Below are 144,179 nucleotides of genomic sequence, written 5' to 3' on the forward strand. Positions count from 1 at the left end.
AAAAGCACTTGGTGGAATGAGCACTGTCAGTATCCATTGCAGAGAATATAGGACTTTCTCATGAGCCAGTACTACTGTTTAGTGAGTTTACTGAAGCTCCAAAAAGGGAAGACAACTTTTTTGGTAAAGCATTATTGAGATATAATTCATATATCATAAAATTCAACCTTGTAAATAGTATTACAATTCAGTGGTTTTCAGTATATTCACAGACTTGGGCATCCATCACTTTATCTAATTCTATTTATTTTAAATTTTTAAGTAGGCTCCACACCCTACGTGGGACTTGACCCTGAGACTAAGAGTCCCATGCTTTGTCGATGAGCTAGCCAGGTGCCCCACCATTATCTAATTTTGGAACATCCTCATCTCAAAACAAACAAACAAACAAACAACAACAAAAAAAAAAACCATTACCAATCACTTCCCATGTCCTCCTCCTGAGCCCCTGGCAACTACTTATCTACTTTCTTTCCCTACAGATTTACCTATTTAGGACATTTCATAAAAATAGAATTATACAACATGTGGCGTTTTGTGACTAGCTTCTCTCATTTAGCATAAAGTTTTCAAGTTTCATCCTTGTTAAGGTATATATCATAATACTTCATCCCTCCTTGTGGTATAGTCACACCACCTTTTGTTTATCCATTCGTTATGAATGATTCTGTGAATATTCACGTATCAGTTTTTGTGTGGACATACATCGTCAGTGCTCTTGGGGATGTTATTAGTAGTGGAATTGTTGGAACATTTGGTAACTCTATGTTTAACATTTGAGGAATGTTTGATGCTTTCTCAGTGATGCATTCTAATATGCCTATGTATCCCAACACAAAAGGAAAATACACTGCTCCAGTTTTTTTTCCCCTTTATTACAGATATGAATCTGTTTCAAATACTGCCTATCATGATTTTTTTCCATGTTCTAAAACTCATCAAGGCTAGAGTGGTCTCTTACAGGGTCAATCCAGTCCACTAGTCTGTGTCAAACAAAGGACCCAGCTTGGAGCTTTTTATATATGAAGGACAGTGGGCAGAAAAAAGAACACTGGGTAAAATGGAAATACAAACCAAAACAAAATCTGTAGTCCACTTGTATCACTCAGGGCTCAGTTCAGAAAGCAGAAAAAGATTGAATACAAAGAATTAGACACTCATACATCACTAAAAGGGCAGGAGGAATAGAAGTTAGAGGGTCAGTGCTAGGCTTCTGGTTTCAGGGCTGCATATCACCACCTCTCTGACCCAGAGATCAGAAACTACTAGTATCACCCAGAAGTGAGAAAACTATGAATGTCTCATCAGAGCTTCCCTGCATCACAGCGATGGTAAATACACAGGGACATGGAGTTCAGAAGCTGCCAACTCACATCTACCCCAGAAACTTCTTTCCCCTGCACTCTCTTGGAAACAGCCTCTTCTCTCTTTTCCTTCCAAGTCTCATAGAAGTGTATATCACTGGCAGAACGTAAATCATGCAGAAGCCAGGGAAGTACAATTTTTGGCATCCCAGCTTGGTAGTAGAGGGGGATGAGGATGGAAAAGATGATAGAAATGAAGGCACAGTGACAATAGACAATGTCTTTTTCTTCCAGTTGTCTTCTAAATCCATTCCTGAACCTAGGACAACAAGGCTTCTCATACAATAGATATTTTGTAAATATTAGTTATTTTTTTAATGTTTTTATTTTTGAGAGAGAGAAACAGAGTATGAGTGGGGGAGGGGCAGAGAGAGAGAGAGAGGGAGACACAGAATTGGAAGCAAGCTCCAGGCTCCCAGCTGTCAGCACAGAGCCTGACGTGGGGCTTGAACCCATGAACTGCGAGATCATGACCGGAATCGAAGTTTGATGCTTAACCAACTGAGCCACCCAGGCGCCCCTAAATATTAGTTATTTGAATGAATATATGAATGAATGAATACTTCATTCAGCCTTCTTTTCATCAAGCCTTTCCTCTTAACGGTCTTTGAATGTCTGTAGTCTCCTTACCTGTCATTTAAGGTGGCTAAATAATGCCCATAGCATTTATTCGCAAGTTTAATGTTAGGCAGTAATTCTCAACTGGGGAGATTTGGCCTCCTACAGGACATTTGGTCATGTCTAGAGACATGTGGGCTTGGGGGATACACTACTGGCAACTAGAGGATAAAGGCCAGGGATGCTGCTAAACATTTCATGGAGTACAGATCGCCCTCTGCAACAAAGTATTAACAGGCTCAAAAAGGCAATAGTGCTAGTGTTGAGAAACACTGGGAGTACAGAATAGAGGGGAGAAAGGGGGAAAATAATTGAATGCAAAAGGAGGGAAGAACTAAATATAAGATTAGGGGCCAGCAAACTTTTTTGGTAAGGGACACAGAGGTAACTATTTTAGGCTTTTTGTGGGCCATAAGATCTCTGGTGGCAACCACTCAGCACTGCGGTTGCAACAGGAAAGCAGCCATACTCAATATGTAAATGAATGCCTGAACTTGTGTTTCAATAAAACTTTAAGGGCACTGACATTTAAACTTCATACAATGTTCACATACCACAAACTATTATTTGTATTTTTCCCAACCATTTAAAAATGTAAAAACTATTTTTAACTGTAAGTCTTATAAAGATGAGAAGGCAGAAGTTTTCTAACCCCTGATAGAGGAAGGACAAGGTGAGAGAACTGGAACAAAAATAACTATGGGAGAGTATCACATTAGTTTAGTGTTCATACTAGACAGATTAGGCTAGCTTATGCTGAGGTACAGACAACCTCAAAATCTTAATGGTTTACAATAACAAAGGGCATTTCTCACTCACAATGCAGGTGCACTGTGTGCCGGCTACATTCTGCTCCGTGTTGTTTTCATTCTGGAATTCAGACTAATAGAGGTGCCTTTATCTGGGGCATCACTGGATCTAGTGACAGAAGAGAAATGGAGGAGGTGGGAAACCATGTGCCAGCTTTGGACATTTTTGACTAAAATCAGCATCGTTCTTATATTTCAGCCAAACTAGGTCACACACCCATGCTGGACCATGCTAGAGATAATGAGAGCCTCTTTAGGGAGGGGCAGTGACTGTGAACGACAGCATAGTTTGACACACTGCGTCTCCTTAGTGCCTTCAGTTGCTTAGGTTTGGTTATTCTTGAACCCAAGTTTACTGTGTTATGCAAACTAGTGTCTTAAGTGGGGACTAGGAGATACCATAATAATGACAATAAAAGTGTCTAGTGTTTGTTTATCCAGTGATTATTTCCCATACATTCATCCTTTACATGCATTTTTGCATTTGATCCTCACAATAACCCGTTGAGATAGTCATTATTTTTATCCCCACTTTATAGATGAGGAAACTGAGCAATAGAGAGATTGAAGGTACTTGACTACCAAGTAGCTGAAATTCAAATCCGGAGCACTCCAGTTATAAAGCACATGTTGCTAACACTGGGGTTGAGGACAAAGGTTCTGATGATAAATGGCCAAGATTCAAATTCTGGCTGGTGCCAGACACTAATGACTTGAGCAAGTTCTCCAACTTCTCTTACTGTTTCCGTCTATAACATAGGACATTAACAGTATCTACCTCATGGGGTTTTTATAAATTTAAATATAGAAATTAATGTATGTGGCGTGCTAGTATTTAAAACAGTGCTTGGTTAAAAGAAAAACTTTGCTACTGTTATTAGTAATGTTTTGAAAAGCTCCACTGGTCATTCTATTCCCCTACTTCTGTCCCCTCCTTAGTCTCAATTTCCTTTGAGAATTGTGGCACTAAATTTTTGTTGCCACCTTATGTTTATTTTTCGACTTACACTTTACCAACATGGAGGGTAAACTATAGGAATACCATTGCCATCAACCTAGCTGTATACCTCTGCTTCCCAGACCTTCTCCATCTATCACTTTTATGTTTATTATTTGAATTCCTAGTTTATATTCATGTGGGTACATAGCAGTGATCTGGGATACAGTAGACTGCCTAGGTCAAAGGTACTAATACTGGCCCTGCCCCTTGCTACATGACCTTGCCGATCATTTCTTCCAGTTAATTTTTTAAAGTTGATGGTTTACTGTGTTTTAATTTTGGAAACAACATACTAATTTTCCTCCCTTGTGAAAATCATGACAAAGCAAGCAAGCAGAGTAGTAAATTGTTCTTGGCATAGGTCTATCGGTCGTCAGCCTTTTAAAAACCAGATGCTTATTGGAAGGGCCCAAAGGGCTAGTGGAGTTATTATGACGGAGGTGTACACATTTCTTTTTCACGTGGGGTAAAGAAAGCTAAGCAATTGATTCTCCATTGTGGTGCTTAAAGTGGAAGGACACAGAATAACTTCTAGGCAAGTTGGAATTTCTTTATTTACCATCGCTCTCAAACTTACATTTTTCTTTAAAAAATTATTTATTACATAAAGCAGGAGGATAAACCATTCCACTCCTTATTTGTCCAGTTGAAACAATACATAGACTTGAACTGCTGGTTTTGATTATGATTAATCTGAAGTTAGGGTGTTAAGCCTCATGAGGATAGTGGGACTTTCCTGATGATTTATGGTGTTAATGTGTCTTTTCTTCTTTTCTTCTTCTTTAAATATTTTTAAAGTTCTGGTCTGGAAATTTCTTTTTTTTTTTTAATCTTTTTCCCCCAGTCCACATTTGAATTTGCCAGTTTAGCTGCGTAGATTGAGAAGCAATAATTATGAAAGAGCAGTAGGAAAGTTTACAAAATTTGGGAGTATTAATGGAGGCACATTATTATGTAAGTAAAGTCAAAGCTAAGATTTTCATTGTTCTTATATGCTTGAATTATCATCAGACCAATCTTAAATTATTTTATACTTCTGAAGGTCCCAAATAAATTTAGATTTTCTAGATATAGCAGACTGGAACATAGTCATTTACCTTCTTTTCTGCCTATTGGACTTACATTGTGGGTCCACTAGGCACCAAGTGCCATATTAAACATATTCTTGCCACCGGCTTCTACAAAATTGATGTCTTTAATCAAGTCACGAACATAAATTTGATCGGTGCTATTCTGTATGGATTAGGATCTAAGGGCTTATACATAAAAGTTGTCTGTAAGAAGAAATATCCTCAGATATGCAGAGTCATGCTGGAGACATACATGGGTTTCCTCATTTTCACACTTAGATTGCTAGGTTAGATCAAAGCTAAATTCTAATTCCATTTAGTTTTATGGAATAATCAGCCTTCTCTCTTTCCTGACCAGTTTCCAATTATTTAGCCTTTTTCCTCTAAAATCCATGGAGCAAAGTTAAGCACTATCTTCCCTCTAATTTCATAGCATATTTGAAGGAGCTTTGTAGGGAATGGAACAGGATGACAGAGTACCAAGCATGAAAAAGGCTAGGTTCTTGAATCATATTTGCCTCATGCTAAATTATTTGGGGAACGCTACAGTCATTATTATTCGAGAGTAAAGTGACACTGGAAAACAATATATTTTTTCAAGTTAATCATTCAGATTTATTTTAGAAAGGCAAAGAGAGTTCACTTGTTGATTTTATAGTGAAGGCAAAAGCCATTTATTTGGCTAATTCATGCAATCCTTGAGTAAAATTTAAACCTGGGTTACTTTTTAGGATTTAAAGGAGTAGGACACATGTGAATATAATGATATTAGATATGTGTAATTCTGAATAATAAAATAAAGATTAAGATGGTAATTTTGGTCCCTCAAGTACTGGTATTTAAACTTTAAAAATCAATCAAGAGAGAAGATTAAGTGGTGTTTCTTTGGTACTAAAAATGTAAAGCTAAGACCAAATTGTTCTATTTTCACAGATTTAAGATATAAAGAATGATATTTAAAGACATTAAAATGGCTATTAAATTCTCTTCAGTTTGCAAAGAATCTCCTATGAAGTACACTTAGAAGAAATCCCTGAGTACATTAACTACTCTATTAGTATCTTCCTTCATAAACAAAGAAGAACAATTTAAAAGTTTTGCAAGACATATAAACACACTACTTAGCAAAAGCAGTATCTGGGTATAAGACTCCCTCCATGGTGCTTCTAAATTAGGCCACCAAATGTTTAACAGGAAAAACAACAGATTCACAAAATTAAAACATGGTATTTGAACACATTAACCATTCTTAGGTAAATCCAAAAACCATTGTCTTATGGTGTTTCTATTTTGTTTTAACCACTCAATATTGTTCTTCACTGTTTCCAGCACTTGCTGCCTAGGTTTTTCTCCTGCTCCAGCTTCTGGATATTTTTTGAAAAAGCTTTCCATCTAGAAAAGAAAGGGAAATAATGAAGAAAGTCATTTTAAGCCCAACTAGTCTTCAAGACTTTTACTTACAAACTGGATTGGTTTCTTTCTTCCCTGGAAATTCATTATTATTGTACAACACCGAGGTACAGTCTTGGTGCATCGTTTAGATTAAGCCCATCTCTTACATTAGCAGTCATTACTGGACTTCTGGCACCATGTCAAGTCAAAGGAGGCTCTGCCATATTGGAGAAGGAGAAGCACACTAAATTGCTGGCATGGCCTGCTGTGCTTCTGGGGCTTTCTCTGTTTCCTATGCATTCCCCAGGCATTCCCTGGAAAACCTGGTCTGTGGAATGATGGCTTTCCTTATTAGCCTTTCACTTCAGGAGTCTGGAATATGTTAATATACTCTCAATTCACTTATTAAGGACTTCCAATAACATCTCTTTTAACCTTCGTTCTATTTTCCCTCTTCCTTCCAAAGTCTTTCCCCAAATTCAATTATAGTGTTGTTTGCTACTTACAAAAATGAGAATTCTTTTGTTTCTTTCTAAATTAATTAATTAATTAACTAATTAGTTTTTGAGGTGGGGAAGGTGCAGAGAGAGAGGGAGCAGGCTCTGCACTGGTCCATGAACCATGAGATCATGACATAAGCTGAAATCAAGAGCTGGACACCCAACTGACTAAGCCATCCAGGTGCCTGAATTTTGTTTCTTAATACACAGAATATTATCATTCCAACATATAATATGCAGATACTGAAAATTCATATGATCTCTATTTGTCCAACATTAATAAATGTTTTTCCTTCTGGGAACTGAGATAATTTGAAACCTAAAAAGTCTTTAAACTCCAAAACTATAAAGGGGTGCCTGGGTGGCTCAGTCAGTTAAGTGTTGGACTTCAGCTCAGGTCATGATCTCATGGTTTGTGGGTTCAAGCCCCACGTTGGGCTCTGTGCTGACAGCCTGGAGCCTGCTTCAGGTTCTGTGTCTCCCTCTCTCTCTGGCGCTCCCCCACTCACACACATTCTCTCCCTCTCTAAAAAATAAACATTTAAAAAAGTTTAATTCCAAAACTATGAATTTTAAGAGGAATCAAATCTTGACCATCTTATTCCAGGCTACATTTACTAGGGGACACATACTATCCAAGCTTTGGTAAGCCAAAAGGTAGCCTTCTAAGCCTCCCAAGGTCTCAGCTTTCTCCACTTTTAAACTTTGTTTCTTGATTATTTGAATGTTTTTCAGTTTAGAAAAAAATAGGTACACATTTAATTAGATATAAGAATTATTTCTTTCTCCCTGTCTTCTGAGACCCGAATAGAGAAAATGCCATTTCTGTTTGAAACAAAGAAAACAGTTAAATTCTTTCTTCCTGGACAAGTCCAGAGGGATTTCTGTTCATACCTGCCAGAGCTGCAGTTCGGTGTTGAATGGTTCTGCTATGGTGACAATTCTGCCAAGGTTTCTGTCATTGAGTGTGTATCTAAAGAGAAGTTTAAGGAAGTAAAAGGGAATATAAGTGCCTAGAACTTTAAATCATTTCTCTGGATGTAGACATCTGCTTTTGATTTGTGTGTGTGTGCGTGTGCATGTGTGTGTGTTAAAGTAATTTGCAGAGTAAGTAAAACATGGAAACACATTTAATTTAATATTTCTATTCAGGAAACATTCTTAGTAAATCCTTCACTTTTTTTGTAGACAGATCCACAACACTATCCCGGATGTGGTAGACTGCTTGCTGTATTCCCCAAATCTGTTCTTCTTTCCTGCACTGTGAGAACCCGGATAGAGATCACATTTGCCAGCCTCCCTCATAGCGAGGTGCAGATGGGTGGCTCAGTTCGTATCAGTGGAACACGAGCAGAAGCGGTATGTTCAACCACTGCCTCCTTGCTTCGGTAAAGGAAAATCGCTTGCCTTGGACTTCCTTTTCTCCCCTCCCTCCAACCTTCAACCACACCAATCGGATAAGGTCCTATGTCTCATAGAGTAGAACTACTTCAACAACTTAGAATGCTCACTTCAGCAGACTAACGTGAGTGAGAAATAATTACGCATATCCTTTAAGCTTTGCATGTCTGTATTTTCGATACAGCAGGGTATCTTTATTCTAGTCACCTTTATTCTGACAAATACTCCGTGCATCTTCCCGCAGGTGCAGAAATTTGAATATAAGCTATTTCTTCTTTCAAAAAGCTCTATTAGCTACTTGCATACCATATTGGTCTATATTAGCCTATATGATCTATATTAGACTAAGCAAAGACACAGCTAAGTGCAAAGATAGGATTTTAGAGATGATACTCGATTCCTTTCCCTTTTGCACTTTTTCTCTTAAAGAGCAAGGATCAGAAATTTCCTTACAGACCGTAATATGAATAATTATGATACAGGTAAAAATCTCATCACAACTAGTCAAAGTGTAAGAAAAACAACCACAAGAATTATGTATTAACTTTGAACCACTGGAATGCCAGAGAAGAATAAAAGAAAATATATCACTATATAGAGAGGTAAACAAATGGTAGGAGAAATTCTATACTTAAAAATTATCACATAACAGAAGCAGAAACCATGGAGATAAAAACTAAGATTATTACACACATCTTAAAAATTGTTTATACTAAAATTCAACCTCATAAAATTAAGTCAAAATTTGTTGTTTTGATGCGAAAAGAGCAAATATTTTCACTATGTAAATATTTCACTATACAGTTCTTCACTATACAAATACATTTCACTATATAAATTGGTAAAAGGGAGAAATATACCAACGTGAAATTATCAAGGAAATGAATCCACAGTTTGCAGAAGAAACATAAAGACAAAATATGCCAATGGGAAAAAACATGAAATGTTCTAATAACTAACCATTGTCAGTGTACCAGGTCCAGTGCCACCAGACCATCAGATCTTCCTTTTCCTTGCACTTATTTTCTTATATAGTTTTGATTCCTTGGTCTACCATTTTCAACATTTTTTTTCCTAAGCCCTAAACTCCCTTATAGTTTAATAATTTGTTTCCAGCAGAAATCCAGCTTTGGAGAAAATCAACTGCCCATTTCCTCTGTGTTTGCACCAGGTGGCTAATCTGTCAAGGACGGTCACCCAACTTTCTTCATAATGTTTCACTAAAAATTCATGAATATCAATCTTAAATGGACCCTCCACATTGACAGTCCTCCTACATTACCCTGGTCAATTCATTCTCTTTATCCTTGAATTACTTTTTTCAAGTGTTGTCACTCTCTTCCAACCTCCAGACGTTCTCCTGCTTTCCTCCCTCTCCAACAAAGATGACCTTGTCTTCTAATCCACAGAGAAAATATATAGTAACTCCTACATCTTTTAGTTTGCAAATATACAAAGATACCTAGTTTTCTTCTATCATCTGTGCATTGGTTCCGACTTCTCTCCACTTAAAAACTTTATTTTTGAAAGAATCTTTTCTGGGGGCGCCTGGGTGGTTCAGTCGGTTAAGCGTCCGACTTCGGCTCAGGTCATGATCTCGCGGTCCGTGAGTTCGAGCCCCGCGTTGGGCTCTGTGCTGACAGCTCAGAGCCTGGAGCCTGTTTCAGATTCTGTGTCTCCCTCTCTCTCTGGCCCTCCCCCGTTCATGCTCTGTCTCTCTCTGTCTCAAAAATAAATGTTAAAAAAAAATTTTAAAGAATCTTTTCTGTACTACATGTTAAAGCTCTCATTCTTCACTGGGTCTTTCTCATCAGTTTTAAAATATATTAAACATATTAAAATGATCTTCCACATAAAGAAAGAAAAAACTCCTCTTCCTTGATCTGGCATCTCTCTCTTAATATATTTTTTCTCACCTTGACATCCAGAGTTAACTTATTTTTTTAAAAGAATTTATTGTTATTTTTGATAAATTTTTTAATGTCTATTTATTTTTGAGAGACAGAGAGAGACAGAGTGTGAGTGGGGGAGGGGCAGAGAGAGAGGGAGACACAGAATCTGAAGCAGGCTCCAGGCTCCGAGCTCCGAGCTATCAGCACAGAGCCCGATGCAAGGTTTGAACCTGTGAACTGTGAGATCATGACTTGAGCCAAAGTCGGACGCTTAACTGACTAGGCCACCCAGGCGCCCCCCAGAGTCAAATTTTTCAGAGTCCTCTACATTTCTTGTCTTCATTTTTTCACCATTGACTGTTTTATTAACTTGCTTCAATTTAGGTTCTGCCCCCATCACTCCACTGAGAAACTAGATCTCTAGAGATATTAATAGCTCTTATGCCAGTAAATATAATGGGCATTTTTTGACCTTGGATTTACTTTAAACTTAAATATTTAAGCATTTGACAAGGGACTATAACTTCCTTGAAACCATCTCTACTTCAACATCTCAAAAGAGACTCAAAGGCATCATAAATAGCAAACTGAAGCCATTGTTCTCCTTCTACAAGCCTTATGTTTTCTAGAAATCTAGGCACTATCCTTGCCCCCTCACGACGGTCCTGTTTCTAATTCACCAAGTTCTAAATGTCGTTCCTATCTCTTCATCTTCATCATTACATCCATCGTCCAATCTGCCACTATCTTTTGCTGGGACTGTTCTAGTAGCTCTCTGACTGCTTCTCTCAAACCCACTCTGGCCCCTATCTAGGTCTGTGACTTACTACCAGAGCTTTCTTTTTAAAGTAAAATCAATCATTTCACTTTCTTACTTAAAACCCTTTAGTGGCTTATCATTGCTCTTATAACAACAGCCCAAATATTAACCTGACCCTGCAAAGGTTGGCCATTATCTTTTTACTTTTCTGATAGTAGGCATTCAGCCAAGAGTGCTTCACCTCCTGTTCACATAAGTCACCCCCACTTTTCCTTTAGAATTCAGCTCAATTGTCACTTCCTTGGGGAAGCCCTTAAAGTCCAACTTCTCCTGACTTGGTCAGTTTCCCTTTTACATTCTTTCAGTGTACATAGAACCTCTTCTATTTGTAGTTATTACAGGTTTAAGTATACATGTATTAGTGTGGTTCTTTAATTAATATTGGACTCCATCACCAGATTCTCAGCTCCATGAGGACAGAGAACCAGGTATGTTTCTACTATCGTATCTTCAATGCCAGACACAGTGCCTAGCACATAATGGATGTTACACAATATTTACTGGGTGAAAGAATTATATTTAAAATGAGATATCAGTTTTTATATACTCAATTAGCAAGGATAGGAGTAATTTTTTTTCTGGGTGACAGTTCTGCCACATTCATCACAAAGTTTGGAACAATTTTATGATCCAACATATGGAGATTGGCCAAATAAACTAAGATGTATCTACACATTGAAATATGATTGAGCATTAGAAATAACATTGAAGAAGCATACTTAAAGACATGAAAAGACATCCATGATACAGGATGATGCAGGGGAAACAGCAGGTTATAAAATCATATGTATAATATGATTTGATTTTTATAAATAAACAGCCGTAGGAAAATAACTCAAGGAAACAGTGGTGTGACAATAAGGGTTATTTCTAAATGGTAGAATTATGAGTGATTTTTGCATCCTTATTTTTGCTTATCTGTATTTTGTGCAATAAAATACATACTCATTTTATAATTAGAAAATGGGGATTTTAAAAAGGAGAATCACACAAAAAATAAAAATGATAAAAATAAAAAAGGAGAATCACACTAAGTTGCTGTAATGATATTCTATAGATTCAAAGAAAGTCTGTTAATTAGAGATAAGAAAACAATTTTTCTCAGTGACTTTCTAATAACTCCTGTAATATTCCTCTTCTGCTTTGTTCCTAGTGACTATAAATTAAAGAATATTTTGGGGAACTAGCAATGGAGAGATTGAGTAAAGACTGAAACTACTTGTATAAATACTAAAAATGTCAGAACAAAATATGTTTATCCCAATAAACCAACATCACATAGCCTGTAGCATTTAAAGGGAAATATGCTGTATATTTATCCTATTAATTACTTTAAACTAAACTAAAGTAAACTAAAATAAAACTAAAATAAAGATTTATCTTCAATATTTTAAAAATAATATTATGTAACAATCCTCTTCTTGGATTTAATATTTACATAAGTTTTATCATATAATTCAAAAGAAATTATTTCATGCTCATAAAACTTTTAATTAAATTCTAATTATTTTTTTTTTGTTTGAGGCAGTCTTTAAATAGTTACAATCATGTCTCTACTGACTTAATTTTCATCCATAGTCATAAATTAAAATCAAACTCTAACACACCACACTACTGACTTACTAAGTTCATTCCCCTTCACAGTTTCATCTAAGACCTTACTGGGATAAACAAAATCAAAGAATAATTGCTGAAGTATCCTTGGAACTTTTTGGTTAAGTCTCAAACTAGAAAGGGCATTAGTGATGTGGCCATCAGTTGTCATAAAAGTCATATGACAAACCCTTTATAAAAAAGCAGCTTATTTATTTTAGGATGACAATAAATTGTTCAGCATCCTAGGCAGGAAAACCACTCATTTGAATTCTGGAAAATATTCAAGTTTGAACATATTTGTATATAGCTTGCTCATTTTTGTTTAATTTATCCTATCCAATTTTAGTGGGAAAATTCTATTTATTCAAACTAACCATAATTAATATTGGGCGTTATTTTTGTGTTCACCATGTGGTTGTAATATAATTTTATGTTTGAGTCTATGTGAAATAATGCCTCATGAGAATTAGATCATTAGACTATGAAGAAATATTAAAAGCCCTGGGCAAGGGTTTTGGAAGTAGCACTGGAAATAGTTTATCATTTTTTTTTTTTTAATTTCAGGATTAGGTCTAATTTACTTTAGGACCAGATGGTTATGACTTTTATGACAAAGTAACACCTGTTTTTTTCTAGTTCTTAATTATTAAGAGGAATGACAGTGAACTAATTTTTTAAATGAAATATGCATTATTTGAAATCAATCACACTAGAACTATTCAAATAGGCCTTGAGAAGTATTATATTTAATAAACAATAAGGGAATGGCCACTTTATTATGCAAAATGGAACATTATTTACTTATTTTTTTATAATAATTCAAAAGTAAGCACTCTTTATCTGCATAGGTTTCTTGCAGCAAATGCCAAAAAAAATGACTTACGGTCTTTTTGATTAAAACAAAAAACTCAGTACATGTCACTAGGCATATAGTAAGCAAATGGAAGGTACTAGCTTGCATAATATGAAGTGTTATCTCCAGATAACAACATGTTCCCAATAGGTAGATTTATTAATTCCATCATGCCTTTCATTGAAATGGTTATACACAGATGGACAGGCATCACACACACATACACACGCACACGCACACGCACATGCACACACATCAAACTTCATACAGATGGAGCAGTTTCATTCAATAATTACAAGAACAGAAAGGGGAAAAATTCATCACAAATAGGCAAAAGCAATGTAGGGTATTGGGGCCGAAACATACAGATACAATCTGGATCTCAGAAGGATAAGAAATGTGAAGGAACCTAATGGCAGTCTGATGAATGATGGGGTAAAAAAGAGAACAGAAAATTTTCTTCATAGTTAGTATCTCTGATAAGTCATTGTCAACTAGGTAGTGCTGATGGGAAAACAGGAGAGATTAGGAGAGGATAACGGCCCATTTCCCACCGTGGGGATTGCACACAGTAAAGGTCTTTTGGTCAATGTTTGCACATTTATTTGGGATCTATTTTTTAATGGGAGTAAGCATTAAATTTAGAAGATTAGCACCAAGAATGGCAACATTTCTTCTACATGGGGCTGAAGAAATAAATTTGGGAAAGCATTCCTTTAGTTTGACTTGTTCTCTTGTCCTTTCTATTTCCCATCTTAAGATTGCTATTGCCTGGGAAATATAGGTCCCTTTTTAAGAAGTTTTCAAAATACCTAAAGTTTAATTATCTGGTCAAGGGAGATAAAAATTATCATCCATATAAGCTCAGTAAGATATAGAGCTACAATGTGAACCTAGGTCCAGAAGTTCTCACTTCGTTTTCATTAAATATTAATCGAGAATAAATATGTGTCTGCAATTATACTAAGTGCTAACACAACAGGGAGATTTATATTAACTTATTTTAACCAAACTAAAAATAATACAATTTAGGCATCTCTCCAGATTTCAGAACTCTGTAGATCAGTTAAAACAATAACTTCCAGAAAAGGAATTAGGCCTAAAATTAACTAGTATATTACTTCCTTAGGAGGAAACTACCATGATTCTTTATTTCTAATAATATGCCATTCCAGATATTGTATAAATGTCAGAGAAAGCACAGCAAAAAGAAAGAGAATATGTAGATGATATCAAACAAAGAGAACAACAGACCATTAGCTGATTATCCCACCTGTTGACTAGATAGTCCCAGTTGAGTTGAATCCAATTCCAGGCCATGGTCTTCCCATAGCTGTTATATGAGATATATCGGATGACTGTAAACACATCCTGAGTTTTAATAAGATTTGGGTCCTTGAGAAAATCCAAATATCTAAGAAAATCCAAAGAGAAAAACAATTCAAATTTTAGCTATTAACTTTTAAAAATTAACTGCATTTATTGAATAAAAGCACTTCACCCACTTTTTATCCCACTGGGGGAAAAAAAGGGAGCCAGTAAATTAAGGGAAAGTATTTATACTTTTATTTTCTAGAGGATAATAGTCACATCTTATTTGTTCTTCCTTAGATTATAGGAAACAACCTTTTAACGTAACCTATATGGTTAGATTAATTACCTATAATTATAGTATAATGCAAATAAGTCCAAGATAAATTAAGTGACCAAATCAATAGATTTTTTATTAACTTTATACCATGGCTGTACCTAGAGGGCATACCTTGACATACTCTAGACCAGTGAACTTCCAGAAACTGCACTTTAGTGGTGGTCCTGAATTTTTGTGTAACTTATCTTTTATCCTCTAATTCATAAGAGTCTTAGTAAGGCATGTAAGCACTTGCTAATTTTCTCATCAGATAGAACAATGCCATCAAAATAACGGATCAATATCATGTTTTATGGAGTGGCAAAACGATCAAGTTCTTGATAGACTATTTTAGGGCAGCGAGAAGGAGAATTGGCATCTACTTTGAGATAAGATGGTGAAAAAGTATTATTGGCTCTGCCAGGTGGATACAAGGCATTGCCAATAGTCCTTACAAATTGGGTATTGCATTGTAATTTCCCATTTATACTGTGCCTCTCTCATGAGCTATAAGCTTCTCAAGGATAGATATCACATCTTATTCATTTTTATTCCCACAGTTTATAGACCTATATATAGAAAGGACATCCTCAGTGTTGGTTAAATGAATGAAGTAAATAACTCAGAAACCATAACTATACAACAAATGAATGAAGACAGATGTTAGTTGATTTGGAGGCATAGGTGTAGTGGGAGAAGATTCATAGATGGTCTTCAAGCAGTCTTTCTGAGTGGAATATAAATGTATTTGTGTGTGTGTGTGTGTGTGTGTGTGTGTGTGTGTGTGTGTGTGTGCATATTGTGGCAGATACTCCTTCTCTGCTGACAGAAACAATTTTGTTCTGGGCTTGGATCAAGGTATCCTTGATCCTAGGGAAGTAGGTAGGCTCCTACCCCAGCCTCAGAGTATGACGATGGCCCAAATCAGTCAAAGGAATTCAAGTTCTTCCTAGTCAGCAAATGATCAAGTGGTAGACCTAGAGTATAACCCAGAATGATCAAGTGTGATCCAGTTCTAGTTATGAGGGGAAGTGGAGATAATTCAACTTTAGCATAAAAGAAACTTGTGAGGAGAAACTCTTTGCTCTTGTTCTGCTTTCACTTAACATATTTGTGTGAAGACAAAATACTTGGAGCTCTAGAAGTTGTAAGACATCCAATATGTTGAGGATGGCAGAATAGAAAGAGAAACACCCCAGGTCCTGGATGAAAACATTGAACCACTGCTCACAACTAGAAACTGCCTACTTCCAGCATGTTTTCATGTGAGGTTACACTTCTTTATTCCACTCTTACATGGATATTTTGTTTCTTGCTGGGAAAATATGTTTTAATAGATGTTCTTGGAAATGTATCTTACTTTAATTAGCATCTTAAAGTGACACATAAGCCATCAAATGCCATTCATATAAGTGAAGAAAAAAGTTACCTGGACAGAAGAGTAACATTCTTCACCGATGCTAATCCATACAGTAGTTTTTCTTTTTCCTGAGCTAATGAAGTTTTCTGGTATTGATCAAGAGTATAGTTCCATGAAGTCTCATTACCAGAGTTCTGCATTCCATACCGATATACCAGAAGCCTGAGGTTTACAGGAAGCCTAGAAGAAGAAACAGTGTTTCAGAGGTTTAAAGTCTTCATTTCTAAGTTCGAAGGCCTCTAGAAATGAACACATGCTGGACAGTCACCTTACAGTCCCACTCAGCCACTGCTGAAATAATTGGGTAGCATTGTCCAAAGCTTCTCGATCTCCCATCTTGCACGCAAGCCCTAATACGGAAGCACGTAGTAACCTTAAAAAACAAACACACACAAAGCTGGGGCCTTGAGCACTTTTTAACATGTTTTAACATACACTGACAAATAATTAAGTGAAAATTTAAAAATGTAAGAAATAACTTTGTAAGGTGGTCTCCGATATCATTCCATCCCAGAAAATCTGCAATGGGCTTCACTTGACTCTGGAAGTATTCCTGAAATAAAAGCACCATGTACAGTGAATAAGAATTTACTGTTTATCAAGTTTCTTAATAATTATAATATAAAGCCCCTGTTGTAATCTTCTTTCATACTAGTCCAGAGAACTTCGGGTCTCTCGTTAGGGAAGGGAAGTATTCAGTTCTATCACATTGCAAATTTGCTTCAGTCCTGAAGATAAGAACATCCTGGGTGATTCTCTAATGTTTTGTAAAACGTTGGGTAAGCCCCTTTTAAGCTCTACTTTTTAGTTAACATTTGTGATAAGTAGAGTAACACCTGACCTACCTACTGCACTAAGAAGATTAATCAAGTATTGATGACATTAAAATAGTGATAACTAATGTATGTATATTGCTTTTGGATTTACAAAGGGTTTTTATTTTATGTGGTCTGCACTATCCCATTGCCATGGACAGTGAAGTGCTGACATTCCTATTGTACGAAGGAAATGAAGATTCACAAATATTAAAACATTTGTCCAAGTTATTGCATTTAGCAAGTAGAAGAGCTACAGATTTGAATCCAGAATTTCCTTAAAATCGCAAGTGACCTAGCAAAGTGTGTCAGAAATCACAAAACAAAGTAATCAGAATGACTAGCCCATCATAAACTCTCAACGTGGAAATAACAGCAGTAAGAATAAGGAAATATAATGTTATATTTTGGTAAGAATAAATTCATTTTAACATTGACAAGTCCATTAAAACTAAGATCTAGTTAGTATCTTGTCTATTTTAACTAAAATATTAATTCTTATATTCTTTCCAACACTAAAATATATCACTATGTGGTATACTGAACCAGAAATACGGACATACTTCAAGTTGGAAAAAAACAGAGATAGCATCTCTTTGGTTTGACTAGTCGTGTCATTGTACTTTCCTTTCATTTCACCTGGCAGGTCGATGTGCTTTGGAAGCTCCTTCTCTCAGAAATCTCCCTACTCTTCTAATTGCTACACATTTACTTTCATAAGATCTAGCATTAACATCACCTCAATCACAGGGTAAAGCTCTTTATCATCTTCAAACATGCTAATGATATAGGTTACAGCTGAAATTGCTCTCTGCCATGGTAAAAAATCTTCTTCCATTCTGAGATACTTGGTCAAGTTTAGAGCCATCTTATAATCTAGAAGTTGAGCTCTAAGGAAGAGAAAAAAAAAAACAGTTAATTAAAAACCGTAGACTAGTACTCATTTGACTGAAAGTACTTATACGGAAATCACAGAATTCAATATTAATGAGAATCCTTCTATTAAACAATTAAGAAAATGGATTTATTGGGGGGGGGGCAAGTCAAAGAGGTTTGTTCACATGATGCATTAGTGCTTTCATACTTTCAGTAGTAAAGTGGAAGACAGAATATTGAAAAGTACATTTGAAAAATTGCTGAGGTAAAATTTTGGATAGGGGCGCCTCGGTGGCGCAGTCGGTTAAGCATCCGACTTCAGCCAGGTCACGATCTCACGGTCCGTGGGTTCGAGCCCTGCGTCGGGCTCTGGGCTGATGGCTCAGAGCCTGGAGCCTGTTTCCGATTCTGTGTCTCCCTCTCTCTCTGCCCCTCCCCTGTTCATGCTCTGTCTCTCTCTGTCCCAAAAATAAATAAACGTTAAAAAAAAAAATTTTGGATAAAATCCATTTAGCTATGGCTAATATTGATGGATAGACATAAGCTGATTGTAATATACATATGTACCGTGATAAATATATCTTATGGAAATTACATTTGATGTGAAGAAGCATGAATGACAACACTCATGAATTATGAATACTTAAAACATTCCAATTTAACTTATATTGCCCATTAAAACATCTTTTTCATATACTTCCAAGTAATACTCGTAAATATAGATTTTGTTCTTCCACAAAATCTGAAGTTTCTATTGACATTTCAAAGTTTAAAGAATCCAATTTCTTCCTCCTTAAAAGGGATTCTAGAGCCTTTTGAAATACTGTTCTCAGAAATCTGTTATGCCTCACATTTTGGACTAGGTTTTAAAAAAGAACCTTAGATGGGAATCCTGCCTTTTCAAATTACATTTTGAAAGTTTAAGTTAAATAATAAATGTTAAATTATTGAATTAGTAATATTGATGTGTTGGCTATTATGTTTGAAATTATTTTGTGAATGAATAAGACAGTAAATATATCTTGATTTCTTCCCAAGAGTTTGATTACAGGATGTACTAATATTGGACAGATAGAGAAGAATACAAATCTTTGATATCATTTGATTTACATAATGAGATATGATACACAGCTTGTTTTCAGTTCAGAGAGTTGATTTCCCTTATTTTCTCAGTTCCTGATCTTATTTAGAAGGAATTATATTTTGAAGCATTCAACCTCCCTTAATAATAGTATAAATAATATGGAGAAACGGTGTGTTTTATTCAGAATGTTGGTTAAGTAAAAAAAAAAAAAATGTAGAATTTTGTGTTGATACTTGAAACTTGAGAATTTTCTAATTTTAATGATTCTCTATTTTCCCTGGTGGATAGAGCAACAACCATGTCCAGTTGGTGATTTTTTAAGGTGGTTATGAAGAATAGTTGTTGCTCTGAGGATCAATTTAGCGAAGAGGACAATGAAAGTTTAGGAAGGATGACAGATTGTTTTGTCAGAAGCCAAGTGGTCTGTACATTTCAGATAGGTGAAGACTGGAAGGAATGAGTCTTGGTTACTAAGGCCAGAAGAATTGGCTAATTAGGTAGCATAAGTAGAAGTAAGAAGGGAATACTATGTATTCAAATGTTGAAAATCAATATCCTATCCCATTGCCTTATATTTTCCAACATGCTTGATAGCTACGCAACAGTTCCATTTTGGTATCACTTGTTTTCTTTAAGTCTGAGTCATATGGTCAGAATGCTGGACTGGGAGTGAATTTTTGCTGATTATTATAGGGATGACATTTTGAGAAATTAGCTGATGCACCTTTCTTTTTCCACAAATTATGTTACTCCACAGCTCCTACTGGTATTTGATAACTCCAGAGGAAAAGCAGCATCATTTAACGTTTATTTATTTTTGAGAGACAGACTGAGACAGAGTGTGAGTGGGGGTAGGGCAGAGGGGGACACAGAATCCGAAGCAGGCTCCAGGCTCTGAGCTGTCAGCACAGAGTCCGACACAGGGCTTGAACTCATGAGCCCCGAGATCATGACCTCAGCTGAAGTCGGACTCTTAACCTAGGTGCCCTGAAGAGCAGTATCATTTAGAACTATGATTCTCAAATTTGAGCATACATCAGCAACACCTGGAAAGTTCATTCAATCACATACTCCTGATTTAGCAGGGGTTCTGATTTGGCAGATTTGGAGTAGAGCCTAAGAATCTGAATTTCTCACAAGCTCCTAGGTAGTATTGATACTGCTGGGACCACATGTGAAGACCTGCTTTTGAGAACAAAGTCATCTCTAGTGCCCTTCTCACATCCCCTTACAGTCCTGTGTTGGCTCACAGCTGCCACCTTCTTCAGAGACTAGCCCTTGGCCAAATACAGCCATCCTACCTAAAAGGTTATGCAATCCCCGCCCCTGGCCATTGATTTTAGGATTCAGGAATAAAATAAGCCAACTTGTTTCCCTCAAGTTGGACCCACTCTTCAGCACAATTCATAGCTTTCTAGTGGAATCTAGCAAAGCTCGACTCCATCTGAGACCATATTATGGCTTAGCTTTTTATCCCTGTCCCATTCTGTTTCTCATACTCCCTATCTCATGAGAGTTCTCTCTCAATAAACTACACATACATTAACCCACATTTCATATTCTATTTCTAGAAAGGGAACTCAACCTAGGATATCATTCTTATGCAACTTTAAGTCTCAAATTCCATTAGTTAAATCCATAGACATACAGCATTTCTGAAAGCCAGATGTGGTTAAGAATTTTCTTTATTCAAAAATCATCCAGGGGCACCTGGGTGACTCAGTCAGTTGAATGTTCGATTCTTGATTTCGGCTCAGGTCATGATCTCAGGTTCATGAGATGGAGCCATGCGTTGGGATTTGCACTGAAAGTGTGGAGCCTGCTTGGGATTCTCTCTCTCTCCCTCTCCCTCTGCCCCTCCTCTGCTCACATTCTCTCTCTCTCTCAAAATCAATAAACATTAAAAAAAAAAAATCTTCCATCAATCTAGCAGAAGCCTAGCTTGATGGACTTAAACTGTCCTATAATCCAGAGAAGAGGGAAGGTAAAACTTAAAGTTTCCACCAAACTCAATGGCCAAGAGGACAAGCAGGTCTAATGAGAGAATTCTTCCTCTTCTATCTTTGGCTAGGGCAGCCAGGAAGTTTGGGGAATCCTGTAACAAAGGGTTTGTTTTTGCTTCCCTGGATGTGACCTGGAAAGACAGCATAGTCCTCAGAGAAGCTGAGGTAAGCATAGTGTCTTGCCTAACATTACTCTTTACTGGGACATTAGAAACAGTTCAGAGAGGTGCCTGGGTGGAAGGAACTGACCTCATGTGCTGATGGTCCCCCGCAAAGCCTTGGGTGGTGTGGAGAATTTCAAAAGTTCCCATGTGTCTGATCTCTCAGGGTTCACTTGCCAATTAAATTCTAATTTCTGGCTTAAAACAGTCTCTTTGCAAACAAATAGATCCTTTTTGGAGTCTTAGTTGATTACTTCTCCTTCTTTAAAAGGGAGTCCATGGGCGGCGTTGGGGTGGGGGGGAGATTGGGAGGGTGAGGTTGCTTATCCAGGTCTGTGTTGTGCTCTGGTCACCTCTCAGACACCTATAAAATGGTAAAACTAGTGACCTAGAGATCTGTAACCTGGCATAGCTGATGTTCACTGGCTGTCTTTATTTGCTAACCTGCTCCTCACTTTGGATGTCACAGGAGCCACTGCTCTGTGAAGCCTGGCTGAAATTCTGTCCACATCATTAGCTTAGGTGGCCCTTTAAGCCATCCTTTCTGCCCTTCTTCACCTAGAGACCCCTGCTCCCGCCCACTGGCTTGCTAGCCAGTACTCTCTGCTTTCCCTTATGTTACTCTTCACCCCTCTCCTGGCTGTAGCACAGAGTGGGCCACAGAGCACAATATAAGCTACTGAAAAGGAAAAACCTACGGTAACAGGTGGACAAAAAAAAAAAAAAAAGGATTCTTTCTGTCTCAGTTTTGGCAAGGCCCCTTGCCTCACCCCCCTTGGCCTAAATCCCAAAGTAAGATTCAGGCCCACCAAATTGGAACTAACATGGTCAGGATAGATTTTTTGATTCTTAGCTGATAACCCACCACTAGCCTATTACAGGCATTGGAGAGGCTAGGGGGAGAGAGACATTTTAAAAGAAGCCTTTAGGGGGCCACCTGGGTGGCTCAGTCAATTAAGCATCCAACTTCAGCTCAGGTCATGATCTCACGGTGTGTGGGTTTGAGCCCCGTGTCGTGCTCTGTGCCGACAGCTCAGAGCCTGGAGCCTGCTTCGGATTCTGTGTCTCCCTCTGTCTCTGTCCCACCCCCACCCACACTCTGTCTCTTTCTCTCTCTCTCTCAAAAATAAATAAACATTAAAAAATTTTTTTTAATAAAAATAAAAGAGGGCTTTTGGGAGCGCTGTCAGTGTCCTGTGAATGCTCTCCTTCCACAGGGGAAAGAGGGATACAAGAGGCTTTTCCCCCTAGGTCAAGCTTAGGAAAAGAGGCTTTAATGACACCACTTGACGAGTTTTACCTGTGTAACCCGGAGTTTGGAGGCACAGTGGCCTGGCGTCTGATACCCCAAGAAATCTAAAGGATAAGAGACTATGGTTGACTACTGCTCTGGCCTCACAGTGAAGAGATAAGACTGCATGGGGTGGCCCATCCTTCCAGACTACGCTGGGAGAAAAGATACATGAATACTTCCTGTGGAGCAGAGGTGGTTCTGAGGTTTTCACTTGCTCACCTCAAGGAACTGCAGGAGAAAGACTCTTAGCAATAAAAATGGGTGTGGATGGCCAACACCCGAAGAAAACAGCACACAAGGAAAAGAGTCAGTATTCAACATCTACGAAGTTCAGACGGCACCAAATGTGGACAGTATGTCAGGCTCTTTCTTCCCTTCACCTGCTCTCCCTTCTGGCTCTCCTTGCCTTAGGTCTGGAGGAAGCAGAGGCAGCCCAGTAAGGGTGGGGAAAAGTAGAAGTTCCATGCCGAACAATGGGGAGGACATCAAGCACCTTGTTCCTGCTGCAAGTAGCCGGCCTACAACCTGCCTGAGTTGGGGGCAGGGAGGAACTTAAAGGAAGCTCTCCCTTCTGGCTCTCCTTGCCTTAGGTCTGGAGGAAGCAGAGGCAGCCCAGTAAGGGCGGGGAAAAGTAGAAGTTCCATGCCGAACAATGGGGAGGACATCAAGCACCTTGTTCCTGCTGCAAGTAGCCGGCCTACAACCTGCCTGAGTTGGGGGCAGGGAGGAACTTAAAGGAAGCTCTCCCTTCTGGCTCTCCTTGCCTTAGGTCTGGAGGAAGCAGAGGCAGCCCAGTAAGGGCGGGGAAAAGTAGAAGTTCCATGCCGAACAATGGGGAGGACATCAAGCACCTTGTTCCTGCTGCAAGTAGCCGGCCTACAACCTGCCTGAGTTGGGGGCAGGGAGGAACTTTAAAGGAAGTTGGTAACTTTGATGGTTTTACTGGACTGGCCATCTACTCAAACTGAGCCTGTCTGGGGGACTTGAAGCGTTGCAAGAATTTTTATTCCTTGTCTTAGACAAATGTACCCATCTGGATATTCATCCAGGGCAGTAAGAGTACTGGCTCCTCAAATTTGGGGACAGGGGAATCAAGAATGCATTTATTTTTAGATGTGCTCTTTTAGTCCTGCTTGTGAAACATGATAGTTACATTTCTCTTTGAACAACCGAGCGGAACTGCATGAATTCTTATCCTACCCCAGGCACTTACCTGTGTAACTCCTTTTTTCTCCCTAAAGCTTCAGAGTGATCTGAATGTGTTGTGTGTGAATGTGATGTGTTTCTGCTTTTTTCTCCCTAAAGCTTCAGAGTGATCTGTACCTGGCTGCAGTCAACACTAGTGGACTGTTTCCCTGAGTCTTGTTTTCCTCATGTGTTACAGAAAGAAATTGGGTGATAGCTCAATAGCCCAGGTGGTAGCTCAGGTATTTTCCAGATGGGTTGCTGTGTGACTCTACATACTTTTTGGTTTTCAGATTTGTTTCACTTTCTTCCTTTCCTTATCTTTTCAAAATTTTACGGGGCTGTGGCCGAGGAGCTGAGCAAATGCGAGAAAGTCTTTCAATTCCATGAGTTATTTGCTTTATACACAGTTCCCCCAGAGAGAGCTGTTCAAGAGGCTTTCACTTCTTAAAGCAAAAAGAACTGTCTGCATTGTGTTGTGATGGGAATTAAACCATAAAGAAAGATAGTGCCATTCTGTGTAATTTCTAACAGCCAAGAAGATGCCAAGCTTTGGAAAAGGTCATGATGCATTCAGAGGAGAGTTTCCCCCAAAAAGAATTCTTAATGGTTCTATTATGTTTTAAAATATTATCTTCCTTTACCACTTAATTTCCCAGGCCTGTGCAGTGTCTGGGACAGTCAAGGGATACACTTGAATTAAGTACTTGCTACAGGCCAGACATTGTTTGGGGCGCTTTATGCACATTATTTCATTTATTTCTTACAAGTCTCACCAGGTCACCTCCATTCTACTCAAGAGTCAGAGAGAGGTTAAGAAATTTACTTAAGGTTATACAGAACCAAGATTTTAATCTGGTTTCCCAGCTCCTTTTTTAGCCCTACTCATTCCCTCCTTTAAAACTGTCGAGAAGGTTTTCTGACTTCCAGTGTATTATCGAGGAAGTCTGTGTAAAATAGTTCTCTCATTCCTTTAGTGCTGGCATACTATCCCTCAGGTATGTATTCAGCTCATATTTAATGAGCTTCTGCCATGGGCCAGTCACAGGAGCTGGGAATAAAATACACCGGGAACATGATCTGGGCTCCTACCCTCACTAACTTACAGTTTGGTAGCTTGGTAGGTGAGATGGACAATTAATAAGAAATGACCATATCATATCATGGTGAAATACAGAGTCCGCAAAAGGGACACCCAACCCAGACAAAGGGGCCAGTGAAGGCTTTTTTATGTCTAGGATGAGGCCACTACAAAGCCACGAAACCAGTGGCTGTGTCCCTAGCTCCTACAAGTATCAGAAATTCAACAAATACCAGTTGAATTAGTGGTGTTAGACTACTTGAAAACAAAACAAAACAAAACAAAAAAAACCTTCAAAGGTACTGTGGTTACTACTCCTCCATTTCCCTAATATATGTTGATGATTTTTTTTCTAAGCGTAGGTTACGTTCAAGCCATGGGGGGAAAAAAAGTCAAATTTCTTAAACAGTACCTTAGTTCTGATCAATCCTAGAGCACCATGTTTCATTCTTTTTACCTTGATTACTTCAACAAGATTTGACAACTCTGGCCATAAAATGATACAATGGGCTTAGTTAGGCTCATAGAACTAAGTTAATGAAATACATTGTCATTTTATTATATCAAATTAATCAAGTGCACTTTTGAGCATTTGCAAATGTCACTCCTAATTAGCTCAAGGGCTCTGGTATAGTCAAACCCTACTCAAAGGTGAGTTTTTGTGGGTCTGATAAGAGCTAATATCAGTATTTGGGCTATGAGGCTTATATGGGTTTTTAAAAAGAGAGTTAAGGAAAACAATAATGTTATCAATAGTGGCTTTGGATATTTTAAGCTATAACTAATACTTAAACATTGTTGCAACTCATTAAGAAAAGAGATTTGGGATACAATCCGTAGTATTTTAAATAGTCTAAACTCATTCCAAAATTCACCTTGCCAAGGCAAAAGCATCATCGATAAGACTTGCGCGGTCAGCAGAAGAAAACCCCTGGGAAGAAGAAGAAAATGAGGTAAGAGGCACAATTTCTAAAACAAAGAATGTTGAAAAAAATTAATATCATTCAAGCTGTTGTTCTTAGAACAACAATAAAACAATTCACAACCACTGCTACTCTTACCTTGTGGTTGAAGGAAAGATTGGTAGCTATCCATTCCCAAGTTGGTACTTCATAATTTACACGATAAAACCCAATATGATCTGGGTTTATTTTGAGAAAAACATTTCCAGCAGGATTAGAAGAGTTCAAAGTGATTCCTGTGGTAGTAAATAAACACTAATGAGAAACATGTTTGCATATACTGTAAACACAGAGAAATTAGGCCCAGAGGGTCAGAAGAAAAGAAAAGAAATATCAGCTCAAGGAGTCAAGTTTGATTTGGATCCAAAGCCCCAAAGCCTAATTCTTATTTAGTTACCTAATTTTAGAATGTCACTGTAGTACGTGAGCTGAAAAAGAATAACTTATGTAAATAAGCGTCCTGTGATTTGTGACTTATACTTCTTACTGGTAGTAGCTTGCCAAAGGAGTGAAATAATTCTGTGCTTGTCAATCCTTCAATAAAAGTAAACAATGCCCAAAGACAGAGTGGTTCGTGCTTCTGGGGGTAGTCTGCATATTTCTAATCGTGATGGATGAATTACACAAAGAATATGCACTGGGCAGCCTGGGGAGGCGATAAAAATGTAAACATTTCAAAGAATACTTTATTTATTAGAATCAACATTCAAATTGATGGAAATGGCTATTGCCTAGCAGAACAATGATTTGAGCATCAGTAATGCTTTTAAAATGTCAAGAAGGCTCGCAATAGAACTGAAATCCAAATACAACATTCTTGATTTTGTAATCCATTTCATACTTGCTCTTCCAATTTTATTTATCTTTGTAAAGTCTTCTGTTTCCTTATTTCAGTTGATCACATCAATGCTTTTCAGCAATGGATTTGCCAAATGAACTCTCTTTCTAAAGTAGCATCCAGTATTTACAGAGGGCTCTAGTATATAGATTTTAGAAGCTCAGCATTGAAGGAACAGAGACTTAAGTGTAAGATAAAAAAAAATTCACTTAAAATAATAGCTGTGGGGCGCCTGAGTGGCGCAGTCGGTTAAGCGTCCGACTTCAGCCAGGTCACGATCTCGCGGTCCGTGAGTTCGAGCCCCGCGTCGGGCTCTGGGCTGATGGCTCAGAGCCTGGAGCCTGTTTCCGATTCTGTGTCTCCCTCTCTCTCTGCCCCTCCCCCGTTCATGCTCTGTCTCTCTCTGTCCCAAAAATAAATAAACGTTGAAAAATAATAGCTGTGCTCTGACACGACCAGTATTTATTTGTTAGTGTTACTCCTATACTCTTTAATTCATACACTCTCTCGTTTGCATGGACAATATGCAGTGTAAGTAATGGTGTGAGAATAGTTAGTATATTTGAAAATTTTCAATTTTAATGTAGTGAGGATGTAGGATGTGATATCGGAAAATAGAGGATGAAGCTGGAAATACAGTCTGGCTCTTCAAAGTACAAGAGCCACATGCCACGTGAAGGACTCCGTCTTCTGAGAGACAGAGAAGATTTTTAAGCAGGGAAATACCATGCTCACGTCTGCTTCATAGAAAGATACCTTTGCTAGTGGTGTGAGAGAGATATTGGGAGGAGATTTAGAGTCTCCTGTAATAACGTAGGGCAAGGGGGAATAAGGGCTTACTCTAATGTGGAGGCAACGAAAAAAGAAAGGAAGTGATGCATTCAAGAGACACATCACAGGTGAAAAGCAACAGTTGGTTTTCTTACTTGATGTGGAAAGTCAGAGGAGAGGAAAGTGGCTTGCATGATTGGATAAATAATGATGTTGCCATTACGGAGTAGAGGAAGATGAGTTAGTCTGGGAGGAAAGATGATTTAAATTTTGGAAGTGTTCACGAGGGTTGGAAGATCTCCAGGACGCAGTAGTTTTTCATAATACATGAGTAAGCTCTTCAGCAAGACAATACTTTTTTTTAGGAGCGTTCAGAGGAGGTACTTGACAAATTATAAACCTTTACCTCACTCACGTAGTATTTATCTTTCTTTGTCATTCTCCCATGGACAGGTTGTTGAAAGGAAGCTAATCTTTTGGCAACCGTACACTTTGGATGTTTGGATCTGGAGGAGAGCCTCTTGCTAAGCACAGAGACATATGTTACAGGAGAAAGAGCATGAACTTTCGAGTCTGACAGATCTAGGATAAAACCCTTGCTCTGTGACTGACTAGCTGTGTGATCTTGGCCAAATCACTTGACCTCTCTGTGTCCCAGTTCACCATAAGGGAAATAGGGATAAAAATCCCTCACAGGACTGTTGTGAAGATTAAATAAGATAACATCAGTAAAGCGTTGGTCACACAGTGATTTGTCCAACAGATGGTAGCTATCCTCATTATTATGAAAGGGGATATGGCACAGTTCTATAAATAGCAAGGCAAATATAAATAACATTGAGAAGTTCCTGGCAATCCATCTAAATACTGCAGTATTTTAGTGTGCTTTATATATACCTAGTTAAGCCTGTCTCGGGTTACTGTGATTTTTCTCACTTTATAGATGAGGAAGCTGAGATCCAGGAAGTCAGTAGTTATGGACTTTCCAAGTTCATGCTACCTTCAGAACAGTTGTCAACAGCAAAAGACTGTTGGGTTGTTTAGTTGCATAGTGAAGTAAGTAGGACTAAAAATACTGGTGGCCATTCCCCGTGGCACATGGAAGTCAGGGCATATGTTTCTTTTCCTTTCTCCACTTACCATTATTTTTTTTTCTGATTTTAATGGTTGTATGTGTTCCTTACAGTTCCAAATATGTATTTGGAAGATAACAAAAAAAAGCATAATGAAGAATATAAAAATTACCCACCAATAGTTAATGTAATACTTATTTCTACTGCATGTGTGTCGTCTATATATGTGCATAAACACGCACACAGTACACATAATGGAACTTTACTGTTTTTAGGATTCGTAATCCTTCTCATTTAAAAGTATATTTAGGGGGCGTTTGGGTGGCTCAGTCTGTTAAGCAACCGACTCTTGATTTTGGCTCAGGTCATGATCTCTTGGTTCAGTTCATGAGTTCGAGCCCCGCATCGGGCTCTGCACTGACAGCATGGAACCTGCTTGGGAGATTCTTTCTCTCCCTCCATCCTCCCTCTCTCTCTCTCCCTCTTTCTCTGCCCCTCCCTCACTCTTGCTTTCTCACTGTTTCAAAATAAATAAATAAACTTAAGAAAAATGTATATTGTAAACACCTTGAAATTTTGTTTTCTATGCAGAGATCCCCCACTATCAGGGGGAAAGTAATGCATTCCTGTGAAACCTTTCATAAGCTGAAATGACATAGAAGAGTATCTCCCACTTTCTAAAAGTCCGTATAATACCACTTTGTTTCTACAAAGGATCTACGTTAGTACCTGTTTTTGCTAACCGAAAGAAATCCAAAGAGCACGTTCATTTTTATAAAAAAAGTCATTACCATACCAATATAGGTCTTGTTTTAACATGAAATGGCAGAATATGAACTTTCAGAAAGCACAGAATACCTGTATGTGAAATGGAAATTTAATGGCCACATAACAACCTGTCATTCAATTTATAAATTGTCTTGTTCTGTTTCTTGCTAGTTTTATGTATAAAAGTGTTGCATGAATTCTTTCTGGGTAGGAGTTCTCTCTAGAAAATTCCCTTTTTCTTTTATTTGTCTGGATGGTGGAGAAGACGGATAATTCCTTTTTCACAATTTCATCCAGGGGCTAATTAATTTCAATCCAGATAACTTCAGTAACAGAACTCATGTAACAGTTCTTTAATACAGGCATACCTCACTTTATTGAAATTTGCTTCATTGTGCTTTGCAGATACTACCTTTTTTTTTTTTTTTTACAGATTGAAGGTTTGTGGCAACCCTCCATGGAGCGAGTCCATTGGCATCATTTTTCCAAGAGCACTTGCTCACCTGTGTCTCTGTGTCACATTTGGGTAATTCTTGCAACATTTTAAACTTTTTCGTTATTACTATATTTGTTATGGTGATCTGTGCTCAGTGATTAAGACTCACTGAAAGCTCAGATAATGGTTAGTAAATGTAGCAATAAAGTATTGTTTTCATTAAGGTATATCCATTGTTTTTTAGATATAATGCTATTGCACACTTAACAGACTACAGTATAGCGTAAATGTAACTTTTATGTTACGTAGTAGGAAACCAAAAGATCTGTTTGACTTCCCTTACTGCCATATTCACTCTGTTGTGGTAGTCTAGAGCCAAACCCACAGTATCTCTGAGATGTGCAGGTATACCATTTTATATAAATAATTATAACAAACTTTAGACAACTAGACTATCAAGCTTGTGAGAGTTTGATAATTGTAGAGAAAGAAACATTTTTCTTTAGTGATGTAAACGCTTTGTTGCATTGAACTTTTAAGCAAATTCTTTTTCAGCGTAAAATGACAGTTTGTGCATCACTTAATAGTAAAACAGCTGAAAAATACAAAAGTAGTAATTTTTGACTAATGACACACAATTTACACTTGGGGAGCTAAAAATTTCTAGTAGGATGCAGTATCAGAATTTAGAGTCAAGGAAGAAAGCTTTACTCTCTTAAACTAAGACTAAATGATCTATTATAAAATTGGTTGGTTATACATTTGTGGTAAAAGTTTCAACAAATCACTTATTTAAGAAAATATTAATGATTGTGCTAGTAACAATTATGGAGTCCCTCCTAATCTCAGCAAGTGGCTTAAAGAATCTCCCTAAAAAGAAAGGGGTAGTTTTAACATGTAATATATAATAAACGGGAATCTAGAAAATGCAACCTGGCTACCATGATGAAGGATTATCACTGGTGATGGTTTTGTTGCTTGGAAAAAAATAATTGCAAAGAAGAGTTGGGTAGTAAAGATCTGTCAGTGTGTCTCAGTCTGCCTAGGGAAGCAGGTGCACCGTTGAGCTGGTACATGTGTTTCATATCTTTAACACATTGCCTCCTATAGAGAACAGTGTATGTGGCAGAGGTCTATTGGTGATTTACCACACTCCTCTCTTCCTCCTGGGTATACAGCTAGACTACATTTATTAGCCTCCCTTGCAGTTAGGTAGCAACATGGGACTGACATCTGGACACAAATTGTGCGCAGAAGTGATAGATGCACTTCTAGACTTGGTCCTTCCATTATCTTCCTCTGTCTTCTGGTCAGATGCAAAGACCTAGCAGAGGAGTCGAAAGTTCGGGGGGTTGGTGGAGCCATAAGGAGGAGAAAGACAGGATTTCTAAGTTATTATTTGGGAGTGAGCCACCTAGAAGAGATGGCAGGTGAGGAATACCTCCATCAGACTGTTGCATGAATAAGAAACTTTTATTGCATCAAAATAGCCTCTAAATACAATAATTAGACTCCCCTGGTTAATGCAATATATAAAGCTATCACAGCTTGGTGAAATCTCTAAAATAATTGATCTACCTTAACTCTCTCTTTACTCTTATTAAGTAAACTTTCTTCCTGGAAAGAGATACCTACTTAGCTGGCATGAGTATTCTGGTTCACCTTGGCCAGTATATTTTTATTTGTATAAATTAACAAATTAGCATTCTTATATGTTTGCTTTGTGTGAATAAATCTTTCAAGATTTGGTTGACCAGGGATGAATTGATGAAACTGAGCTTTTGAATCTGCAAAACTGAATTCATAATGACTGAATCAAAATTCAAACATTCCAAGAGGCTCAGCTTGAAAGAATGAAGTGTCTCCTTCTTTCTCTTTGTGATTAAATTTTAAAAAATATACACCCATAATTATTTTGATATGAAATATACTTAAATATAACTACCATAAAATTCTATTAATATTCTATTTATATGTAGTCAAAATTTGGCTATCTAAACCATCCAGAATGTATTCTCAGACCTGAAAGATTTATGAAAACGGCTAACACAAAGTCATTACCATCTCTTATGGCCTAGGAGAAACTTAGGCCATTACAAACACCTATCTTTTTTTTTTTTTTAACATTTATTTATTTTTGAGACAGAGAGAGACAGAGCATGAACGGGGGAGGGTCAGAGAGAGGGAGACACAGAATATGAAACAGGCTCCAGGCTCTGAGCTGTCAGCACAGGGGCCCGATGTGGGGCTCGAACTCACGGACCGCGAGATCGTGACCTGAGCCGAAGTCGGCGCTCAACCGACTGAGCCACCCAGGCGCCCCCAAACACCTATCTTAAAATATTATGTTTTAGTAGGATTAGTTATCTGGCATCATGTGATGACCTTCAAGTCTTCTAAATGTTAGAAAGCAGCAGATTAAAAAGAAAAAAGGAGGTATACTACTAAATGTAGGTGCACTGACAAAATAGTAGGCAGTACTAAGGATAGAGGCATAATTAAAGTATACACATAATTAAATATACATAACTAAATATACACACGTATCCTCTAAAAGCACAGCAGTCTGAAGGCAAACAAGCCTTCATGAAGCAAGGGCTTACTAAACTCTTAGTAAGTCTTAAGTTGTGCACAGAACCTCATTGGGAATAGGGTGGTTTCCTGACCTGTCATCAAGGAGTTTGATGTATAGATTGTATCTTCAAGGAGTTTATAATTTACTTAAAAAAGAAAAGACAGAGCATATGGATGTTAAATAATGATATTTAAAATATAAAGCAATAATAGTAGGAATAAGGAAGGATTGGTTAAACTGATTGCACAAAACATACTATAAACAGTGAGAAGAGAGATTATGCAGGGCAGGTTAGAAGAGCCTGAGAAGAGTCTGTGATAGAGGTCCTCTATAAATTACATGTTAAATTTTTTTCATGTTTAAAATATCATGTGCAACACAAATGTAAATAGAAGGCCTTGGGGGAAGTCCCAACATTGCCTGGGAAATCTCTAACTGATGAATCATCAGAGAAACCAAGAGGAGGGTGGTAGGGCTGGTAACCTGAGCTGATTGTCCATTCAGTGCACTTGGGACGTGTTTGTCATCTGTGCTCTGAGTTGAGAACTGAAGATGTCCTTAAACAGGAAACAGGAACTTATTGCATAGCCTAAAAATGGAGCAGGCACTTTGAAGTAGGAAGAGATGTCTAGTTTGCTTCTGGCTAAGGGAGCAGTCATGATTCTGAAATTTCAGATAAAGACATGTTTGTCTTCAAAGGCCTGTAAACATTAGAGCCTCTCCATTCATTCTTTCACTTATTCATTCAATAAACAATTACTGGGTACCTGCTGAATATATAGAACAACCACAACACCAAAACCCAATAAGCTCTATTTCCTTAAGAAATATTCTCTGGGGAGGGGAAAGACAGCTAAATCAATAGTTATAGCCACACAAAAAAATGTGTTCAATGTAAAGACAGAGGGATACAGTTGCTGGGAGAGCCGTCTGCCCTCACTTTCCCACTAGCATTCTCTGTCCAGAGCACAGTTCTTGTCTACACTTGGTCAATCCTATCATCCATTTAAACACTACTTCTACCACCCCTCTCAGCCTAGATGTCCTTTTCTTTAGTAAACTTTCCTGAACCCCCAAATCTGGACTGGTGCTTCCTTCAGTGAGCCCCCATGGCCACACCAGACACTTAGGACACATATTTGCCTGCTGACTCATCTGCACCTCCCCAGACAGTAAGCATGGAGAGGGTAAGGATTTTTTTCCCCCTCAGCATTATCTCCATGCCTACCACTGTGTCTGGCACATAAGTGAGCTCTCAGTAAATACTTGCTTGAAAGAACTAATTAATTAATAAGGATTAAATTTATTATTCATATATTTTGTCTACTAAGTACATAATTCATGTAAAAAATGTTTATTGTTAACTCTTCAAGTTTATTTTACAAAACACCTGAGTAAGCTTAGTTATCTGGAAAATTCACTTTTACAGAAACCTCATTCCATGAAAATGCTGTTAGCATAGACAAATTATTCATGCTTTTAAACCTGTTAACAGCAAATCAAGAAGCTGCCAAAGCATTCCTCTAACCCTCAGTTAACCAATGGTAACCAATGGCAAATATATGTAGTAATATGTTAAACCAAATTCACTGAGAACTTTCCAATGGAATGGTAGCCTCATTTTGTGCTTTATCAGTGGTATTGCACGTTTTAAAGTGTCTCTTTTGTCTTCTCCATTTTCCATTGACACATGCTTATGAGTAAGAAAATGGTCAAAAGGCAGATCACAAAAGATAGAGTTCAGTATTCAAGTAAACATAATCATATAAAAAATAGTAAGACAAAATGGCATTGATCTGGGAAGTCTAGAGGAATTCAGGAGGAATGTTGACCGTAACAATCAAAGTAATTGTTAGTATAAATGATCAAGAGAAAGTTTTATAGCAAAAGCAACAGAAAGGATGCTTACCTTGACAGTAACAAAGCTGGTAGAATTTATAGTAAAAATTAAACACACACACACACAAATTTATAATAAAAGTAAAAAACCCCAAAGGTGAAAAAAACCTACTGCATTCACAGAAAAATTTGTACACAAATGTTTACAGCGGCATTAACAGCTAAAAAGTAGAAATAATCCAAATGCCCATCAACTGATAAATAGATAAATGAGAGGTCGTATATCGATACGATGTGAATATAATTCATCAGTAAAAAAGAATGAAGTATTGATACATGCTATGACATGGATGAACCTTGAAAACATTATTCTAAATGTAAAAAGCTAGCCATGAAATGCTACGTATATCATTTCATTATAGGAAATGTCCAAATAGGCAAATCTATACAGACAGTAGATCCATGGTTGCTTAGGTCTGAGGTATAGGGGTATAGAAGGATAGAGGGATTGAGAGCTAAAGGGCATGGAATTTATTTTTGAGGTGATTAAAGTATTCTACACTGGACTGTGGTGATGGTTACACATACCTGTGAATGTAATAAAAAACACTTTAAATGGGTGAATTGCATAATATGTGAATTTTATCTCAATGAGGTTTTTTTAAAAAATCAACCTCCTGGAAATTGGATGAAAATTTACTTGTTAGGGGAAATCACACTTAATTAATATTTTACACTATTTTGTTGGAGCAAATATGTAAATAAAGGATAATTATTTACTTTTATCCCTAAGAAGTCACAAGGGAGAGTCCATGCCAAATGCTTTTCTGAAACAAAACCTGCATGGGATGGGGTGAAGAAGAGTATCATTTGTCTTCTAAAAGAAATGATTTTGAAATGTAAAACAAGTACGATGGTAAAAGTATGAAAAGTAGTAATCTTCTAGGATGCCCTATTATTTTTTCAGCCATCTGAAGGAGAGAACATGAGATAAGGTCTCCTTGTTTTTATACTACTAAATTTTTTCAAGAAAGGAAAAGACAAACCACAGGGGATAGACTATAGAAACATATTTCCAGTTGATTTAAGTTAGCATAGTAGCCACAGCTGGATTTTAACACAGGTACATACCAAGTAATTCATTTAGGGGGATGGATGGATGGATGGATGGACGGACAGACGGACAGACGGACGGACGGACGGACGGATGGATGGATGGACGGACAGATGGTTGGAAGGGAGGGAGGGAGGAAGGGAGGAAGGAAGGAAGGAAGGAAATAGATACAGATAGTGCTTTGACCTATTGGTGACAATTTACAACTTAGAAAAGAATTTGGAGTCATTAAAAATTCTAATATTATACTGAATTGGAAAAATGATAGGTCTAATTTAATGACAGCATTTTAAGAAACCAGGCTTGGTTTTAAGAAATTCCATGACTTACTTCTCTGTTCTAAAGGAAAAATAGTAAAGTTGAAAAAGAAGGAAGAAAGGAAAGGAAGGAAGAAATGAGGAAGGGGGGAAGAAAGAAAGAAAACTTATGCATTAATCATCCAATGACTGGGTGTGTGACACTTCTCCTTTGGGCATGGGTATTTGTTATTAAGTCACGGTAAATCATTAAAAAGAATATCACAAGGTGGAAAATTTCTCATTATAGATAAGAGCTTGAATTCATTGATAAATTACTTAAGAGTTCTGTTTTAGCTGAAATTTACATTATAAGCTCCAGATTTATTGTTGCTTCTTTACACTTACATTAGTTTAATGTGGTATATTAATGCAAAGAAGAAATAAATCAATTGATGAAATTTACCTCCTGTTTCTGACCTGTTGTAGAATGTAATACTTGATACATTATCTTCAGTCCATTTAACTGGAATATTCCATCTGTAACTAAAGTTTTTTAAAAAGGAAAATTTAACTTTTATTACTAAAAAATAAAAACATTTCCCAAATAAAAATTAAAAATCAATAGACAAGCATATTTTCCTCATAAATGAATATCCAGTGTATAGGATACAATTAAAGCAATTAATCTAACACTCTTTAGAGATGAAGATAGGCTATATAACTGCTTCCAATTTCTATAAATCTCTAAAATTTGGAACTTTGTATCAACAAATTAGCTAAGCATGATGATTATTTCAATACAATGTGTTGAGGCTTTGGAATAAAGATATTGCATAAATGTAACTCATTATATAATAACATTGACCATTCACACACATACTTACACATAATCTAATATGGTTTGTTTCTGTCAAGGAACACAAAGCATTTTTCAAATTCAGAAGACAATCTTAAAATGCCACAAAGGAAATAACACATTTTAGAAATTATGTTGAAATTCAAATTGTAGCACCACCATCATCCCTTAAAGATTCTCATGCTCTTCAAATATCTCCTATTTTACATATGAATCAGGTGTGCTGCAAAGGAAAAATTATCAGACAAACATGTTTCAGGGTTTCTTGGTGTTCTCTTTAGTTACTTAATATTTTCTTGGGGAGCAGGGTGAAGAGGTTATTTTTGTCCTTTGGTTCCATATATACTCAATGTTTTATTTTATTTAAAAAAATTTTTTTTAATTTATTTTTGAGAGACAAAGTGAGGCAGAGCACAAGCAGGGGAAGGCCAGAGAGAGAAGGAGACACAGAATCTGAAGCAGGTTTCCAGGCTCTGAGGAAGCGGTCAGCACAGATCCTGATGCGGGGCTCAAACCCACAAACCATGAGACCATGACCTGAATCGAAGTCGGTCACTTAACCAACTGAGCCACCCAGGCGCCCCTATACATAACATTTTATTATTGAAATCTCATAAAAGAGGTCTTAAAGTTTTTTGATTGTTCTCATATCATGTACCATCAATCAGAAAAATACAACAGATCTAGAAAGAAGATGAATGTGTTTGGATTTGGTTACCAACTCAAAGTTTACCTTGTTTTTCTACATCTGTGATCATTCAAGTCTCTAACAGAGAATGGGGAATGATACTTCTTTTCAATTTATAATAAAATTTATGTAATTCAGGGAGAACACATTTTGCCATCTCCATGAAAGAAGTAATCCTTTGTTTTATAACTGTTGAAATGTTTTATGGGATTGAGTTGTCACTAGCTTTCCTTGAGGATTTTATGGCTGTGGAATGTTTTGGGTTAGAAGCTCCATAGAACCCACACATAAATTGTTTCTTGGAAATTAAAAATAGACCTACCCTATGACCCAGCAATAGCACTGCTAGGAATTTATCCAAGGGATACAGGAGTACTGATGCATAGGGGCACTTGTACCCCAATGTTTATAGCAGCACTCTCAACTATAGCCAAATTATGGAAAGAGCCTAAATGTCCATCAACTGATGAATGGATAAAGAAATTGTGGTTTATATACACAATGGAATACTACGTGGCAATGAGAAAAAATGAAATATGGCCTTTTGTAGCAACGTGGATGGAACTGGAGAGTGTGATGCTAAGTGAAATAAGCCATACAGAGAAAGACAGATACCATATGGTTTCACTCTTATGTGGATCCTGAGAAACTTAACAGGAACCCATGGGGGAGGGGAAGGAACAAAAAAAAAAAAAAAGAGGTTAGAGTGGGAGAGAGCCAAAGCATAAGAGACTGTTAAAAACTGAGAACAAACTGAGGGTTGATGGGGGGTGGGAGGGAGGGGAGGGTGGGTGATGGGTATTGAAGAGGGCACCTTTTGGGATGAGCACTGGGTGTTGTATGGAAACCAATTTGACAATAAATTTCATATAAAAAAAAATAAATTGTTTCTTGGGTCGTGTAGCAAAGATTGTCCCCTCGAATCCCTTTGTCATTTTTGTACACCCTAGATTCCAATGTGCTCTCCTAGCCAACAGCCAAGCACCTGGGGCTGTCTGTCAGAGAACTGCCCTCTAGCTGCCAGAAGTTCTTTGAAATTTACACTCGTGGATGCAGCCCTTCGCCAATGATGGATGGCAGGAGAATCTTCTTCGCCCCATCTGTCAGGACCCCTCTATAACAGCATCTCCACAACTTCCCCATGGGGTAGCTATCCTCTACAGCACCTGCTTGATATTTCACGTTTGCTGCTTGACCTCTCACTGCCCACTTCTTTCCCAGTCTTTCCTAGAAACACTTCCTGAGGAGTAGCTTTCACTTGAATCATCACCTCAGCATCTGCTTTTAGGGAAGTCAACCTAAAAGTGATCCCTTGTAGCTTCTCAACAGATAGACAAAGAAGCATTTGGTAAAAATCACACTCTACCTACATGTTCCGCCCTTCCACCACTCTTCTGTTTTGGTGTTGCCACATAAACGAACATTTCTTTCCCTCCCTTTCCCCATTGCCGACCTGACTGAAAGAACAGAGTGCGCAAGTGTCTGGATGCCCTGTGTGCACAGTCAAGACTTCACATTTTGACTATCTCCTGTAAAACATGGTCTCTGAGATGACACTGTGCCCAAAAGTGGGCATAAAATACACTACTAAGTTATGTACAAACGTTGCTCTGAAGTCTGTAAGAGAATCATAAGACTAAAAGGATTGAGGGTTGAGGCCTTATGATTTTACAGTTTTAGAATCACCTACAGGATCTAATGCAATCTGAGTAAAATAATAGATTTGAGTACAAAATGTCAAGAAATGAAAATTACATAAACGGAATGATGGGAGTCTCCTACAGGACATCTAAAATTTAGGAGGATCAGATTTCATTTTGAAAGGTACAATTTACTTTTTTGTATCTAACAAGATCTGGTAGTATTAAATATGGCTAATCTAATTTTCACTAAAGAAACTGACTTTGGGGGCGCCTGGGTGGCTCAATCGGTTAAGCATCCGACTTCAGCTCAGGTCACGATCTCGCGGTCCGTGAGTTCGAGCCCCGCGTCAGGCTCTGGGCTGATGGCTCAGAGCCTGGAGCCTGCTTCTGATTCTGTGTCTCCCTCTCTCTCCGCCCCTCCCCCATTCATGCTCTGTCTCTCTCTGTCCCCAAAATAAACATTAAAAAAAATTAAAAAAAAAAAAAAGAAAAGAAACTGACTTTGCCCCCAAATAACACACCTACTCCCATCTTCCCCCTGTTTAACGCTGAGTGGACTGCCAGACACATGTAAGCTTGCCTGATGCTTGAGGCCGTAGTGTTAAAACAATAACTCACACATGTGTGTAAGTTTATAAAGATTATAAAGTTTCTCATAAAAATTCCCTCATCTTGAAATATTTAAGCAGTGAGAAAAGGGAGAGAGCCATTCAGTTTATAGTACAGCTTATTCAACCACATTTTTTACCGGACAGGAATATATCTGAACATAGAGTAAGGTGAACACTAGGGTTGGAGAAAGAGCTAATTACCTTCTGGGGGGATGAGGGCATATGTTATGATCTAGTTTTTTAACCAAGTGAAAAATCATGAAGGATCCCTTTTGATAGAATGTCATTTTCTCTCCTATTTGTTCAGGAGCTATTATAGATTTTTAACAAATGTTCTCAACAGCATAGCACATAAGGTTTTTCCTATGCATATATAACTTTTTTTATTTACAAAAATGGATCAAGTAGATTGAGTTTATAATAAGTGATCACTAAAAATCATGCATCTGTGACTCTAAATAAAAAACAGTATCTGAAGGTAGAAATTAAATACTAGAGAAAAGTGTGAATGTTAATATAGTTCCATGTTCTAAATCTTGATGAATACAATTTAAAGATTTATTATAACTCAAAAAGTGAAGACTTGATAAAATATTCATTTCATTTACTTGCTAATAAATTTTTGTGTTTGTGTGGAGAGAAATCCATAACCAAGGAGTAGTTTAAAAAATGCAATCCCACCGTTTTAAAAACAGTGTTGGGTATGTCTTTGGCTTAACAAATCAGTACATACATATGTCAGAAGAGAACAATTCCTATGAAGCTTTCCTAGTAGAAGTTTGTTTCTCCAGAAAGAAAAATTTTTTTTTAATTTTAATATACAAAGGCTATTAAATAGCATATTAAATATGGCCCATCTAATTTGCTAGAACATAAAACAGTAACTATAAAATAAACAGTTTATAGTTAACAGAATGATCACAAGTCATTATGTTGATTTTTGTAACTGAATTATCACCTAAGTCAGATCTAGGTTTCAATTCATTCATATATTGTGAAGAGGAAAGAGTGAAAACAAAGCTTTTCTAGCCTAATCTTTCCTTTCCAAAATAAAGAAAAGATAAAGAAGTTTATACTGACACTCTCTGACTGATCTCACTTGGTCTAGGAACTCAAATTTCCTTTGTTTTGGCACGAACTATTAATTTTCCGCATTTGCATACAGCAAGATACCCAGTCACTCTGAATTTCATTTATTGTGACTATCTGACTATCTGACATTTCCAGAAGCAGAGTCTGATAATGGGTCTCAACAAGGTGAGCACCACTGGCTTTCTTGATATTCTTCCAGTTCAGGTGCCAGCCAAGATCTTCAAAGTAGTTACTTTATTTTTTAATTTTTTTTTTCAAAGTAGTTAGTTTAATAATACTGGGTGCTCTTCATTTTCTGATGCCTTGTACAGAAAGTCCAGTTTGAATTTTGGCACTTTGGATTTCTGGAAACACCCGAGTGTGTTATTTATTAGTGTGACTTAATTTTCAAAGCCCTGAATCGGAAGCCAGAAAATATACAGTACGTGTCATAAGTGTGTCTCTACAGATCTTTCAGTTCTCTAGAAATTTGGTTAGACCACTGTAGAACAAGATGAGAACAGTATTCTAAAATGGGATTGTTACCTGTAAATTCATCCAATTCAGTTCCCTGCATAGTGTTTACTCTTTAATGAGAAATTGTAGCTCAACCCAATCTTTGGAACATTTGCCACACCCCTCCAGCCCATGCCCACTCTGCTAATGCAGACCCCATCTTCTGAATCATCTCCCACGTGAGTCACTTGCTACAATTATCATAGTAACTGGCCTTCCTGCTTCCACTCTTGCCCTGCTCTGATCTATTCTCTATAACGCAGCCAAGGGGGAATTTTGAAAAACGTAGAGGTGATCCTACCAATTCTCTCTCTCTGAAGTCCTTAAAGTTGCACACTATTGTTCAAAATCTTCAGTGTGGTCTGCGTGCCTGGCCCCTGCCTCTCTCACCACTGTGCCCAGTGCCTGTCTGCTGTTCAGTTTCTTGGAGCCAGACTGCCCATGTTCAAACCAGAGTTCCATCACTTATACTCTTTGCGCCCTTGAATAGGTTATCTAATAAGTTTCAGTCATTTGTCAATTTCCCCACCTGTTATAATAATAAAATACTCTAAAGTGCTTAAAGTAGTGCCAGCTACTTAGTAAATACTTAGTAAGCATTGCATATTATATGTGTAATGCTACTCCCCGCCCCCGCCCCCTCCCCGGCCCAGGGCCTTCCTACATGTTGTAGTTTCTCTTCTGAACATCCCCCACGGTCATCCCCTCATATCAATTTACTTAGCTTAAATATCACTTCTTCAAGAAAGTCTTCTGTGCCCTTGCCTATTCAAGCACACCTCCTGACCCATTAATTCAGGCTCAGTCTATCCATGGATACACATGACAGGAGACAGTAGTTACTCCCCAATGGAAGCTTGTTTCACAAGAGAGAAATATTTTTTTAAGTTTTCATATCTAAATAGTCTCTAGCAGTATTAAATGTGGCCAGTATAATTTATTAGAACATAAAACAGTAACTGTAAAAGAACCAGCTTATAGTTATTCTGGGACACCTTTGTCACACCCTATAATTCTCCTTCCTCATGTTATCTTAATTGCTACTGAATAATTGCTCTTGTGATGATTTACATATAAGTAACTTTTTGTGTATAAGATCAATGAGACTATTAAAGAGGAGATAAAGAGGGCAAAGGGCCTTTTCGGTGGAAATTGGGCACTGAAGATTAGAGACCAGCTGAAAGTGACCGTGGGTGCAAAAGTCTCTCTACCCAAACCAAGTATTCAGAAGTTGAAAGATGGGACAATAAAAATTGGCATGGGCGATGAACCTGTTGTGGTAATCGTTTCACAATACACATAAATCAAGCCATCATGTTGTACATCTTAAACTGATATATGACATCTGTCAATTGTTTGTCAATGATATTGGGGGAAAAACTGGCAAGGGTGGCATTGGAATGATTTCCAGGGAACTAGTGCTACACAGTGTTGTTCCCATTTATCAGGATGCTGTCTAGGAGCAGGCTCTTCTGGGTAATGGGGGGCTGAGATGATATCCCCAAAGTGGTAAACCCAGGTTTTTGTGGCCAGCCCCATACCAGAGCTCCTGAGATCCTGATTCCACTCTCTTCTGTTGGGAGAGATTGGCATCCCAGAAATGTATACAAAAACAACCAAGTATACAGAAATGGACATAATATTAAGATTTTTTATACAAGCTATATTCATATAAGTGTGGTAAGTGTGAAATATTTGGCTGTTTGCACATTTTGTCAGCTTGTACAATATTTGTAGAATCATTCCAATTTCACCCTTGCCAATTTCTAAAAGTCTGGCAAAGTGAAGAGAAATAACAGATTGTATTTATAATTTTAACTGAAATTCTTAGGATACCTTAACTCAGTAGTCATGTTTAAACGTCTTGAAAACTCTGAGTTTGTAAAGTTAAAGGTTTGATTCTTAATATGTTGAAAATGCCCAATAAATTTGGTATACAGTATGAATTTTCATTACATTCATAAAAAAAACATATAGGTATGTTTTTTAAATTTGATTTATAAATCTGTGTCTTTAGCTGTTTGTATTTTGAAATTATAAATGAGATTTAATAAAATTTTAAGTAGTGATGTTCATAAGTTACTTATAAATGATATATGCAAGAGAATTTGATTGAGTTTATAATTGCTGTTTAAATATTCAGGAGAACTTCATTTGTGCAGTTTGTAAATAAAAAACATTCTTAGCAAAAACTGGAAGAACTGCTATTGGAAGCCAGTCTCCTTTTCTACCCTTCCCACAGCCCAGCCCCTCTTGGAAACATCCCCTTTTAAAAATGCTTCTGGGGGCGCCTGGGGGGCTCAGTCGGTTGAGAGTCCGACTTCAGCTCAGGTCACGATCTCGCGGTCCGTGAGTTCGAGCCCCACATCAGGCTCTGGGCTGATGGCTCAGAGCCTGGAGCCTGCTTCCGATTCTGTGTCTCCCTCTTTCTCTGCCCTCCCCCGTTCATGCTCTGTCTCTCTGTGTCTCAAAAATAAATAAATGTTAAAAAAAAATTAAAAAAAAATGCTTCTGGGGTGCCTGGGTGGCTCAGTCAGTTAAGCGTCCAGCTCTTGATGTGGCTCAGGTCATAATCTCATGGTTCATGGGTTTGAGCTCCGCATCAGGCTCTGCACCGACAATGCAGGGCCTGCTTGGGATTCTCTCTCCCTCTCTCTCTGCCCCTCCTCTGCTCACGTTCTCCCTCTCTTTTTCTCTCTCTCAAACAAATAAATAAAACTTAAAACAAATTTAAAATGCTTCTGGATTTAATTCTTCTGAAGTCTAATTCTATAACTCTAAATAGCTTTTTAAATTTTTTTTCAGATAGTATTTATTAACTCATCCATGCGAGAGGGTGATTTAGTTTACTTATACTGCTTTCTCTTCCATTTGCCCTTTAACAGTCAAAATTTAGGGAAGTAAAATTATTAGACTTTCTCTAGGTTATAATTATTCCTTTACAGTAGTGGAATCATGTTGCCATTTCCTGTTTCATAAATTTCAGTGTTGCTACTCTCTCCTAACTGTAAAATAGGAGCAAAATCTCCTACTTTACAATGAGGAGAAACTGTAGGATATCCTATGGAGTTCTGGTAAACAAACAACTGGCTCTTGGGGGACCGGGGGAGCAGAATGCAGTATTTGCTAGTTTCCATTAATTCAGTGATGTATTTCAAGCTACCAGCATAATGGTGCTGAGTTGGGATTCCAGTCAGCACCAGCCCACCACTGAATTACTATCCTGACACTTTCTGCCACCTTTCCTTCCTCTTCCACCTCATTTTCTCTGCCAGCCTTTTTTTTTTTCTTGTTACAATGTTAAGACTGTTTATATTTACAATCTACTCTGCCACTGTAACAAAAGTTTTACATGTTGTTCATTGTTGATTATAAAAGTTAAAAGCCAACAAGTAACATTTATGAAATTATACTGTTGTATACGTATGGTTGTCCAAGAGGTGGGTCGGAGTTACATTTCTTTCTCTATGGGCTGATATCTTGGCCCCCTGAGTCACTTAAATAAAAATTTACCCTAACAGCCTGACATAAGAGTCAAAAGGACTCCTTTTTATTGTATGGATTGTCAGTGGCATAAAATTATTCTACTGGTTTACATTCTTGGATCACAATTTTTACATACAGCCTTGATTTGGTTTCTCTAGTTTTCTTCTTTACAGTTGCCCAGCTGATGGGCATTCACAAACTCATAATCTCACCATTTTCTCAACCATACTTGCTTTCTCATGGCAATCACCTACCTGAACCCAGCCAGCATCCTGCTCTTATGCATGGCACTGCGAGCCCCCTGGGTCGCTATTGGCCAGCATTTCCTTTCATGACTTTCCTCTGTTGGATACAATGTTTCCTGGATGTGTTTCTTCTCTTTCTGATTTTTCGTATTTTTTCTCTTCTTCCTCCCCTGGGATGTACATAGCCTTAGTAACTTTCTAAAAAGTGCTGTGTGGAAAGCATTTTCTGGAGTTGCATGTCTGAAAATGTCTTTGCTGTTCATTTGCATTTGGTTTAGTTTGGGAAGAGAATTAGAAGTTGAAGATATTTTTTGCTGCAACCATTTTAGATGATTGTTCCATTTTCTTCTTGCATTCAAGGTTGCTGTGGACAGGTCTAATGTCACTCTAACTCATGTATCCTTGTTTTCTGGAATTTCATGAGAATGTAGCTAGGTTTTTTTTTTTTTTTTTTTTTTTTTTCCTTTTTGTACTGTGACCTCAACGGGGCTTTGTAATCAGAATCCTTGTGTCCTTTATTATTTGCCCCTCAAGTTTCTCTGTTTCCTTTTTTGAGAGACGTCTGTTAGTTGGGTGCTGGACATTCAATATTTGTCTTCTCTTTCATATTTGTCAGTTCTCTGCGTTTGCCCTATAACTATAGAGAATTCCCCAAATTTCTTGCCACTTGGTCTATTAATTCTTTGACAACCACAAATTTAATCTTTCAGAACAATTCTATATTCCAAGTTTGTTTTTTCAAAGATACTCTGCTCTGAGCTAATGAATGTTAATAGCTTCTTTGATCTCTGAATGTATTTCATAAATTTATTTTCTATTTCCTCAATTTTGTTCTTACAGTGACAGGTTTTTGTTTGTTCAACCTTTTATGCTTTTAGATTTTTTTATGTGTCTTGTGATCTTAATTGCCCATTCATATTTCGGGAAGAAGGACTAAATTAATTATTCTTGGTGTCCTGTATGTAACCTCTCTGCTTTTGAGGGGGAAGGTATATTTTTGCAACAGCCTTTTCCTCTGGACAGAAGTCTGACTGGGAGCTCTGAGCATGTATGCAGGGAGCTGGCAGTTCCAGCCCACCCATCCTACAAATGCCATGAGAAGGAAAGCTGTATTCTGGGCATCCTAACCAAGTGGAAATCTTTAGTTCTCCTCCACTGTTTTAGTCCATTTATTTGTGGGGGGTGGGGGAGGTGGGGCAGGGGTAGAGTCTTTGGATTTTTGCCTTGGGTCATTGCCAGACTTTTGGCAGACTTCTAAGCGCTCCAAACAGGGGAAAGGTTGTTAGTAGATGACGGGAAAGTGGAGTGGGGGTGTGTCTGACCGGCACAATTGTCCTGAGTCTCGACTTCAAATTAATTGTCCTATTTTCAGCCTCACTTCTCACTCCTGTGCTCCACTCTTCATGCTGACAGTCAGCCCGGAGCCTGTCTAGGGATAGGGAAGATGTTTCCACCTCTACAGCAAGTCCCTTTTTATCTGGCTTCATCTTCTTCAGTTTGTTTGTTTTCTATCAATATTTCTCCTTCTGGCTTTCCTTCTAGAATCTATACAGCCCCTCCTCTTTCTTTCTCTTATGAGTTTCTTTCTTTTAGCACTTCTTTATTCGGTGATTTCTGGGAAGAACAGGACTTGGAGGCATGTGTTCAGTCCACCATCTTGAACCTGGAGACCATGGACCTATGTTTGAATGCTTTTGGTTCCCTAAAGACATTGTGCTTTAATATTATCATCTATCAATCACGTACTGGAGACTAAGATCTAAGCAAGTGGCCAGTATTTCCATCAAATTTCTGGTTTTTTCTTCAAATGCATTTTAGATCCTTACCCAAGAGCTGAATGTGGCTCAGAAGAATTCGCTTTTGAGTCCAACAGAAAACGTTTCTGTGTGATGTTCCTCATATCTTTCACATTAAGTACAGGATAACCCATCTGTTTGGTCCATGTATCCATTACTTCTTTCACTGGTAAATTACTTGCCTGATATTAAAAAAAAAATGAGGAATAATTAACAAATTAGGGAAAATAAAAGGATAGAATAATCAGATCAAGAACTGATTGATAAATCATATGTTAATCAAAGAAATACTTGGGGATAGTCTCCATACCTCTTCAAGTGCTCTCCAAAAATGCTCAGTTTTTGCATTCCCAAATTTGTGTTTTTTCAAGTAAATCTGTATGTGAAAGATAACAAGTATTTTAGAAATCAATGTATGCTTTTCTCATACTTCCACACATGAGCTGAATCCATCAACATATTTCACTCTAATGTATAATATGGCAAGTGTACCTGCAATAAAAATCAAATGACACACGGCATGCAAAACATTTTGTAACCTATAAGAACGTCAAATAATTTATTTGTAAAGCACAAGGAATATTTTTCCTTATTAATGATGTAGCTTGGTTTTTAATTTTTTTTTTCATTTTTTATTTTAGAGAAACATAGAGTGTGCAAGCAGAGGAGAGGGACAAAAGGAGAGGCAGAGAGAGAGAGACAGAGAGAGAGAGACAGAGAGAGAGGGAGAGGGAGAGGGTCTTAAGTAGGCTCAACGCTGAGTGTGGAGCCAGACGCAGGGCTTAATCCCATGACCCTGGGATCATGACCTGAGCCGAAATCAAAAGTCAGATGCTCACCCGACTGAGCCACCCAGGAACCCCTAGCTTGTTCTTTTTTAATAGTCTAATGGGCTTGTGCACAGGAAAGGAAAAGCTTAATTTTTTTTCAGGACAAGAAATATGAGATACTTAAGGGCAGTCAAGTGTTCAGTAAATAGTCAACAGTCCATAACATTTGTGATCCAGTATGAAGAAAGACCCATAATTCTATGATCTTAAGTTAGAGCTGTCAACCTGTCACTACTGGCTACATCCCTTACCTTCATTTATTAGTGATGTTTTCTCATCTCAGACACTAGATGACCCCACCACACATGAATGACTGAGGCAATATGCAAAATATGCAAAGATAAAACAGGTGAGCTTGTCTCTAAGCCAGGGCTCAGCAAAATTTTTTTTTTTTTTTGTAAAAAGCTATATAGTAAAGGTTTTAAGGTTTGTGGGCTCTATAATGCCTGTCACGACTACTCAACTCTGCCTCTGTAGCACAAAAGTATCCATAGATAATGTATAAATGAATAACCAATAAAACATTATTTATGCATTCTGATATTTGAATTTCATGTAACTTTCATGTGTCACAAAATATTGTTATTCTTGAGATTTTTCAACAGTTCAAAGTTGTAGAAATGATTTTGTTTGCAGACCTTAGCAAAATGAGTGGTGGGCCAGATTTGGCCTGCAAGTCGCTGTTGGTAGACTCCTGCTTTAAGGAAATGGATATACAACCTTTTGAACAGTAAGAATGATAATGGTGATCCTGATCATGAATAAATTTGGGAAATTATTCGCTTTAAAGAATGTCTTTACTCTTCCAATGGCTTTAAAATATGAATTATTTTTAACTAGAAAGCTCTCCCCTTTAACGATTTTGTTCACAGAATCTCTCTATACGTGAGTTTTCAGATCCAATGTGGTAGGTCCCTAAAGAAAATCCCCACTTTTCTCCTAGTCTCATAATTGGGTGCCACTTACGCCGCTTCTCCTCTGTTGCTGTCAGGAATTGTCCCATGTGATAGGGACATCTTTGGGGCACCTGGGTGGCTCAGTCGGCTGCGCATCTGACTCTTGATTTCAGCTCAGGTCATGATCTCATGGCTGTGGGATGGAGACCTGCATTGGACTCTATGCTGGCTGTGCAGAGCCTGCTTGGGATTCTCTCTCTCCCTCTCCCTCTGCCCCGCCCCTGCTCACGTCACTCTCTTTCAAAAAATAAAATAAAATAAAATAACATCACTTTCTTAAGTGTTTCTTGAGCCTTCAAAGAATAACAAGTGGTTGACTTCGCACATGACATTTTCACTCAAAGTGACTATAATTTTCAGGAGGTACTGTGCCTAAGTCACATTATCGTCTAAATTCCTTTCTTTTCAGGCATAGAGAGATAAAACAATATTAGCAGCCAGCTCCAGGAAGCCTGGACTAGGGTTGCCACCAGTTAGGAATGCTGCCTTTGTTTTTGTTCTTTTGATTAGTTCACTGCTCAGCACTACCACTGGAGGGCAGGCAAAGGAAGGGAGAAGAAACGAAAGGCGCTCACTGGATATCAGTTTTAAGCATTTGTTCCAGAGCTTTGCACAAATCATTCATTCTAAATAAAATAAATGGATACTTGAGTATTAGTAATGAATTGTAACCATAGCTACCTGTTAATGAGAATTTCTAGGGAGTAGTAGCTTTTTAAAATTAATTTAGAGGAGTTTATTTGTATACTCACAATGCCTTGAGCTTAGAAACATGCCATCTTGGAATTAGAAGGGACTTTAAGTATTATTTAATACAACTCACATTTTGGGGGGTGAAGAAAACTGGTGCCTAGAGAGGCGATGAGATTTTTCTAAGGTAACTTTGAAGGAATTCTGAATCCTTAACCAGTCTGTGTGGTTTCTGTCAGTGGTGTCGTTATTTTTACTGCTTTTTAAACTGCAGTCTCTTGCTTCTTCCGAACTATAGGCTACATAGACATTTATATAAACAGTATATTAAAAGACATCAATTTTGAGGTGCCTGGGTGGCTCAGTCAGTTAAGTGTCCAACTCTTGATTTTGGCAGCTCAGGATCTCACCCTCATGAGATGGAGCCCCGAGCTCCATGTAAAGCTCCGTGCTAAGTATGAAGCTTGCTTAAGATTTTTTCTCTCCCTCTTGTTCTCCCCTCCCCTGCTTGTGTGCACACGCTCTTTCTCTCTCTCTTTCTTTCTTTTTTTTAATTTAATTTAATTTTTTTTCTTTTTTCAATATATGAAATTTATTGTCAAATTGGTTTCCATACAACACCCAGTGCTCATCCCAAAAGGTGCCCTCCTCAATACCCATCACCCACCCTCTCCTCCCTCCCACCCCCCATCAACCCTCAGTTTGTTCTCAGTTTTTAAGAGTCTCTTATGTTTTGGCTGTCTCCCACTCTAACCTCTTTTTTTTTTTTCCTTCCCCTCCTCCATGGGTTTCTGTTAAGTTTCTCAGGATCCACATAAGAGTGAAAACATATGGTATCTGTCTTTCTCTGTATGGCTTATTTCACTTAGCATCACACTCTCCAGTTCCATCCATGTTGCTACAAAGGGCCATATTTCGTTCTTTCTCATTGCCATGTAGTACTCCATTGTGTATATAAACCACAATTTCTTTATCCATTCATCAGTTGATGGACATTTAGGCTCTTTCCACAATTTGGCTATTGTTGAGTGTGCTGCTATAAACATTGGGGTACAAGTGCCCCTATGCATCAGTACTCCCGTATCCCTTGGATAAATTCCATCTCTCTCTCTCTCTTTCAAAAAAGAAGACATCAATTTTATTTTGTCTAGATTAGTGCATTTCTGAATATATTGAGAAATTTCTTTCTTCACCTTGAATAGTCACAATGCAGTCATTCCAAAGTTTCATGATGACCTACATCCCCCAATAATAGTCCCTCATTAGTTGGGTTTGGTGTGGTAAGCACAAAAGGAAAAGAAGACTGTTTCTGTTACTAGTATCCCAGGAAAGGAAAGGACAAGTTGCAGCTGAGCCATTGCTGTCCCATCAGGGCTATTTCTTATACTAGGAGAAAAAGAAAGGATGGATATATTTCTCAGCTTGATTTCATGACCATATACTGTTACAAATTACCCATTACCTGTTATCATTTCTTATGCACAAGCACAGCCTTAAAGATTTTCCAGGTGATGGCTTTGATCTTATTCCCCTTCACTACTACCTACTTTGAGGTCTGAGATAGGGTTTGGGGGAAGGTGATGAGCTTGAAAGAGAATAGACAGCTGGCCATCCCCAGATTTAGTACGACACCAGGTCAGCTAATGAAGAGTCACTTTGGTCAGAAAGTATTTGCTAGGGAAAGATCTTGAGCAATATCACAGATTGTGGAATTTAGGGGCAGCAAACATAGAGTGATGCTAATTCAAGTAAAGACACTATTCAGATACTTGAATGAAGTAAAAGAATGTTCCAATTGGCTTGAGAGATTATTGAGTGTGGTCTATACTGATCATATGCTGTTTTCAGATATTAGCTAGTGTTTGAAGATTGTAGGGGAAAAGTGAGTGTTTTAGTGGCTAGTGGGTTGTGTGTGTGTGTGTGTGTGTGTGTTAATTTATTCCACAGCACTACGATGGCATGAAAAAGTTAATATCTATTCATTCTAGTTTGGTTTCTAGCTCCATCTGTAGTCACAGGGTAGAGGAAGACATATTTCACTTGAGAAATATTAGTTTTAGGTAGGACTAGATTTTTAATTAATTATATCATAGATACCAGGATAAAGGAAATATGAGAGTATTACTGGATTATTAGAATAGCTATTCACTTTTAAAGACTCCTGGTACATCTAGGAGTTGCTTTAAAAATCATTTAATTTGAAGTCAGCTTTGAAAATTCCAAGAATGTGTTATCCATCAGTTTCCTTTGGAATGAAACTATGCAAATGGAATTTTAACTTAATTTTTAAAAAATGAATTGTCTTTGTTTTTTTCTCTGTGTTGTTTCTTACAGACCATTCATTCATTTAAGAAGCACTGTTTGGATTGTCTATCATGTGTAATGCAGTCTACTAGGGACTGGAATATATACAAAGATACAGAAGACAGAGTTCCCCACTAAAGGTGTTCACAGCGAGAGAAGATATGATGAAATGTGACTTTGAAGCTGGTGGAAACGTTACAAGGTGTTCTAATGTACATATAAGAACGGGCACACGGCTTCTCCCTTTCTTCTAGTGTCCACAGAGAGTATTTTATTAGTAGACAAGAGGAGTAAAATGCATTGATGTACCCCCTGAATATCTCCTAAGTCTTGGTCTTGTGTCTTACGTAAATAGTCACCTAGGAATTTTGCCATTGGGTAAAGAGACTGTTTCTTTTTGGGGTGGCATAGAGACTGCTAGATGCCACATAAGAAGGCTCGGTGGTGGTAAGAGCTGAAGGAATAGTGAGCGGACATTGTCCCGGGGAATCACATCCAAAAGGAGTACTGGTACTCTTTGGGAAGGCTGGCAGGACGCTCCTCTGACCTGTTTTCTACGTTCTGGACCGGCACCCCAGCACCACTGCTCTGCCTAACCACCCGAGGCCTCACAGTGGGGAGGATGGAGGAGAATGGGAAGAAGCAGGAAGACAATTCCGACTCCAGGCTGCAATGGGCCAACCTACAGACAGGACAGTTACAGGGACAGAGTGTAGCCACACTGATGCCATTAAAACCCTGAGAGATTTGGCTTAGGTTTTCTAGAAAAACAAAAAAGAAGCTGAAATACCCACTGGGGCAGTATGCCTAAGGGGGATGTGTGCAATGCTCTTGAAAATGTATTACCATTTCTGCTTCCAAAAGGAAGCAGGCCCTCTTTATTCCTTGACTCTACACATTCCTTGAATGTGTGTATTTGCCACTTTTAAGTCCAATAATAAGGAAAAAGTCCTTGCACGAACTATAAAGGAAGACTTTTATAGATACACTTAAATCTTTATGTCATGTCACTATGGACTGAGTTATGTTCCCCAAAATTCATACATTGAAGCTTCATCTCTAATGCGATTGTGTTGGCAGATGGGGTCTTTGGGAGGTATTTAGGTTTAGATGAAGTCATGAGGGTGGGACCCTCATGATGGGATCAATGCTTGATGATAAGAAGCACCAGAAAGCTCTCTCCCTAGGCTATGTGAGGACACAGGGAAAGGCAGCCATCTGCAAGGCAGGCAAACAGCCCTCTCTAAAACAGGAATCTGCGGTGCCTTGGTCGGAGACTTCTCAGCCCCCAGAACGGTGAGAAAATAAATTTCTGTTGTTTAAATGACTCAGTCGATGTATTTATTATGGCAGCCTAAGCCAATACACATGTAAAGGATATCAAAAATAACTAAGGACTCCATTTAACTTCTCCATGAAATTTCTGCTAAATGGTAATTAGAGGTAACAGTGTGGGCACTTCACTGGATGTGAAGTCACCTTTCTGTGTTTTGCTGTTTAATCTGTCCCTGCGTAAGGAGAGGAAAAAGTAAAAGAGGAGTAGTTCCTTGATTAATCACATACCGACATTCATCAGCCACGGACCGATGTGGCTCACGCGTAGAACTATTAAAAGTCATAAATCATACCTGACATCCTTTTTGAAACTTCTCTGGGGTTATCCAGTCTTCAAGCATCCTCAGAATGGAAACGCCCTATGGTGGAAAAGAATAGCAAATTGAACTAGTAAAGGATACCAGTGACCACTGTCGTGACTAGTATTTCACGATCATATGTGTGAGATTATCTCTTCAATATGACTCCACTAAATTACTTGGCTATCGCTCCATGGTTTTAAAATAAAAATAGCATTTGGCACACCTCCTGTATCTATGCTTCTAAAATAACAAAAAGGTCAAGAGTAGTTGATAAAGGGGCCATCATTTCAGAGACTTGGGGGTTAAATAATTATTGCACTTCATCAAATGAACCAGCAGATGGAGCTTTTCTAATGAAAGAGAACCATTAGAAAGACTTAGAAAACTCTTATTTTTCAGTGAATAAGGAAAGTAATTCCATGATAAAATTCTGGCTACTTCTTAAATTTATTTCAATACTTTTCAAAATACTACATTTTGTGGAAATAGTTGAGGAATTATCTGGTCAAATAGTTTAATATAGATACATCATTTAGGTATAAAATCCTTTTCAAAAGTAGTTCATCTCATTTGGTTTTATTTTGTCTGAAGAATCTAATGAATACTTCTGCTCTCTACTTTCTCTGCACATGTTATAAGATTAATACTAAAATGCACTATTGATAAATTTTTATATCCATTTTCAAGTAACTTGCCGGAAGAACATGTGCTTCTCCCCATCTGTTAGCAATTTTTACTGCAATTTATTAAGTATAAATTATTTTTGCACAGAGAAGACTAAAGGCTTAGAACATTTATTTCTGACCTAGTATCTTCAACCCATGGAATATCTAGGACTCGGAAAGAAACCGATTTAATAAAATATAAACATCTCCATGTGAGTAATTAGAATATCCTGTAAGTGGCCTAGAAATGTTCACTTTAACAGAAATATAAAAGAATCATTAGCAATATGAAAGAAAAATGAGAAAAGAAGCCTAAAAAGATGCTGTGGGAATGACAGGGAAAGCCAAAATTATGATGCTATAAATTTGAAGTAGCCATCTATAGAAGGCTTTTCTCACGTAAGCCATTTTATCTAGTATTCATTTTAATAATTAAAATATTTTGTCTTAAACAAAACTAGGCATTATCCAGAATAACAAACTGTATTCATTTCCAGTGGCTTTTGAGCAACTTAGCATAGTGGGTAAACCTTGAGCAGCAAAAGGGAAATAACTACATCGTGCTGCATGCAGGCATGAATACATTTGGAGGAGGAGCTGTAGGAAGGAAACACTGTGGGAGAAAATGGGTCGCTGCAGACCTTCAGTAGTTTTGCAAAAAAATTTCTTGGATAAAAATGCCCCATCTGCAACATGCTAATAACGTCATCTTTATGTCTTATATAAAAATGGATAAAAGGAATTCCTTCCAACTGAGTTGGGTTTCAGTTCTTCCTGGAAGCACTAAAGGATTCTATAGAAAAGATGTCCCCATATATGGCGTTTTCCAAAGACCACATAGCAGAAAAAGAAGATTCACTGTCTTTTAAAAATTCAGATAAAAGAATTTTAAATTTGAAGCTTAAAGTGTACATGTTCAGTTAGAATGAGAGAGGCTATAAACAAAAGTGAAGGGAGAAATCTTTCAGAGTCTGATTCAAAGTCTTGTGACAATGACCAGCATTGATCGTGTTGACCGAAAAGTACCAACTACTGAATATTCAGCATCCAGAATAAGTTCCACAGTTTCCTAAAGCCCATGAGCATAGTCTAACCTTCTTACCGTTTTTAGGCATTTACTAAAAGTCACTAAACAGGAAGATGCTCACAACAGTGTCCTATCTTCCCCACCTTGCTATAGGATATTCCATCAAAGACAGATGTTATTTCAGCAGGAGTTGTCACAGTGACAACAATTGGGTGCGAAGACATCAAAGAATCGTCCTCTTGTACAGGTAACACGTCTTCAAGTAACATCTGATCTCTCTGAAATGACACAACGCACCAAAGAAATACAGCACTTCCTCTATACTGGTCCATATTTCAAAATATCAGTGATATAAAATTGGGGGAGAATAAATATAAATTGCTCAAATTACTTAAGACAAGCGTTAGGTGTCCAAATGAATCACATGTTGCACTGATTCATCTGCATGGATTCCATTCCCTTCTTCTAGTATAATTCCTTTGACTTCGCCCCTATGTGACAGGCCAAGAAGACACAAGCATCTGTGAATTCTGTCTCTGCCACTTCTATGTGACTTTCGGACATGTGCCAAGCTTTTCAGGCCCTATTTCCGCACCTGTGCAATGGGCATGTTATCGCCTCACACCTTTGTTCTCAGAATTAAGTGAGGATACATGTTGATCTGCCAAAAACTAATGTTCGGGATTTCTTTTTTTCAGTCAACTAATCATTAGAATTTGGATGATTCGTAATTAATCAAAGAAAATATTAGCTTTTGCCATAGTTCATCATCTTCTCATTCCAATACTATGTTTTCTTGGCAAAATACAGTGGTTGAGAGGTCTAGCCATCTAGTCAGACTTCCACAGCTCATAACTCAATTTTTGCCATTTTCTAGATACGTAGGTTTAAGCAAGCTCCCGCACCCATCAAATAGCGATAATAATGGCATCTACTTTTTGGAATTGTTAGAGAATTCAATGAGATAATGCATGGTAAGCATTTGGCATAGTCTCTGGTGGAGTGAAACCCAACACATTAGCTGCTATTATTATTTTGATTCATAATCAATTAGATTCTGAAATCTCATTCTGTTAAATCATTACTTAAAAAAAAAATCAAAAGCCTTATTGGTCTTCGTTTATTAAAAATATTCCCCAAAGAGGAGCATACTATATTTACATTTTCCAATTTTGTGATTTCCATTTATAATAGACAAGGTACTATTGTCAAGTGATGACTGCCAATCAAGGTAATTTTGATCTGGACTTAAAACTTTGTGCACCTTTTATTTTATTTTATTTCCAACATATGAAATTTATTGTCAAATTGGTTTCCATACAACACCCAGTGCTCATCCCAAAAGGTGCCCTCCTCAATACCCATCACCCACCCTCCCCTCCCTCCCACCCCCCATCAACCCTCAGTTTGTTCTCAGTTTTTAAGAGTCTCTTATGCTTTGGCTCTCTCCCACTCTAACCTCCTTTTTTTTTTTTTTTCTTCCCCTCCCCCATGGGTTTCTGTTAAGTTTCTCAGGATCCACATAAGAGTGAAAACATATGGTATCTGTCTTTCTCTGTATGGCTTATTTCACTTAGCATCACACTCTCCAGTTCCATCCACGTTGCTACAAAGGGCCATATTTCGTTCTTTCTCATTGCCATGTAGTACTCCATTGCTTTGTACACCTTTTAGATGCAGAACGCATTCAGGTCTCAGGGTCAGGAAATTTGACTCTAGTCTTAGTTGTGCTACCAATTTTCTATGTGAGATTGGAAAGTTAGATTACCTTCCTGGGCATCAGAGTTTTCACCTGTAAAGTGAAGCTCCACTATTGTGGTACTTATCAGGCTCTCTTACAGTCTGTCTTTTTATTTATCTGTCCCCTCTACCCACCATACCCTTAACTGGGAGCTCCTTGAGGGCAAGAACTATGTTTTGTTCAGTTTTGGATACTCTGTAGTGTTCACTAAAGATAGAAGACTGAATGAGTGGATAAAGAATGAATGAATGGGGGCAACTTGGGTGGCTCAGTTGGTTAAGTGTCCTATTCTTGGTTTCGGCTCGGGTCAGGATCTCACAGATCGTGATTTTGAGCCCCACATCAGGCTCCATGCTGACAATGCGGAGCTTGCTTGGGATTCGCTCTCTTTCCCTCTCTCTCTGCCCTTCCCCTGCTCATGCTCTCTCACTCTCTCTCTCTCTCTCTCAAAATAAATAAATAAACTTAAAAAAAAAAAGGAATGAATGAATGATGATGAATGGGTGAATAAATGAGTTGGACCATGTGATTAAATTTCACTTAAGAACTGCATACTAAATTCTTTTGAAATTTCATTGGTGTTTTGAAATACTGAATTGGAATATTAAAATGTTATATATATATATATATATATATATATATATATGACAACAATTTAAAATGTTATACTTTCTTGCAATACCTTGATATAAGTATGGCATCAGGTTATTTTATAGAAAATAAAGGACAACATATTTTTTTCATTTATATAGTTTAGTTTCAATAAATTACAAAATCAACAATTTTCAACATATATGAGTGATTCCCAATTAGTGGAAAGTTTGTCCCCCAGGGAACATCTGGAAATATGTGGACACATTTTTGGTTTTACAACTGGGGAGGGAGGGTTACTTGTATCTCTATATGGGCCAGGGATGCTCTTAAATATCCTACAATACACAGGACAGCCTCCACCATTATCAAGCACTCCTGAATTATCTGGGCCAAATGTCAGTAGTTCCATGGTTGGAAAACCCTCATGTAGATTAAAAGTTCTAAAGCAGGAATTGTTGCAAGTTAACTTCTTCATATTTTAAGATAGCTTGTAGAATCGGCCAAAGGCTTCAAGTTTGTCTTTTTATTTTTTCCAGTAGAGGGCGGTAGTCTTATAGTACACAACTTTCTGTAATTCTCTACTTTTACACATCTACACATTTACACTTTCATATATACTAACAGACAGGCATACCTACACCATCTAAATAGAGATAAAGACAGATTTAGCTTTTCAGAAAAAAATCTTTAGGGTTCACAGATGCCTTTGTTCCAGGCCCCTCAGGGACATAAGGTAGGATAATGGTAGTTACATGTATTTTTAGGAGCTTTTAAGCTTACAAGAGAGAGAACAATGTTCTTCTTTTATAGAGGAGAGAACCAACTCAGGATACGTCACTTGCTCAAAGTCACATTCTCTGTAACACTAAGTTTATGCTCTTATTTCTTTACCACACTATTTCACCATAAGGTAAGTGGTTTGCAAAATGAGAGATTTTTCAAAGGACTAGCACTACAGACACTTAAATATAGAGCTGCATTGCCTAAGCTCATTATGGTTTTTTTCTTACTTTGACACATGTTATTAAGGGACTCTATCAAGGATATCCTTAGACTGGGCTGGTCAATTGCTCTCCGAGACCTCGGCACTCACCCTAAGCCAGACAGAGTTCAGTGGAGCTGACCGATTCTACTCCATACACACAACGGGCTTGGCCCCCCAGTTCACCATTGCACCAGGCCCCTGACTCGGGGACACTATCATTGTGTACAGGTCTCAGTCACTTTCATGAGGAAAATAGACATTTGGAGCTTATGTGTTTAGGACTCACCATTTGCCACTCTTTTTCTGCTTGGTTTACTCCCAGGAACTCAAAGAAGGAAGCAAAGCCTTCATTCAGCCACAAGTCTTCCCACCATTCCATGGTCACAATATTTCCAAACCACTGGAATTATAAGCAATAAAGAGATGGTTAAATTTTTATGCTTGTGGTAGAGAGGCCTAGACAATTTCAATACGTTTATTTGTCCATGAAAATGTCACTTGACACAGAAGTGGCAGGCATTGTACTTAATTAGCATTTATTTCCTGCATTATTTCTCCTGATTTTTTTCCACTTCTCCTGATTTTTAAATGATCTTAAATTCTCTTTCATTTATTGCCTTTACTTTAGTATCACCGGGACTATTTAAAGTCATAGCAAAGACTCCTGTATACTTACTACAAGCAAAACAATGTGTCTTAAAAGGTTTTTATGGTAAAATATTTAGTAGCACTAAGAAAGACTTTCAAGCAGGATATTCTGGTTGGCCGTTTTTTATTTGTCAAGTTATAATTAATTTCAGTTATTCCTATGGTCTTAAGCTACTTTAAAAAACAAGCGAAAATTTGAGGGGCATCTGGGTGGCTCAGTCGGTCAAGGGTCTGACTCTTGATTTTGGCTCAGGTCATGATTTTGTGGTTCGTGGGTTTGAGACCCGCATCAGGCTCTGCACTGACAGAGCCTGTCTCCCCCTCCCCTGCTTGTGTGTGCACTCATGCTTTCCCTCTCTCTCTCTCTCTCAAAAAAAAAAAAAAAAAAAAAAAAGCTGATTTGATGCTAAGATTCTATACCTGATGCACAAGTTCATGGGCCACCACACTGGCCACCCTCTGCCGGTTTGATGAAGCTGATTCCTGAGGGTCATAAAGCAAATTTGTTTCTCTGTAAGTGATGAGTCCCCAGTTCTCCATAGCCCCGGTGCCAAAGTCTGGAATAGCGATTTCATCTATGGAAAAAGAAACAGTCCCATGAGAAATACTTCTTTGCATTTGTTTATAACATTTCTTACCAAATTAAGTTCTTTGGATGAATGTGTTTTAAAAAGGCTAAAAATAATTTCTTAGAATAAAAAACAATAATCTATTTGTGTGAACTATTCAATCTTCATGCACTCAAACTTTCCATGGAATGTTTCCTGTTGACTCCAGATATCAATGTGTCTTCTATTTTTCAAAGAAGGATACTAATGGCAATGCTCTTTTCAGTCCTCTATAATATTATGTCTTTGTCTCTGTCTGTACTTCATTTTTATTAGAAGTGCAGGGCTTCGAAGTACACAGAGATATATTTCTATCCAGGGATGCAGAATATTAGAGAATATAAAATTCCACTTTTTCCCTATTTCTGTACAATTTATCAGCTCGATTCCCTACTAATTGAATAGGGTCCCATCCATTTGTGTGCACTAAAGAAGTTGGGTCAACATGAAATAAACTGTATTCTTTCTGAATTCTCTTCCAGACCTACCATGTCGGGTTCTACCAGGACTTTCTATTCTTTATTTTTGTTTGGGCCCATAATCTTAGATATAATGACAGGAAGAAGCGGTGCTGATCAGTTCCATGTTAAATCGCAAAACGGAAAATGTTGAGCTTGATTAGTGGACAGGATGCAATTTCTTCAGTTAATGAACTATAATAAAAAAATGTAATTTCTCTATTAGCACCCAGAATTTCAATGATTCTAGTTAAAATAAGGATTCCCAAACCTTTTTATAAAGAATGAAAAATGGGTATATTATCTTCAATAAAAATCAAGATTACAGCAGTTTTCTTTTTGTGTCATCTTCATTCTTAGGTTTGGCTATTTTGTCACAAGAACACCCACTTAAAGGGTGAAGAACTATTCCCTCCAAGGACCAGTATTTTCTATAACATTATGGAGTATAATTTGTACCTAATCTTTGAACAAAAGGACTTTTTTTGTGACCTGGTTTCTCTAGTGAGTATTAACGTTATAATTAATGAACTCTAGTGTAGTGTTTAATAAACACTACACTAGAGATCAGGAGGGAACAAATGCAGAAGTCATCTGTAAAAAAAAGTCTAGGAAACAGTTAATTCTGAAAGGGTTGAAATGCATTTTAAAGTATAAAGAAGGAGTAAGGGAGAATAAGGAAGAGAAAAGGAGCAGAGAGAATAAATTTCTAAGAGCTCCACTTCCCACTTTATCCTGGGTGGTACAAGTGAGATAAAGAGAGAAGAGACTTTTAAATTGATGTGCTTAACATTTTATTAAATATTATTCTGATTTTGATGAAAAGTTGTTTCTCTTCCTGTCTCTCTGTAATAGTTAGGAGCTGATGCCATTGAAGAGAAAACGGACCATCTACAAAGGTGCTCAGAGCCACAGCTATTCCCACTCAGAGAACCTGGCTTCCCAGTCACTTTGCACTGCTAATTTGTTAAAGTACAGGCATAAATTGAAATGGAGAAATCAATTTTGGGTTGGTTGGCGTTCTTGTTGCCTCCATTTTATCCCTTCAGACATCTATATGGATGTTTCATTTAAAGTCTTTGCAAATACCACGCAAGTTTACTAATAAAGCATTTTTGCTGTTGGTAGAAGTGTCATATCCACACCATTTCGATTATAGCCTTATTTTTATTTTAAAAAGAAAACGTTCCTCCCCCCAATAGAAAATATATATATATATATTTTTTTCATTCTAACTGCTGGAGAATCTAGAATTAGTCTTGTCCAATGGAAGGACGGGAAGAACATAGGACTCCGATAGCATCATTTATCTCTTTTAGTTATGAACTCATTGATGGAAGAGCAGCAATGTAAGCTATGGGAACAGTAATGACTTTGAAATCAACTAATCTAGGTTGCTATTTCTGGCTCCATTATTACCAGCGTCTGCAGTTCCACACAATACTTTAATCTTTATTTGGAAGTAAAAGTCTTTGCATTTAACAGGTAAGAACAGAGTAAGTATGGACATTATTCTTGGAGGAATCCAAAATGCATCTTTCAGGGTCTAGTAAATATTAGACACATATTTTAGGCATATAATAAAAAGACTAAGGGGTGACTATTAACTGAAAATGCTAAACCTGGAGGAAATGATTTAACTTAGGTGAAAGCAAAGGCAATATTAAAAATAAGAAAATAAAAAATGAGTCTCACCTAATTTAGGAAGAGCATAATCCATAGCAAAGTATTCTTCAAAATAATCAAACACAATTTTAGTTATGGTTGCAGCATATTCAGCTGTGTGCTTTTGCTCTGGCTGGACATATATAGTGAGCTATTAAAACACAAAAATTCAGTGAAAATTATTCTTTGATAAAACACAAAAACTATGACATATAACATAGTGGAGAGAAGGTGAGCTTTGCGGCCAGGTAGAGACTTGTTTGAATCCCAGGTCTTTATGGTTTTGGACAAATCACTTCACATCTCTGAGACTGATGTGTAAAGGAAATTATGCTGTATAACACTCTGAGTAATTTCAATAACTAGAAATTATGTAAGTCGCAACAGTTGGCATAGTGTCCAATATATTTTTTAAATGTTATTACTTTTTTCTATTTAGAACATATATTCTTAATATCTATGTGTACCTATTTTTCTATCAATTTCTCTCTCTCTCTCTCTCTCTCTCTTCTGTGTGTGTGTGTGTGTGTGTGTGTGTGTGTGTGTGTAATCTGTCTTTGAGGAAATGAGTCATGTGATTTTCTCATCTAAAGAGCCCTTAGATACATTTTTTTTTTTTTGCTTGCACTATTCACTACTGTCCAAATTACCCTTTTGATATTTTAACTATTTTACTCCCAGAGTCTAAAATACAGTGATTCAAAATTTTCTGAGAGGGAGGCATCTTGACAAACTACATCAATTCTCTATTTGCGTGCCTATGACATGATTTATAAATCAAATCCAAGTATAAACTTTTTACCCCCCAATTTCAAGCATGTATGACCCAGAATAGCCAACACAATATTGAGGGAGAAAAACTAAGTTGGAAGATTGATACTACCTGACTTAAAGACTTACTATAAAGCTATACTAATCAAGACAATGTGGTATTAGCAAAAGAATAGACAAATAGATCAGTACAACACAGTAGAGGGCCCAGAAATAGACCCAATAAAAATAGTCAAATGATCCTTGACAAGGAAGCAAAGGCAATACAATGGAATACAGATCATGTTTTTAACCAATGGTGCTGGAACAACTGAACTTCCACATGCAAAAAAATGAATTTAGATACTGACCTTATGCCCTTCACAAAAATTAACTTAAAATGGATTGCAGACCTAAATGTAAAAGGCAAAACCGTAAAATTCCTAGAAGATAACATGGGAGAAAACTTAGATGACCTTGGGTATGAAGATAACTTCTTGCAACACCATGAAAGAAATAATTGATGATTTGGACTTCATTAAAAACTTCTGGTCTGTGAAAGACAATGTCAAGAGAATGAGAAGACAAGCCACAGACTGGGAGAAAATATTTGCAAGAGACATATCTGATAAAGGACTGCTACCCAAAATATACAAAGAGCTCTTAAAATTCAACAAGAAGAAAACAAACAAGCTGATTAAAACATGGGCCAAAGACCTTAACAAACACCTCATCAGTGAAGATACAGAATTTGCAAATACGTACACAAAAAGATGCTCCCCATATGTCATCAAGGAGATGCAACAGTAAGGTACGACTGCACACCCACTAGAATGCCAAAATTTGGAACACTGACAACAACAAATGCTAGCAAGGACATGGAGTTCCCATACATTGCTGCTGGGAATGCAAAATGCTACAGCCGCTTTGGAAGACAATTTGGAAGTTTCTGACAAAACTAAACATACCTTTACTATATGATGCAGTAATTGTGCTCCTTTGTATTTACCTAAAGATTTTAAAACATGTCCAACAAATACTTGCATGTAAATGTTTATAGCGGCTTCACTCACAATTCCCAACACTTGGAAGCAACCAAGATGTCCTTCAATAGGTAAATAAACTGTGGCCGATCCAGACAATGGAATATTACTCTGTGCTAAAAAGAAATGAGCTATCAAGCCATGAAAAGACAGGGAGAAACCTTAAATACATATTACTAACTGAAAGAGGCCAATCTGAAAAGGCCTCGTACTGTATCACTCCAACTATATTAATTTTGGAAGAGGCAAAACTATGGAGACAATAAGGAGATCAGTAGTTGCTAGGGGTTAGAAGGTGGAGGAAGAAGGAAATATGAATAAATGGACCACAGAGGATTTTTAGGGCAGTAAAAGTAATCTGTAGGATATAACAATGATACAAAAATAACATTATACATTTGTCCAAATCCATAGAATGTACAATGCCAAGAGCGAACCCTATGGTAAACTATGGATTTTGGATATTATGATGTGTCAATGTAGGTTCATCTTTGTTGTAAAAAAAAAAAATGTACTATTTGGAGGAGTGATAGTGATAATGGGGGAAGGGATGCATATGTGGGAGCAGGAGGTATATGTAAAATCTTCATACCTTCCCTTCAATTTAATTGTACACTTAAAACTTCCCTAAAAAAAGTCTTTTAAAAATAACTTTGAGGAATTCAAGTGAAGCGTACTTGCTAAACTTATGGCCAGATTCAAAACCCTCAAGTAAAGCAAAATATGCAGTCATTTGGTAAATCCAATCCCATCTACCTAATGGCACAGGTGACCCATAATTTTAAAAAAGGAAAAAAGAAAGAGAAATTATGCCTACTTTCTTCCTTTATTATGCCAAAAGCATTGCTAATTTTGGTATTCTTATAGGCATGGATCTTGAGCCATTTTTTCTCAGCTGTGAACAACAGTGGAAAGATCCAATAATTTAATGGACAAATACCAGAGTGCCTGGGTGGCTCAGTCAGTAAAGCATCTGACTCTTAATTTCGGCTCAGGTCATGATCTCATGGTTAGTGGGATCGAGTCTCGAGTCAGGCTCTGTGCTGACAACTCAGAGCCCGCTTGGGATTCTCTTTCCCCCTCTTGTTCCACCCCTCCCCCATGTGCACACACACACTCTCATTTTCAAAATAAATAAACATTTTGTAAAAAGCAAATAAAGGACAAGTACTGAAAGAGCATCCCTGAAATTACCAGTGCTGGTTCACTGTTCCCACATCCACTGGGTCATTGACATTCTTGCTTTATTTGCAAAAGTAAAGATGTGTTCATCTTCATCTCTAAAGGCAACACTATTCACTCAACTATCATCGCAACATCCTTTGAGGTTTGTTTTTGGTTTTTTTCAGCTGTCAGGATAGATGATACATTTTCTCACTGTTTTCTCTTTCTATGGAAACAATGACATGCATTTTCCAAGAAGTTCAGTGAAACTAAGGATCCAGTCGGTGGCCACTGTACAGAGCAGAGGTAGTTGCCCCCTGTGAAATCAAAACTATCATGACTAGACAGGATGGCTCCATTAGATGCAGAAATTCTGAGAATTTTTCATCTGTGAATTAATTAGGGTGTCAAAACTCCCTCAGAATTTCTACTACATCTATTCTCATTAAAAAACTTCAGGAAGGTAGTTCCATCATGACTTCCTCCACTGTTATTGACACCCTACTTCTGTGCCACACATAATGTTTGAACAATGAAACGTTGAGAAAGAGGGAGAAAGAGGAAGAAGCGATAACAGTGAGTCCCTAGACTCACCGTTGAGAGTTAAGAGGAAGAAGAGATAACAGTGGGAACCCCAGGTGGAAAATGGGGAAGAGAAAGACTGTGCTCTTTGTACCAGATCTTCTTTCCCATGCTAGTGGATCAACTCCCTTTAAGCACAATGCTTCTGAGACAACATATTCTGTTTTTTCTCACTCTCTAGACTTCTGTTGGTAGATTGATATTAATGTGGATTCAATCAATGAAAGTAGTCCTTTCTTCCTTTGTTTCTGAGAAACTCAAGCCCCCAGAGCTATGTTCTGTCTTCATAGTCTAACCAGTCTGAAGATCACATGGGATCCATGACCCTTATTTTGAAGGGTCATCGATCATATTTTATGACCATTGCTCTGATCAACTGAGCTAAGCAATCACAGAATATACAGATTCAGACATGAATCTGGTAACATAACCAGCCAAAGTTTATCTACAAGCATGTCCTATATCTGCTATATATAAAAGACGGCCAACTGCCAACATGGTGTGCCATTTGAAGCTTCAAAATCCTTTCATGTGGCATCCATTTCATAGCAGGTCATCTGTGATGTTCAGATTTGCTGATTCAAGGGTTCTTCCCTCTGCTGCTGCCTTCACTCATCCTCTGCTCAGCCCTTCCTGCTCTCTGACCTCGTCTTCAACTCATGCTCCATCTGTATCTCCCGCTCCTTTCTGTGGGCTTTAGTAAAGGTGGCTAGCCTTCCTCCACCATCAGCCACCATCTGTCCATGAGAGAGTTCAGGAAATTACCCCAAATTGTCATCACTTTGAAATAATTGCCATCTTTCTTGTTTATGTGTTTGCTTTACTGTGATGATTTTTTTTAAGTATATGACGGGCAATATTGAAACAGCTTGGAATGAGAAAGAAGAGATGCGTGCATATTCTTTCTTCTTGCCTTCTGAGTCATATATCTTTTATTATTCAAGGACTCTATTAAAGGTCAAATATCAAGTTTATATATAAGCTTTACAACCTTATATATAAATACAAAGTTTGTAAGGCTCTAAGAACCTAATTTGTATGCAAATATTTAGTTTGCAGAGGCAGCAAGTTCCCCAAGTAAATTAAATGACCAAGGTATACCACTGTTGGATACCATGAGTCGTATCTCGAAGTACTGAATCTATGGAGCTAGTGTCCGATTTAAAGTCTGTGCCTTCTAATGCATATATTCAGCTGATTATTCTTTTGGGAAGAGTGATACACCTGAGTTATCGTTGTTGTTACTTTTCTCTGATCATATGGGAACTGCCTGTAAAGAAGGCTTGCAGAGTTCTTAATATTGTCCCTTTCATTCAAGGATCTCCAGGAATTTGAGAGGAGGAATTTACGTCCATGAGAATTAGGAACCTGATTGGTTGCTGCCATTTCCTTTATGTGTCATCATTATGATTAATCATTAGTCCCACGGAGTACTTTAAAATTTCCAGGTAATGGAAGAAGCACTTTCCATGCAGTGTGTCACTCTATGCATCAATTCTGTGAATCTGAGACTATTAACAGTAATAGAATATCTTGCATCACTGACAAGTTTCACTACTCCAGTTTTCACAATGATAAAATCCAAAGCGTTCTGAAAATATAAAGCTTTTTGTGTTCAGAGAAAACTAATTTTGCAGACTCATCTGACCTGAACAAATGATAGTTTTTTCTAATCTTTATTTTTCCCACCACAAAAACAGTGCTGCAGAAATTAGTATTTCTCTTTGACTGTAAGGTGCTGCCCCAGATCCTGCTGTAGTTATTCAAAACTATGCAGTATTTGTACCATTTGACCTTCACAAATCAGAAAATTGCTGAATTTTAACATGCAACTAGCCACATGGTTTTAGAGAAGAATTGTAGACCTCTACATCAGACTTTACAGTTTGAAGGGTTTTAAAAAGAAACCCTCATGTGTACACGAGACCAATGAAGACTAGGGCGAAACTGACTAGGATTCAGCCCAAAGTTTGGTCTTTACTGTATCATACTGCCTCTTTTCTCTACCCTAAGAATGACACCTGACTTTCCCTAGCTGCAAAATAGGAATAACAGCACCTATCTTGTGTGGTTGTGAACATAAAATAAGCTAGTATATGAAGCAGTGTTTGACATGTGAGAGTTTTATGCGTCCCATCGAGAAGACTAGTATCATTGCAGGTAATGTACTGAATTATTAACCTCTGTGATTTTCTTTGTCTGCACTTCCTTATAGGTGAGTGATATCCACATTACCAGTAGAACATTAAGAGAATACAGGGGGGAAAAAAGTGGAGTTTTTCACTTCCCAAATAGGCGTTCCATGCCCACACAATAAACTTGAAAGCCAAAAGCTTTTGACTTGCAAAAGTCTCATTAGAAAGGCTTTTAGGGACTGCTGGGTGGCTCAGGTGGTTAAGGTTAAGCGTCTGACTCTTGATTTTAGCTCAGGTCACCATCTCACTGGGAGATCGAGCCTGGCATCAGGCTCTGTACTGACAGCACAGAACCTACTTGGGATTCTTTCTCTCCCTCCCTCTCTCTCTGCCCTTCCCCTGCTCATACTCTCTAAATAGACAGTCAGACAGACAGACAGACATAGAAAGCAAGCAAGCAAGAAAAAAGTTTTTTAGAAAAAAAGCAGAAGGCCAAGAAAAAAAGCAAACCATAGAACTTATGCTGTAACAATGGACTGGAATGAGAACAGAGGAAGATCCAGACAGCTTTCCCTCAAAAAACTACAAGAGAGTTACTTGTGCCAGTTCATTTGAGTCAAAATTTAAGTTGTTTGGTGCCTGATGATTACAACTGCTGCAGAATTTTCTTAGAACAAAAACCAAACATTAAAGAAGTCTAACTTACCTCATAGAATTTTATATTTTAAATTAGTATTATGTTTATCTTTTTGTAAATTTAAATTAAGAATATGAATCGTTAGCAATCTTCTATGGCTTCCTGGATTGAATACATGCTTTGGGGGAAGATTAAGAGCCATTAATTTCGAATAGCCCTTCCAATAAAGGAAGGCATCTTTTTAAAAAACTCATAAAAATGTTATTGAAATTAAACTCATTCTGAAAACTTTACAAAGCCACAGCAAACATGTCTTTTTAAAATAATAAAATAAACCTATGTCAAAAACAGCTCTGAGGCAGAAAATTGTCATTAGAAGGAGAACTGCTACAGGTAAGATCCACTGGCGAATACGACAATGAGTGGTCGAAGTTTTAAGGAGAAATAGGATATGTACATAACCTTTAATTATCTCTCCCTGCATATACTTATTAATTGCTGAGGTGGCTATAATATATATCCATAAATTCTTTGATAGTCCTCCCTCCCGGAAGTGGAGTTTAATCCCTTTCCTCTTGGGAATGGGCTATACTTAGTGATCACTTGTAACAGATAGAATATGGAAAAGAAAAATAGTAATTTATACTAGGGAAACCTGGCAGATACCACCTGAACCAAATGACCAAAGTTAGCATCACCAACAATAAGTTGTGTTGATAGCATGTGTCCCCTGATATGATCTAATGAGAAGTGTACCTTTTCTCTGAGGTATTTTCCCTCCAAATCCAAACCCCACTCTAATCATGAGAAAACTTCAGGGATATTGAGGGATATTGTACAAAATATCTGACCAGTCCTCTTCAATAATATCCAGATTATTAAAAACAAGGAAAGATGGAGAAAATGTCATAGACTAGACAAAATTAAGGAGACATCATGACTAAATACAATGTAGTATAATCTATTGGATCCTGGAACAGAAAAAACACATTAGTGGAAAAACTGGTAAAATTAAAATAAAGTCTGTAGTCTAGTTAATAGTTTTGTACAAATGCTAATATCTTAGTTTTGATGAATGTATGATAAATGGTTTTGTAAGATGTTAACTTTGGAGGAAGCTGGGTAAATGTTACATGGGAATTCTCTTGTATCTTTGCAACACCTGTACATCTAAAATTATTTCAAAATAAGAAGTTTAAAAATATATGAGTATGAAAACAGTAAAACTTATTTCTAAGAAGACTATTTCCATGTAGGAGAATGCATAAATTAAAATCCATGGCATAAAACCAAAAACTGCTCTAAAATATAAAGTTTATTTTTAAAAGCCCCATGATATACATATTCCCTGCCCTCAGTCTTTCCAATCCAGACAAATGGACCGAGCCAGAAGCAAGTAAGAAGACATAGGCAGTAGGAAGGATTCATTCAAAGGTATAATTCTATTCAGGAATCATCCTATAACATTTTGGAAGCAGGCACAATACAACCTCTTCCACTGAGTCAATCAAATTAATATGGTTATAGTATAAAACTAATTAAATGGACAATACCAGCCTCTCTTAGTGAGTAGTCCCCCTCAACTTCCTCCCTCTGATCATGAAAGCCAAGGAATTTGACTACAGTTGAATTAATCTCTAGCAAAGTAACTGCTCCTTTTTTGCACATCCCTCTTTACAAAAGACGGAGGTCAAAAGCCCAAAGAAACCCAAGTCCTAATTAGAACTTACTGTTTCTCAGGAACGGGGTCACTCTTACCATTTAATTTGTCCTGAATTTGGTTCCTGGAAGACTAGTGCCAAGCTAAAAAGTCTAGCAAAGTTATTGAGGTCATAGGTCAAATGTACTTCAGATGGCATCACAAAACTAATAACTTAGAATGATTTTTATATATGGTAATATAGGCAATTTTCCTTTTTCCTTTTTTTTTTTTTAACATTTATTTGTTATTGAGAGACAGAGACAAAGCATGAGCATGGGAGGGGCAGAAAGAGTGGGAGACACAGAATCCGAAGCAGGCTCCAGGCTCTGAGCTGTCAGCACAGAGCTTGACGCGGGGCTTGAACTCACAAACTGTGAGATCATGACCTGAACTGAACACGGACACTCAACTGACAGAGCCACCCAGGTGCCCCTAATTTTCCTTTTTTCTACTTGCTTTCTTCCAGCCACATTTCTATAATGTATGGGTATTAAACCTATAACTTAAAAATATATTCATAATCCACGTTGTTGTGGATTTGAAAATGGAATGCAATACAGCCCAATTGAAAACTTTGAACTAACCTAAGAGGTTAATGACATGTTTATCAAGGATATTGCTTCCCAAAATTTGACTCCTATATAAACAATAGAAGTACATTTTATTGATAGTTTGGGAGTTAATTCAAAAGTCATATAATCTCTACATTTTGTACTAATTGTTTTTCTAGAGTAGAATCCAGTGATTTCATTTATTTTATTTTTTCATCCCCCATAAATTATTTATTTTATAACTGGAAGTTTGTACCTTGTGACCCCCTTCACCCATCATATGTACCTCCCAACCCCTCCTCTGGCAACAACCAATATATTCTCTGTAACTACAAGCCTGTTTTCTTGGTTTGTTTTTATTTTTGTTTTTTAGCTTCCACATGTAAGTGAAATCATACAGTATTTGTCTTTCTCTGACTTATTTCACTTAGCATAATGCCCTTGAGATCCACCTATGTTGTAACAGGTGGCAAGACTTCTTTAATGGCTGAATAATATTTCTGAGTGTGTGTGTGTGTGTGTGTGTGTGTGTATTTATACACTTGTCCATCAACAGACACTTAAGTTGTTCACATATCTTGGCTATTGTAAATAATGCTACAATGCAATGGAAAAAAGACAGTCTCTTCAGCAAGTGGTGTTGGGAAAACTGGACAGCAACATGCAGAACAATGAACCTGGACCACTTTTTTACACAATACACAAAAATTAACTCAAAATGGATGAAAGACCTAAATGTAAGACAGGAAACCATCAAAATCCTGGAGGAGAAAACAGGTAACAACCTCTTTGACCCTGGCCATAGCAACTTCTTACTACACATGTCTCTGGAGGCAAGGAAAACAAAAGCAAAAGTGAACTATTGAACTTCATCAAGATAAAAAGCTTCTGCACAGTGAAGGGAAGAATCAACAAAACTAAAAGGCAGCCTACAGAATGGGAGAAGATATTTGCAAATGACATATCAGATAAAGGGTTAGTATCCAAAAATCTATAAAGGACTTATCAAACTCTACACCCTCCAAAAAACAAATAATCCAGTGAAGAAATGGGAAGAAGACATGAATAAACATTTTTCCAAAGAAGGCCTCCAGATGGCTAACAGACACATGAAAAGATGTTCAACATCCCTCATTGTCAGGGAAATACAAACCAAAACCACAATGAGATGCCACCTCACACCTGTCAGAATAGCTAAAATTAACAACTCAGGAAACAACAGATATTGGCAAGGATGCAAAGAAAGGGGAACACTTTGCACTGTTGGTGAGAATGCAAACTGGTGCAATCACTCTGGAAAACGGTATGGAGGTTCCTCAAAAAATTCAAAATAGAACTACCCCACAACCCAGCAATCATACTACTAGGTATTTTTCCAAAGGATACAGATGTGCTGATTTGAAGGGTCACATGCACCCCAATGCTTACAGAAGCACTATCAATAATAGCTAAATTATGGAAGGAGCCCAAATGTCCATCAACTGATAAATGGATAAAGATGTGGAATATTACTCGGCCATCAAAAAGAATGAAATCTTGCCATTTACAACAATGCAGATGGAACTAGAATGTATTATGCTAAGCAAAAAAAGTCAGAGAAGGACAAATACTATTTGATTTCACTCATATGTGGAATTTAAGAAATAAAACATATGAACATAGGGAAGGAGACAAACCATAAGAAACCCTTAAATACAGAGAACAAACTGAGGGTTGCTGGAGGGGAGGTGGGTGGGGGGAATGGGCTGAATGGGTACTAAGGAAGACATTTGTTGGGATGAGCACTAGGTGTTATACATAACTGAAACCATTATTACACTATATCTTAATTAACTTGGATTTAAATAAAATTTAAAATAAAAATAAATAAAATATAATAATTAAATTAAATTTTAAAAATAATGCAACAATGAACACAGGGGTGCATATATCTGTTCAAGTTAGTATTTTCATTTTCTTTGGATAAATACCTGAAGATATTACTTAAAGATTTTACTGACTTTAAAACCCTGAAACAATCAACTAAACCTGAAAAAGCCCTCAGCAGACTTCTTACCAACAGAGTTATAAAAAGTCTTTCCATCAAAGGCTAGCCTCAATTATTGCTAAATTTTATTTTTCAGGACTGAATCAAAATGCATTGCAAATAATATTCAATAAAGGAAATATACAAAGTTAAAAGTCTTTTGAGCTACCTTCCAAACTCAGTTACCTTTCTTCTTAACAGTTTTTTTGGGATGAATCCTCTATTCCAATTTTTTCTCATGAGCAGTAAGGACATTTTAAGCATAACGAATGGTTCAACTACTAATACCTGCTGTGTAAATAATACCTGCTAGTAAACAATTCAGAAGAATATAGGTCTGGATTCTCTGTTTATTGATATAAAGGAACTTTTGCCAGAATGGTGAACATACCCAAGGGTTTAATCAGGGTACTACTGATTGTTGATTGCACAATATAATCCGATTATGAATAGCAAGTGATTAATGTCCCAAAATAACACTGTCAGAAGCAAAGTATCTTTTGATTCATGAAATTTCTACTAAAAGTATCGCATTACACAAAAGCTACCTAGTTCCATTTTTTAAAAACTGAAATAGAAGTATAGGGACTTTGGGTCGAGATGGTACAGTAAATTAAAAATTTGATGTACCCCCACATACTGAAATGATAGATGCAATGGAAAAATGGAAAACCCATAAGACATATCAGGACTTTAAACAACATAAATATCTCCATAAACTTGATAAAAATACAAAGCAGATGGCAGGACTGAAGCCATAAGCTTGTTGGTAATTAGTAACGGGTTACTGGGGATCAGAGCCAGATTATGCTTTGGAAATCATGTTTTATTTTAAACTTGAACTACTGATTTCTGATTGTTTTCTCATAGCTTTCTATTTTATGGTGATCATATCTTCTTGAATCTGAGAGTAATAATTAAAGGTTGTACAGGTGAGAAAGTTTAATTTTTTATGGCTTTTTTTGGAATTCTCTTTAGTTTCCCCAATCATTACTATTGGCCCCCAGAGTGTTTTTTTGTTTATTTGCCTTGGATTTTCTTTTATGTTGTTTGTTTTCCTCAGATGCCTGTTTATCTTAAATTGTCTGTTCAGCTCTAAGAATGTAGTACTGAGGCTGGTTTGCATTTCCATTGATGTCACATTTAAGTATATTTAAGTAGGTCGGTTTCCCCTTAATTTTTTCTAGAATGGGAGATTGTACTGGGGCACCTGTGCTTGAGTGTTAACTGTTAGATTTCAATTTAGAGTGAGTGGGTAGGAAAAGCCAGGCAGGGAACCTCTCAAATGCCAATGAGGCAGAATTTACCATAAATTGGCATTCATACTAGATGCCTTGCAAGTTCTCTAGTAAGGGTTCTGTCTACCTTTTGTAGAAAACAGCCCTACCAGGTTTTGCAGGAGGGAAAAATCTGGTTGCCTGTCTTCTGTAGATGGGGTGGAAGGGAAGGGCCTGTACTTTGTTTAGCTCCATGTTTCACTTTCACTGAATTCTCCCAACCCAGAGTCTCTGGGAAGTGTCCAAAGAGATTATAGCATTCTGTTTCCCTTTTACCAAATAGATCATCAGAAAGCAATATATTATGACAATATTCATTTCCCACCCAAATGGTGAAAACTTAACCAAATTTACAACAGAATAGTATGCACTCAGCTCTGATATTTAAGAAATATTTACCACTCAAAGATACCATTGGGATCTTCTGCCAAATTGTATTTTCCATTATGTCATCTAAAACCTTTATACAAAATCCACCATTAGAGCTCAGCTAACTAACTGGTATGGGCTCTGATGACTCATCCAGCCACTATCACACCTTACAAATAAATATCCTTGGTCAGAGGACCAGGTGCATTGGAAATGCAAACTCACCGTCACTATAGGAAATAACTCCAAGTACGCTGTCAGTTGCTGATGAGTTGACTGCATTTTCTTTTTCTCTTATTATTATTATTTTTTTAAATGCTTATTTATTTTTGAGGGAAAGAGAGCATGAGTGGGGGAGGGGCAGAGAGAGGGGGACAGAGGATCTGAAGCAGGCTCTGTGCTGACAGCATACAGCTGGAGTTCATGAACCATGAGTTCATGACCTGAGCCGAAGTCAGACGCTTACCCAACTGAGCCACTCAGGTGCCCCTACATTTTCTTTTTATGCAATTACATCATCACTAGTGAATTGTTTAAGCCTTCTGCTTTGCCTTGTCATTTCCACCCAAAATAAAAAACTTGCCCAAAAAGCAATCATTAGGTTTTTAAAAAATTGGTGTAGAACACACCTGCACATGATGAGAAACATTCATGCAACTGAATTGCAGGTGATGAAGAAAGCACCTGCAGATAAAAATTCTATGACTGTGGGGAGTCTGTAAGAAAAACCAAGCTGAACTACTGCTTTCACCTCTATGTTAAGCAGGAGGAGTGCCAGCAAGGACATTCAGCCCAATATAGAAAAAACAATTTCCTCTTTCTAGCAGCATTTCTTTCTTACCCCTACTATTATCTATTAGCCCCCGGCAGTGCTCTTTACCATGACTGAAGGTCACATCAAAGCAACACGTGTGGTAAGGGATGACAAAATTCAGCATGATATACAACCCCTTTGAAAAGGTGTTAGGACATTCCCTCATTTGCTATAATTTGGTTACAGTAAAGGCAGCATGCTGGAAACCACGCTCGACTCCTACTATACCAACATTAAGGTAAATTTCCTTAGGAGATAGTGTCACAGGAAATGGAGGAATTCATCCCTTCCCTCCAGTGATTGGTGAAGAGGTAAAGATATTTTCAGAATATCATATTTCAGAAGGTTTAGCAGCATACAGTATCCACCACTTGCCAGTTGGGTGATCTTGAGCAAATTAAACATATTAAGTTTCGACTCTCTCATCTGTAAAATAGGAGTGATGATTTTTTTCCTTATAAAGTTATATTGCAAATATATATATATGTGTGGTGTGTGTGTGTGTGTGTGTGTGTGTATATATATATATATATATATATATATATATATATATATATATATATATATATATAATAGATAGCACAGAGGTGGACTAACGGAAAGAAAATCAGATTAAGCAAGTGTTTAGGGCATGAGCAAAATGGGAGCCTTCAGAATGAGAAGAATAATTAGGTAAAAGTATTTGTGTTTTCAAAAGAAAATTATTGAATTAATCATCTTGATTTCTAAAAGCTTATTTATCTCTTACACTGTAAAAATATGCTTTTTGACACTTTGTTATCTTATTTTGAATTGCATATAGGAATGGCATCACAAACTTTGAAGGATATTCATCTTCCTATGGTTTCTTCCTTCCTCTCTGGCCTCCATTCAGGACCCCACCCAAACACATATACTAACCACTTCACTAAACTGGGCATGCTCAAATATTTTAATATACTTGTGCTGATATACTTGGGAGCTAGCTTTAGATTTATAGTGAATTTTCCCTTTGAAAGAATTCAGAACTATTCATTCCTATGTCTGTCGTGTTTATTTTTCACATGTGTCCTTTCAGCTTATGATTTTCGATATTTTCAGTGCATCTATCATCAAGCTCATAGACCCTGATGACGAATGGGCTTTCCTAGTCTGTTAAGTGGGGGGAGAAACATTAAAAAAAATAGAAAATTAATCACAAATCCCTAGGTAGGAAATTTTTAAAAATATAATGGGACTCAGGGCACCTGGGTGGCTCAGTCAGGTAAGGCTCAGGTCATGATCTCATGGTTCATGGGTTCAAGCCCCGCATTGGGCTCTGTGCTGATGCTGTGGAGCCTGCTTGGGATTCTCTCTCTCTCCCTCTCTCTCTGCCCTTCCTCTGCTCTCTCGCTCTCTCTCTCTCTCTCTCGAAATAAATACATAAACTTAAAAAAATAAAAAATATATAATGGGACTCACAGGTACTCCCCTTTTAGATATTCTGTCAACGCGGTCAAATTGATGTACAGCAAAGCACACCAGGTAGGTGCTCATAGGGACGGACTTCTTGAAAGTTGTTCTATTCCATTTATGGTCCAGTGACTCTTCTTTCTATTGAAAACAAAAGATAATCTTTTATTTATCAAAAGATCAGTCACAGACAAGACAAACAAATGATTCCTCCAAACATGGAGTTTTAGTCAGAAGTCCTTTGTCAAAGCTTAGGGGTAAAACTTCCTCTTACCCATGAATGGTGATATTGAAAAAGACTAACGGAAATGGCACTTAATTTTTAGACCTGTGAAAGAGTGATTGAACTATACACTGTACGAGGTTTCTCAGGGAAAACACAACTTTGACTAGGATATAGGAATTCGTTTGTCTTTCTACATTAAATATACAATCCCAACCATGATATTTGAGGGGATAGCAGATCTATCAATGAAGAAAAGGCTAGTGCCCAATGCCTCACACAAAAGAAGAACTAAGCAAATGTGTGTTCAGGGAGGGCAATTGCTGTACCAGGCATAGCAGGATGTTGGGTTCTCTTTTCCATCTCTGATGCCTACATCAAAGACCCAAGGTATCATCACTAAAGTCACTGTCTTGATTATCACGGACAGAAGAATTTCATTACTGATGCCACTACTGACTCCCATCTGTCTGGTTTTCTGCCCATGCCGGCTTTGCCTTCCTCTTCCCCAATCACCAGGTCTAATATTCCATCCACATATACTTGCCCAATTCGTGCTACCCACTGTTTAAATATTTCCATGTGCCTTGTAGTCACACAGTAAGTCACCGCAGTGGGAAGCTTTCAAAGGGGCTTAAGTGAGGAAGGTTGGACTAGAATGGATGCCTCATTGACAAGCAAGCATGTGTGTGCAAGTGCTTGTAGAGAAGTATCTGAACGCCAGCAAAGTTACTCTAGTAACCACTACTAGTGAGAACTCCTAATGACCCAATATCCTTCTTCTTCCAGGACTATTGTCTGGAACTAGTAAGAGGTGAAGAATATATTCTGCAAAATGAAAAGGTCCTCTGAGAGGTCTTAAGCAGAAGTTGGTAAGGTTTGCATCCTTTCTCCTCCCACCTGCCCTTCCCATCCCGACCAAACATTGAAAGGATCTTTTACCCTGGCCCAGCCTTTTGGGTCAGTGTGCCAGACTCTTTTAGTTTATCCTTTTCTCTTTCTTCTCCAGTCAAAACTCAACTGCTCAGGTGCCTGACACCAGAATAAAACAAATTGATCAACTAATTCACTTTGTAAGGCATGGATAGCTGACAATTTACTTTTGAACCCTCTTAAAGCTTTTGTTGGTTTTACTTTGTTCTTGCTTTTCTGAGGAATACTGGTCATTAAGAGGGATGAATTTCAATGATGACATTTCGGGCAGTGGATCAGAACAATGGCAGATATAAGTTAAGCAGGGTTTTTTTCTGGTATCAGTTAGAGGACAATTATATATAAGGACGAGACTGACCCTTTTACATGTCAATATATGTGCATTTATTCTATGTATAAGGTACAATAATCCCCAACTTTAGTTAGCTGCATTACTCTTTCTGTGGTTGAGGGGCAGTAATGGAGGAAAAAGTCTTATACCAGTAATTACACAGACAGAACTTACTGGAGCCTACTTTTTGTTTTTTTTTTTTTAACATTTCATGATCACTATTTGTTCACTAGAAAATCTTTGGGCATGAGTTTCCCTGGAGTTGGCTTCTTTACTCCAATATTTAAGTGATGGTTTTCTACAGCAGGTCAATCTTAAACACTGGGCTTCTATTTATCTGAAAATCAAGAATAGGCACTGGGCCCAAGAATATTTTTAAGTCTCTAATTCCATGAGTTTGCCATTAGTCTGTCATGACTAGGGGGTTGTTTCAGTTAAGCAGAGCCCAGCCGATGAGGGTCAACTGTATTCACTCTTGCTTGGAACCCAACCATGGCTTTTTGACTAGACTAGGATATGTCAGGTTAAAGACTTCTAGGACTCCAAGAAAAGAGATTGTCAAAATGAATTTTCAAGCCTCTAATGAACTATGAGGGCACATTTAATTTTAGAATTCATTGGGTTCTCTCATAGTAAATAAGATAATTTACCTGCTATTTTAAACAGACGATCTGCAGAAACAAAAAAAATTTTAAAGGACTTACCTCCACTGGCATATTTGAAATTGCCCTATATTCTTTGAGGTGGGTGATGGATATCGTATAGGTTGCCTTTTTGTTGGGCTCATCAAAACAAGGGAAGGATTTCCTGGCATCTGTTGGTTCATGATCAGTGGCTGCTATGCTCCTTAGAAACAAACACACAAACAAAATACATGTCACCTCTTCTCACAGTCCCTGTGTTTCTATTCCTATAGAAAAAGTCAACTGTGTAATTACAGCTGCATGTATTTATAACTACTATGTAATTATATTGCAGGCCTTCAAATGACCTTCTATCCAGAAAACTATCAAATAGTTGTCAAAGCCTTTCTTGGAATTTTTAGGTCAACAAATAAATGAAAATCTGGAAGTTTCCATATTTAGATATTTTATATGAATAGTTTGATATTTTGGTGCCATAACTAAAAATCTGTGAACTGTAGATAAGCAGAAATAAATCCAATTATGAGCTGTCACTTTTTCCACTCAAAAGCCATCAAGCAACAAGTAGATAAACAACAAAGCCAAACTCAAGGAGTTGTTTCTAATTGTCCTTCTGAGAGTGAACAGCTGTGTCCTGTCACAGAGCAGAGGAGTATCTTCCAGAGTCCCCAGCTCCTGTCCCTAATGGCACATTCTTTCTTATTTATGTTGCACCGGGGACAGACTCCAATTTCATTTCTATGCAAAGGCAGTGCTCTGAGTAATCTCCCAGGTGAAATAACCTTTGACCAGGTGGAAAACCTGCTTTTGAAAAAAGAGCATTTTGAAAAGCAGGAAAACCCACTTTTGAAAAAAGCATTTTTTATGGCTCTAACTAGGCAAATGCCTTTGTAAATTAAAATGTTAATGTTTAATATTTCCATCATTTCAAAGTGGAAATAACATTTTTTTCTGAGTAACTGCTCAAAAAATCAATGAATATATACTTTTTAAAGGTAGTTATGTCACAGTAAAATATTGCACACTTGCTCATTAGAAGAGTAAGCAAAGTAAAAAGCATAAAAGAAAGGGGGAGTACAGAAATGTTGACATATTTGTTAATAATTTGGCTAAGGAAAATATTTTGTCCTTCAGGCATATCATAAAGAATATGAAGCTAAAGTATTAGATCATTCATTCATCCAATATTTATCAAACTCTTTCCTTCCACACTCCTTACCCACCCACCCCATCCCTCTCCCTGCCGTACACACACAAACACATTTGCCAGGCATTATTCTAGGTGCTGAGGGAACAACAAAGACTAAATAAGCACATAGGAGAGTGATAAGAGGTATACGGAAAATAAAACAGGAGAAGTGACAGAGAAAAACCTAGGAAAAGTTGTGGGCACCGTTAGGTAAAATAGTCAGGGACAATCTCTTGGAGTAGGTAATGGTTTACTGAGGTCTGAATGATGAGAAAAAGCCAGACAGGGGAAGCATAAGAAAATTGTATCCTAGCAGAGAGAACAGAAAAGTGCACAGGCTCTAGAGTGGAAAAGAACTTCATGTGGTTGAGGACCTGAATGGTGTCCAGTGTGGCTGAAAGGTGTCCGCTGAACTAGAGGAACTGGGGCCAAAGAAGTTTGACTGGTCAGCAGAGGCCATGGTAAGAGTCTGCATTTCATTCTGGTTTAAGGATGTATTATATACATTAATTTATCCAAAAGATAATATGCCATAGGTCAATATCCACATATAAGAAATGAAAATATTTTTTTAATTTCTTAAAAAAAAACCTCTCTAGATATAATAATTTCCTGTTAAAAACTCAGCCAAGGGGCGCCTGGGTGGCTCAGTCAGTTAGGCAGCTGACTTCAGCTCAGGTCATGATCTCACGGTCCGTAAGTTTGAGCCCCGAGTCGGGCTCTGTGCTGACAGCTCAGAGCCTGAAGCCTGTTTCAGATTCTGTGTCTCCCTCTCTCTGACCCTCCCCCGTTCATGCTGTCTCTCTCTGTCTCAAAAATAAATAAAAACATTAAAAAAAAACCTCAGCCAAGAAAACTAATCTGTAAAAAGTAAAACCAGAAAAGTGGCTGTCTTTTGGGAGACTGTTGCCTGAGGGAGGGAACTTTCTTGGATGACTGAAAAAAATTTCTATCTTATTAGAGATATGGGTAACAAACATGTGTGCATTTGTCAAAATGCATTGAACTGTGTCCATTAGATTTGTGTGTTTAACATATGAATATTTTCCCTAAAAATAATTCTAAATGAATACTAAGTTCCAGTAAGTAAGTTTGTGTTTTCTAGTGGTATGTGTTAGCAATTCAGAAACAACATTCTCTGTGTCCTAATGGCTTGAGCAAATGAAAATAAATAAATAAATAAATAAATAAATAAATAAATAAATAAGGATAATGGAAAGCAGGTTTCTCACTGTTGGGGAAGAGAGTTATAAATCTGGAAAGGGGAAAGACTAGAATGTCTCTCCATATTAAATTATAATTGCAGGTTTGGTGTAAATTCAATGATGTTTGTGTGTAGATATAGGTAGGTGGATATAAAAATACAAACTGAGTTCTCTCTGCTGAGCGGGAGTAGCAGCACTGACAAGCTTGGAGCAAATGAGCAAAGCTAGTTCCCAGATGATGAGTTCTAAATACCACTCCCCACTAAAAGGAACCAGGACTCCTTACAGAAATGGCCAATTCCAGTGATGAGTCAGCAAGAGTCCAAGATGATCCTGGAACGTCTTTGCTTTGCCCAAAAGTAAGGAAGTTCTCAAAGAACCATGGGAACGAGTCAAAAGGACACAGCGGCCCACTTGAGTGGACTACCATGGTCGAATCTGGGAGAATTAGAATGTCAAAATTAATAATGAAATTATAACCCATTGACTAAAATAAGAATCCATGAATCCTTACTCTGATATAGATACAGATATAGATATTTATGGGTGGTGAGGAGAAGGGAAAGTTGTGGGTTTTTTCCACACATAGATTGCCTATTAGTGATTTTAGGAGGAATTATGGCCTTAGAAAATCGTCAGTGGATGCCAAAACATATGGGTGACAGTTTGATGAGGAAAGGTGTATCTGAATGGTTTCAAAGAATCTCTGGAAATTACTTACAAAGAGATAAATTGTAACTTTACAGTGGACGAAGTATTAGGTACCACCTTAAGCAAGTGATCAATGACAGCATCACTAATAATGGTCAAACCAATGGAATCTGTCTCCTGATAGGATTTCCTGATTTCCTGAGAGGGACACAGCACCACTTTTGTGAAATGCCTGACCCAAAAAAAAAAAAAAAAAAAAAAAAAAAAAAAATGCTTAACCTGCATTTTTAAATCATGAGGAAAGTCAGATAAACTAAAACTGGGGGACATTCTCAAAATAACTGTACTCTCCAAAAATATCAAGGTTATGAAAGACAAAGAGAGGCTAAGGGACTGTTCCAGTTTGAAGGAATCTAACAAGGCATAACATTAAATGTAATGCATGCATTCAGACTGGATACAGGACTGAGAAAAATAGCTCAGAAGGACATTTTGGGTTAATTGATGAAGTTTGATTATGACTGTGGATTGGATAATCATATTATATCAATGTTAAATTTTCTGATTTTGATAACTGCACTGTAGTTATGTTAGAGAATGTCCCTTAAGAAATATATACTGAATGTTAAAATGTAAAGGGAAATAATGTATCAAAATACTCTAACGGGAAGGGGGGCATGAGTGGGAGGGGGTAGGACAAAATGTTAACATTGGTGAATCTGAGTAGAATGTTTCTAAGAGATCTTTGTACTATTGTAATTTTTCTGTAAGTTTGAAATTCGTTCAAAATAATAGTTATCCTAAAAAGCTTCAAGAATGTATTCTTCTTCAACAGAGGTAATTCCTGATTAGTTTTGTGATGATAATAGCTTAGTCAATTGAAGTTTCTAATACTGTTCAGACAGTAGAGAATTACAAACACATGAGGATATAAAGAAACCTGCACACTTCCCCAGGGTACTAAGGTTTTATAATCAGCTCCACCAAGCCCCAGCCCCATGTTTAGTCAGCTGCCTTTTCTTCTGAATTCTTTGGGCTTCTGATTTCTTCCAGAGGCAGAAGAAAAAGAAAAATCACTTTCTGCAAGAATGTTTCAGTTTAGTCACACCTCAGAAATAAGCCAATTAACTAATTTGGGAATAGGAGTGGGTTGGGGGGGGGGATGGGATGGGGGGAGAGAGAGAGAAAAAGAAAGAAGGGGAGAGGGTACAGGGGCAGGGTGAGGAAGGAGGAGGGAGTGGGATTCCACTGCCCTAAGCAATAGCCATTGGTAGATTTTTATTTTTTTATTTTTTTAATTTTTTTAATGTTTATTTATTTTTGAGACAATGTGAGAAATAGAGTGCAAGCAGCAGAGGGACAGACAGAGGGAGACACAGAATCTGAAGCAGGCTCCAGGCTCTGAGCTGTCAGCCCAGAGCCCGACGTGGGGCTCGAACTCATGAACCGTGAGATCATGACCTGAGCCGAAGTCGGATACTTAACCGACTGAGCCACTCAGGCGCCGCCCCCATTGGTAGATTTTTAAATGCTCTGTTTCAGTTTCTGCTCTGGGCAAGAGCACATACACAACACCCCCCCCCCCCCCCCCCGCCCCAAGCACCCACAGAGAGAACTTTCAGTTGTTCCTCACCTTCTCTCTTTAAAAGAGGCTGTGCTTGATTGTATGCAAAAAATCCTTCCCTAAATTAGGGTATCTCAGACTTGCCTTTGGAAATGGAACAGAACGGTGTTGATGGTGTCACTGGGTGCTGTGTTTGGTCTATCTTGGTGGCCCTATCAGTGAATGTTAATCACACCAAGTGTAGCTCAATTATAGTGACCTGTACTTACACTGATGTAAGGTAAAGTGACACTCAACAAGCAGAAGGGCTACAAAATGCGTATTGTTTTCTGGCTTATTCCCCATGATTTCATGGGGAAAACCCTCTTCTAAGAGTAAAAATTCCTAGATTCCAATCCTACTTCAGCCCTTTAAAGTGCCATCTTGCGCCGGTCACAAAACATACTGATTCTTAGTGTCCTGATCTATAAAGCCTGGTAACCAAAGCACATCTGTCCCCATCACAGGGTTATGTGGGGGTAATAAGGGATAGATCACGTGTAGTAATATATTTGAAATTCCCTTCATATTTACATAATGGGATTAGGATACACCTCACCCTATTTCCTTTAACTCTAGAAGGCTAACTATGCTGTATGTTAATGCACTTTCCACAATGAACAGACTGCAAAATTCATTCATTAAACAAGAGTATCTGTCCTGGAACAAAAGTACTTGGTATATAAATACTGTAGGCAACATAACAATATTTTTCAATGGTAACTTGTTATTTTTTTCTCATGAACTCCTATAGAACTCAAAAGCCCCTATTTATATCTGCTAAATGTCATCCAACATTACTGAAGTTTTCTAAATATATGCAAATTTTAAACAAGGTATAGAAGATGCAAAACAATTTTAGGTCATACCTTCTTGGGGGAGGTTTTACTCGGTGATTAAAACCTCTTCTTTTTAGAATCAGTTGTGTTGTGCTGCAAATTAATGGGGAAAGCCTGGCTAAGTGCACGATGTGTTCAGGAGTGACTTGTGAGCATGTCCTGAATAATTATAATGCCAGGCAAATGTGCTGAGCTAAACCATTTTTCCGTAGGGGCCTCTCTCTATGTCATGTTAATAAGTCACTTACTAGACCAGCACATTAAAAATACAATTCTGTGTAGCTTATTAATTCACAAAAGGGAAGAAATCCCTCTGACTTCTCAGAGTACATCAGATCAAGGTGACTTTAGAGAAAGCTGGAGGAAGAGGAGGTGAGATGCAAGTCACAGACCAGTTCACTCTGAATCTACTTAAAAAAATTTTTCCTTGATTACCTCATATATCATCTGGCATCTCCAATGAAGACTCTCAGGCTATGTTCAGCAATTTAGTAACTTAAACCAGCAAAATAAATGGCAAGATCTGTGTGAAAACCTTCAACAAAGGCCTTCTGATGGAGACGAGGCAGCCACAATTGCTAAGAGGCTGTGCAGACTAAGGAAAGGACTGCAGAATTAAATAGGGGAGCTGATTAGCAGCAAGACAATCCATCTAGATTATTCAGACTCCAACATATTTTCATGGTGGTTTGAACGAACCAGTATTTTTTAAATGTATCATGGTTTAGCTTTGCTTTTTTATTTATTTATTTAGTTTTGAGAGAGAGAGACAGGGAGAGAGTGAGCACACAAGTGAGGGAGAGGCAGAGAGAGAGAGAGACAGAGACACAGAATTTGAAGGAGGCTCCAGGCTCTGAGCCGTCAGAGCAAACACTGGTGCAGGGCTCGAACTTGTGAACCATGAGATCATGACCTGAGCCTAAGTCAGATACTTAACCAACTGAGCCACCCCAGACACCGCACCAGTTAATTATTTAAATGTATTTTCCAGTTGCTTTTTTTCTATGTAGAAGACATTCAAGGTCAAGTAAAATTTGTTTCCTTGCTTCCAAAATAAAGGAAATTACCATGCCTCCTGCAACAGGCAACAAGACCAAAAATAGATATATTGTTTATTGATAATAGGTATACTGATAGCTCAACATATCAGTCTAAGAATATAATGAACAAACGTCAAGATTAAACCTACAAATGAGTACACATCTCCATGCATGTGCAAATATATCACACACACACACACACACACACACACACACACACACTTAACTAGAACCATCTCACTGGTTTCTTTCTTTTTTTTTTAATGTTTACTCACTTTTGAGAGATAGAGACAGAGCATGAGCAGGGGAGAGGCAGAGAGAGAGGGAGACACAGAATCCGAAACAGGCTCCAGGCTCTGAGCTGTCAGCACAGAGCCTGACGCGGGGCTCGAACTCATGAACCATGAGATCATGACCTGGGCCAAAGTCGGACACTCAACTGACTGAGCCACGCAGGCACCCCTCACTGGTTTCTGTTTTGCCATTTTTTCACATTAATTCCTAATCTTTCTTATAAGCCCTAACCTTGTGCTTCAGACTTATGTATCCAAATGCCTATTGGACATGTCTTCCTAGATGTCTGATAGCAAAGTCATGACCTTCGCCCCCAAACCAGGTTCTACCATTCTATTTCCAGTATCAGTTAAAGGTGTGAGCTATCAGATCAGACATCTGTGGCATATTGTACACATAACTAACTCACCTCTTTCTCACAGTCAAGCAGTCTTCAAAGCCTGACCATGTCACCTCCAAACGATTTTCTCCACTGTGTCCTCTTCTGTCTGTCCTGAAATCACTGTTCTACCTGATCTCCATCTTCTCTCTCCTGGATCACTGCAAGATCTCCCATGTGCCCCCATAGGGACTTAACTCTTTCCCTCACCATCCACCTAAATAGCTGCTAGTTAATTTTTCCTACATGCCTGCCATTAGCTAGCCTTTCTTTCCCACGCCCCGCAATGAAATTTCCAGAGTTATCTCCAGCTCACCTCTTCATCTAAACCTCTCCTACAAGCTAATTTCTTTTCCTCACTCTGCTTTTCTCACTTGTGCCTTTCCTTTTTTATCTGCTTTTATGTTCTTGCTTGCCTCTGCCTTTTGACATCCCACCATTATATCAGAATTCAGCTTCAATCCTAGCAATGCTGTGAATACCCAGAAAACCCAAACTAGCCTCCATCTGTCCCCCTTGTAAATTCTAATTGTAATTCCTGCTAATTCCAATGATTCTCAGTCCTTGAAATATGAAGACTGCAGTCCTAAGTTAAAAAAAATTTTTTTTTTACCAATTCCTCTTCCTTTTGAGGAGATGGGGAGAAAAGGAACCCAGAAAAAATGTCCGTCCTGACTGAGTGGGAAGACAGAGAGGTTACTGGTAGACGTTGGACTGCATAACGGGAAAAGGGCTCTGGCTACGCAGCATGTCCCAGCATGTGCCAGAGGACAACAGTCATGTGAGAGCCTACATAAAAATGCTTCTTTATATTCATTCAGTAATATCGAAGTACACTGTGTGCTAGACAGTGAATAAGAGAGGGACAGCCCTGCTCTCAGGGACCCACAGAAGATTTCACAGCCTCACACAGTTGGGAAACTGCATACTCCAGAGATTCATGGCAGTCTCTAGAGATTCATAATGTATGTTATTCTATAAAAGTCTCTCAGAAGTTCCATCATTAAAAAAAAAAAAAGGAAACATATTTTTTTGTATTTAGTATTATTGCCCAAACTAATTTGGCCACAGAATCCCTCCCCTGATTTTGTTCTGGAAATATCTGTTAATATCCTGTTCAACTAGAACTCTGTGGAACAGCAGGCTGGGAAATGCTGTGTGAGAGTAGCTCAAACACCAAGAAGGAAATGCTGACCCTTAGAGAGAAGAAAACAGTATACACTTTGGAGACGAGAGTAGAAGGCAACTCTGTTGGGAACGGAACCACTGGAAATGCTTGCTACACAACACAGTGAGAGGGTGGCGGGTATTAGCGGTATGCACAGAAAAACATTCCAAAGGTTCTGACCCTTTTAAAAGTAGTTTCTTCCGATCACAAGGAACAGACCAGAAAGTAGGAAAAATGACTTTTAAGTTTCTCAAACTTTCTTCTCCTAAGCCTCACTATAGCTCTGTCCCCAGCAAGATGATATGGGTGGGTATTAATGCCAGGGAGCTCTAAACTGACTCTACCTTCTTCTCCAACTCTCCTCTTGCCTCCGAATCTGAGGGAAAGCAGCCCAGACAGTTGGTTCCTCTCTGTGACATTCAAGTTCAAGTCCTGGTTGTATATGCAGAAATCAGGAAATGTTGGTTGCTACTGAGCACACTCGTGTTGAGTTTGCGTTGTGGTGGCAACGATAATATCCCAATGATAATATGCAACAGCCAGTACTCAGTCCTGGAGTTTAATTTTACAATAAGACAGAAGAGGCAGAAAATACCATTGGACTGTATACTTAAAAAGCGTACTGCTATGATGGTATTTTAAATTGCATGTGCATCAAATATCACGCAGCTCGCTCTAGAATATGAGAGAAAGGTGCTGCTCCCAATGAACTCACTCCTGAGCCCTTATATGGACACTGTGGATGAGAACCCCTATAGGCCTGCATTGTCAAAATGTTATGTAGAGGCTGGAATAAAAAAATGTATGGACTTTCCTCATACGCTTGAAATATTTCAAAGCAAGATAAACAAAAAAGGGGTCCATTTAGCCTAACTAAGGCTCCTGAGTACGTGCCAGGACTGTTCCCAAACCATTATGCAGTGAAGAACCGGCGGCATCCTGTGTAATGTGATAGCATCAGCTACTACTGATAAAAGCAGACAACCTTGGGCTCCCAATCCTCCATGAGAACCTGAGCCCCCCTATCTCGCCAATCTTGCTGTAACTTAGATTTGCTGAACAACAATCACAGACAGCTGAGTTTCAGAATAGCGGCTCTCGGGTGTATATATCTTACGGTAAAATTACCTGGCCAGTAAAACAATCCAGAGTTGAATGAATACTATATATATTTGCACCTAGTGCTTTTTTAAACTTGTGAAATACATAACAGAAATTTATTAATGGAATCTTGTTCCATCTTTGTTGGCCTTCTGTCGTGCACAGAATTTTTATAATATTTTGCTGGCTTTACTCAGATGAAATCTCTATTGTTTTCTCAACCCAAGCAACAATTTTAACGTCTTAGCAACAATCACTTAAAAGTTTTGACTTGTTTTCACTTTAACTAATGAATTTTTAGAATCTCTTGAAAGTGAGTATTCTTCCAAATACTAGGCCTTCCCCCCCCCAAATTGGAAAGTCTAAAAACTCATTTAATCACTAGCGAAGGTCAGAGAAATAGACACTGTTACTCATCATTTGTGGAAAGAAAATCTGGGACAGATCTTTCAAATTCAGTTTGGAGACACATGCACACACATGCACATGCCTTATATATATGCATATGTGTGTATACATACACACCTGCATACATACATATGTACTTTGTAGTTTGGGCCAATTTCCTAGGAAGTTTCCTATAGAAATATTAGAAAGCGTTACACATATTTTTGTAAGGATGTTATTACATTTTTATGGGTATTTATTAAAAAAGGTAAAAGAGTAGGAGAAACGTCAATGCCCAAATTTAATGGAAAAGTTGATTATATTCATATAATCAATGATCATGTATCTATTAAACCATCTACAAATCACGTAAAGGGGGGATATATTCTAAAAGCTTGTTACATGATACTATGTACAACATAAGGCCATGTTTATCTGTGCTCAGAAAAAATACTAGAAGAATACCTACTTAAATATTAACAATGACTATACCTGAGTGAGAGCAATTTTCTCTGTTCAAGTGTTCTGCAGTGAATGTGTGTCATTTATGAAATAAGCAAAATAAATGTTACAAGTTTCTCGATATATTTGTACTCTTTGACCCAGCAATTAATTCTATTTTATTGGATATCTCCTAACATAAGGAAATAAACAGATATATACTTAAAGGCTTACTTACAACTATGGTCTTTTCTGACTTGTTTATTGTAATACTGAAAGCGACTTAAATGTCCAGTATTAGGAAACAGGGGTTAGATAATAATAGTGCATTCATGCTGAGTCTTTAAAATCAGATTCTTTTTTTTTTTTCAACGTTTATTTATTTTTGGGACAGAGAGAGACAGAGCGTGAACGGGGGAGGGGCAGCGAGAGAGGGAGACACAGAATCAGAAACAGGCTCCAGGCTCCGAGCCATCAGCCCAGAGCCTGACGCGGGCTCGAACTCACGGACCGCGAGATCGTGACCTGCTGAAGTCGGACGCTTAACCGACTGCGCCACCCAGGCGCCCCTAAAATCAGATTCTTGAAAATATAGAAGAATGAGAGGAAATGCTTATATGAAGTTACAAAGGTATATAGATACATAGACATAATATGATTACAATTTGATTGCCTAAAAAATATTCATTAACATGTTACCAAAGTTACCACTGGATGTGAAAATTCTCTTTATTTTTTTTTTGATTTTCCATCTTTATAATTTTCCATGCTTTCATTATTTTTAATTTTTGTAAGGAGAAAAAAATGTCAGCCAAAAAGAAGCTTGTTTTATTACTAACGATATTAAGATATCGTATCTAAATGAGCGTGCTCTCCAAATATTTTCTCAAATTATCATTTCTGCTCAATTTACTAGTGTACCTCACAGTAAGACAGAGATACTTAAACATTTCATTTTAGTCCCTGGGTCTCTCTGACAAACAGTAGGAGGAATTTTGACCAAAAGGCTTACTTTGCTCCAGTGGTTTCCAAGATGCTTAAAACAACATAGGGCAGGGATATTCAGTGGGCTGGCCCGGACTCACATTTGTGAATGGTGACACTTAATCATTTACTTGTCAAGAATCCATGTAAGCAAGGTCAAAGCAGTTTCAAGTTCAGTGATACCTCAGTACAGCTTTCTTTCCTGATGCAAGGGCCACACCCACAGAGTGAAGGGTTTTTTTTAATTCATTGAGAGAGTTTATGCCTTTAACATAGTTCTGGTAATAGCATCTGATTGATTGTCAAGGCAAGTAACCATCTTTGCTAAACAGGGAAATGTACAAATACGTATACTAATTACTTAATATATTTTTATGTCTTTAATTACTTAATATATCTTTTATATTACAATATATCGTTTATGGAGCATTACCATTGCATACTGCATGATGGACAATAAGCCCAAAGATTTATCCGTGTGCTGCCACTAATGGGTGGACTCAGTGAGTGTTTATTAAAAATTTATCAGTGAAACATGGTTCTGGCCATTATAAAACAAAGACATAATCCTGCCTTCCTTCCTACATACAGACACAGAGACAATTCCACGGATTCTACATACTCTTTCAACATCTTTTCTCCAAAAAAAATACTCAAGATTATAATTGACATTTACTGACTTTCACTTGAATTTAGTGTAATACATTTTTTAAAGTTCAGTTTAAAATCACTGTCCTACAGCCCAAGACTAATGGCAGTGAAATTTGCCAAACACGTGTATTTTAAAAATCTGAGGTAGTTTCTGTAGGTAGTTTCTGCATTCCGACAGGATGCAGTACATTATGATTTCTCCCGATGAAATAAAAGAGTTACACTGATTTTTTTGAACTCCATGCAGCTCACTCAATACTTTCAAGTTTTAGGACAGGCTTTGAAAATACAGCAGGGCATGGGTTTCTGTCTCCCAGGCGAACAAGCAGAATTGAAACCAAGTTTAGAAAACAGTCAGACCAACGAAACAATTAAAAAGTGGAAAGTGAAAAGGAAAGGAAAAGAAATGAAAAACAAGTAGGCGAGCCGAGGGTAAAGGAAGCAAAAGTTAATATTTACTTGATCTGTCCGTTCTCCACGTAAGTCGTTCTGTAAAACCCCACGAGCGAGCCGTTCAGCCAGCCGGCGAACTCCATGGTCAGGAGATAGACATCCTGGCCACTGCTGGGTGCAAGCTCCTCTCCCGCCTCCATCACCACGTACTCCTGCTTTTTGTACTCGAAGCACCGCCTGACTTGCACCTGCTCCCCCGAGGGCCTCCTCAGCTGCGGGAGCCGGGTGAGCCTGGTCTCCCGCAGGTGCAGCCACAGGTGCCGGGTGGGCGCGCTCACGTTGATGGAGATGGTCACGCTGCCTGTGTACGTGTCCTCCTCCATCAGGGGCTTCACCTGCAGGTCGTAGTGCACTGGGTTGATGAAGTCCGGCAGCCTGAAGTTTTTCCAGTCTCCACTTTCATCTTCGCTGGTAGGGCAGACCCCCTGGTCCTGTGGCGGGCTCTCGGTGGAAGGAGAGTGGGAAGGAGCCGGAGCTGTGCCCTGCCCAGCGTCCCCGCTGGAGTGATTCGACCTGGTCAAGCCCACGGAAAGTCCTACTATTAATCCTACCCCCACCACCACCGCACAGATAATAGCCACATGTTTCGTTTTAATGCAGTATCTCTTGGAGGCCTCTTCCTCCACAAAGTTCATTTTTGTTTCCAAAGTCAAATATTGCACATAAAAGGATGTTAAATTTAACTAACGTCAGCTGACTTCCTTTTTAAATTGTTAGGAATTCCCTGGCTTGGCAGCCTGTGTTCCTTTTTCCCACACCCCTCTCTGACAGCCTTGCGTCTTTCCTCTCCCCTCACGTTCCCCACCGGCCACTGAAGGATGAAGGCGGAAACCAGGGGGTGGGATAAGGGCTCCAGAAGACAGGCTGAGCTGGAGGAAGAGGACTGCCGAGAAGACTGTCACAGCTCCCCTTATAAACGAGGCATCCCCACCCCACCCCTCCTGCTCAGGAGTGAGTTAAATATAAAGTAGGGCTTAGCTTATCAGGGAGCGGGAGGATGAGTCTTTGCCAAAGCTCTGTCAGCAGCTTTCAGAGAGAGGGCGTATGGAAAAAGAAGTGTGCTTGCGATAGGAAAACTCAACCTTTGCTACTGGGTCTATGGCTTCTTCCTGTTGTGCTCACAGTGTCTCTCTCCTCACCAGAGGGCTTCTTGAATTTCAGCTCTTTAATCAGGTAGCTTGCCAAAGAAGCTGTTTTCTTTTCGGTTCCCCCCCCCCCCTCATGTTAGGAAAACATTCAGACTCTGCCTTTACCGGAGTCATATCCTGGGCTTGCATGTTCAAAGCGATACCTAAATTCAAGGACCACTTAGGTGCTCAGTAACTATTTGTTAAATTGCTGGGTTAACAAAGCATAGCCAAGTTGCCTGAAATCAGTTCAGTATAATGCTGGATAGAAAGAGGGAGGGGAACACGAAATCAGCCAAAACAGCACTGCAGCTGAAAAGCATAACAAGAAGTAAGTAAAAATAATAATAATAATAATAATAATAATAATAATAGTAAATAAAATAAAAAGGAAAGGATTGAAAGGACAGAATGACAAGGGAGATAAACTTGTTAAGTTAGATAGCTAAACTGGTGTAGATAAACTCCTCTCTGCAGTTTGCCTGTGAGTGAGATTGGCTTCATTAGACTTCAAAGTGTAGATCATGTTTGGAGCAGATTCCAGATGGGAAAGCTGGCTTGTTGGGAGATCCATTATCTGTGCAAATCTATCGCCTCTGAATGATAAGGTCAAGATGGAAATCACAGCAGAGACCTGAATGTTTATGAGTAGCTAAGGTGTAGACCCCAAGCCACCTCTAATAATGACAATACAATAATAATTATCAAAAATTTGAGAGCTTTCTCTGTGCCAAGCACTCTGCTAAGTACATTATCGAAGCTATTAGTGAAGTCTTCCGACAACTCTGTAAGGTTGGTACTATTTTGATGGCCATCTTAGAGATGGGAAAACTGACATTTAAAGAGGTTAAGGCACTTGCTCAAAGTCACACAATCAGTAAATAGCAGACTTGGAGCTTGTACCCAAGTTGTCTGAGTCCAAAGTCCATACATCTAACTACACTGTTCTTTTACTACCTTCTATTCTCTCAGAGCCTCCAGATGGTAACATACATTGTAAATCTCCAGACAGGATATACTATTGAATAATTTCTACATTTAACTGGTGATGAACATTTTTAGTGAGGTAACTTTTGTGGGACTTGTGTTCCGTGGAACTCCCTGAGAAATGGTACTTTATACTGTTCCAAAGTACCAACTAAACAAAAGGGCGGGGGGGAGACTTTAAAAGCAAGAGAGTCCATTTTGCTCTGTACATTTCTATTGTTTTCTTATAAAATAGTAGTAAAAATAGAATTAAAGGGAAGAGGGATATATTTTTCTAGATTACAAGTTCATCTTGTGTTTGTTAACTTCACATTCTGAAACAATCCTAGACTTTTTAAATCATAGTGTGTTTAATTTTGAAAAATCAAATCCCGGGGCGCCTGGGTGGCTCGGTCAGTTAAGCGTCCGACTTCAGCTCAGGTCATGATCTCACAGACCGTGAGTTCGAGCCCCGCGTCGGGCTCTGGGCTGATGGCTCAGAGCCTGGAGCCTGCTTCCGGTTCTGTGTCTCCCTCTCTCTCTGCCCCTCCCCCGTTCATGCTCTGTCTCTCTCTCTGTCTCAAAAATAAACTTAAAAAAAAAAATTTTTTTTTAATAAAAAAAAATGAAAAATCAAATCCCTGTGTTTTAGCCCTTAAAAGACCCCCTTTTTATTGGAAAGATCACCTGACATTTCATTAGATGAAGGGGAAAATGTGGATCATATTTATCTCAACATCATGACTAAAATTAAAAGTATTTGGAAGAATGTACATAAAATTGTGTTAAACTGGAAGCATTTCTAAAAAGTCTCAGCTGAGGCAACACACCTGAAGCTCTTAAATTCAACCTCATCTAGAAAGACAGCAATGTTACCACCAGGCCCTAAGCTTGTGGCTAGATGGAACAAAGTAGATAATAGACTTTTGGGATAAAGTGAACTTAAGGGGGATTAAGAATGGTCAACTGCTGGGGCGCCTGGGTGGCTCGGTCGGTTGAGCATCCGACTTCGGCTCAGGTCATGATCTCGCAGTCTGTGAGTTCGAGCCCCGCGTCGGGCTCTGTGCTGACAGCTCAGAGCCTGGAGCCTGTTTCAGATTCTGTGTCTTCCTCTCTCTCTGCCCCTCCCCCACTCATGCCCTGTCTCTCTCTCTCTCTCTCTCTGTCAAAAATAAATGAACATTAAAAAAAAAAAAAGAATGGTCAACTGATATAAAACTCTCCCCCGTTCTGCCCAAAATTCCACCACATGGGACCCATTATTTAAATGTAGTATTTTTGATAGAGGAAATGAAATACCTTAAACCCATGTACGTAGTGTGTGTGCATACCCACACGCACCCATTTGTGCAAATTTTGAGTCTCAGCCCCAGTTCTTACCACAGCATCTTGGTATCAACCCGTAAGGGCTGCCTAGACCCCGTGAAGGGCACTGCATCTTATCAGTATCACATGTTAGAGGGTTGCCTGATGTTGTAGATGTAAAACATCCAGCCAGCTATGTGGGGATAGCAGAGCCAGCATGTGCACTGAACACATCTAGGAACAAATTATTAGGGGTTACTAAATACAAAGCCCCTAGCTCTCATAATTTGATGACACTGCACTTCATTGCAGTAGCACTTGCTATCCTTCCTCTCCTTGACACTGAAGTATCGAGTCTGTGGCAGGAGGTTCTTGATCTTGAAAGCCAAATCTAATCCACAGCGGCAGTCAAGGGCAGCCACTGATGGAGGAGAGAGAGAGACAAAGAGAATCTATTCCTACAAGGAGACCAATCAACCATCATAGGCACTCACCTAGATTAAACAGTTTATACTGATGAATCTTGTGTTGAAAAATCTGCATTAGACATAGGTAACTTGAAAAGGCTATCTCTGGTCAGTTTCCACTTAGCAGATTCAAGCCAGTGGAGTGAATGCAAAGCCATTCATTATGGATCGTAGACCACACTCCCCTTGCCCATACCTTTTGACAATGTGTGTTATCATTTTGTACCCAGGGAAGTAAGTCCAATATCTGTCCCCTATAGAGCATAAGTGTTCATTGTTTGCTTATCAAATAAACAAAGAGATAAATAGAATGGAGGGTAAAGAACACCAAGGATCCAGAATGGGAAGCGTTCATGGACATAATATGCCAGAAATGTTGAGATAAAATAAACTCAGTTCAAATTTCAAGAACGATCAGAAAGAAATTCCCTAGAGGTGAGGACATGGAAATCATACCTGATCTTGAGTAGGTAAGGGACTTCCTGGCTAATTCCTTTCCAGAGCAGGTAGATTGATGCAAGAGACCCACTATAATACTGAATAGACGATGTGTACCTCCCTTTTACACTTGGAGCTTTAATTTAAAGATTTTTGTTAGGTCCCAGGAATTACATGTACTCCAGAGACTACTGGCACTTGTATGGACATAGGATGCTGCCAACTCACCAGAGAACTAGGAACAACTCCAAAAATGTCAGTAATTAATACAACAGTGTGACTATTTGTCTAGCTCTTTACTCCTATTAGTTGATCAGAGCTGAACTCCATGGTTTAGCAGAATAACAGGCAATAATGACAAGCTAGAGTCATGATGGAGGAAGCAGAATCTGCAAGTCGGGCTGTATAACATAGGGAACAGGGAGGAGGGGAACCCGTTGGTCTTCGCCTTGCCACAGGGTCACTCTTATCAGGCATGTCAATTCTATAAACCCATGGTCAATCCAGGCATTTCCAAACGGTAACGGTTTCACTAGAGTCGAAAAAGGAGAGTGACATCGCATATGACTTAGCTGATCGGGAAGGCTAAACCCATGCTGGTGATGTTCACTGTGACCTTGGTCAGTGATATTTTATTTCCTATTCTTCATATTTCATTTGGCCTCAGCAAAAGTTATAAGGGGTTCAATTGGTTTTCAGATTAAGTGATCTCAACTATCTTTTTCCAACAGCTGAAAATAGCTGCACATATCAGGACAGAAAATGTTCAGCATGCCACACCGAACTTGGGTTGGCCGGTCATAATGAATTTGTCCAGTGACTGGCACAATATGGAGAACTACACTGCAGTGAAGATGAGGAAGAGGAGACTGAAAAAGACGGTCAAGAGGCAAGGAAGAAGAGAGGGAGAGAGGAAGAAGAAGGATGTTTCAAAGATAATGATGAGAAGAAACCTCCAACACGTATCCAAATGTAATTCAATATAAATATTGAATTTATTCAATTTATTTGATATTTTAATAATTTTTAATAATTTTATTTTAATAATTTTAAATAAATTTTTATATTTTAAATATTTAAACATTTTTAATTAATTATATTTAATTAAATATAATTAATTAAATATATTTAAATTTTTAAATATTAAATTTTAAAATGTAAAATATTTAAATAATTTTAATAATTATCAATTTATGCAATATAAATATTGAATTGAATTCAATATAAATCCAAATGTAATTCAATATAAGATAAAAATCAATGAAACAACAGGCTTGTGTCCTCTCTATTCCGTATTGTTTCCGGACTGATTCTGAATGGCCTTCTGCAGGTTTTTCTGGGATACACAGATCGTGTTCATGAAGTCCCCACCCACGTGACCCACGGGCACCAGGGTTTCGTGAGTCACAAGCAACAATCTTTTTGTTTCTTTTACTCGTTTGGATCGCCCCAGAAAAAATCAGTTCACTTTACCCACCTCTCAAAAAGTGTCTGCATGCCACTATTCGTCATTCAACAAATATATATTGACTCAATAAATATTTAAAAATTTTTTCATTTTTATTTATTTATGTATTTATTATTATTTTAGAGAGAGAGAGAGAGCATGTGAGTGGGGGAGAGAAGCAGAGGGAGAGAGAGAATCTTAAGCAGTCTCCACACTCAGTCCACACTGGGCTCAATCCCATTAAACCAGGATCATGACCTGAGCTGAAATCAGGAGTTGGACGCTCAACTGACTGAGCCACCCGGGCACCCCAATAAATATTTAATTTAGACAGGGCACAAGCAGGGGGGAGGGGCAGAGATAGAGGGAGACACAGAATCCCAAGCAGGTCCCAGGCTCTTCGCTGTCAGCATAGAGCCCAACACGGGGCTCAAACTCACGGATCAGGAGATCATGACCTGAGATGAAGTCAGAGGCTTAACTGGCTGAGCCACCCAGGTACCCCAAAATATGGACATTTAAAAAAATTTTTAGTATATACTTCTAAAAGCATGTGTTTACACCCCTGCTTTGTTCTTAGAATGTAGAGATTTTGAAAATATTCAGAAAAGCAAAGAAAATAAACCAAAAGGATTTATTATTTCTATAATTTTAAACTACTTTTATATTGGGTTCCCTAATGTGCAGTAATACACTGGGCGACTGTGGTAGGATAGAGAAGCAACAAAAGAAAAATAATAGTGATAATATAGGCTAGATTTCTGTTGTTCTAAGAATTTCAAAATTATCTTTATAAATTTTCTCAGTGCACTAAGCAATGGCTGTATATTCTGAGTGTTAAAACCTCCTAGAGTTCTTAATTCACTCAACATTCCCTTCCAGTCTTTGTAGTGTCAAAATTCTTGGCAATATTTTCTCTGTCCCTTCTCTCCTATCTGCAGAAGTCTGCAAAAAATCATGTTAATGTAGGGAAAACATCTTACCCAATGTTCTTTCAGTCTATGAGAGGGCCAAGTGAATTATACTAGCAATGATGATTTGGGAGCCTGTTTCCCAGAAAAATCCTAGTAGATCCATTCTTCATCTTCAGGAATATCACTTATTTCTTTCAGAGGAAAGGACTATAATTTTCCAATTTTTATTTATTAACACTGGTTTGAAGATCTCTTTATTAATTACCACATTAATTTTATCAAATAAAGTTGTCTTTAATTGTTGTTTCCTTTGGGAGTAAAGACTTGAGCTGCATTAAAATGATCAAAGTCATCCTTGGGGGAACAGGGATGTTGTTTCTCCTGTTGGTGCTCTCTTTTCTTAGCATGTCTTCTGGTTTTTGTTTATCACTCTTTTCAGTATGCTTTTGTCTTAAGCATTACTCTTGCTCACAAGAGTTACTTAAGCATTACTCTGGCTCACTGGCCAGAAATAGTCACATGGCTCCCTTTAAAAGCCAAGAGGCTGGGACAGGCAGGCAGCCAACAACCCTACCCTTCAGGAGAGGGGGGGGTGCATCTTTGGGGGTCAGCTAGCCATGTCTGCCCTATGCTGTCCTCCCCTCATTGTAGGATTTATTTTGCTGCAGTATATTTCACTGCAGTAACTCAGAAGAAGAAAAAAGGCCATCCATAGATGAAAAATACTGTGCCAATTGCTGTCAACATTTTTATAAAGACCTGAAGGCCATAGCCAAGGCAAGGTGCCTTCTCTCTTCACGTTCTTATAAAGATTATTCAGCTGCGTGCTGATAGTTTATGCTTATTTTTCATCATCACTGCTCTGTATGTCTATTTCAACTTGATTGTTTTCTGAACAGACTTGTACTGGGAGGGGAACATATTTTTATTTTGCTTTCCAAAGGTCATTTTATTTGCACTTCAGACTAATGTAGAAACAAATGTAAGTAAATGTAATTGCATTCAAGTGGAAGGAAAGAAGAAGAAAATGGAATGACCCGGAACCAACCTTCATGGTACATACTTGGGACCAGATGTCTTTTATTTGCTGTCTTTTTAATGAATCCAGCAGTTCTGTGAGTTAGTTATTATGAGCCCCAGCTGCTACTTACCACACCATGCTGCCTCCAAATGTAACAGAAGGAATTTAATACTATTTGTGGGTTAGTCCAGACTCCTCCATGAATAATTTTGTATTTTGGTTACATTGAGACTGTGTAGATCTTGCAACCAGCCTGGGCAACAAATCACAATATTGTTTCTAAGAAGCAATGTACTACAAGGTCCAATATATAAGGTATGCTTATCTATCTGGTCTTCCAACCTATCAGGTCATCGGGAGTGCCCCTTCCTGAACATGTGGGGTGGCTCTTGCATTACTTTGTGCCCTCTAATGCCCTGAGGGTGCTCCTCCCGCCCTGGGGTGCTGAGAAATTGGTTTGGTGATCTATGTAGTATAGGTACTGTCTAGCTTATTAGTTAAATGATGAGAAATATTAGCCTAGTGAAAGAACAAAAAACATGAGAGGTGTGCCACACTAATGCTGTTTAATGCAAACTATTTGTTATTCTATGTTTCAAATAAGTCATGGATTTGAGAAGCTGAGTGAGTTATCATCTCAGAAGATTTTAATGAAGCTGTTTCATTTTCCTGATGATGGATGGATCCTGTGTCTCAATTCCAGCATGACAGACATGAAGTAACTATACCCGGATCCATATCCAGAAAGTCAGCCGTGTGACTTTCCCGAGGTAACCCTGGCTGTCAGTTCAAGTTCCCATCCAATCTGTGATTTCAGTCATAACATTTAACATTCCATCCTGCATCTCTCTGAAGGGCAGCATTGCTCATTTGTCCTAAGCGCTTATAAAACTATTTGCATGATGAGTGTGCGTTGTTCAGTATAGAAACCCCAATTCGTTTTGTTGCTTTCCTTTAGCAGCTGAAACTCAAGACTGCCAACCCTAAAGCAACAGTGTCCGTACATGGCAATAAGACACGTGGAGATTTAGCTAACAATTTTATCAAGTTGACTGTTGTAGATATTCAAATCTGATAATAAGGACAAAGTTACATTTGAGATCTAAGGTAATTGTGGCTTATTGGCAGTGACTGGCTAATTGCTCATAAAGCACATTTCCCTTTCCTTCTGGGTTCACAGTGGCGCAACATTTTTAAGCCTTCTTTGCTGTGGAAATGGAATGCCATGTTAGCTAATAGAATGTGGAAAGGAATGATCATATTCTCTTCAGACCTGGTCCGTGAATACCACCTGTGTGACCCCACATTCTCTCTTCAGTGGCCTGCCAGCTAAATGTTGACCCCCAGGGAAATCTGAAGTCATATATTGAAAATGGAAGAGTCACAAGATGGAAAGAATCTCAACTTCCCAACGATCACATACCCCTTCCCAACTCCATACTACCAATGGACCCTCCTACGAATAAGAAGTTAAATTCTATTTATTAAGCTATCAAAAGTTGAAGGACATATCCTCCAGCATGATTTTAACTAGTATTCTTTACCATACATAATCATTTTAATTGCTGAATTTTTACTTCAGGCTGGTAGTTGTCAACCATGAACCATTTTGCCCTCCCCTCAGGGCACATCTGGCAATATCTGGCAACATCTTTGATTGCCAAGACTCAGGGAGGGAAAGTGAGGGGGTTTCTATTAGCATGTAGGGGGTAGAGGCCTTGGATGCTGCTAAACAGCCTACAAAGCACAGGACAGCCTCCTCGTGCATTAGCTAGTCCGACTGTCAATGGTGCTGGGGTCTGGCACCTGCTTTATACTATATCTACACGCCAAACATAAATATAATTAAATATTTTATTAACTTCATTATATGCCTTATTCAGTATTCCTCTCATGCCGTTTTGATTCGTTTCTGTTCTTGTGTTGGTTCTGTGATACACTGATAGCTTTGTTGACTAAATGTCATTTGTGCAAAGCTTTAGAATCTATTTGTCTCTCCACCCAGCCTCCCTCCTCATAGCCTCCTCACCCAGTCCTCCCTCCCTCTACACTATACTATTTTCACCACCAATGTTTATTGCCATGTCTCCAGCAAGCCTCACAATACCTGGCATAGAGTAGGCATTTATTAAATGTTTGGTGAATGAAGACTGAAGGCATATAAATAAAAGCACCGGAGGAAAAAAGAATGAACCATTCCTTGCCCTTAACCCTTCTCTCCCTCAGCATCAATGACACTATATTGCTTTGGTTTTTGTCTCCCTATTCTGTCTTCTTAAGTTTCTCTCCTCTTTTCCCCTAAATGTAGTTCTTCCACAAGTCACACATTTTTCTTTCTTTCTCTTCCCCCTTGTATAATTCAGTCACCACATCTGTTCAGAAAACTCCCAAATTTCATCGCCAGTCCCAATTTTCTCCTGAGATTCAAGGTCAAAGCTATGCCAGTCTGTGTGCACTTGGGTATCCAACCATCACCTGTAATAATTTGTCTAAAGCTAAGTATCATCACTCGCCACAAAAACATTGACCTCCTCCTTCCTTTCCGTGTTTGATTGGTTTATGAGAATGACAATTCTTTATTGGTATTAGCCAAGACTCTTCCCTCCCCCTCACATACTGCTGAATGGATTGTAGCTGCCCGACAGCCTCAGCTTCTCTTTCCTGCCTCCCTACATTTGGCAGAGCTTGTCTTGTGTGGCTTCAACTTGCCATTTTCTTGTTCAGATTTTAAAAGTCCAGAGCAGCACTGATTAATAGAAGGCATGATGTGAGCCACAGATGTAGCTTTCCATTTTCTAGTGGCCACCTTAAAAAATGAAAAAGAAACCAGCGACACTAACTTTAGTAATATATCGAATTCACGCAATAGGTCCCAAGCATTATCATTTCATGTACTCAAAATTTAAAACTGAACTCAATATAAAAAAATTAAGGACCCATTTTACATTTTCTTCACGCTATCAAACTCCAGTGTATTTTAGGTTGGCAACACACCTTAATTTGGACTAGCCACATTTGGGGGCTCTGTACGTACATGTAGCTAGTGGCTACTCCAGCGGACAGCACAACTCTAGAACTTCGGGACTGTATCTCTTGCTGTTTTGGGTTCATAGTATCTGGTACAATGTCTGGCACATGTGTTCAACTAAAGAAACGAATTTTACTTTCATGGAAATTGCTTTTCTTTATTCTAAAGTGCTGTGGAATGTGTACAGCACCGTCTTTTTAAAAAAATTTTTACATTTAACTTTAAATTTTTTAAATGTTGTCCATTCCCTCCCAATCTTCTCTCCCACATGCCCCCACCCTGCCCATCCTGGGCTCTCTTTTGGGCATCATTTAACGTTACTCCTTCCCTAGGAGATTGTTTCTTACAACGTGGGTCACAGGGCAGTACATAATGAATGTACCTTATTAAACCTTTATTGAAGACATCTGACAGGCAGATACACATGCAGACAGAGTGAATGTTTCACATTTTAAATCTGATTTTTCTTTTTTATTAAAGAAAAGCTTTATGAAATGTTTCTGTGTAAAATTTCTTTTTTCCTGTCTCGATCCCACACAATACAAAATTACACAGCAGCCGGAGTAATGTTTTTAAAAGACGAGTACTCGGGGCGCCTGGGTGGCTCAGTCAGTTAAGCCTCCGACTTCAGCTCAGGTCACGATCTCGCGGTCCGGGAGCTCGAGCCCCGCGTCAGGGTCTGGGCTGATGGCTCAGAGCCTGGAGCCTGTTTCAGATTCTGTGTCCCCCTCTCTCGCTGCCCCTCCCCCGTTCATGCTCTGTCTCTCTCTCTCTCAAAAATAAATGAACATTAAAAAAAAAATTAAAAGGCAAGTACTATTACTTCTTCCTTAAAACTCTCAATGAATTCCCAATGCAATTGAAACAATGCTTAAACTCTTTTTCCATAGCCCGCAAGTACCACAAGTTGTCTTTTCATCCCCTGGGGTTCCATCGTCTAGAGCTTTCTTTCTGTTCCTTTTTTTTTTTTTTTAAGTTTATATATTTATTTTTAGAGAGAGAGAGAGAGAGAGAGGGTGCGAACCGGGGAAGGGCAGAAAGAGAGGGAGACACAGAATCTGATGCAGTCTCCAGGCTCTGAGCTGTCAGCACAGAACGCAGAGCCCAAGCAAGTGAGGCTCAAACCCAGGAACTGGGAGATCAGGACCTGAGCGGAAGTCGAAGTCCAAGGCTTAACCCAGGAGCCACCCAGGCACCCCAGGGCTTGCTTTCTGTTTCTGTTTCCTGAGCACTCCAGAGTCCCATTTCTGGGCTATTTCTTTAAAACGCATTTCCCCAACACGTTTGCAAGTCTGCCTCCTCTTGCCACTCATGCGTCATGTCATCTCGAATGGCACTTGGCGCAGAGGCACTTTGCTGACTACCTTAGTGTCATTATTCCTGCCCTTCTCCCTCCTTCCTCGCACTTTCTATCCCATTATGCTGTTTCCTAGTTTCCACAACCTTCTCTGGACCTGGAGCTGTTCCACTTAGTTATTCATTCATGTGTATTGTCTGTCTCCCCAACTAGAATGTAAGCTCCACCAAGCGGGGACTTTTCCTTGTATCCCCATTGCTAGAAGTGTGCCAGGTACACAGAAGGCACAAAATAAATATCTCTTGTTTGGGGATCTAAACAAAAATTGGCTTTGAACAATGCACAGTACCTGTGCCTTGTTTTCTCCCTCAAATGGTCACAAGATCGACTCCACATAACATAGGAGCGCACCTTCCATCTCTACATAGAGAAAGCCTCTTCTCCCGGTTTCCTCAGCTTCTCACTGTCACCATTCTCAAACTGTCGGCACCTTGCCAGGTAGCCACCAAAAGGGCAATTATCCTGATTCCACTTTCCCTTTCTGCCTTTCACCAAGTTCCTTGAGAGACTTCCTTATTAGTTTCTATAATGGAATATCAACTTGAATCAATGAATCTCAGTGTTGTCCTTTGGTCTACAAAGGTGAAATCATGGTGCTATCTTCGTAGGGCTTGGGTTTGTGGTTGAATTGCCACTTATCTGTCACACCCACGCCCTAAACTTGAATCAGAGCCCTTGTCTGCAAAGCTGGTGTGAGTCTGTTTTAGCCCTTAGGTGAAAATGGAAATTATGAGCCTGGTTTCATTAGCATCAGAGCCTACCCATTTTTTTTTTTCTAGTTTGTCCTAAAACTTTATCCAACCATAACTTATTTAAAAATAAAGGCGTGGGGCGCCTGGGTGGCGCAGTCGGTTAAGCGTCCGACTTCAGCCAGGTCACGATCTCACGGTCCGTGGGTTCGAGCCCCGCGTCAGGCTCTGGGCTGATGGCTCAGAGCCTGGAGCCTGTTTCCGATTCTGTATCTCCCTCTCTCTCTGCCCCTCCCCCGTTCATGCTCTGTCTCTCTCTGTCCCAAAAATAAATAAAAACGTTGAAAAAAAAATTTAAAAAAAAATAAAAATAAAGGCGAATATGTTTTTCATAAGAATATGGCAACTTAGGCTGCAAAGCAATTTTAGGTATAATCTCACTTACCGATAAGGAAACTAAAATCAAGGTGAGATTTAGTAACCTTCCAAAGGTCACTAAGCTGGATGAGGAAAGAGCCACATTTAGACATCTAGCCCAAGGTTCTTCCCACTACATTTAATAAAATTCCATGTTTATTATTATAAGATTAACCATTTTGCAATATTTAATAATTTCTTCTCTGTCACAGTACCTGGCACATAGAAGGTTATTGATAAATTTGGCAATACATGAATGAACAGTTAACATGAAGGTTTAAAAACATTTTTGTGTTTATGAATTGGCTTCAAATAAATATTGTTAAAATGTCCATACTACCCAAAGCAATCTCCACATTCAATTCAATCCCAATCAAATTGCACCAGCAGTCTTCTCAAAGCTATAACAAGCAATCCTAAAATTTGTATGGAACCACAAAAGACCCCGAATAGCCAAAGTAATATTGAAAAGAAAACCAAAGCAGGAGGCATCACAATCCCAGACTTTAGCGTCTACTACAAAGCTGTAATCATCAAGAAAGCATGGTATTGGCACAAAAACAGACACACAGACCAATGGCATAGAATAGAGTCTCCAGAATTGGACCCGCAAATGTATGGCCAACTAATCTTTGACAAAGCAGGAAAGAATATCCAATGGAAAGAAGACAGTCTCTTTAACAAATGGTGCTGGGAGAACTGGACAGCAACATGCAGAAGAATGAAACTAGACCACTTTCTTACACCATTCACAAAAATAAACTCAAAACAGATGAAGGACCTGAATGTGAGACAGGAAACCATCAAAACCCTAGAAGAGAAAACAGGAAAAAAACCTCTCTGACCTCAGCTGCAGCAACTTCTTACTTGACACATCTCCAAAGGCAAGGGAATTAAAAGCAAAAATGAACTATTGGGACCTCATCAAGATAAAAAGTTTCTGCACTGCAAAGGAAACAATCAACAAAACTAAAAGGCAACCAACAGAATGGGAAAAGATATTTGCAAATGATATATTGGATAAAGGGCTAGTATCCAAAATCTATAAAGAACTCACCAAACTCCACACCTGAAAAACAAATAATCCAGTGAAAAAATGGGCAGAAAACATGAATAGACACTTTTCTAAAGAAGACATCCGGATGGCCAACAGGCACATGAAAAGATGCTCAATGTCACTCCTCATCAGGGAAATACCAATCAAAACCACACTGAGATACCACCTCACACCAGTGAGAGTGCCTAAAATGAACAAATCAGGAGGCTATCGATGCTGGCAAGGATGTGGAAAAATGGGAACCCTCTTGCACTGTTGGTGGGAATGTAAACTGGTGCAGCCACTCTGGAAAACAGTGTGGAGGTTCCTCAAAAAATTAAATATAGATCTACCCTATGACCCAACAATAGCACTGCTAGGAATTTACCCAAGGGATACAGGAGTGCTGATGCATAGGGGCACTTGTCCCCCAATGTTTATAGCAGCACTTTCAACAATAGCCAAATTATGGAAAGAGCCTAAATGTCCATCAACTGACAAATGGATAAAGATGTGGTTTACATATACAGTGGAATACTACTTGGCAATGAGAAAGAATGAAATCTGGCCATTTGCAGCAACGTGGATGGAACTGGAGGGTATTATGCTAAGTGAAATAATTCAGGCAGAGAAAGACAGATACCATATGTTTTCACTCATATGTGGATCCTGAGAAACTTAACAGAAGACCATGGGGGAGGGAAAGGGGGAAAAATGTTACAGAGAGGGAGGGAGGCAAACCATAACAGACTCTTGGATACTGAGAACAAACTGAGGGTTGATGGGGAGTGGGGAAGAGGGGAAAGTGGGTGTTGGGTATTGAGGAGGGCACCTATTGGAATGAGCACTGGGAGTTGTATGGAAACCAATGTGACAATAAATTATATTTAATTTAAAAAAAAAGGAATTGGCTTCAGTTTGGAATAGTGGTTATAATGTCTTGGTGCTTTTCATTTGCCTGTATTACTGCATTCCTTTAGCAGTAAAGCATAAGTTGACTGTTACACACAACAATTTAAACAATATTAACTTATATGATTATCTGGCTCTCACATGCTTCATTTTGCAATCACTTCTGCCTGATGAACACCCTATGTGATGTGTCTCCATGTTAATATTCATAATGGAACATATAAAAATCCACTTCTGATGTGAACAGTAATGTTACTTCACTTACTTACTGGTACTTAGTTCTAAAAGGGGAATAAATTACAATGGGATTGCCAGATTTAATTATCAATACTTACTTTTCACATATAAATGGTTTTAAAATATTCAGGCACTGGAATAATAGAAACAAAGATTTGGCATTATATCTTTGAATGCTCTCTTCCCTACTCACGGTATTTGAAAATTTACATGATAAATGTGAGAAAAAACTTTAAGTTGACATTAAATGTTGGCTGTTGTAGGAAGTGGAAAATAAAATAAAGACTTCCTGAAATTTCAATCTGAAGAGTAATTATAATGGTGACGATAACTCTATGGAATAAAATGCCAATCTTTAAGATGTTTTGAAGCTTATGCTCTAAATTTTTAATGACACAGTCGAGCCAACTCCAGAAACGGTCTCATAATCTGATCACTCACAAGCCCTGCAGTGGGTGAGCGCCTCCCTCCTGCTCCAATTGGAATACCCACCCCGCACTCCTCACCAGCTGTGCGCGCCCTTGTCCAACTTGCCCCAATTTGCCTTTGCACACAGCATTGTCCTTTCCTTCCCCATGGGCTTAATTGTCTTTATTTCTTCAATTCCATGTGTCTTCATTTTCTCTAGCTCTATTAAAATTCCTCTTGGTACGTGCAGAACATTTTTGCTCTTCTGTGTCCGGGGTGGGGGAGGGGAGGAGTAAGCAGCATACTCTCTCCGCTTCATTGGCAAGCAGTCCCGCGTTCAGCAGTTTTCCAAGCATCCAGTCTAGAAGATACTTCCACAGGCAGCAGAAAAATGATGCTACCAGTCTGGCCTGAACATACACAGCAGTTCTGGAACAGCTTTGGGTCTTGTCCGTCAGTCGTGTTCACTGACTCGGGTAATGATCAGAATGATGGGTGATTCCTCGCACTATTTCCTACTCAGTGAAACGGTTCCCACCTTGTGAATGATGGCTCTCCTTCCTCGCCTTGGTGGAGGTTAAGAGTCTGCAAGCAGTTTTGTGGGACTGCCACAGCTTGAGAACCAGGAGCATCTGGGACTCACCTGTCTCTAGGACTTAATGTTTTACCGTTTCGACTGTGAGAAATGCAGAATGTCATAATGGTTGCCGCTCTCCCTTTCTTGAAACTCTCCTTTACCTCTGAAGGTGATCTGGTGAAATGCCAGTTCTATGGAAATGAGTCAGAATGGCTCTTGGGGAGGGGGTAGCGGGGGGATTCAAAATCTGTTCATTGAAATCCTCTCAAGCTCAGCATAAGCCTCATTTTTTTCCACGAGGCCTTTTTAAGCCATGCCAGCTAGTGACTGCACAGCCTTTTGAGCTGAAAAACGTTTTTTTTTTCTCTACCACATATTTGATTACCTTTGACATTTCTTCTATTGCCACGTGATATTGTTATTGACCTCTCCTTCTCTCGTGCTACTTTTGATAAATATGTGACTTATTTCCCTCCTAGATCACAGGCACTTTCATGTCAGACACTTCTATATTTCTCACAGCATGTAAAGCTGCCATTCTTGTGAACTTTCCTTAAAAATTTAAAGATGCATTTATTTTTTAAAATCTATTCATTTAAGTTCAAGTTATTTAACATACAGTGTAGTATTGACTTCAAGAGTAAAACCCAATGATTCATCATTTGCATATGACAACCAGTGCTCATCCCAACAAGTGCCCTCCTTAATGCCTATCACCCATTTAACTCATCCCACACCTACCTCCCCTCCAGCAACCCTCAGTTTGTTCTCTGTATTTAACAGTCTCTTACGGTTTGCTTCCCTCTCTCTTTTTATCTTATTTTTTTCTTCCCTTCCCCCATGGTCATCTGTTGAGTGTCTCTAATTCCACATGAGTGAAATCATATGGTATTTGTCTTTCTCCGACTAACTTATTTTGCTTAGCATAATATATGCTAGTTCCATCCACATTGTTGCAAATGGCAAGATCTCATCCTTTTTGATCACCGAGTGATATTCCACATTATACATATGCCACATCTTCTTTCTCCATTCTTCAGTAGATGGACATTTGGGCTTTTCCCATACTTCGGCTATTGTTAATAGTGCTGCTATAAACATTGGGGTGCAGGTGGCCCTTCAAATCAGCACATCTGTACCCTTTGGATAAGTACCTACTAGTGCAATTGTTGGGTCATGGGGTAGCTCTATTTTGAATTTCTTGAGGAACCTCCATACTGTTCTCCAGAGTGGCTGCACCAGTTTGTATTCTCACCAACAGTGCAAAAGTGTTCCTGTTTCTCCACATCCTCACTAACATCTATTGTTTCCCGAGTTGTTAATTTTACCCATTCTGACCAGTGTGAGGTGATATCTCATTGTGGTTTTGATTTGTATTTCCCTGGTGATGAGTGATGTTGAGCATTTTTTCATATGTCTGTTGACCATCTGTTATGTCTTCTTTGGAAAAGTGTCTGTTCATGTCTTCTTCCCATTTCTTCACTGGATTATTTGATTTTGGGGGGTGTAGAGTTTGATAAGTTCTTTATAGATTTTGGATACTAACCTTCTATCTGATATGTCATTTGCAAATATCTTCTCCCATCCTCTAGGCTGCCTTTTAGTTTTGCTGATTGTTTCCTTCACTGTGCAGAAGGCTTTTTTATCTTGATGAGGTCCGAATAGTTCATGTTTGCTTTTGTTTCCCTTGCCTCCAGCAACTTGTCTAGTAAGAAGTTACTATGGCTGAGGTCAAAGAGGTTGCTGCCTATTTTCTCCTGTAGGATTTTGATCATTTCCTGTCTCATATTTAGGTCTTTCAGCCATTTTGGATTTATTTTTCTGTATGGTTTCCACACCATTTATTGAAGCTACTGTCTTTTTTTTCCATTGGATATTCTTTCCTGCTTTGTTTAAGATTAGGCGACCACATAGTTGTGGCTCCGTTTCTGGGTTCTCTATTCTCTTCCATTCATCTGTGTATCTGTTTTTGTGCCAATATCATACTGTCCCAATGACTACAGTTTTGTAATGCAGCTTGAAGTCCAGGATTGTGATGCCTCCCGCTTTGGTTTTCTTTTTCAACATTTGGCTATTTCTGGCTATTTCCTTTGGCTATTTCTGGCTCCAAAATGTATTTATTTCCATGTGGGTGAGTCCGTGGGTTCTTGCAAAATATGGTGTCTGCTTTAGAGGTGCCAGAAACTGTAGCTTTTGTAAGAACTCAGGTGGAAAGCAGGTGTTTCTTTTTTTTTTTTAACGTTTATTTATTTTTGAGACAGAGAGAGACAGAGCATGAACAGGGGAGGGGCAGAGAGAGAGGGAGACACAGAATCTGAAGCAGGCTCCAGGCTCCAAGCTGTCAGCACAGAGCTGGATGCAGGGCTCGAACTCGTGAACCGTGAGATCACGACCTGAGCTTAAGTCGGACGCTTAACTGAGCCACCCAGGCGCCCCATGGCAGGTGTTTCTTAAATCAGTGTGTCCTCATGCGTGGAAGGAAAAATAAATTCTCTGTCTTTCTCTGATGGTCCCTACAACTCTACTCCGGAGAACCACCCAGGCTTCATAAAGGCACAGGCTGGGCTGCTTTATCGCCACATAAAATATGGATAGTGCAATAAATCTGGCAAATGTAACCAATATTTTCAGCAGGAGTATGCTTGTTGGCTTCACTCCACTCCTGAGGTACCTCACACTGTGTTCCCTTTTGCACTGCATCCCAGATACACAACTAATAAGCCAGTCTATGCAAAGTTCCAAGGCAGAAGGACCTGATATATTTATTACATTCTACCAAGTATTGTCCTCTCCACGGGTGAAGGTGTTGAGAAGGGGTGGATACAATTTTAATTTTGTGTGGGTGAAACTTTTCAAATATGATGTCTGAACCTGCTGTTGTTATGGAGGGAAGATTTCATAAGAATCCCATGGGCTTATTGGTGGAACAAACATTGAGACCCCAACCCAATGACAGCACCAAGAGTAGGGTTAGCCCCCCCACCCACAATCTTCCTCATTCTTTGATAAAATGTGAATTTTTTTCAATCTTATGTAAAATACTATGTAAACACAGCTTTAGGTCCTTTCTTCTAATAAGATTGCTATCTCTCTTATTCAGACAATCTCAAAACATCACTTCTTCAGATCTTCCTTTCCAAGATGGAAAATTTTTGAAGTCTGCCTGATATTCAAAATTGGGTGGATTTACACTTTCATCCAAGACTGACTAACAGGCACTGGATTTATGCTTCCATCTGAAACTACAAAAAATGGGGAGAAAGGAAATACATGATTTTCAGGACAGCAGACATCAGGCAACTTAGGATAGTTACCCTTGCAAGAGAGGAAACAAGTTAGATGAGCCCATTTTTTCCCCAGAAAAAGTGAGTTTCCAGGCTGTGGTTCAGAGAAGGGGAACACAGGAGGAGCCTAACAGATTCCAGGTGTTGAAAAGATGGAGCTAAGAATCCAGGAAGCCAAGGCAACTAGAGGTCACAGGGCAGGGTACCAAAGAGGAGTGGGAAACCCAGAGATCTACAGTGTGTCCCCCTGACTGTGTGACACAATACTCGGTGTATCTATGTAAGGAGACTGTTAGAGACAAAGGAAAGAACCAGAGAGGATAATACAAGCACACATAGCCTGGGTATAGTTCCTGAGTGTCAGTCAAATGGGAAATCTCTATGTGCACAGGGCATTGGATAGATTGAAGGGTTTAGTCAGAGCCATGGGAAATAATTAGCCAAAGACTAAACATGGCTTTGGTCTCACCTGATAAATCTTAAAAACAAGACCCAGAGGATCGAAGTGTTTTCCTACTATCTTAACTATATCCCAGAACAAAGCTCAAAAATATTGATAGGAATACAAAAATATCCAGCACTCAACATGATTTACAACACCTGGCATCCAGTCAAAGATTGCTAGGCATGCAGAGGAGTGGGAAACAGGAATGTTAGATGGATGAAAAATCTATCAATTAAAACCAGAACTGGCATACATGTTAGAAATAGCAGACAAGGGGCACCTGGGTGGCTCAATTGGTAAAGCGTCCAACTTCGGTTCAGGTCATGATCTCACAGTTTGTGAGTTCAAGCCCCACATCGGGCTCTGTGCTGAGCTCAGAGCCTGGAGCCTGATTCAGATTCTGTGTCTCCCTCTCTCTCTGCTCCTCCCCCACTTGCTCTCTCTCTCTCTCAAGAATACACAAACATTAAAAAAATTTTTAAAAAAATAGACAAAAACAGTAAAACAATTATTATAACTATATTCTGTATGTTCAAAAAGTTAAGTAGATGTGGAAGAAGTAAAAATAGCCAAATTGAACTTCTAGAGATGAAAACTACAATGTCTGAATTCAGAAATACACTGGACAGGATTAATGGTAGCTCACACATTGCAGCAGAAAAGATTAGTGAATTTGAAGAAATGACAGTAGAAACTTTCCAAAATTAATGGATCCATGTGCTCTGACTAGGTCAGGGAAGGGCATGGAAGGTCCTAGGGAAAAAAGTTTCTATGAAGGTAGAAAGGGAATTGGTGAGCTGATCTGTGCTCCAACTGTGTAGTCAGGGGGAGCTGTAGGTTTGGGTTTATGGCTGGAAGACATTAGTACCACTCCCAGATTAGTCATCCATTTCCATGGGGTGGGAGTGTGGGACTTTCATATCTAAAGGGCGGTAGTCTGAGTGACATTAAGAACTGTCACATTTGAAGCTCAGACCAGTGTTAATGCTAATACTTGTGGCTTGATGATGGCTATCCTTTCTTGCACCTTGAAGAACGACTCTGGTGATTGCAGCAACCACCATGAAGGCACCAGTAACATGATCCAATGCTGGCTAGGATTAATGGAGAATTTCCTTAGACTATACAGGTTTTAACTCCATTAACATGTAGAAACAGCATAGCACGTTTTAGACACCCAGCTTCTCACAGCGTTTGTGGAGCTTGTCATTCTCAGAGACAGAACAATCTGAGTTCTGATTCTAGCAACAAGCCAGAGGCAAATATGGCTGGTCTTTCATAATAAGTAAGCATCCTGTGAAATTCTGGTATATACCAAGGAAGGCAGAACCTAGCATAGAAGAGAATTGATCTTCTTGTTAACGTGAGCATGAGTGTTATGTTTTTGAATGCTCCTGGGGGTAGTTATGTGTGCAATTGAAACTTAGACCCTCCAATTACAGAGGAGAAGTCAAAGATGTGTCTGTTATCTCTTTATCTGCTAAAGCATTATTAGAGATATGTACCAAAATAAGACAAGAACAAATAGTCCTGGAATAGATATTTTGGGGAAATCCGCCCCATTTAAAATTACTTACTTGCAGATTTCACGTGATGAAACTTTATTTGTACTTTCTTTTGCGAAACCTTACAGTTCAAGCACATAAACATGCTTACAATTGCATATAATGATTTAGGACCTATTACACAAAGGTAGTTGTAACTATTTAAAGCCATGTAAAACATTAGATCTAGAAAAATGCTTTCCCCTAAAGTGTACATAAAATAAATGAGACTAAGAGGGAGTGGTAGGAAGAGATTGCACTAATTTGAACAGAACTGCCCATGCACACAAATCCCAAGAATTCCAACAGTTTGTTATTTTCAGGTAAATCTCCTTCCGAATATGTAGTCTCCTCTGCCTCATTACAATGGAAATTGTATCCAACCATTTTGTAAATTAAAAAAAAACCATATCCCCTAATTATGATTTATATAATTATATATAGTTCTATAGTCCAAAGCAAAAATGTCAACTATACCTTCCTTTTACTATTTTAAAAAATACCATTCTTAATATTTCTTTTGCACTCAAAGAATAGCTTTCTAAGTGAATAATTTTAAGACCATGAGAACTAAAAAGACATTAACTTAGCAAATATACTATGTTTGAGAATTCATGGGTCTTGGTTCTTTGTGGGTTGTATTTTTAAAAGAAATACCTTTTCAGTGAGTGTTCTTGAATTATGACACTTTCAAACCAAATCATAAAACACTGCAGAATTGGAAATAACTTTTTAAAATATGTTAATTCAAAAAAATAAAATTCTCAGGTAATTATATACTTTACCTATGGCTAGTATTTCCACATATACAGATTATGTTTAAAAAATCAGACAAATGACCACCTTACACTTGTCAGAATGGCTAACATTAACAGCTCAGGCAACAACAGATGTTGGCGAGGATGCGGAGAAAAAGGATCTCTTTTGCAATGTTGGTGGGAATGCAAGCTGGTGCAGCCACTCTGGAAAACAGTATGGAAGTTCCTCAAAAAACTAAAAATAGAACTACCCTATGACCCAGCAATTGCACTACTAGGCATTTATCCAAGGGAGACAGGTGTGCTGTTTCAAAGGGACATATGCACCCCCATGTTTATAGCAGCACTATCAACAATAGCCAAAGTATGGAAAGAGCCCAAATGTCCATGAATGGATGAATGGATAAAGAAGATGTGGTATATATATACAATGGAGTATTACTCAGCAATCAAAAATGAATGCCATCTTGCCATTTGCAACTACATGGATGGAACTGGAGAGTATTATGCTAAGTGAAATTAGTGAGTCAGAGAAAGACAAAACTCATATGACTTCACTCATATGAGGACTTTAAGAGACAAAACAGATGAACATAAGGGAAAGGAAACAAAAATAATATAAAAACAGGGAGGGGTACAAAACAGAAGAGACTCATAAATATGGAGAACAAACAGGGTTGCTGGAAGGGTTGTGGGAGGGGAGATGGGCTAAATGGGTAAGGGGCATTAAGGAATCTACTCCTGAAATCATTGTTGCACTATGTGCTAACTAATTGGATGTAAATTGTAAAAGAATAAAATAAAAAATAAAAGTAGAAATAAAAAAATTTAAACATAAAAAAAATCAGACAAATGAGCATTTCAGATTTAAAGGAAAACTAAGTACTCAATTTTCCATGCTTTTCTTGTCATCCTCAATAGCGTGAGAGCCTACTCATTAGTAAATTTCTTAATAGGTAAAAATAAATAATGACATGAAGTATATTCAATTCTTTTGGCCACTTACTAAGATTCAACCCTAATGTACTAAGTAAAAAGTGGATGTAATATTAGGAAAAATAAAAATAAAAAGCTAAGGGAAACAGCTTTGATTCACTCATGGGAATATGACCAAGAAACCAAAACAAAAATCATTATTATACTTGTTAATTTCCTTTACTTTAAAATGTTAATACAAACTATTCCAAGAGATTATGCCTTACTGCTCCAGAAAAAATAGCATACTGAAAAACATACAGAAGCAGGAAATTGTACTAAACAGGCAGCTCTCCCTAATGAAGTATTCCAAGCTTCAATACCAACATAAACTTTTTTAGAGTATCAAGGTGAAAGTCAGCCCACGATTTCTTGTGAAAGCCATTCTTTCCCCTGTATATGAAAATACCATTTATCAGAATCAGAACCACCAGAAAAATACTTTTCAAGTCTGTTGTTATTCATGTAATATGGATAATAGTGCTAGTTACATGAGTTTGATGTCAATGTATTGCCCAGTCTACATAGCCACTTCTAGGGACCAGTGCCAAACAGCACTTGGTTCTTAAAATAACATTTTTGGGGGCGCCTGGGTGGCTCAGTCGGTTAAGCGGCCGACTTCGGCTCAGGTCATGATCTCACAGTTCGTGGGTTCGAGCCCCGCATCGGGCTCTGTGCTGACAGCTCAGAGCCTGAAGCCTGTTTCATATTCTGTGTCACCCTCTCTCTCTGACCCTCCCCCGTTCATGCTCTGTCTCTCTCTGTCTCAAAAATAAATAAACGTTAAAAAAATTTTTTTAATAAAATAAAATAAAATAAAATAAAATAAAATAAAATAACATTTTTGTGGGGATCTCAGCTTACATTTAATAGAACTTAAGGGAATTTCTCAAACTTATCTCAATAAGTCAAGAGACTGAGGACTGGTGATGCAGAGACACCAAGAGTCTATTTACATCTGGACTGAATGACCTCTTTTAAAACATTTTTCTTAATGCTTATTTATTTTTGAGAGAGACAGAGACAGAGTGTGAGCAGGGGAGGGGCAGAGAGAAAGCGAAACAGAATCCAAAGCAGGCTCCAGGCTCTGAGCTGTCAGCACAGAGCCCGACACAGGGCTCTGTGCGAGATCATAACCTGAGCCAAAGTCAGACACTTAACCAACTGAGCTACCCAGCCGCCCCTGGATTGAATGACCTCTTGAAGCAAAAGTCATCGTAAGGGAAGAGAGAGCCCTCAAGTATATTCTAGCCCAATACTCCACATCAAGAGAAGGGTGATTTCTGAAGACAGCTGTGTCTGTTGTTTGACTCAGGTTGCCCACCTTGACTTTTGGCTGAGGCCATGCAGTGACAGAGAGACAGAGAGGCCTGACCCAGTTCAGCACTCTTGCTGACAGGGTGGGACGTCTGCCAGCAACAGAAGATTTTGCCAGGGATGGCGGCACCGACCCCGCTGGGTGTTAGTGGCTGTACCTGCAACTGGGCATAAGGACCAATGGCAGGAGAGGGTGAGCAGTAGAGTACTACACCATCAACAGCCAGTGCCTTCCTGAGCCTTGGCCAATTGAGGGGCCGTAACCATGGGGACCAGAACAGAGCAGGAATGTTAGAGAAAATGGTGGCTATGACGCAGCAGCTGAAAGTCCTATCTGCACGGGTCACATGCTTGCAAATTCCTAGATATAACTAGAGGACTTTGAATGGGCCTGAGGGAATCCAAAGAGTGGGTTGTGGGAAAATACTGTTTGGAATGCCGCACAGAGTGTAGAAACAGGCTGTCTGGGTTTAAATCTTGCTTCCACTGCTTGTCAGCTATGTCAGCAAATTAATAGTCGGTTTTCTCATTAGTAGTACTTACCTACCACATCAGGCTGTTATGAGGGAGAATGAAATAGATTCTGTCTGCACAGGAAACTTTCACAATTTTGCCTCATTAGGACTGTGATACAGCCAACTGTGCTGGTGAATCAGAATATGAACTTTTGAGGATTAATGTCCCTTCACAAGCACACATTATTTTTTTCTCAAGCTGTTTTATTTAAATTTACTTTAATTTGGGCATTGCGAAGACTTTCATTATAAACTAGATCTAAAATAGAGGTTTTGCTTTCAATGACTCCTTTTATTTCTGTTTCTTGTTTAGCATGCCTTTTGCTTCTCACAATGTATTTAGGTAAGGATAAGGAAGTTATAATGATATAAAGGTATACTATGTTTAAATCCATATCTGTATCCATATACACATCTCTGCTTCTGTCTCTCTCTATTTTCAGTCTATATCTGTTCACACTGTGAGAGATTGCTGGCAAGATGATTGCAACAGTTCTCCTGTACCTCTATGCTTGCCTATTAGCATTGCAACTTTGTGTCAGATTTCCCATCAAGAGGTAGGGCTTATGTTTCCAACTTCTTAACATGGCTGGCCTTGTGATTCACCTTGACCAATAGAATGAGGCAGAAGTGATGCTGTGTGGCTTTAAGGAAGTCCTTGCAGAGGACTTCCAGAATGGCCATAAAGAAGATTCTCTCCTCTCAGAGACAAGCTTAGCACATACTTGCCTCAAAGAGTGATGTTAAAAACTAGATACAATTTTTCAAAAATGATGATTTCAAAACTATGGAAATTCACCACAGTTATATAACAATTTGAGAAGCATAGATTCAACAAAAATTACTAAACCACTGTACCAGCAGTGGGAACTTGTGAAGTTTTAGGCTGAGGCTGCATCCTTTCTGTATCCCATGTCCCATCAGCTTCGTGGCACAGAGTTCTACCAAGGCAGAACAGGCTGTGAAGATGGGCAGCCTCAGTGCCTGAGCAGACTGATTGATCTGAAACAGAATGCAGAAAAACACATGCCCACTGGTATTGATGATAATAATAATGATCTCTGGCAAATATGCAGGGAAGCCAACATTGCAGTTAGCCTGAGATCACACTAGTTGGAACAAGTAACAGATTAGCAGAACAGCAAGAAATGTAACAAGGAGATCTGGAAAATGAGATAGAATAGTGGGTCTTGGTAAGCTCCCATGTATTTCTAGGGCTCAGGGCTCCTTCATACACAAGGACATGCTTACACACTAGAAAGACTGGAGAAGGCTATCTGTCATTGGCTGAACATGGGGCCTTGTGCACGCAGAAAGTAAAATCTGGGGCAGACTTGTAAACTGCCTGTAGTTTCAAAGCATTCCCCAAGCCACATATAGGGCCAATGGCAAAGAGTAGAAGCCTCAAAGCAAACCTCTGACCTGTTATTGCCTGAGAGTTATGCTGATCCAGGGGAAATTCTAGGAAGCCAGATCTAAAAATAAAAAAAAATTAAAACAAACAAACAAACAACTAGTCAGAGACATCAATTTCCTGGGGAGGGGGGCCGGCAGGGGGAGGGCTGTTCAAAAGCAGATATGAGTGGGCAGAGAAAAAGAATCAGGAAATTTGGAGATAGATCAATAGAAATGATCCAATCTGAAGAAAGGTTAGAAAAAAGAATAAAGAAAAATGACAGAGCCTCTGAGACCTGTGAACATATTAAACATACCCCCATATGTGTAATGGGAGTCCCAGAAGGAGAGAAGAGAGGAAAAAACCCAAAATTTTGGAGGAAATAATAGCCAAAAATTTCTCAGATTTGATGCAAATCATTCCATATCCAAGAAGCCTGAAGAACTCCAAATGGGATAAACAGAAAGATATCCACATCTAGAGATATCATAATCAAGTTGTTGAAGCCAAAGGCAAGGAGAAAACCTGGAAAACAGCAAGAGGAAAACAACTAATTATGTACAAGGAAACCACATTGATATTAACAGTTGACTTCTCATTAGAAATAGTGGTGACCAAAAGGCAGTGGCATTACATATTTAAATTTCTAGGAGTAAAAAATCTGTGCCAGCAGGTGCCGTGCCAAACTATATGGGAGCCTGAGGCGAAATGAAAAATCCGTAATACTCATCTTGCTTTTGTTTGAAATTTTGACGTTTTGCTCATCATGGATTTTACTGCACCAATTTTGGCTTTAAAATATTGCATCAGAATATTTTTCTTGATTCCTGAGATTTTTGGTTTCCCTTAAATTTTGTGCCCAAGGTGAGTGACGCACTTGCCTCACCTTAATCCCAGTCCTAACCAGCAAAACCGGGTTTCAAAAATGAAGATGAAATAATGCATTCCCAGATGAACAAAGACTCAGCAAACTTTTTGCTAGCAGACCCGCATTACAAGAAATTCTAAGTCCTTCAGACTGAAAGGAGTAACACCATATAGTCAGTCAAATCCATATGTATAAAGAACACTGGTAATTACATAGGTAAATATAAAGGGGAGTATAAATATTCATTTTTTCTCTTCTTTTAATGATTAAAAGATAATTGGATAAGCCAATAATTATAAAAATGACATAAAGACCAAATATTATGACAATCGTAGCAGAAAAAAATGAGAGTGGGCACTGGAGATATATTGGAGCAAGGAAATGAGATCAGACAGTTAACTAAAATCCACAGGCAGAAGTGAGCATCAGAAATGGTAAATATGTGGATTAATATAAAAGACTCTATGTCTGTCCTCTCTTCTCTTCTTTAAAAGACATAAAATGTACAAAGAAATAATTATGACCTATAAGACAATAATAGCACAGAAGAGGGGAGAGAGAATCCAGTTCCCTTGGAACAAAGTTTATATCTTTTATTTTCACACTCATGGAACACTGCCCATAACCATGATGACAGAGAACAATAAAGCTTTGGAGAATTTACACTACCTAATTTCCAGATTGTTATCAAGCTACAGTAACGACAAAGGTGAGGTATTGATATAAGAAAAGAGTGGTGCCGGGGTGGCTCAGTTGGTTAAGCATTCAGCTCTTGGTTTTGGCTCAGGTAATGATCTTGCAGTTTCATGGGTTCCAGACCCACAGTGGGCTCTATGCTGACAGTGGGATTCTCTCTCTCTTCTCTCTCTGCCCTTCCCCCTCTCACACTGTCTCTGTCTCTCTCAAAATAAATTAAAAAAAAAAACTAAAACACAAAACAAAACAGAATAGATACACAGAACAATAAAAGAGAATAAGGAGACTAAAGCCGCATTCACAAACATATGGACAATTAATTTTTCACAAAGATACCAAAGTAATCCATTAGGAAGGAACAGTGTTTTGTTTTGGTTTGGCATTTGAACACATAATACTAAAATAACTGGATGAAAGATGCCAGCCGTATTGAAGAAAATGAATTTTGATTTGTAATACTTTGCCACACCCCAAAAACTTGAATTGATCAGAAACCTAATGAAAGTAAAAAGTACAAAACTCCTAGAAGAAAATATTCGGGACACGCAAAGATTTCTTAGGACACAAAAAAGATTTAAATTAAGAGCATTAAAGAATTGATTAATCGGACTTTACTCAAAACCTCTGGTCTTTAAAATATACCACAGAGAATATGATAAAGCACACTAGAGACTAGGAGAAACAAGACTGAAACAATCTGATCTTGTTTAGTAAATTTGAGGATTTGCATGTCCTGTGATCCAGCAGGTCCATTCTTAGGAGAAACTCTTATATGCTTTAGGCATAAAAATTGCATATGGGATCGGGGGGGGGGGGGAGAGAGATGGGTTTATTTCCATCTTAAAATCTCATTGTGTCCCCACCCCCATCTCCCCACCCCCCACTTTTCTGCCACCGAGAAACAAAACAAAACAAAACAACCACGAAACACAAAACTTTGTTAATAGGGTCCTCCTATATCTTTCTAGTCCTTTTTTCAGAGCCAATGACCCACTCCACCTCCTTACACTTGTGCCTTCTAATCTCCAGAGGTCTTGAACTATGTTCTATTGTTCAAAATCCTATAGGCAGGTGTGTGTGTGTGTGTGTGTAACTTTTTTCAAAGCATACACAAAACCTCCCTCCATGACATTTCCTCCTCTCTTTCTAATTTCCAGTCATAATATTCATGACTCAACTAAGCTTTGAAAGGAAAAAAAAAGTGATATAAGCTAATGGCCTAACAATGCCCTAGTTTCCAAGCGTGTCACCTTTGCTGCCCACAACCAGCTAATGTGGGAGACCCTGAAGGCCCTGTCCGTGACAACTCCTGACCTGAGCTCCAGGCCAATGTGGATTTTTGTGACTGCCACTGCCACTGCAGGGTACCTTGTGCCATCCCTGCTGCTAGATGGTGCTGTCAGAGGATGAAACTTGGGGGGCGCCTGAGGGGCTAAGTCGGTTGAGCAGCCAACTCGGCTCAGGTCATGATCTCGCAGTTCATGCGTTAGAGCCCCACGTTGGGCTCTGTGCTGACAGCTCAGAGCCTGGAGCCTGATTCAGATTCTGTGTCTCCCTCTGTCTCTGCCCCTCCTCTGCTCGTAATTTGTCTCTCTCTCTCAGAAATAAATAAACATTTTTTTAATTAAAAAAAGAAGAAGAAGAAGAAGAAGAAGAAGAAACGTTGCTTGAAGAGCAAGTTCACCCAATCTAGCCATGGAAATATTTTCTTGTGTCAGTACTTCTCAGGGCAAGACAATCTGGGTTTCCCTGTTGTGTAAACCCACCCATGTTTAACTTAGGAAGTACCTGAAGCCACGGGTATGTCTCTGGTAACGCACCCTACACCTTACTGAGAAGGAAACTCCCCCTAGTTTAGTTCTGCTGTGGAATATGATCTCTCCTGTCATCAATTCTCTTGAAGCAATGCAGTTCATTAGGGGTAAGTTTACATAAGAAGTTAACTGAGAAGCCCAGTAAAATCAGATTTAAGAACATTTCACCATATGATGCACTGAGAATGTTGCAAACACTGTTTTTTCTTTACCATCCCTCCCCATTACTGTTGTGAATAGTGTATATATAATTTAAATATATTAATGTAATTCGTACATGTTAAATAAGTGTAATATAATATTAAACTAATACACTCTATTGTTTTAAACAGTTTAGGTTTGGAGAAAAATGAGGAGAAAGTACATAGAGTCCCCCATATGCCCCCTTATTCTCTTCCATTTTCCCCCAATTATTAACATTTTGCATCAGTTTGGTACATTTGCTACAACTGAGGAGCCAATACTGATTCATCGTTATTCACTAACGTCTATAGTTTACGTGAGGGTTTATTCTTTGTGTCAATTCTATGGATTTTGGCAAATGTATAATGAAATATACCCACCATTAAATTGCAGTGTAATACAGAATGGCCTCGCTGTCCTAAAAATCCTCTGTGTTTCACCTATTCAATCCTCCCTCTCACGTCCTCCCTCTCACTTAGTTGTTTTACAGAGAAGGTTTCCCTTCTCTGTAAAAACAAGTAGGTGACGTGTGCCCTACTTACTTCTCAGGAGTTTTGTTAGATGATGTAAATTAAGTGTGTGACACTCAGCATTGTCCTAGGTGCTATGGATAAGGAGATCAATAAAACAAGGTCCTCCTCCTCCTCCTTGAGTTTATCCAGAGGAAGGAAATAACCATAACAATATGAATGTGCAGTGAAGTATCAGAGATGCTCTCTGATGGACGTTAGTACAGGGCACACCTTGGGCACCAAGGAGAGAGACTGTGTCCACCTGGGATTAATGAGGAAGGCTCCCTAAACGCAGTAACACTCAGCCTGATGTGTGAATGTTATCAACTTACCTCAGGGTGAATCACTGAAATGCACTGAGTACTGAGGATCCCGGGTACTTTTGGATGCCATCGTCTACCTTTGAACTTGGAGAAACTAGTTGCGCAGCTGGGATTAGAATTTCAGAGGTACTAAGGCCTGGCGGTGACATTTTTATCATTTTGTTTAGTTTTGTGGGGTTTTTTATTTTTTAATGTTTATTTCTTTTTGACAGAGAGAGAGAGAGAAAAACAGAACATGAGCGGGGGAGGGGCAGAGAGAGAGGGAGACACAGAATCTGAAGCAGGCTCCAGGCTCCGATCTGTCAGCACAGAGCCCGACACGGGGCTCAAACCCACGAACCGTGAGATCATGACCTGAGCCGAAGTCAGACACTCAACTGACTGAGCCACCCAGGCACCCCGTCATTTTGTTTAGTTGTTAAAATTTTGTCATTTATTTATAAAGAACACTTCATCTACTAGTAAATACAGGACTGGTAGAATATGAAAAATTATCATTTTGTAACCCAAAATGTAACGATCATCAAGAATAGATTTTTAAACAATAGTTTAAAGGTTCTTAGGGTACAGGAGAGTCTCTCAGTTTTAAAGTATCCACCCACAGATGACTTCTTGATTACAAAGGACAAAATTTGCTTTTATAATGGAGAGATCACCACATTAACCAAGTGTTCAAGCTTGGCAATGCCACTAGTGGGGTGGCCTGATGTCCTGCCTCCTGATATGTGGCAGGAGACATTTCGCATCACCTGCAGTGTGTTCATGCCAGAAATGTCCAACCTGAACCTTAACACAAGGAAACAGACAAATCTGGAATATGGAGTGTTCTTCAGAACTCTTCCAAGGATTTAATATTATACACAGAGGAAGCACTGGTCCAGATGAAAACTGGGGGAGTCTGAATGAACAGACATAAGAGCCAAATCAGTATATCAACGCTGATTGGATCCTGGATTGAAAAAAAAGAACAACTAGTAAAAAAGGATATGATGAAACAATTTAGGAAGTTTGGATATGAACTGCATGTTGGATGTGGTTATCAAACTAATAGTGATTTTCTTAGGTGTGGAGTAGTGGTATAGTTGTGTAGCAGAATCTCCTGTTCTTTTCTTTTTTAATTTTTTTTAATGTTTATTTATTTTTGAGAGAGAGACAGAGACAGAGCATGAGCGGGGGAGGGGCAGAGAGAGAGGGAAACACAGAATCCGAAGCAGGCTGCAGGCTCTGAGCTGCCAACACAGAGCCCGACGCGGGGCTCGAACTCACGGACCGCGAGATCATGACCTGAGCCGAAGTCGAAGGCTCAACCGACTGAGCCACCCAGGCGCCCCATTCCCCTGTTCTTAAGAACTGTTTTTAGAGGTAAAGTGTCCTCATGTACATATCCTAATATTTGGATGGCTGAGTAAAAGGAGTGTGTGTGTGTGTGTGTGTGTGTGTGTGTAGACAGAAAGAGGAAAAGAGAGAGAGAAAGAGAGAGAGAGAAGGAGATCAAGTGTGGCAAAATATCATTTGATGAATCTAGGTGAGGCTATATGAGCATTTATTGTATTGTTCTGTGACATCTTTCAATATAAGATAAAACATACTTCTTATTTAGTTTTAAATGTTTTAACGTTTTAATATCATGTTTATAATGTATATCAGTATACATATAGGCATGTATAACTTAACAATACAAATCATTTGCTTTGTATGTTTTTAATCCAATGGAAAATTTACCTTCTAGGCTTGTTAATACTAATATCCAACATTAGCATGGCACATCACTCAGAACAAAGTTAAAAACTATATGAATGTAAATAACTGAATGAAAGTATGATTCTGGAGGTTACTTAAAGTAGTAATCATGCATTCGTATGAGTGTATAGCTATATTCAATTTTATATCACTTATGCAGTAACACTAAAAATGTATGATTTATACCAAGAGCACTTACACTCGCATATATGTATGTGTGTATACCTAGGCGCATACACAATCACGATATATAAATTTTGCCTGGGTGGCTCAGTTGGTTAAGTGTCCGACTCTTGATTTTGGCTCAGGTCATGATCTCACGGTTCCTAAGTTTGAGCCATGCGTGGGACTCCACACTTTCAAGGAAGAGTCCTGCTAGGAATCCTCTCTCTCTCTCTCTCTCTCTCTCTCTCTCTTCTCTCTCTACCCCTCCCCCACTCACCTTACGGTACCAGGTACCTGCTGTGTTCTCTCCCTCAGATTATGCAGATTGTTCTGTTAATCCTCCGATCGATTTCCGAGGAGTTCTAAACGCTTTGTTGTTCATGTAGCTGTGTTCAAGGGACAAGACAAGCCCATCTTAACTCTGCCATCTTAACTTCCCTTTCAAGATCTCCTGTATTCTTAAACTGACAGAAGGAGACCCTGCTTTTTATATCTCTCTTTGTCCCTAGATCACACTGTACAATGCTCTGCATAAAACGGGCATAACATAGCGTTAGGAGGAGGAGGAGGAATGATAGTGAATATGGGAAGCCATTATTCATACTCAAAAAATATGAGAGTGGTTCAGTAAATCGTTTTAACTTCCAATTTAACAGATGATGCTTTGCACATGGTCGACACTGGAAATACTTGTTTAATAAGAATTATTTAAATTATCTGCCTTATGACTCAAATTTAAATTGATTTGGTCAATAAGAAACACTTGTTGAACACGTTCTGGGTGTCGGGTGCTATATGTGGCTACAGAGAAAAAATGAATAAAAGGTCCCTATCTCTGAATAGATCCCACAGTACAGAACAGGGTACAAGTATAGAAGCATACATCATGCAGCACAATGTGGCAAGGGGTGCCAAGTTTTAGTGGTTTCATGTAAATGCCAAAAGCAGGCTCTACCCATGTAGACAGTGCTCACCTTCATTTTCGAAAATCCCCTCCAATGGATGAGCAGTTTTTATCTTTCAGCACGATTGTTAAGATGATGCTCTACTGTGGTAACACGATTTCTGAAGAAGTCGCTGTCGCTCTTCTCTGCTCTACTTTGTAAGTAATAAATTTTCCCCCTCTGGTTGCCTTAGATGTTCGTGTGTGTGTGTGTGTGTGTGTGTGTGTGTGTGTTTATCCTGCTCAGAGTTCAGAATTCTCTGTGCTTTTCAGGCATTGTGGTTTGTTGTCTTTCAATAATTTCAGAAAGCTTGAGCCATTATCTCTTTAAATGACTCTTTTTCCCTGATATGTCTCTCCCTCCCTCCCTCTCTCTCTCTCCCTCTCTCCTCTCCTTCTGGATATGTATTTACACCTAATGTCAGAGTGTTCGATGTTGTTTCACAGATCTTGAATGCTCTCCTGTTTTATCACTCTTTTTGGTCTGTGTTGAATTTTGGATGATTTCCATTTTCCTACCTTAAAGTCATTGGCACTTCCTCAGCTGTGCTTATCAGCTCCATCCTCCCTCTTGGGTGTGTGGCAAATCTTGAAAGGATACCATAAGGCAGGCAGCTACCTGATTCAGCCTACAGTACGGTCAGGCTCTCCTCTTGGTAAGGAGTGACTCTCTCTGTCATGTTCCCCATTCTCTCTGTCCCCAGTCTTGGGGTGGGGTGATGAACACAAGTTTCAGAAACATCAAAATTAACTCCTAAACAGGAAAGGCTGGGAGACCCCCGGGCAGACTGATCAATACATTTTGCCAAAGTTATGTTATTTTAAGCCAAACCTCCAGGCAGGCCGTGAGAGAAAGAGGCAAAGCTGCAAACAGTGACAGATTCTGCCAAGAATGACCAAGCAAGGAACAAACCATGAAGAACTTGCTGTGAGTCACAAGGCAGATCCCATAGCCTCGTGTTGTGCACCTGCGCAATCAGCAAGAAGTTCTGAATGTGGAAGATCATGATACCAGTGTCCAGAGAGGACAGGGTACACAAAGATACCAAACCCTCCATCAATGGATATATCCACTCCCTCTGGATAGAATTACCATCTTCCCTCTCAGCCAGTCTGATTCTTCTATCACAGAACTGTTTTAAGCAATGGCTGTGAGAATGTGTTCTGGAAATACTTGAAATAGGACGACAGAGTATGTGATACAATGGAAACATGTCCATATTTATTTTGTATACGTCTATTGAATCTTTCAGCGAACATTTTGTATAATATCTGTGTAGTGAAGAAATGTTTCGGGGAAGCTGGGTGGCTCAGTCGGTTGAGCGTCCAACTTCGGCTCAGGTCATGATCTCACAGTTTGTGAGTTTGAGCCCCGGATGGGGCTCTGTGCTGACAGCTCAGAGTCTGGAGCCTGCTTCAGATTCTGTGTCCCTCTCCTTCTCTCTGCCCCTACCCCATTCAGGCTCTGGCTCTCCATCTCTCTCAAAGATAAATAAACATTAAAAAATTATTTTTAAAAAAGAAAAATGTTTCTTTATCTGTACAAACACTACATAGAATACAGTGGTTCTTAATTCCCGTTGTGCATCAGACTCACCTGCTGTCATGGATGGATGCTTGTATTCCCCCCAAATTCCTATTTTGAAACCCTACCCCCACACACAATATGATCAGAATTGCTGACTCTGGAACCAAACTGCCTGTCTTCGATTCCTGGCCTGTCAAGTATCAACTGTGATGTTAAGCCAGTTCGTTAACCTCTCTGGGCCTCAGATTCTCATCTGTAAAATAGGAACAATAAGAGTACCTCCCTTATTGGATTGTTATGAATATCCAAAGCATTGTTCAGTCAGGTGCTCAAACCAGAGTCTGGCACATAATACAGTGCTACATTAAGTATTAACTATTCTTGTCATTTATTCATTACAAGAACTCGTGATATACTGCTGACAAAGGAAGTGGGGGCCATTTTAATCAGGCTCTCAGGTAAGAAATTTAAGACAGATGTGCTAATTCCTTAGTGCGTTTGGCCTTGGCTATGACAAACAAGCAGCCACGTTCTATTTCTGTTGTACAGAACTCTGGTTCAAACTGTTATGCCGACACACTGAAGTCCTTTATTTCTTACTAATAACTCCCCTGTTTCAACTAGCACCCCAGCTCTGACCGAGTATAGGAACACCATGAGGATGCTGCAGTGTCTCAGGTATTAGGACTGGGGTCATTACATCTCTGAGCCTAAAAAGAATGGCCTAAAAAGGAAGAGCACTGCCTTAAAAGCTGTGATCTTTGGGGCACCTGGGTGGCTCAGTCGGTTGAGTGTTTGATTTCGGCTCAGGTCATGCTCTCACGGTTCGTGAGTTGGAGCCCCAGGTCAGGATCTGTGCTGACAGCTCGGAGCCTGGAGCCTGTTTCACATTCTGTATCTCCCTCTCTCTCTGCCCCTCCCCCACTCATGCTCTGTCTCTGTCTCTCTCTCCTGCTTTGGATTCTGTGTCTCCCTCTCTCTCTGCCCCTCCCCCACTCATTCTCTCTCTCTCTCTCTCTCTCTCTCTCTCTCTCTCAAAAATAAATAAACATAAAAAAAAAGCTGTGACTGTTGATACAGGGAAGGACCTCTCATAGCCGCTGGGAGAAATCTGGAGAATGAATGCCCCAACCTCACCTTTCTCCCTGCCTCCTTCCCTTTGGCCAAACCTAACGCGTCAGCTTCCCGGGACACCGAACAGGTGGAGAAAGGTGGAGAGGGCAAACACACTACCAAGCACAATAAATCTTTCTTGAACACTTGCTGCTTGAAGGCACTCTGCTAAATAATGGGAAGGCTATTCAAGATCAATTCAACTCAGGCCCTGCCCTCCCAAACTTTGCAGACCAGTGGGTCAGAGACACTATATGCATCTGTCAGAGTGATTTTGGTTATGTAAATAACCAAAATGTAAATAGACATCTCCCAGAGTGATTTAGGTTAAATGCTATGGGAGTATTAGAGAAAGGAGGGTTCAGAGGGGTGATAGTGGCATTGGATGAACAAAGATTTCATGGGGAAAACAGAACTTCTGTTGGGACTTAAAGGATGAGTAGGATGCAATCATACAGAGATGGAATATTTTGGGTAGAGAAACTTAGCAGAGCAGTGACACATCCTGGGGCTTAGAGTCAGAAGAGCCAAGGTATGAGGAGGGAAATAATGATACATAGGGTCAGAAATGTTTTGGGTCACAGTTTCACGGTGTGGGTTCATCTTGAACATGGTGATGGTATTGTAATGCTTATATAAGTAAAGACTCATTCGTTCTTAAAATTAGTTAGGTAATACACTAAACAGACTGAAAGACATGGACTGAGAGTACCAGCATTACCAGGGCATTTGTGGAATAGGTTTTTTTGTCACTGTATTGAGTGAAGAGTAACTTTCAGGGGTGCCTGGGTGGCTCAGTCAGTTGGGCACCTGACAATTGATTTCGGTCAGGTCGTGATCTCGCAGTTCGTGGAATCGAGCCCCACATCAGGCTCTGCACTGAGAGCGCAGAGCCTGCTTGGGTTTCTCTCTCTCCTTCTCTCTCTGCCCTCCCCCACCTCAAAATAAATAAATAAACACTTAAAAAATAAAGAAGAATAACTTTCAGGATCTCCTCTTTTGTGATGTAAAGCACAATATTTATGCTGTAATATGTGGCTATGAGAAAACCTGAGTTGTAAGTATGATCTTTAGCTGGAGCGCATTTTATACCCTCTTGTTATTTCTCAGGATTTCAGAATAAGATCTAGACAGTTGGCAAAAGGGAGTAGAAAACTCAAAGTTTTCTTGTTGTTAGAGATTTTGGGGGGTATTTTTTTTGGTGGGACTGCAGTGGGGAGAGAGTATTAGAGCAAGTTATGTGGAAACAATTTTAATTCTGTAATCAAGATCCACAACCCTGAAATTTCATCAGCTGCATAGACTTGAGCAGTCCTAAAACCTTTCTGAACCCCAATTTCTTCTACTGACCTATGCGGTGGGGGATCCCCCGGGCACGTACCTATGGTAGTACACACTGAATCTGGCACATGTCTGGGGAGGCGGTGCCCATCATGGTCTAGCCAGGTCCTGACAGATTCTTACCTGTGGAACAGAGTGGTGGCAAGGGTTCATCCTCATCCTCCTGGGGCAATCTAATCATGACACTCTCAAAATCTTCAATTCCTCCCTATTTCCTATTAACGATTTCAAAGTCTATTTGGCAATGGTGTCCACTGATATAACAAAAACCACTTTCTGGGATTTCCCTGCCATTTTGCTCCTTTTCAAGAACACTTTTCTTCCACTTCATAAAATCACTTCGTGTTCCCAATGCTCACTGCAATCTTTTCTATATCTATGACTCTGTTCATATCATTTTCATGCCCCTGAATTCCCTGTTTTTCCATATTTGTTAATACCCCAAACACTCTGGTTCTTCAAAGCTCAATCTAAGGTCCACCTATTCCTTGAAGTCATCCCTGACATCTCTCCAGCAGCACCATTTATTTCTGTAAATTTCCTGGCATTGTCCCTGCATCTGCCTCTAGCCCAGTCTTCCGCCTTGAACCACTGTCTTTATGCATGAGTCTTGTCACCTCTGCCAGACTGGAAGAAGGATGAGAAGATCCACACATGAATCATTATTGTGTTCTCCACCACACTGAGCACTGAACCTTGCAACTTAGTAGGTGCGTTGGATGATCTGGAATCAACTTGGCATCACTGCCACCCCCTCAGCTCTCCATTACAGAAGAAGCTGAGAACTACATTTCCCAGAATCCTGTGGTAATGAAAGGCACCAGCACAATGTTTAGAAGAGAAGGGGACCATTATTTTCTGGAGGCAGTTGCAGACAGATGACCAAGCAGATGTGAGGTTCTAAGAAGCTTCTATGCAAGATTCCTGAGAATCATCTGCATCAGTCCAACAGGCTGAGGGGTCAGTGGAGTTCTAGACATTCAGGGAGTCTTTTGTGCCAGCAGCTGAGAATCTTGTGGTGCTACAGGCTGAGATTGTCACTGACAGCCTCCCTGACCTTAGTTTCCCTACCCTTCCAACCACTGTGTAAGCCTCTAATTCCTTGCATTAAAAATATTCGCGCTTGGAATACAAAACAACATCTGTTTTCATGCCCAAACCCTGATTGGTTTATTTAATAAATATTTGCAGAAGGAAGGAAATACAATTCTATCGCATGGACAAGTCTGCAGATATTCCACTTATGTTTATTGTTCAAAGGGAAAGAAAGTAACATCTATGGTGAGTTGATTATGGGACCAGCAATTTCCCATGCAATATTTACTACCTCCCAATAATTCTGAAAAGTCAGTGTCATTGTTCCCATTTTATACATGAGGATGTGGAATGAAGAAAATTAAACAGATACCCTGACTCCCAAAGAAGTACATTTTCCACTCTCTGATGTTACTTTAGTGTATGTTACTTTAATGTATTTAGTGTATGTCAGCTTAGTGTATGCTTTTGTGGATAATCACAATTTCAGGAACCATTGGAACCCAATATCAGCCAAATTTTCAGAACAGTTTTTTCTGCCCAAACTATTAAGTCTTGAGTTTCCCCTCAGTGATATCGCTGAATAGACTACCTATAACTAATGGATTTGATTAAAATATTTGAGTCGACTTTTCTTCAATTATTGAGAGACCACATGCTTACAGGCTGCTAAGAATGAGTCCTTATGGTGGATGAAATGACAAAATTAGAATTTTTTTAAATATCTGAAATTTGAGGTAAAGTGGGTTTACATATTCAAAATTAGAAAGACATTGTAAATAAAAGACTAAGCAACATTACCTTTTCTATTACCCTTTAATTACCTACCAATGTCTGTTGAGAGCCCTTGGAGCTTATCCAATAACTACTTCTTCTTGACCTTAGGGAAATGCTGAAGACTTTGACCCTAAATACAATGACCTGAAATGCTTTTGAAAGATTTACTGTTCATTGCAAATTATGCAGAATGTTCTAGATAATGCAATTTTATATGTGCTTATAAACATTATAGTCATGCCATAAATAGTTTTCTATGTTGAGCAATGATGTTGGTTTATGTGTTTGATTTAAAACATGAACAGAGGGGTGCAACTCTTGATTTCAGCTCCTGTCATGATCCCAGAGTTGTGGGATCAAGCCTCCCATCAGGCTCCATGCTGACAGTATGAAGCCTGCTTGGGATTCTCTCCCTCCCTCTCTCTCTGCCCTTGCCCCATTCATGCTCTCTCTCTCTCTCTCAAAAACAAATAAATAAGTTTTTAAACAAAAAATTAAGCATGAACAGATAAAATTACCAAAAATATGTAGGAATACAATACATTTCAGAAAAACTTTATTCAAAAGAAGAACTATGTTTATGAGTTAACACAACATTTTTTTTAGAAACTTGGCAATTTAGAAAATTGGCGATTCCACAAGGGATTTTTGTTGTGGTTTGCCCTTGGTTATTTATTCTCTTTGTACTAGCTCTGGATAGGTAAAGTGCACTTCTTGAAATAAGAAAAAGAAGCTGGCTTTACTTCAAATGACAGAGTTCTTATATTTGCTGAGCAATTATGACTTGGATTGGGTATGTGATTTTTTAATTTCTAATTCTGTCAAAATTAGGTGTTTGCTGAGACACAGAAATGTCAATTTAAATTTCCAGAGAAATGACAGGTTGTTGTTCAAAAGCATATCTTATTTTGTGATGATGACTCCAAATCTATTTTGAATGTCCATTTACTTCCATTTTTTTCAGGATGATGTGACATAGCAGTAAATGTTGGGAGAATAAAACAGTCTCACATTGGGGCGCCTGGGTGGCGCAGTCGGTTAAGCGTCTGACTTCAGCCAGGTCACGATCTCGCGGTCCGTGAGTTCGAGCCCCGCGTCAGGCTCTGGGCTGATGGCTCAGAGCCTGGAGCCTGTTTCGATTCTGTGTCTCCTTCTCTCTCTGCCCCTCCCCCGTTCATGCTCTGTCTCTCTCTGTCCCAAAAATAAATAAACGTTGAAAAAAAAAAAAAAACAGTCTCACATTGATAAACAATATAATCAATTAAAATAACTTACCAGCAAAACACATTACATTTCAGAATTAAAATCTTCAGAGGACGGGCAAATCACCTTGCCTTATCAGATTTTTTTAGAGTAGTGACATTTATAAAATGAACACCAATTTTCCCTGCCTGTACTAGAGTGAAATAAGTTCAAAAATCCCTCAATTATTATGTTCAGTTAACCAAACATTAACTTGGTCCGGAGTTTGCTGTGACATGCATCTTGAGGGCCTTGTAAGTTTTGTCACCTCGGACTGAATCACTGCTGCCTGTTTAGCAAACACATAACCTTCAGGGAGCTGAATAAAGCTGCCTTCCCTAGAAGACCCTGTATAACTTAATTAAATAATCACATTCAGGTTTATAGATGAGGCAAAGAGCATCATTTACTTAGAAAGAGAAATCTTATTCCTTTCTGGTGGAGAAAAAGAAACATCAAATAGAAAAGAAAATGACTAATAAAGAAAAAAAAAAGCCACTTACGCTAGTTTGCTCATGAAAAAGAAGTCTAACTGTGAAGACGAACAAGCTAGAAACACAGCAGACTAGAGTGGAGGAAGGAGAATGCTGGAAAATAAAAGTTTATTTTCCCTGCCCTCTGTTTATAAGTTAGTCTGCTTATCCTTTAAGGCCACTCTTCCAAAAGCACAGACTTTACAATATACTTCCATGCTAGGCTCAATCACAAGTTGCTCTTCTCTTATAAGAACGTTATATGTTCATTGCTAAAAAAAGAAAAAAGAAAAAAAAAAAAGCAACCGCAGACAAGCAAAAAGCAAAAACTAGAAAACGTCCATCACTGTCTTTAATTTGGTGCACCCACTTCTCACGCCCGCTCTTTCCTTTACTGTTTCATAAAAATTTTTAATTTCAAAATGCATATATAAATATTCACTTTCACAAAAATATGACCATGTGAAACATAATTTTTTGTCAAATATTTCCTTCCACGTTAATGATTATGTGAAGGCAGCAGAATGTCAAGAGAGGCAGGTAGTGTGGGGTGAAGCCCACAGACTCTAGAGACAGACTACCTGGTGTTGCGTCCTGGCTCTACTGGGAAATAGCTGTGTGATCCAGCTAACTGTGTTAACTGCTCTGTGCCTCAGCTTTGTCATCTATAAAATGGGGTAATAACATTATTATATTATAGTAATATTTGATACTATATTACATGACATAATGTTATGAGGATTAAACAGCATTGCTTTTGAAGTGTTTAGAACAGGGTACCTAATAAGTGTATACAGTTTAATCAAAATCTTGGTAGACTTTTTTAAAATTTTTAATTTTTATTTATTTTTGAGAGAGAGAGAGAGACAAATTGTGACTAGGGGAGGAGCAGAGAGAGAGGGAGACACAGAATTCAAAGCAGGCTCCAGGCTCTGCACTGTCAGCACAGAGCCAGACACAGGGCTCGAACTCACGAACTGTGAGATCATGAACTGAGCTGAAGTCGGATGCTTAGCCAGCTGAGCCACCCAGGTGTGTCCCTCTTGGTAGGTATTTAAATTATTACCACTATTCTATTAAAATAGACAATGTTAGACAATGTTGTAATGAAGATCATTTTTTACATGTCTTTACACATTTGTCCAATTTTTTTGAGATAAATCCCTAGAAATAAAATCGCTGTGTCAAAGGATATGCTCATTTTAAATTCTGGTGAAAAAATATTTGTAGGAAAAAATTGGCACGTCATAGAGGGTATGCCCATTTTCACTCCCTCGGAGCAGTGCTAAATCTACATGTGGTTGTAGGTTTTGAAATCTAGTTCTCAGACTTTAGTTTTTGAAAGAATCACCGGGGAGCTCAAAACTCACCCACAGAGATTTCGTAGATGCAGGGGAAATTCTTGGAGCCTGCATTTCTTTTAAAATAAGCTTAGTTCGGGGCGCCTGGGTGGCGCAGTCGGTTAAGCGTCCGACTTCAGCCAGGTCACGATCTCGCGGTCCGTGAGTTCGAGCCCCGCGTCAGGCTCTGGGCTGATGGCTCGGAGCCTGGAGCCTGTTTCCGATTCTGTGTCTCCCTCTCTCTCTGCCCCTCCCCCGTTCATGCTCTGTCTCTCTCTGTCCCAAAAATAAATAAACGTTGAAAAAAAAAATTTAAAAAAAAAAGAAAAAAAAAGAAAATTTAAAATAAGCTTAGTTCATTCGGATGTAGGTAGCCAATGGATTAGAAATATTGCATCTTCTCTGACCCTCTGCTGGCACAGATAGCTACAAGTCTACTGACGTGATAGTCAGATGCAGCAAAGACAATTCTGCCAGGAGCTGGGCAGGAAATACCATATTTCACAAGCCAACTGTCGATACATGTGGGGTCTTTTCCATTATATGGAACCAAAAAGTGACTTCTATATAAAGCTTGTCCTCACAATTTCAACAGCCAAAGCAGATTTTGATATTTTGGCAATTTGCATGTTACCATTAAAGACAAAATGGTTGGGTTGTATCTCCAAATTTTCTACATAATTTTCCTAAGGTAGATGTCATTGTTCCAACTGTAGTTTTTATTCCGTAAATATGTCAAACTTCTATATGTATGCCAAAGTATAAAACAAAGCAAAACAAAACCAATTTTCCAAGTGTGAGAGAAGGTCTGAGGTTAGCAGTTTTCAATGGTTTAGGCAGGCCCAAACATTTGACTCTTGTGCATGTAGGCAGGCCTTTCTGGCGTGGGTGTGTACCACAATTTGTATTTTCATAACCTACCAGTCTAATTAGTTTGTTAGCTCCCCCTTCTCATAAAGGTTGGATGCAGAAGGTTGAGAAGGGGTCATAGAGTGCCACCAACAGAAGCAGCTGTTGAGAAAAACAAAGCTTTCTGGAGATTGTTACAACTAGCTGAAAAAAGAGAAAAATTGGGTGTGGGGTGGGTGGGAGGCCATTTATTCAAATTAATAAAATAATTTCACGTCTTTAGCATCAACACACTAGTAAATTAGTTTAGGCAGAGTCTGCCTTTACTTAAAATAATAAAGACAAATTCTAGAAACAGAGAAGTTGCTTTTAATAGAGTTTTCTTCTACATTAATCATACTACCCAGTGGGTAAATATTTAAAGAATAATCTCCACTTTAGACTAACATTTTAAAGCTTTGCTCCACTTGATTACATGGGGGCTCTGATCTCATCTCAACCATTTTCTTAAAATAGACTCCCTTCCCTCTACCTCCGTTACATGGACTGTTTTTCTTTCCTTACCCTTCTTATCCCCTTTGACAACCATACAAAGTCTTTGCTTCTTTTCACTCCCAAACTTACGGAGTTTCTATTTCCTCGGCAGTCAATTTCCAGTTGATTCCCAACAAGATGGCTTCTGACCAATCCACTCCACTGATGAATCAGCACTGTTGAAGGCCAAAAAAATTTCTCAGGGGTGAAATCCAATGGACTTTTACTCTCAAGTCTCATGCTTTGGATTGTTTCCTGTAACTGACATTCTATTTCCAGATTTCTCTCAGTGCTCTCTTTCCTTGATGCCAAGTTAGAAGCTGGCGGCTTACTCAGTGCCTAATTAGACCTAAAGTTTTTTTGGTTTTTGGTTTTTGGTTTTTTTGATTGGGGGAGGAGGGAGAGTCAGCATGCTGTTTTAGGAGAAGTTGTGTTTATTTATTTCAGGTACTCAAAAGTTCACAGTCATCACCTGCAGCTTCACACATCACTGCCTGACCACAAAGACATAGACATCTATAGCATAGCACCACACTGTCGTGATTCCTCTCTGGCTCTCTGGCTCCAATTCCACTCCCCTTATATATAATATATATAATATATAATATATAATATATAATATATAATATATAACATATAACATATAACATATAACATATAATATATAACATATAATATATATATACTCCCCAATATAATTTGTTAGCCAACAATGATAATGATAATGATAATGACAATGATAATGATATCATTATCATGAACTCCCATTCCCCAATATAATTTGTTAGCCAGTTGGTTCTTTTCGTATCTACATATTCATTATCATTATTGTCCACCATAATAATGTCAAGTATTCTAAGTAATGATCCTAACATTGATATTTTCTGCCTTAACTATGCTGCTGAAATCCAGTTGTAGATTGCAACTGATTTCTCAACATTTCCAACCAGATGCTCCACCATCAGCCTCACGCTCAACATGGTTAAAAGAAAGTTTATGTTCTTTTATGACAGATTGTTTTTACCTTCTGACTTTCGTGTTTTGATTAGAGGTATTATTATTCTTGCAATTGTTCAAGTTGAGACTCTGCCTTTTTTTTTGAATCCTCATTGCTTACCCGGCGATGCCTCATTACTTTCTAAAATTGATGCGTAAGAAAGCCAGGGATTAAGAGACTGGTGTGAAGCCATCCAGCTGGTTAGTGACAATGTTCTTGGATAAAATCTAGGTTTCTGGATGGTCGGATTTAGTACTCGTTTCACTGAATCAGGCTGAGAGAATTTACTACCATTCATACAAAGATTTCTAACTAAAGAAAACGTAGTAAGCAATATTTTTCTGAATATCAGCGTAATTTTGAAAAGAGTTTATTTAACTGACAAAAAAAAGTGTGCATAGAACTAAAAAGCTTTGCATTCGTGATCAGATTTACAGAGGAAAGATAGATTTTATTTTAAAAATTTTGTTCTGAAAATGTTAAGTTTGGGCCTGAAGAGAGTGTAACGATGAGGATAGGGATTCTAGACATTTCTTGATGATAGATTTCATTTAATCTTCATAGCGACCCCATGAGGTATGTATTATTATTATTCCCATTTTGTTGATAGGATTATTATTATTCCCATTTTGTTGATTTGCAGACTTATGGACATTAAGCACTTCATTCAGGGTCACATATGTAAGAAGGTGAAGAGGGGCACCTGGGTGGCTCGGTCTGTTGAGTATCTGACTCTTGATTTCAGCTCAGGTTATGATCCCAGAGTCCTGGGATTGAGTCCTGCATCAGGATCCGTGCTGAACATGGAGCCTGCTTAAGATTATTCTTTCTCCCTCTGCCTCACTCTCCGACTCATGCTCTCTCTATTCTCTTTCTCTCTAATATAAAAAATAAATAAAAAATAAATTAAATAAAAGGGTGAGAGCCAGCATTACAACCCAGGCCACTTGGCCTGATTCCAAATTCTGTTTTCAAATGAGAGAGTAGGACTGGGCCAAAGATATTCTAGTTACTTCTGACACTCTTAGAATTTCTGCAGCATTGTTCCTTAAATTTTTTTAATTTTTAATTTCATAAACATCTTCATTTCCTTCCATATTTTAACGCCAGCACATCTTTTTAATAGATTCCACTCCTAAATTACAATGCTCATGTTTTCCGGTAGTTGGAAGAAACATAAAAGAGTGGACAGCTCCTTTCCCAGCTCCTTTCTTGAGCAGATCCCCAATGCCAACCATGCGGTGCCCAAGGGGCTGTTGAGAATGTCTTATTTGTTATTCCCAGTAGAGAGAACACTTCCCTGTGAAGAATATTAGTTCATGAAATATGTTGTGAGAGGATCATGCATGTGAGGAGGGCAGCTGTGGACACTCAGATAGCTCTTTTTTCCTTGTATTTTCTATACCCAGTTTATATCCACCTGTCAACTCAGGCAACTCCTTGTTCTTGAGCAGTGGTGCCAGCTGGCAGCTTTGGCCGCTCGTGTTTCTTCTCATTTCTTTCTCATTGGGTTTCTTCCCTACGGGTTCTTATTCCCATCTCAAAACCACTAACCTATCCATAAAGAGGATCTGCCTGGAATATTTCTTGTCTCCGCATCCATTAAAGTGTTACAGGATCTGGAGTTTTCCCCAACTCTATAAATTACCATTATTGTCCTTCACTACAGTGTATTCATATCTGTTTTATATATACATTATTAAATTATATATATATTTATATATAAATTATATTCTATATATATTTTTATATATAAATGATATTCTATATATACTTATATATATAAATTCACATATATATACACATATATATTTATATATATATATAAATATATATATAAATATATATATATATTTAAGAGACTATGAAAGTCAACAATGTATAGAGGACAGTGGGCTGAAGTAATAAACTCTGTCTTGGGTTCTATTCCAGGTAGTGATAGTCACTTACCCACTCTAGGCCTCTGTTCCCTTATTTCTGAAAAATAAGGGTTGACTAGTTCTCTAATGTTCCCCCTATATAAGGAAAGTTCTAATATCATTTATGGTAATAATAATCATAATACCTAACATCTATTGAGCATTTTGTCTTTCCCAAACATTGTGCTAAGTGCATTCTTTTCATTATCTCACAAGATAAGTGCATTCTTTTCATTAATCTTCACAAGAACCACACATGATAGGTATTAATATTAGTATCATTCCACTTTCCAGTTAAGGAAAATGAGGCCCAGAGAGATTAAATGATTTGCTTATGCCACACACTAATAAGTGATTTCCATTGATAATGGGGGCTATGCACAAATATTCCAGTTTATGTCTCCTTCTAAGCCCCAGCTGGATTTTATTTCCCCAGCCCCTCACCTCCCCTAAAGTAGAGCTTGGCCATGTAAATTGCTTTGGTCAGTGAAATGTGAACTTACATGACGTATGTCATTCTGAGCAGCACTTTGAGGAGTCAGTGTGAAATTCGTCACAGTTCTTTTGCTACCTGCCATCAGTATTTCAGATATCGATGTCAGCTTTGTCAACCTGGGTTCTGAGTGGGGACAATACAGACTAGGGACTCCAGCCAATCCACTTTGGGCATGTAGTGAGTGTGAGAAATAAATCTTTGTCTGTCTTTGGGTTGTTTATCACTTCAGCCTAACCTGACCCCTCCTGATGGATTCAGGATACTGAAAGCATGACTTTTAACACTAAATCTCACTGATTCTAAAACCCATAAGCTTAACCACTATTATGGACTGAATTGTGTCCCCCACAAATTCATACATGGAAGCCCTAACTCCCAGTGCCTCAGTATTTGACTGTATTTAAAGATAGGGCCTTTAAAGTAGTTAAAGTGAGGCCATTAGGGTGCACCCTAATCCAATCTGATTGGTGTCCATAAAAGAAGAAGAAATCTGAACACACAAGAGACCCCAGGGATGGCACAGAGAGGAAAGACCATCTGAGGACACAGTGAGAACGCAGTCAACGGCAAACCAAAGAGAAAGGCCTCAAGAGAAACCCATCCTGCCAACACCTTGATCTTAGACTTCTATCTTCTAGAACTATGCAAAAGTTAATTTCTGTTGCTTAAGCCACCCAGCCTGTAGCATTTGTTATGGCAGCCTTAACAAAATAAAGGCCACTACTCTATTCCATTTCCTTGAAGATAGATGTCACTTACTAATTACTGAGTCATCAAGACCCTAAAAACTAAAATATCATAACTACCCATTTCAACTTTAATTGGCACTGCAATCTATAGATTTTGCCATATAGTTGTCTTTAAAATAAAAAGTGATTCATCCAGGAGCCAAACAAAGGACTAGTAGCTTCATCCGGTAATAGATATTGTTATCAGGTCTGTATATGAGCCCTGGAATCTAAAAATGTATTTTTACTAATGTCAGAGGGCATCACACAATGCTGAAATGCTACCAAGTGCAATTAGAATCGATAAAAACTAAAATTCAGTGATAAAAGACTTTTTTAGTGAGGATTACCATAGCTCTGAATATGTTAATTCTCTGTTACTCTATATTTGGAAAACGTATTTCTTCAGAAAATGCAACACTTTTAAAGCAATCTGTAATATTTTTAGGTCAGCAATAATTGACAAAAAATGAAAATGGCTCAATAGATTCAACATTTAGTACAATTTCTTTATATATATGATAATCCCCTCAGATCATTTAGACCCTTACATGATTAGAACTAGACATTCTCTACATTCTATTGTCTAGAAGGTATTGCTTTGAGTATAGTCTAAAGCCTTTCATAGGTAGGCATTAATAGAAATGAAAATTGTGACAAGCACTGTAATGTGGTCCCATGAGCATTGCCCTTAGTGTTCCTCCAGTGATTGTACCATGTTGTATGGGAAAACCAGTTTGGTAGATGTAATTAAGAATACTAATTTTTATAGGTTGAATTGTGTTGAAATCCTAACCCAGTACCTGCGAGCATGACCTTATTTGGAAATAGGGTCTTTAAAATTGATCAAGTTAAGATGAGGTCATTAGAATGGGCCCTAATCCAGAAAAACTTGTTTTCTTATAGAAAGGTGGAAATTTGGACAGAGAAAGATATGCAGAGAGTGAGGATGATGTGAAGATATAGAGAGAAAGCCATTCACAAGCCAAGGAATGCCTGAGACTATCAACACCTGGGGCAGAGGCATGGAGCAGATTCTCCCTTCGGCCTTCAGAAGGATCCAAACCTGCCAAAAGTCACCTTGATTTTAAACTTCTCGCCCCCAGAACTGTGAGCCAATACATTCTTGTTGTGCAAACCACCCAATTTCTCATACTTTGCCATGGTAACCCTAGCAAATTAATGTACTAATTGATTGACTTCAAATTTACAAAAGAGATCGTCAGGGTGAGTATCTAATCACATGGGCTCTTTAAAAGCAGGGAATTTTCTTCAGCAAAAGAGGAAACCAGAGAGATTCCAAGCATGAGGAGGATTTGATATGCCATAGCAGGCTTGAGATAGAGAGGCCACATGGCAAACAACTGAGGGAAATCTTTAGGAGCTGAAAGCGGTCGAGCTGACAACAGGCATTAAAAAAGGGAGTTCAGTTCAGCAACTTCAAGAAACAAAATTCTGCCACAACCTGAATGAGCCTGGAAGTGGATTCTTTCTCAGAGCCTCCAGATTTAGGAGCCAAGTCCAGACAACACTTTGATTTTGGCCTTTGATTCTCTGATCAAGAGATACCAGTTAAGCGCATCTAGACTTCTAACATATAAACAATGAGATAATAAACGGATATTATTTCAAACAGCCGTTTGGGGGCAATTCAGTATGTACCCATAGGAGGTAAATACACCATAACTAGCAAGTATTGACTGCTTTCTTTACCAGTCACTATTCTAAGTGTATCATTGTTTTTTTCAGTTTTTATTTATTTATTTTGGGAGAGACAGAGACAGCATGAGTGGAAAGGGGCAGACAGGGAGAGAGAAAAAATCCCAAGCAGGGATCACGCTGCCAAAGGAGCCTGACGTGGGGCTCTACCTCATGAAACCATGAGATCATGACCCGAGCCAAAACCAAGAGTCGGACACTTAACCGACGGAGCCACCCAGGCGCCCCCATATAGTTTTTTTTTTTTAATTTTTTTTTCAACGTTTTTTTTTATTTATTTTTGGGACAAACAGAGACAGAGCATGAACGGGGGAGGGGCAGAGAGAGAGGGAGACACAGAATCGGAAACAGGCTCCAGGCTCCGAGCCATCAGCCCAGAGCCTGACGCGGGGCTCGAACTCACGGACCGTGAGATCGTGACCTGGCTGAAGTCGGACGCTTAACCGACTGCACCACCCAGGCGCCCCCCATATAGTTTTTAAAAATTAACATTATTGCCATGTGACTGGGGCTGTTGTAGTCCCAAGGCAATAAAGATAAGTTCAGAGTGGAAAACTATCTGGCATCTGAGGAACAAGAGCCATGTGGCAGACAGGCAGTAAATAAAACACCCTATTCAAGAAAAAGCAGAACTAGTGAAACAGTGGGAATTTAAATAAGTATAATAAATATCTTCATAAAGGTAAGCTAGGATGTCGGGAACACAAAGCAGGAACAATTACAAAGAAGAACCACTCAGCAATATTGAATATTAAAAAAATATGCAGTTGTTGAAAACACAGTAAGGGTAAAATAAACCATGCCTACACTGCCTGTAGGAGTGAATTGCCAAATGTATGGAAGTAACTATCAGAAGCTTTTGAAAGGAGGGGGGGAAAAAGCCAGAAAAAAATACCTTCACAGAAATATAATCCAATTTTCTTACAAGATAATCTCTTAAGAATAGGAATTCTTAAAGTAAGAATTAAGAAGCATCGTATGTATTTTACTCTTCCCTCCCCGCAACTACTGAGGCAAAATAAGCCTATGAGGTATGTGGGAAAAACTCCCAGCAAGACTCTTATTACAGCCGTGTTCCCACACACGGCTGATTTGTACCTTGATAACTATGTAAATTTATGATTGTCCTACCTCAGGAAAGATATAAGGGAGCCAGTAAAGTCAGAGAGGACTGTTCACTTTCTGGTGTCGAGCCTGGGCCAGTTTCAGGCCTCTGCCTCCCTCTGCACACAGTTACTGCCCTAGGGATAGTCCTAAATGTCAGTGGGCAGGAATCCTACATCTCTACAGCTGTCCTCACTCCTCCTTGTCTGATCATCCTCTAGCTGAAGGACAGCTCTGCCAGGCTCCACTGCAGAGTGCACTTAGCAGCCTTTCCAGGGCCACAGTGACCTGGGAGCCAGTGAATGGAGAGCTGACACATAACCCAAGTCAAAGCCTGGAGCTTGTTATGGAACGAGCAATGAATTAAGAAGGCCAAAATTAAAGTGATGGTGAAGCATGTAGGAGGTGGTCTGGAAATTTCCACAGACAGAGTGCACATCTGTAGAGTCTTGTCTACGGACTGGTGAGGCATTTAGAGTATGAATGAGCGACTTAGCATTTTGCCCCTGAACCACAGCTTAGTGGTTTCAACCATACTACCTAAGCTTTCCTGATATTGACTCTCAACTTGTATAGAAATGCAGGATATCTCCTCTTCTAAGCGGTTCTATCACAATGTTCCATTAACTTCATTTGGAAGCCTAAGACCATTTGCCTTTGGACACCACCCTTTGCCTGTTCCCACTGGATGGGTGGAGTTCTCTCTCACTCTGGCTGTCACTATGCTCCCTCACCCTGTTGCGTTTTACTGAGGCGTGCTAAAGACCAGAAACATCCAAGGACAAGAGAGCTATGAATCACAAAGGCTGTGAATAAGAGGCATAGTCACATTCTGAATCAGATATTTTTGGAATCAGACATTCTTGGAAAAGTGGTCACACAGATCAAATAAAGTTCTATTTTTTGTATCAAGTAGTTCTAAAAAACTACTGGTAGAAATGTTATCAGTCAGTGGTCATGGCTCAACATACGAAGAAATTTATGAAGAATCTGAGAAAAATCCACGTATGAAATCTACATGATAGATTATGACGTGAAATTAAGGACTATTCTTATTATGTGAGGTTAATATTCTGAAGGACAACTGTATGTGAACTTTTGTTGACTTTTTTTGAGGGAGACATCTTAGCATCCATTTTCCCTTCCTCAGAGCTCCCTTTTTTCCTTTGGGGGAATTATTTCTCCCAGATATAAACAGTCTTTGTGGTACTGTGTTCAGGATTTCTTCCTTCCCATAGCAAAATAAACCTGGGCTAATAGAAACCTCTCTCCTGGGAGGCACCCAGGTGGCTCAGTTGGTTAAGAGTCCAACTTCAGCTCAGGTCATGATCTCACGGTTCTCGGGTTCAAGCCCTATGCTGGGCTCCGTGCTGACAGCTCAAAGCCTGGAGCCTGCTTCGGATTCTGTGTCTCCCTCTCTCTCTCTGCCTCTCTCTCTCTCTTTTAAAAATAAATAAACATTAAAAAAAACTTTAAAGAAATCTCTCCCCCAGGACTTGGAACTACAAGAAAACTGAATTAAGATGATGACAACTTTTGGAGCTTTCCTTCTATAGGAGAGCCCAGAGTGTATCCCGCTGCCCAGATATCTGAAGACTTTTGAAGTCCTGTCTTCATTCTTTGTCTGGTTCCATCTACTCTCTAACTTCCCAACCACTCTGTGAGCTATCCATTGCAAAAAATCTTGTTGGTTCTTGTTAATTGCAACACCAGTCTCTCAATTAATAGGCCCTCTGCAAAGTACCATAAAGTAACCACTCTTTTAAGGCATGGCTAAATGAATCATTAAGTATGGGATCAAAGAAACTCAAGGACTAATGTCTCCTCTTCCACTGACTTCTTTTGTGATTCTGAAAAACTTTCATACCCCACTAAGCCTTACCTGTAGAGTGAGAACAAAGCCCTCATTCCAGGTTGTTGTTGGAATTAGGTGAGCCTTTCCCTGAAAGTTCCTAGAATGCATAGAAAGAAAGCCTGTGAATTTCCATATCAAAGTGGTGCATTAATCGTGAAAAATTGGGCATTAGTGATTTGGCCAATGATGACAAGATGCAGTGCTGGGCAATCACTTAAAAGCCAAGATTTTGTGAAGAAAGTTATACTTAATAGTCAAAATACATTTCCCTCCTTATTACTGTGCTAGACAGAGGTCAGAACTAGCCATTCATGGGTATATGAATTCTGGTAACATTTCTTCTTTGTTGGCAGTAAAGGTGACATGAAGTTCCCCATATGAATATTTAAAAAGCAACTTGCTCTGGAGTTATACACTTATTGTTTCAATTCTTGGCCGGTTTAAAACTGCATCTCTGTTTACAAAGAAATGAAAATGCTGCTTTACACAAAAATTACATTCAGTCTGAAATAAAGACCAGACAGCACCAGTTTGATGGGGCTTTAGGGGTTGGGAGCTGATGGCCAAGAAAGAACTCTTGAAGACATCTTTAGTGCAAAAAGGTGATTTTATTAAAGCACGGGGACAGGACAGTGGACAGAAAGAGTGGCACTGGGGTTGTGACGGGTGACTGATTATATACCTTCAGGTTGGGAGGGGGTTAGGGATAGAGTAAGTCTCTAAGGTATTTTGGAAGCAAGGTTTCCAGGACCTTGAGGGACTAGCTGCTGTTAGGAAAATGCCATTTATTACCGTTTAGTAAAACCTCAGTCATGAGACCCTTCAGATGTATATCAGGGTGCCATAAGTTTGGAGTATGACTACCAGCATATATCTTGGGGGAGTTGAGATAAAAGAAATTTCCAAAGGAATTTTTATATGGTAAAGTAGACTTACAGGATCCTGGGGAGTCAGGATAATGTTAAGCCAAGATTCCCTTTTGCCCCTAGCAAAGTGTCATCATCCAGGCAGCTGAACTCCTAGAGGGAGGTCACTCTGCCGGTTTCAGGGGCTTGTCAACGGGCTGTGGGCAGTAAGGGAATTTATTTTTTCATTTGCCTTAGTTTTCC

The 144,179-nt window shown here is 38.7% G+C and overlaps 1 protein-coding gene and 1 long non-coding RNA gene across 2 annotated transcripts; one reads left to right on the forward strand and one right to left on the reverse strand.

Moving 5' to 3' along the window:
- Positions 1-4,320: 4,320 nt before the first annotated feature.
- Positions 4,321-91,108, reverse strand: LOC115512320 (glutamyl aminopeptidase). Its single transcript, XM_030313253.1, has 20 exons — positions 90,203-91,108; positions 77,872-78,013; positions 75,690-75,821; positions 61,230-61,350; positions 58,889-59,043; positions 58,107-58,220; positions 54,644-54,778; positions 52,800-52,865; positions 46,702-46,767; positions 46,422-46,573; positions 35,943-36,022; positions 25,926-26,062; positions 25,740-25,795; positions 17,920-18,070; positions 16,845-16,918; positions 16,634-16,738; positions 16,375-16,545; positions 14,589-14,729; positions 7,648-7,726; positions 4,321-6,253 (listed from the first exon to the last, which is right to left on the reverse strand). Exons 1-20 carry the CDS (start codon positions 90,829-90,831, stop codon positions 6,101-6,103), a joined length of 2,859 nt encoding a protein of 952 aa, XP_030169113.1. The 5' UTR covers positions 90,832-91,108; the 3' UTR covers positions 4,321-6,100.
- LOC115512321 lies at positions 51,207-60,657 on the forward strand. The gene is made up of 4 exons (XR_003968364.2): positions 51,207-52,467; positions 54,654-54,747; positions 59,895-60,038; positions 60,394-60,657. It is a non-coding gene; the product is annotated as an uncharacterized LOC115512321 (long non-coding RNA).
- Positions 91,109-144,179: the final 53,071 nt, after the last annotated feature.

The sequence above is a fragment of the Lynx canadensis genome, chromosome B1 (assembly GCF_007474595.2).
Source record: "Lynx canadensis isolate LIC74 chromosome B1, mLynCan4.pri.v2, whole genome shotgun sequence".
Lineage (NCBI taxonomy): Eukaryota > Metazoa > Chordata > Mammalia > Carnivora > Felidae > Lynx > Lynx canadensis.

What these genes read in the sequence shown, in the direction of transcription:
- LOC115512320 (XM_030313253.1), bottom strand. Translation starts at nt 90,831, where the DNA reads ATGAACTTTGTGGAGGAAGAGGCCTCCAAGAGATACTGCATTAAAACG. An exon ending in TTATGCTCTTCCTAAATTAG is followed by an intron (nt 59,044 to 61,229) that starts GTGAGACTCATT and finishes CTTTTTCCATAG; the next exon opens with ATGAAATCGCTATTCCAGAC. An exon ending in TGGCTGAGTGGGACTGTAAG is followed by an intron (nt 16,546 to 16,633) that starts GTGACTGTCCAG and finishes TTCTTCTTCTAG; the next exon opens with GCTTCCTGTAAACCTCAGGC.